The sequence below is a fragment of the Lepidochelys kempii genome, chromosome 14, assembly GCF_965140285.1.
Source record: "Lepidochelys kempii isolate rLepKem1 chromosome 14, rLepKem1.hap1, whole genome shotgun sequence".
Lineage (NCBI taxonomy): Eukaryota > Metazoa > Chordata > Testudines > Cheloniidae > Lepidochelys > Lepidochelys kempii.
This window is the reverse complement of record NC_136393.1, coordinates 35,568,649-35,681,230: the sequence shown is the minus strand read 5'-3', so window position 1 is coordinate 35,681,230 and position 112,582 is coordinate 35,568,649. Positions and strand designations below refer to the sequence as shown.

The following is a 112,582-nucleotide window of genomic DNA, read 5'->3' as shown; positions in this document are numbered from 1 at the left end:
GCAGGTGGAGGGGCCCAGGCTCCCTGGCCCAGCGTCTGGGTGGTGCAGGGCCTTGGGGAGAAGAAGAGGGGCAGGGGCGGGGCCACAGAGAGGCTGGGTCCCCCCACACACACTTTTAAGAAGAATTTGTTGCCCCTGAGACCTGTGCATTCTTTTTCTTTTCCTTCTGGTTTCTGAGCCTTGAGGCCAGACTCGGGCCATGTTCTCAGGCTATCTCCATATCCACTAAAGCCAGACATTTCCTTTTCGAAATGATAGCCAGGATCCTCTTGTAACCATATGCGTCCAGAAGCTGTGGCTCTCAGAAAACCAAATATCAGGAGACAATCACGTCACACTCAGCACCAAATCACCGGCCACTTTTGCAAAGCTTCTCTCAAACACTCCTCGAGTCAGCAGCCAGCCACTGTAACTACAACAGCCTACTACCACAGCACAGTGGAGTGAACTGCTCCTATAGCTCAGGTAGTGAAGGGCCTCGCCACTGAGGCTGAAGATCCCCGAGTGGATCCCTGCTGATGATGCAATTCCTTTGCTGGGGCAAAACAGCAGGTCCACGAGCCCATGGTGACAAAGCCACCTTCCCTACTTCAATCATCTTCTTAAATAATTCCCCCTCCCCAGTCAGCAGGTGCTAAAATTTATGCCTACTCAGGTCATGCCCCGCCCGCAGCCAGCAAGGTCTTCATGATTGCCATTGCCATAGTTGTTCAGAATTTAATAGAGGCAAGTTTCAACCCCAGACCCTCCCGCTCCAATAGCCCAGATGCTGGAGGTAAGGAATTGCTGGGGAGGGGTTGTGGCACACAAGTGAGCAGTTCTGACTCTATCCAGGAAAGGGCAGCAGCGATTTCACAGTTGTCCCACAGCATCTGTGGGCCGCCTGCAATAATAGCCATCTCTCAAAGTGCTTTAGGACAGAGATCAGGATTGTTATCCCCATTTTACAGATAGGAAACCAAGGCTCATGCCCCAGTGGAATCCTTGACAGAAGGTCTGACAGAAGTCTTGACAGAAGGACTGCACTCCACCCAGCTCCCATCCCCATCACGTCACAGGGGTGGGCTGGGGGAGGCAGTGAGATAGATGGGGCTGGGTGTAGGGCAGTCATGGCCAATGCGGTGCAGCTGTTCCCTGCTTCCCAGCAGGCCTATGGAAAACACAGCACTCCTGAAAACAGAACTCAGCCTGCTCTTTCGAGGCCCCAGTGCATCTCGTTCTCCTATTGCATAGCATCAGATCCTCTGCCCCGATCCTGCAACGACATAACCACAAACATACCTTTATGCACCTTGGTCCCATGGAGGGTCAGCTCAATGAACTAGAATCTGGGGATTCCTAATCTAGGGGCCCTATATATGGATCACCTCAGGCCTGTTCCTACAGTCCAGGACAAATGAGCCTGATGCAGGGGAAGGAACCTCTGGTAAGTATGCAGTTTGCTTTGATGTTGCAGGGACACATCTGTTCATTTACTCTCTTTTAATCAGGCTAAAAGAGGTAGTGAAAAAAACAATAGAGGTACACTTGCTATCTGCTTCTCATTCTCCTGTACAACTAGGCCGAGGGGGTCCTGCAGAAAAGTTTGTTTATGTGCGCAGGATTGTCCCGTGAATCCTCCGTACAGATCTCAAGGAAACTTTCTTGGAAGGTAGTCTGTAATCCTCTGCTGAAGGTTTATGGGGAGGGCTGCTTTATTCCTTCCACTGTAGTAGGACACTTTCCCATGCCACACATCAAGGCAGAGTTAGGCCAGGCACCCATGGGCAGCCGGTATAACAGGCTAGGGGAGGCTAAGCCTCCCCAAACAGCCGCTGATCTGCCACCTTTGAGAGAATGGATGCCTGGCCTCTGGCCCCACCTGCACTCCGCCATGAGGGCCCACTCCTGCTCTTCCCCCATGGCCCTGCCCACACTGCTTCTCTTCCTGCCCCCACTCCACCCCCTCCCCCGAAGCCCACACTCCCTGCCACTTGCTGAGTTGCTCCTCTCCTGGCAGACTAGAGGAGCGAGTGGCGACAGTGAGCAGTGGACAGGATGTGTGTGGGTTGAGCTCAGTATTTACTGAGAAGCAGTCTTATTATAGGGCTTCCTAGATACCAGTCCTAGCATGTCCAAAAGGTTTTCCCAAAAATCATGCATGTTACACCTTTTCATAGGATTTATCATCAGTACCAAATTCTTTGTTATAAGACTTACCATTAGCAACAAACTTTGTATCATGAGATTTAACAATAACACCAAATCTTTTATGACAGGTAGGCATTTCCAAGTGTTTTTATTATACCACGCCTTCTGCTTGGACAGTTTGGTTTGTTCAATACCCATTGTGTCTTTCAACTCCTCCCTGAACCTTAGCATGTGTTCAGTTACTGGTTTTCCTTTCCCCTCAGTGTCCCTTTCAGTGTGGATGTGCTGGGTTGCCACCCTCTCCAGAGTGCCACCTGATGTCCTGGGGTCCCACTGAGTTCTACCAGCCTGGGCTTCCTCATCCTGTCCTAGCTCTCAAGCCTCCTTTAGCACACACGCACACAGGTAGGGCTACACACAGCTTCAAAAAGATACAGACACTGAGATCAGCTCTGTGTGGGAAGACTCAGCTCAGGGATTGCCCAGTACTCAAGTGCATACCCCCCTGGAGTGTACAGCATAAGCTCATGCAATTTTCTCCCTCCCTCAGTGTGGAGGAAGATATGCACAGCTTCCCCCACCTCCCACCTCCATCCCCATTATAAATTGCACAAGAAAACAAAACAAGTTTATTAACTACAAAAGATAGATTTTAAGTGATTATAAGGGATTACTGATCAAATAAAGGAAACATGCAAACTAAATTTAATATGCTAAAGAAACTGGTTACAAGTAGTAATTTCTCACCTTAAATGTTGGGTTAAGCAGGTTGCAGTGATTGTTGAAAACCAACTTCTTTTGCTTGCAGCTTAGAGTTCCAGATATTCCTTTCACAGGCCAGACACCTTCTAGCCTTGGTCTAGTTCTTCCCCAGCTCAGTCTTAGGTGTTTTTAGCAGTCATCCTCAGCAGGGATTCAGTGAAAAAATGACCCTGATTAACTCACTCTTCAGGCTTAAATAGGATTTACATATGGCAGGAATCCTTTGATTCCCACCCCCTACTAGTGGAATAATATCAGCAGTCCAAGATTGTGTCCAGTACCAGGTGTCAAAGCAGCATCCCATGAAACTTCTCAGGAAAGTGGGAGATTAGCATCTTCCAAGTCTTATTGTTCTCCCTAATGGCCCATTCAGGCTGACTGCCTACTGTTTGGTGGGCATTCCCCAGGTGCAAACACATTTGCAATTGTTACATAGTCAATATTCCTAACTTCATATACAGAAATGATACAGGCATACAAATAGGATAATCACATTTAGTAAATAATAACCTTTCCAATGATATCTCACATGACCATCTTGCATAAAACATCTAATACTTATAACATATTCATATCATAACAATATCTCTATGAAGAATATTGGGTATAGTGTCACAATGGGATCCCAGTCTAAAGCCATCTTTGGGGTCTTGGTATTCCAGGGTCTGGTGAGGTAACGATGTAAGGGGACTTTGCATGTTGTCTAGCCCTCTGTGGAGCTACTTCCCAACCCCTGAAACTCTCCCTAAAGTCAAACTGTTTGCTCACCTTGCACAAGAGATTCACCAAAATCTGGCTGCACTCCCCTGTGTTTGCCAGCAGTGGATTTGCCATGGCCACTGACATGAAGACATCCTGTGTACGGCTTCATGAGCCATGGCATTAAGGGGTAGGCTGGGTCCCCAAGGATACATATAGGCATTTCAACATCCCCAACAGTTATTTTCTGGTCTGGGAATAAAGTCCCTTCCTGCAGCTTTTGAAACAGACCAGAGTTCCTGAAGATGCGAGCATCATGCACCTTTCCCGGCCATCCCACATTGATGTTGGTGAAACGTCCCTTGTGATCCACCAGAGCTTGCAGCACTATCGAAAAGTACCCCTTGCGGTTTATGTACTCGGCGGCTTGGTGCTCCGGTGCCAAGACAGGGATATGGGTTCCGTCTATAGCCCCACCACAGTTAGGGAATCCCATTGCAGCAAAGCCATCCACTATGACCTGCACATTTCCCAGGGTCACTACCCTTGATATCAGCAGATCTTTGATTGCGTGGGCTACTTGCATCACAGCAGCCCCCACAGTAGATTTGCCCACTCCAAATTGATTCCCAACTGACCGGTAGCTGTCTGGCGTTGCAAGCTTCCACAGGGCTATCGCCACTCGCTTCTCAACTGTGAGGGCTGCTCTCATCTTGGTATTCATGCGCCTCAGGGCAGGGGAAAGCAAGTCACAAAGTTCCATGAAAGTGCCCTTACGCATGCGAAAGTTTCGCAGCCACTGGGAATCGTCCCAGATCTGCAACACTATGCGGTCCCACCAGTCTGTGCTTGTTACCCGAGCCCAGAATCGGCGTTCCACAGCATGAACCTGCCCCATTAGCACCATGATGCATGCATTGGCAGGGCCCATGCTTTCAGAGAAATCTGTGTCCATGTCCTGATCACTCACGTGACCGCGCTGACGTCGCCTCCTCGCCCGGTATCGCTTTGCCAGGTTCTGGTGCTGCATATACTGCTGGATAATGCGTGTGGTGTTTAATGTGCCCCTAATTGCCAAAGTGAGCTGAGCGGCCTCCATGCTTGCCTTGGTATGGCGTCCGCACAGAAAAAAGGCGCGGAACGATTGTCTGCCGTTGCTCTGACGGAGGGAGGGGCGACTGACGACACGGCTTTCAGGGTTGGCTTCAGGGAGCTAAAATCAACAAAGTGGGTGTCTTTACATCAAGGAGTATTTCAGGCAGGACTTCACGGAGGGTTCCAATAAGAAATGGTGCACCTAAGTTATCGTTCTTATTGGAACAAGGAGGTTAGCCTGGCCTCTGATTGATACATGGCTAGATTTACCTCGCTGCACCTTCTCTGTGAGTGACTGCAGTGTGACCTAGAGGAATGAGTCCCCTAGACAGGGGAGGAGGCAAATGAGTACAAAACAAATCTGGTCTCTTTCTTGTTTTGACCCACTCCATCTATCTTTTACATCTTTGGCTGGCAGCAGACGGTGCAGAAGGACTGCATGCCATCCACATCTCATGGCTGCTCGGCAGAAGATGGTACAGTATGACTGCTAGCCATCCTCATCTCTTGCCTGCCTGGCAGAAGATGGTACAATACGACTACTAGCAATCCTCATCTCTTGCCTGCCTGGCAGAAGATGGTACAGTACGACTGCTAGCAGTCCGTATCGCCTGCCCGCTCACCATAAGACGGTTCAATAGGACTGACTGCAGGACTAAAGAGAATGACCTGGTCAAGTCACTCCAAATTTAGTCCCTGCGCCCATGTCTGCCCAGGCGCTCCTGATCGACCTCACAGAGGTGACCAGGAGCACCTCGGACATGATGATGACGGCTACCAGTCGTACTGTACCGTCTGCTGCCACAAGGCAAGGGGTTGCTGCTACTGTGTAGCAATGCCATACCGCGTCTGCCAGCACCCAGAGACATAGGGTGACGGTTACCTGAGCGGGCTCCATGCTTGCAGTGGTATGGCGTCTGCACAGGTAACTCAGAAAAAAAGGCGCGAAATGATTGTCTGCCCTTGCTTTCACGGAGGGAGGGAGGGAACGGGGGCCTGACGATATGTACCCAGAACCACCCGCGACAATGTTTTAGCCCCATCAGGTATTGGGATCTCAACCCAGAATTCCAATGGGCAGCGGAGACTGCAGGAACTGTGGGATAGCTACCCACAGTGCAACGCTCCGGAAGTTGACTCTAGCCTCGGTACTGTGGAAGCGCTCCGCCGAGTTAATGCACTTAATGCACTTAGAGCATTTTCTGTGGGGACACACACACTCGAATATATAAAACCGATTTCTAAAAAAATGACTTCTATAAATTCGACCTTATTCCGTAGTGTAGAAATACCCTTAGACTTGAGCCCAAACCAACCTTCTGTCTACACACAAATCTGACTTGGGCCTGAGCCAGGGTCCTGCTGGGACTTGGGTCCAAACTCCATTGTTTTGCAGTGTGGACACAGCTCCAGAGTCAGACTCTGAAAGTCCACCAATGCTGTCCCATAATCCCATGGGCCAGTGTTCTTTGTCCTCTCTATCCCAGGACAAACTAACAATTGAGTCCCAGGTAAAGGAAGCAAGCCCCCTTGTTCAAGTCCTGGAGCTGGATATGTAACCTTTCCATTTTATTTTGACCGCTGAGCTGAAAACACCGTGAAACTTCTCCCATATTTGGCAAAGGATGTCTTCATGTCAGTGGCCATGGCAAATGCACTGCTGGCAAACACAGGGGAGTGCAGCCAGATTTTGGTGAATCTCTTGTGCACGGTGAGCAAACAGTTTGACTTGAGGGAGAGTTTCAGGACTGACCACATGTTTGCTATTCGCTGGTACAAGCTGGCAGCTTGGGGAGTCACTGGACTGGTGACCAGCACAGGGAGCAGATAAAGGGAAGACTGACTACTAGAAAGCTAGGGATGAGAACCACACCACTGGGAGCTCATCATCATCCCGATCCTTTTATGAGGAGTTGGACGGGGTACTGGACCAAGCATGGAGCCATCACTGTAGTGGAGTGGCTGCCCCATTCCTATCCTAGATGGGGCTTCAGCAGGCCAGGGAGGCGGTATAGGTGGCCAATCAGAGAGGGCCTGTGAGGGAGCCAATCAGAGGCTGCATTAGAGACAGCCAATCAGAGCCAGACTCGGCCATATATAAAGACTGCCCAGGAAGGGAGTAGGCAGTGTCTCCCTGGTGGGCAAGGGAGGAGGGCTGGTTCCTCTGCTGGAAGGTAGCACCTTGGACAGAGCAGTGCTGGGGAAGGCCAGAAGGAGCTGGGGAGCTCTGGCAAAGGAAAACCACAGGCTGCTGGCCTAGGCCAGGCAGATGCATAGGGCTGAAGAGGAAGTGGCCCAGGGACAATAGCAGGGTAAGGGGAGAGAAGGAGGGCAGAGAGGCTGCTGCTAGAGGGTCCCTTGGTTGGGACCCAGAGTAGCGGGTGGGCCTGGGTCCCCCCCTTCCCCTTGTGCTACACTGGGCTGAAGAGGAGTGTGGCCCGATCCAGGCTGTGGCTGGGCCCTGCGATAAGGGGCTAGACTTAGAGGCTGTAGCTGGCCACTGCAACAGGTGCAGATTGTGGTCTGCTGATAACCCCACACCCCCGGGAAGGGGGTGAGACCGGAGTAGTGGGCACTGCTGGAGGGCAGTGTCCTGAAGAGGATGCTGCTGAGCGGGGAGCAATGAGGGTCCCCAAAGCAGCAGAGTAGATGAGGGGCAAGGCAGCACGTGAATAAGATGCTCCATGACTGGACAGAGCTAATTCCTGAAGCAACCAGTGGGAGGCGCCAGCGGTGATGAGTCCTAACCCTGTCACAAGTGATAGAGAATGCGGGGAACAACCAAGGACTGCTAGAAGGACTCCTATGTACAAGATGGAGATGGACAAGCTCCTAAAATGGCTGCTGGAAAACCAGAAGCAACAGGCTGTACAACAGCAGACGCAGCTGTGGCAGCAACTGGCGGCGCAGCAGCAACTGCAGGCGATGCAAGTCTCAGGGAAGGCGGGGAGGAGGAATGCAGCGAGCAGCGGGGACTTCTGGGAGAGGGGTTTGGAGTAGAGGAGAGGAGGGACTCAGCCAGGCAGCGACGAGTGGTGGGGGCCTCAGGGAAGAGGTCTATTACACCTATCGTGCATAACCATAGGTGTAGTTTGACTTCTATATTTGGGGGGCAGCTCCAGTCAGGCCAAAATGGCCGTACATGGGGTGGCGGTGAATTCCATGCCTGCCCGAGACTAAGTTTGGGGGGGTCAACACCCCTTTGTCCCCTGAAACTATGCCCATGTTTAAAACATAATATCAATTCATAATTCCTCCCATAGTGTGGATACATACTCTTCACAATGATATTAATCACCAGTATGTTATGTGTTCATAAAAGACCTTACATGATGCATTAATGTTGTATTTAATCAGTTGATTCAGTTGCTTATTATTTGGGGTTTAGACCCCTCCCCCTGTCTTTATAGGTCAGATAAAGTTTCTCTTCTCTGCTGGGGTGTAACCACACTGTCTCTTAGCTTGATAGCTTTGTTTACCTTGTATCTAAAAATGGACCTTCATTGTCTCTGCTTTATGGCTGGGCTGGTCACAGAATCACAGACCCATTCCTTTGTCTAAGCAGATCTGTTTAACTCTCGCCAACATACCTGGTTTACATACAGTTCAGTTATAATTTTAGCAGATACCATTATGCTTAATACACCCTGCAGTCAAACATCATACAAGAATATTAATGATCAGTGAGTTATTAGTTTTCAAGTAATACCTCACAAGGCATATTTGGTACAAAGATTATTACAGTAATATGTAGGGTGTGACTACAGGGGCACATAGTGTCATAACCTCCAATTTCCCTCTTCATCCCACCCTGTTTATTTCTATTCTGTCTGTGGGATAAATCACTCAGAGTGTTGTGTTAAAAGCTATTGGAAGAATGAACAAAGATGAGATATTGTTATCCTGAAAAGTGCCAGGCCGCTCTTAGACAGCTATATGATCTACAGATATTTGCAGAGGTGCATGAAAATCAGGCTGTGCTAAACACATGGCCTGGGCTGCATCTGTCCCCATTTTCTGTTTCATATTTTTCCAGTGTTTCCCACAATCAATAAGGTTCTGACCACTGATGCCTAGAATATTTTCTGAATTGATTGGATGTGGCATTACAGACAGAAATGACCTCAAGTTGACTTGAAGGCCTTTGCAGTCTCAGCCAACTACCTCATAAACTCTCACTCAGCCCCAGAACCCGGCCCCTCTCACTGTGAGGAACCATCACATCACAGAGGCTAGGAAGGGAAACCAGGAAAAACACCCTCCTTCTAAGAATCCAGAACATTGGCACAAGGGATACCCGAGAAGGCACTAACAGTAAGGAGACCCAGGCCCATTTCCCTGGTCCATGCCTTTCCTGGCTGGTGGAAGAGAATCAAAAACATCTGGGGCCTCCCACGAACACAGCTGGCCAAGGTGGAATTTGTGAAGATGGAGGTGAAGCGCATTTGCAAATCTGGCCACTAGGGACATAGGCAGAATTGAGCCATGAGAAGGCAGAGGGGTCAGGGGCTGGAACCTGCCCTGGGAAGGACAAGGGGGCAGACAGCGAGTTTGTTCCAGTTGAAAGCCTTGGTTATGGCAAGAACAGCTCTATCATTATATCCCTGAATCTCCTCTCCCATGGGAGGGTATGCAGTCTCTCTTACACAGTATCTGGGGAATATAGAGGCTGATCCCCCTGAAATCTGGGGGCCCAGTGAAGAACACTGCACAGAATCTGACCCAGATGCTTCAGAGACCACCAACTTCTAATACCCGAGGAGACAGGAATCCCTTACCCAGTGAGGTCACAGCCTCATAATTCTGCTGTCTGACATCCCTGTAGAAGGCTCCCTGACCCAGGTCCAACAGAGTCCCCAGCCTCTTGGTGAAATACAGACACCTCTGCAGAGGTCACCAGCTCCCAGGCAGCCATTTCCCTTCTCCATCCCCTGGGAGGCTGCGACGATCTGGAGCAAAGTGTGAACGTTACTCTGCAGCCCATCGTGGCGAGAAGGGCAACTAGGGAGACTTCAGAAGGGGCTTTCATCCATTTCACACCCCAGTACCCCCCAGGATCTTTCCCGGCAGACAGATTCTAGATCAGGGTAGTCAACAGGCCGATTGTGGGCCAGACGCTTTTGAACAGACTGCAAAATCTTTTTATTGACTTATTATTATCATGATTGTTATAGTTTTTGTATTATTTTCTCTGAAGTCTGGACCTTGTCTATACCTTGACCAAGAAATTTGGACCTTGACAAAAAATAATTGATTACCCCTGTTCTAGATTCTGTGATGCAGCAAAAATGCTCAGTCACTTTACTACAGCACAGAGCAGGTCCCTCCCACCAGTATTAAACCACAAAGATATTTTTAAACCCTCTGAACCAAATGCTATAAAAGTGTAGCGCCAAAGGAGCTGCTTTGGGGGATTCCCCTGACGTTGTCCCAGAGGGCAGCAGGTTGACTCAGCAATACAGGGACTTGGCAGAGGCAGGACCTGGCTTTTCCTCTCTGTTCCGCACCTTGTTCCTAGGAAAGTGAATCTGCCTAGGAAGATGCACAAATGGAGCTGGGCAGGGCTGGGACCCTGGAACTTCCCTCCCCATTTACTGCTCCTTCTGCCCCTGCCAGTCTCTCTCTCTCTCCCTCTCCCTGCATCCCTTTCTATTTCCTTCCCCTCTATCCAGGAGACTGAGGGGATTTGCTGTCCCATAGCTAGATCAGCTCCTGCAAGACCCAATGGCAGTGTGAGAGCCCATGTATGCTAGTGAGGGCAGCAGCTCCGGGAGCAGAGCTGGGACAAGGAGGGGCCGTATGTACACAGTCACTTTCCTGCCCAGCCCCAGCCCTTTCCCCTGGGTCTCTTTCATCCCCTGGAGTCTCTGCATATTGGCCAACTCCATGGGTGCTCTGGGGCTGGAGCGGAGTGGGGGTGGGAAGATACGGAGTGAGAGTAGGGCCCTGAGGGAGGAGGACAGAGTGCAGGTGGGGCCTCGGAGGAGGGGGTGGAGCAGGGGCAGGAAGAGGCAGAGTGAGGGCAAGGCCTTCGGGTAAGGGGCACAGTGGGGGCAGGGCCTTGGGGCAGAGCGGGGGTAGAGGACCCCTGGGGAAAAGGAAGAGTTGGTGCCTATGAGTCTCTGGTTCATGAGTTGATGTTGACAGAGCCCAGGCTGTCTTAGGGGGCTAGTTCCAGCCAACAGAGAAAGTCCACACCTCGGCTGGCCACAGAGGGAGCTTTTATGAAGGCCTCTCCCTGGCACAGATCCCACTGGGTGATCATCCTATAACTATGGCCTGCATTTTTTGCCTAATTGTATGAGTTTACATTTGGTCATACTGAAGTGCAAATTGTTTGCTGGGGACCAACTTAATAAGCAATCCAGATCGCTCTGTAAGAGTGACCTCTCCTCTTCATTAATTACTGGTCCCCCAATCTTTGTGTCATCTGCAAACTTTAGTGTTAGGATATAGATATTCAGGCCTGTCTGTAAAGGCCTGTACTCTAAGAATGTAGGTGTATTCTTATCACTTGGCTAGTCATAGAGGTATAAAAAAAAAGAATCAAAATCACTGTCTGCCAGTGTAAGGTCCTTCTCTTACTGTGACAGTCTGAGGCCCTGTTCTAAGGCTAAGGCCTTTGGCTAAGCAGCAGAGGCAGCCATAAGCTGGGAAGCGAATGGTCACATCCTCACATTCCAAACTAGTCACATGGAAAGAAGGTGCTATTGGGCTGTTAGGAATACAATCCTGTCCTGATAGTGCCTATCACCTCCAGAGAAAGGGAAGTGCCTAGAAAATATAAAAGGAAACTTAGTTTGATAGCATCCTGTCTGGCAAGAACTCACTTATCAATAGCTGGGATGTGAAATCCTCACTTCTGTATTGTTTTGTCATTATAGTTCCCACTTTGCTATTGTTTGTCTGTATAATCTCTGTCTGGTTCTATGATTGTTCCTGTCTGCTGTATAATTAATTTTGCTGGGTGTAAACTGATTAAGGTGGTGGGATATAATTGGTTACATAATCATGTTACAATATGTTTGGATTGGTTTGTTAAATTTCAGGAAAATGATTGGTTAAGGTATAGCTAAGCAGAACTCAAGTTTTACTATATAGTCTGCAGTCAATCAGGAAGTGAGGGAGTGGGTGGGTGTGTGGGTGGGGGAGATGGGAACAGGGAATGGGGGTAAGGAAATTGGAATCATATTTGGCTAAGGGCAGGAATGGGAACAGGGACAGAGGTGTAAAGCTCTGTGGTGTCAGAGCTGGGAAGGAGGATACTAAGGAAGGAAACTGGAAGTTCACCCCAATAAACATCGAACTGTTTGCACCTTTGGACTTCGGGTATTGTTGCTCTCTGTTCATGCGAGAAGGAGCAGGGAAGTAAGTGGGTGAAGGAATAAGCCCCCTAACATCTAGCAGGATAATTTTACATTTTCCTTCAGGTTGCTGATAAAAATGTTAAGTAATGTACTGCCAAGAATTGATCCCTGCAGGACCCCACTAGAAACACACCCGCTTCATGATGATTCCCCATTTACACTTACATTTTGACACCTGGTGGGTGAGGTAATATCTTTTATTGGACTAGCTGCTGTTGATGAAAGAGACACGCTTTCAACCTATACAGAGCTCTTCTTCAGGTCCTGTGTAAGCTTGAAAGCATGTCTGTCTCCTCAACAGAAGTTGGTTCAACATAGGATATTACCTCACCCACCTCGTTTCTCTAATATCCTGGGACTGACCCGGCTGCACCAATAGCACAAACAACATTTAGAAAAATGTCAGGTAGCCTGTTTTTAATCCATTTAATGTGTGCTGTGTTGATTTTGTCTAATTTTAGTTTTAAAATCAAAATCTTGTGCGGTACCAAGTCAAATGCCTTACAAACCTCTAAGTATATTACAGGAATATTATTACCTTTATCAACCAAACTTGCAATCTCATCAAAAAAAATATCAAGTTAGCTTGACAGGATCTGTTTTCCATAAACCCAGGTTGACTAGAATTAATTATATTTCCCTCTTTAAATTCTTTATAGGGCTGTAGATTAATCATAGTTAACTCATGCAATTAACTCAAAAAAATTAATCATGATTAAAACAATTAATCGCAATTAATCGCACTGTTAAACAATAGAATACCAATTGAAATTTATTAAATATTTTGGATGTTTTTCTACATTTTCAAATATATCGATTTCAGCTGCAACACAGAATACAAAGTGTACAGTGTTCACTTTATATTATTTTTATTACAAATATTTGCACTGTAAAAATAAACAAAAGATTATTTTTCAATTCACCTCATACAAGCACTGTACAAACAATCTCTTTATCATGAAAGTGCAACTTACAAATGTAGTTTTTGTTGTTACATAACTGCACTCAAAAACAAAACAATGTAAAACTTTAGCACCTACAAGTCCACTCAGTCCTACTTCTTGTTCAGCCAATGGCTAAGTCTGTATCCACTTTTAGGTCTGTACTTGAGTGACCAACAATGCCAGCAATGCCCCTCTGCCATGTACATTGGTCAAACTGGACAGTCTCTACATAAAAGAATAAATGGACACAAATCAAACATCAAGAATTATAACATTCAAAAACCAGTTGGAGAACACTTCAATCTCTTAGGTCACTCGATTACAGACCTAAAAGTGGCAATTCTTCAACAAAAAAACTTCAAAAACAGACTCCAACGAGAGACCGCTGAATTGGAATTAATTTGCAAACTGGATACAATTAACTTAGGCTTGAATAAAGACTGGGAGTGGATGTGTCATTACACAAAGTAAAACTATTTCCCCATGTTTATTTCACACACACACACAGAGTTTTTCACACATTCTTGTCAACTGCTGGAAATGGCCCACCTTGATTATCACTACAAAAGCTTTCCTCCCCTCCCCCCGCTCTCCTGCTGGTAATAGCTCACCTTACCTGATCACTCTTGTTACAGTGTGTATGGTAGCACCCATTGTTTCATGTTCTCTGTGTATATAAAATCTCCCCACTGTATTTTCCACTACATGCATCTGATGAAGTGAGCTGTAGTTCACAAAAGCTTATGCTCAAATTTGTTAGTCTCTAAGGTGCCACAAGTCCTCCTTTTCTTTTTACTAAGAACATAGGCATTCCTCAATCCAACAGGTGTGCTCCAACCACACACAACTCCAAATAAAACAGCTGGGCTGGGGGAGAGCTTCTTCCCAACTTTTAGCCCAGTGGTTAGCACGCTCACCAGGATGTGGGAAAACCCTGTTCAATTCCCCTTTTGGCCTGATGAGAAAAATAGGTTTGAAGAGGAGTCTCACACCTCTCAGGTGAGTGCCCTAAATACTTGTTTACCAATACTCATGATTCTCACTCTTTCTCTGGCCCACTTAATATTTAATTAAAATGGAACAGCTTCAACAGGAGAGATTGAGAGAGCCCATTATCAGAACATCCCATTGTCCAATGTGAGTAACTGCTCATTCTTGTACCCCATGGGGCTAATCAGAGCTAAAGGGCTTGTCTGGACTTGAAACGCTACAGCAGCATCTCTTTACCTCTTCTGTGTAGACACGATTTACGCCTGCGGGAAGGATTCTCCCATTGGTGTAGGTAAACCCCCCGCCCCGAGAGGCGGTAACTAGGTCAACAGAAGAATTCCTCAGTCACCCTGGCGCTATCTACTCAGGGACTTGGGTTGGCTTAACTAGGCCAATCAGGAGTGTAGATTTTTCACTTGCCTGAGTGACTTAGTTATGATGACCTAATTTTCTAGAGCAGACCAGGACTTAGGTATTACATAAAATAAGGAAGTGTGGTAGAATCAGGCCCAGAGTGAAGTACTATTCCAAGTGAGGATGAGTGGCCAAATCACATGCCCAGTTTCAGGATGAACATGTTGCCGGCACAGAGTGCCCGCGGCAAGCAACAGCTGGATTCGTTGCCCGGTATGCGTCGCACCAATGACCACAACGGGATGGAGAAGCAGAGAGATTTATTTGGAGCTCCAAATAGGGCGCAGGGAGACTGAGCTGTCTCCAATCCTGCAGCCCCGAATGCAGGTTACAGTATACATTTTATACCTTTGCCTACTTTACTACACAAGCTTATACAACTAATTACCTGTTGCCCCGTACAATACCGTAGCCAATTAGCTAAAGCAGCCAGTTATGTTTTTCCTCAGTAGCATTGCCCAAGCCTTGCCTTATTTGGTTTATTTGTTACTGGTTTTTGCTAAACATTTTTGCCTTATTTATATGTTTTCCAGGCCGAAGCTGGCCTTGGCTGGCGAGCCGTGTGCAAACCTGTCTGTTTGTGTGCTACCTTCCTCATAGTTGTGCAGGGTCACAGAAAGTTTAAGGAGCAGAGGGCTTTAGTTTATTTGGGCCTAGAGCAAGAGGGCTTTATTGACACTTGTAGTCTTCCACCCTCCCGAGTTACCTAGAGTAGTGCCCAGTGTCACTAACAAAGACACCCTCAAAACAAATCCCACAGTGGCAGAGAAACAGCTTATTTCATCCTTATGTACTTCAGCAATATCTGAAAATGTTTAATTCACATTTTCTTGGAAAAGAAATCGCACAGGGCCCTGCCAAGACCAAAATTTTTGCCCTTGTTTGTTCAGTGGCACAAATATTGCTTCCCAATCTGGTTCCTGAGCCCTAACTTGAACCCGTGACCAACAACAAACATTTGTGGAGTATCTACATTTGCATTCAGCATCATGTGAGTTCACCCAACATGTCAATCAACCTGAGTGACAACATGACCAACAATTCTAGTCTAGTCAGGGCCTAGGATTTAAGGCCATCAGCACATGCCTGGTTTTGTTTATTTGCATTGTCAGAAACATGCTTAGACAAGTGTAACTGATTGGAGTTTGTTTCGGAATAAGCTGTTCTCTCAGCCTTCCCTGTTCCATAGCATCACCACTGCAAAATATCATGGTTTACAACTTATAAACAAGATAAAAGCAATTCATTGAAACTGAGCAATATTTAATTATTTCCATCTCTTCCTTTATTGATAGGATGCTACAGAACAATTGTTTTTCTCTTTATAAAGAACAGGTTAGTGCAGTGTATTTGATCAGTAATAACTTTGATTAATGAAACCAACTATTTCTATGGAGGTTCCTATACTGTAATAGATCTACCTGTCTATCTAATATTTCAAAGGAGAAGTACAATCTCAGTTCACTTACAACAGATATGGGGCCAAATCCACTACTGGTGTTGATTGGTGTAGATCTATTGACTTCAATGAAAATAGACCAATTTACACTAGCTGAGGATCTGTCCCAGTGAAGGAGATTAGCAGTGCAGTTTCTAATTCCCTACTCAGAGGGCATGTCTATACTTATAGCTAAATGGGCACTGTGCAGCAGTGTCGATTTAGCGGGTCTGGTGAAGCCCCACTGAGTCGATGTCAGAGCATTCTCCCATTGACGTCTGTACTCCAGCTCCTTGAGAAGCTTAAGGTAAGTCGGCGGGAAACCGTCTCCCATTGACACAGTGCGGTGTAGAAACCACTGTAAGTTGACCTAACTCGTGTCGACTTCAGTTACATAACTTACGTAACTGAAGTAGCATAACTTAGCTCGACTTACAGCTTTAGTGTAGACCAGCCCTCCGTGTCCAGTGCAGTTGTGCCTTCCCTAAATACCCATGAAGCAATTAAAGTTCAACTTTTTGAACCCAGTTAACCCTTTCCTGCTCCTGCTCTTGCTGCTTCTGCAGCTGATGTTGCCCCCATGACAGATAGCTATCCCCATGGATGTTCCTTGCTGCTCTCACAGCAGATTTCATAGCGGTGTCGATCCAGGCATGAGGCTGGGCTGTGTGTTCTCCTGCAAAGTGGACCCTCCCTTCATTCTGAAACAAAGGCCCAGAATAGTCAGCAAACTGGTAGGGGGTGAACGAGGCAAATGCTCCCATGGAATATTTGTCCAGGTTCCATCTCTGTATCACGTGTTTATCACAGATGAACTGGAGATGGCCCTTAGATACCTTGTGGATTTCTGCCAGGTCCTCCAACACCACATCGATGCACTTCTCATCACTCAGGGGAAGAAAGAATTCAGCATCGTCGTTCCACGTGTAGGAAGCCACAATCACCCCCACCCCACTAGAGAAGTTGTGGTTGGGATAGTAGATGAATCTGGAAGGGTGATCTGTGACTGACGGCCCACCTCGAATCCCCTCCTTCTCCCAGAACTTTTCGGTGCAGGCCAAGGCAACCTTGGTGGCGGTGGCATAGTGAATGGAGCGCAGGGCATGGCGCTTATTGGAGGAAAGCAGTGGCAGAAATTTGATATGTCTCATGGCTTTTGCTGAGGCTGTGACAAGGACATAGTCAGCAGTCACTAAGGAGGGGCTCAGTGTGTTGGGTGCACGGTAAAACACTCGGACCTTGTTACCATTGGATATTATCTGCTCTACTGTGCAGTTCAGCTGGACAACTCCAGGCATAGACCGGTAGAAGGCCTGGGGCAATTGGTCGAATCCCCCTGTGATCTCATCAAAACTGAAAGAAACAAGAAGTGAGGAGTGAAAGAATTACATTAGTAGCAGTATCACGATTGCTTTTAGGGACAACAATAAAGTGGTGCCCCTTTGAGGTAGGGGCTGTGTCTGACAGACCCTGCCTCAAAGAGATTACACTCCAGCTAGACAAAACAGACCAAGAAACAGGGGCATTGTGGGTGGTGGGTGAACCACCCACTTGAGGAGGCTAGTCCCCGGCCCACCCCTTCTGCTTGAGGCCCCGAAACCTTCCTCCTCCCCCTTTCCCTCCCAAGCCCAGATCTCACCCCACCCCCCACAGCCATGAGCCTCCCCACACCCAGAGCACCGGACATGCATGCACCCCCCCCCGAACCCCAGAGCTAGGTGGGTGGGCAGGCGGTGCGCAGCTCCCCCACCTCCCAGCCCCAGGCAGGCGGGTGGGCAGTGCGCAGCCTCCAGCCCCCCAGAGCACCGGGCAGGCGCAAGCCCCCTCTCCCAGCTTTGGAGCACCTAACAGTGCATGGCTCCAAGCCCCAGGCAGGCAGGAGGCACGTGGATCCCTGCAGCCCTGGAGTGGTGGGTGACACACAGACCCCCCGCCCTCGCCCCTCTGCCCTGGAGTACTGAGCGGTGCTGTCCCAATGCCAGGGCACCCCTGGCACTTGGCAGGCCCAGCTACCCCAAGTCCCAGCCACCCAAGCCCCAGCCCCAGCCGTATATGCCCCTGCTAAGAAAGGTTTATAATTGCCATTTTACAGAAGGGGGAGCTGAGGCATGGAGAAAGCAAGTGACATGCCCAAGGTGACACATGAAATCTGTCATAGAATCATAGAATCATAGAATATCAGGGTTGGAAGGGACCTCAGGAGGTCATCTAGTCCAACCCCCTGCTCAAAAGCAGGACCAATCCCCAATTAAATCATCCCAGCCAGGGCTTTGTCAAGCCTGACCTTAAAAACTTCTAAGGAAGGAGATTCTACCACCTCCCTAGGTAACGCATTCCAGTGTTTCACCACCCTCCTAGTGAAAAAGTTTTTCCTAATATCCAACCTAAACCTCCCCCACTGCAACTTGAGACCATTACTCCTTGTCCTGTCCTCTTCTACCACTGAGAATAGTCTAGAACCATCCTCTCTGGAACCACCTCTCAGGTAGTTGAAAGCAGCTATCAAATCCCCCCTCATTCTTCTCTTCCGCAGACTAAACAATCCCAGTTCCCTCAGCCTCTCCTCATCAGTCATACAGTTGGGTTCTGAATCCAGATCTCCTAAGATCCAAGCCAGGGTTTTAACAACGGATCCTATGTATCTCAAGAGAAAGATAGCAAACAATCCCTCCCCACTGTAGGTTTGAACCCAAGCCCTGCCAGAACACAGCACAGAGTGTGACCATTTCAGAAAGAGCAAATTATAGCTGCAATTGATGATAGTCACGTAAGTCAATAAGAGCCCCACAGAAATCTCTCAAAATAGGGCTTAAGTGACCCACAGGCCTGGGGCCCGGAGGTGAATTTCAGCCAATACTGGGGAATTCCGATTGAGCTGCACAAGGTGAGTCAAAATTATGGCCCAGATTAAGTAAAACAGGAATATATCCTGCTGACAATACGACCCATTCGGTGATAGAGATTGCTTCTCTCTGCACATTCTAACTTCCACCAGAGGAGTTTCACATTGCTAAGATGGAGTGTCTGTCTCTTCCCCTCTCAGCTGCAAAAAGAAGGATAGTATTATTTATTTACTAGCATTGCAGTCACACAAAGGGTACGTATACACTGCCGGCGGCAGAAAGACTCTGAGCCCAGGTTGAGAGACTTGGGTTAGCGGGTCTCGCAGGAGCACTGTAGAAATAGCTGTGTAGACAGTGCTTTGAGGTTGTGGCTTGGGCTGGAACTCGGGCTCTCAAGCCCACCCATCTCCCTAGCCTACAGGGCCTGAGCTCCAGCCCCAGCTGCAATTTCGGAGTTCTGTCTACACAGCTATTTGTACAGTGCTAGTAAAATCCCCACGAGCCTAAGTCTCTCAACATGGCCTAGGAGACTCACTGCCATGGGCAGCCTACTGGTAATGCAGACATACCCCTAGAGGCCAACAATCAAAGGCCCCATAGTCCTAGGTAAAGTACACACATGCAGAATGAAAAGATATAGCCACGCCCCAGAGACCTTGCAATTTAAGTACATTCGTTTCTCACCCGTCTTCATGAGAGAAGATATTAAACTCCATGAGAGAGTTAAGAAATGACATGTGGAATCCAGCATCCTCATTCATCAAGTCTCCGATCATCTGTACAGCCCCATGGCTTAATTTCCCTTCTTTAATCAAGTACTCCTGGGAGGGGAGGAAAGTGAGTAAAGTTGTTCTCTCTTTAGGCACAAGAAGGACATTTATGCTGGAAATAAGAGGCATGGAGGCATCATTGGGGAAAGATTTGACTTCCATGAGGAAGGAGAAGATAAAGGGTTATTTTCAAGTTTTATATTGTGATGATATTGTTGCCCCTTTTTGGCCTGAGCCATTGCCAATATCCAAAGCCTTGCCTCGTTCTTTCTGTTTGAAGGAGAGATTGAGGATGTGAGTCAGGTCTTTCTTTGGTTCAATCCTGTCTATTTAAAAAGAATGGACACAACATCTTGTTTCCCTGAACACAGTAGTAACAATCAACAGGAAGCAATGTCCCTGCTCAGCAATCCAAGTCTGCCTTTCCAGAAAATACTGTGACCAAAAGAAGCTCCCTCCCTTGTTTTCCTCTCGGGCCCATGTTCATCACTGCAACTCTCTCTTTCTTCTTGCTTCCTTTCTCTCACATACACAGACTCAGCTGCAGACATTCAACCCCTAGCCCCTGTGTTTGCAGTCAACCATAGGGAAACCCCTCAGTCCACACAGCTTAGCTTCTGATTGGCCTTGTAGTGCCTTGGGCAGTGGCTTACACTACCACTAGCTATCTTACTCCAGAAAGGAGCTTAATTGCTTCTTCCATATATCCTGAATGAAGGGTGGTTAGCATGCCCATCCACTTTAACCAGGTCTGTGGATAATTTATGTATTAAAGATATGCTTGATTGCAACCATTAACACCTTCCAGCACAACATTACAATAATAATTGAAGGAAGTATGACATATGTCTGGCTCTCGGTCCTTTATTTTCCATACTCTTGGCCACAACCAAAATCCGGGCCACTCAGGCTGCCAAAAGGAGAAGGCAATCCCAATAGGCTGTGCAGAGTTTCATAATATGATGTTTTCCCTCATTCCTTTACTGGTGCTTTGAATAAAGGACAACCTCGACGTGAAAACTGGCATCATTAGGTTTCATCAGGATAAACAGGCGCATTTTACACCTCTCTCAGAGCAATTATTTCAGGCTTTCCATAAACATTTGGATTTAAAGGTACTCAAAGGTCCATATCCATTACCTTGGTGGAAAAGGAGTCATACTGATCCAGCAGCTCTTCACAACCTGAACTCCGGAACTGTTTTAGGGTCTGTGTTGGAACCATGCATGGAAACATTCAGAGCCAGAAAGAGAAATATGTTCACAAAAACACTGGACCAAATTCTGTTCTCCTATCTAACTAACCATCTATGCAAGTACCTATACTTGCATGACCCTCCTCGCCATGATATCTGCAGGCTTCATAATTGCGGATGGATTTTATTCCGAAAATACTCCTTTGAGGTAGGGAAGAATCAGCTCCATTTTACAGAGCACATAGCTATGGCAGCAACTGAACCCAAATCTCTTGAGTCCTACTGCAATGCCCTATCTACTTGACCCTAATTCCTCTGTATAGCCATGAAACCCCACTGAATGTAACTGAGGTGCATGGCATAGTCTCCAGCCCTGCTGTTGTTAAATGGCAGGAGTTGATCCCGAGTTCACTGTTTAGGAAACAAAAACAGGTGTTTCTTTTCAGAGGTGCTGAGCACCCACAGCACTGGGGGGATCACATGAATAAAAGTGAAAGGAAAACCGGGGCCAGATCATGTGGTAAATCCCCCACAAGGAGTATTATAGCTACATGCAGGCAGCAGTCTAAGATTCCCCTGACACAGGATGTATTCTGGGTTGGAACGGTGTTGAGAAGGGATGTGTTGGGAAAGGAGCAGGGGAGACCAGCACATACTGCAGAAGAAGAGACCTCCTGTACTGCAGTACAAGTTAGGGCCATTTCTCAGAATCAGGCCTCGTGATTTCTTTTCTTTTATACAATCAACCAATAAACATACCTTCTTCAGAATTCCTAGATAAAGTTCCTTCGCAGATTTGCCTCTCTCTGAGGGAGCCACAGTATAATTCAAAATATCAGGGTTCTGTTTGACCTTCCCAGCTGTTGTCCTGACACCATTAACCAAATACCAGGCGTTGTCATCCGTCTCAGAGAACTTGTTTAGCTTAAGGTCAAATTGTCTAATAAATTCACGAACAATACTGCGAAAGAAAGAAAGGGGAGAGAAAGGGGAAAGGAGAGAGTGAAAAATAAGAAAATAAATTATACGCTCTACTGGCTATACAAATAATACGGTTGTAAGTATGTTATTTATGTCATTCCCTTTTTGAACTTTCCTGATTCCAACTAATGTGATTAATGCTGTAGGACAGGGGTGGCCAACCTGAGCCTGGGAAGGAGCCAGAATTTACCAATGTAGATGGCCAAAGAGCCACAGTAATACGTCAGCACTCCCCATCAGCTCCCCACCCCCGCTCCGAGCACCTCCCACCCACCAGCAGCCCCGCCGATCTGCGCCTACCCCTCCCTCCCCGCACCTCCCAATCAGCTGTTTCATGGCATGCAGGAGGCTCTGGGGGTGGGGTGGGGTGGGGTGGGGGGAGGAGCAAGGGCACGGCAGGCTCAGGGGAGGGGGCAGGAATGGGTGGAGTCGGGGCAGGCCCTGTGGCAGAGCCAGGGGTTGAGCAGCGAGCACCCCCCAGCACATTGGAAAGTTGACACCTGTAGCTCCAGCCCCAGAATCAGTCCCTATACAAGGAACCGCACATTAACTTCTGAAGAGTCGCAGGTTGGCCACCCCTGCTGTAGGAATATGATAGATAGGTAGATAGATAGATCCTGATGTAAACTGATGTAGTTCCATTGACTACAAGGGGACTACCAGCTATATAGTAGCTGAGGGCTTGGAATATTGACGGGTTACCACAGGTGTTGTATATGATAACCTCATCTGTTGTTCCGCTTCTGAATTGTAGTCTCAGTTCACGGTAGTTTCCTTTGAAGTTAGGGTACATTTATGGTACTGTTTTTTGTGTTTGTTTGTTTTAATAAGCTTTTGCTCCATATAATTGTGCTGAAAAAGATTCTATTCTATTCTAGTTCTTCTACTTCCTCACAAAACAATTGGGTGCAGTGTTTTATGAAACAATGCAACTCATTTCAAATCACTTTGGCTAATGAAGAGCCCATATCTGTTGTCTGGCTTCCCTTTGACTCAGGGCCTGATACAACTTCCGTTAACATAAATTGGAATTTTTCCATTGGTTTCCATTGGAAGTTTGACCATGCACTCACAAGCTGCCAGTTCCATAACTAGGCCCCGATCCTGAAAAAACTTATTGCTCAGTTCATTGTTTACTATTGGCCATAATCCCACCCAGGTCATTGTGACTAGTCATGGCAGGAAATATTACATCTAGCAGCAAGTTCTTTTAGGGTGTTTGATCTCATCCCTAACCACAGCAGAATTCTGCAAAACTGGGCTGTTCCTTTACCAAACAACTTACATGGCTGAGGAGTAGAAACTGTATTACCTGTGGGTGCTTGGCAAACGCATGGCTCCCAACTCCACGTACCAATCTTGTGTCTCATCTCGATAGGTCCTGATTCGTCCTCCCACACGACCACTGGTTTCCAGAACTGTAACCTAGGAAACAGCATGGAACATCATTTCCACTCACTTATGTGGCACATGCAGAATTTTAGGCGCAAAGGACAAAACTTTCAAACCTTGGTGACTAAAATTAGGTAACTGAATCTACATTCAGGCACCTGAATAAGTGTCCTGATGGCTCTGCACCCACCAGTTCCTAACATTATGTACATTGCACCTCTGAAAATTGCACCCATTTAAGGTGGGATTTTCAAAAGCACTCCATCTTGGTTGAACTGCACCCACTGCAGTCAATGGGAGGAGACTGATGCCAAATTTGAGTGCACCTTAAAATCTGAGAGCCAGTTCTACACTCCCAAGGTTTGTCGGCCTAGTTGTGTTGTCAGGGGTATGAAAAAAAACCACACATCCCAGGCAACATAAGAATGCTGGCAAAACCCCCAGTGTAAACATAGCTAGGACAACACAAGAGTGCTTCTGTTGACACAACTAATGTCATTTGGGGACTTGGAGTTACCATACTGACAGACAAAACTCATTCTGTCATCATAAGCTGCATCTAAACTAGGCAGCTCTGCTGGAATAGCTATCCTGGCAAAGAATTTGTAGTGTAGGCAAGGTCTGAGCCTTACATGCTGGCATAAGGATTTTGAGGGAAGATTTTCTCCAGCTGCATTTAACTGTCATTGTGCTTTTGAAAACCTTCCTGTAAGTGCTTAACTTTAAGCACCCAAGTTTGAACATTGTCTGTATGTTTTCCAAAGCATCAGGGTCCTCAGAATTCACAAAGACCGTAGACTGGGATTTTCAACTCCCTAGGCTTCTATGCCTGAAAGACAAATGGATTTATGTGGGAGTTAAATAGTTCATAAGTCTTGCACTGACTCCCCTGTACACAGAGATGAAGATCATTTAAAGATATGCATCCACTGGGCTGAAATTCACCTCTGTTGTTTGTGGCACGCAAAGAACATAAAAAGAAGGCAGAGTGAAGGCTACCAATAGCATATCAATTTTCACATGCTTAGATTTCTGTGAAAGAATGTATGCCCTGTACAGATATTGACATTTGAAAGTAGATAACTGTAACTTGCCACTTTCTAATGGATAGGGTTATTTTGAAACTGTAGCTTTTGGGGTGTTAGTTCCCCTTTCTATTTCTTATGATAGTTACTGTAACTTCTCCAGCTTTAAATTAATGAAGTTTTAGGGAAATGTTCCAGGACAGAAATGGGAACAGGGGAACCTAAATCTTATTAAAATACAATGGGAGTTGGGCACCTAAAGTCCCATTATTGCCTTTGAAAAATCTCTTCCTTTGTCAGCAAGCCTTTTCTTTCTTTCTTTTTTTCGTGGAAATTCCCCTTGTTTCATTATTATCCATTCTTTAGCCTAATAACCTTTATTCCTCAGACAAGAAATAATGAAAAATACTCAAGCCAGCAGTGACTCCCTGCCTTGCTCTGACATCTCTCTGTGCATAGAATTACCATGTGACCAGCATCTCTGAGCAGTTTGGCAGCAGTGAGTCCACTTATGCCTGCCCCTACAATGACCACCTCCACTGGATGAGTTGCCTTTCCGAGCCCATTTTCAGCAATCTTCACCAGGTCATTGTAGTCGGGATCATCAAGGCAAGGGAAGCTAGAGAAACTCTCAGGCCATAATACAGCCACAAGGAAACACAGCCTGGAAAGCACTGGGGACATATGGACAAAGAGAAGTGAGGTGTAGTTAATGAATGATGCAGTCAGGGAAGCAAATTCATTTTCTGAAACCCAGATGGCAGGTGGCATCCCTGAAATGACATGAATCAACCCACAGCAGAGCTAAAATCCATAAAAGGGTGTGCAGCAAACCAGCCCTGAGTATTGCCAGACGATACATAAGAGCAAACCAGCTCCTAACTTTACCAGTGTACAGAGACTATCATTTTAAGGTATGTCTACACTGGAGATGCATGTGTCATTTCCAGCTTGAGTAGACAGACCTGTGCTCCCTCTTATTGAGCTAGCATGCTAAAAATAGAATGGTATCCACAGCAGTGGAAGCATGGGGCGGGGAGAAGTATATTCCTAGGATCTTGGACAGAACCATATTAGGGGCAGGTACCCCTTCCTGCTGCTCACACCACCATGGCTACCCTCAGATTATAAAATCTCTGGGGAATGGGCTGTCATTTAAAACATCTTTGCACAGTGCCTAGCACAATGAAGGTGAGAGGCCTGGGTGAGACCTCTTGGATCCACCACACATGGAGTCGTTGACAGCCTAGGTAGAGAAGCTCAAACATATAACTCATCTCTGGCAGAGTGTGTGTCCGTCCCACCCGTGATGTGCCATACCCAAGCCCTAGGGACAGGGCAGCAACCTGGGGAGAGGAGCTGCAATGTAATGAATATAATGGGCAAGAGTTTCAGAAGTGCTGTTGTGTGACCAACTTGGGACACTTGAAAGAGGGCTGATTTTCAGATAGCAGGTGTCCAGCCTTTTCTGAAAAATGAAGCCCCTTTAAGATGCCTCAACTGGGGCACACTGAAATTGCTCTTTACCCTGTAGCTAAACCACAAGACATGGGCTTGATGCAGGAATTACAAGATGAAATTCTATGTCTTGCATTAGGCAGGAGTCAGACTGGAAGATCACAATGGTCCCCTCTGGACTTAGGGTCTGTGAAATAATAAGGCATGCAAAATCAATAGGTTCCTCCCCCACTCTGAACTCTAGGGTACAGATGTGGGGACCTGCATGAAAAACCTCCTAAGCTTATCTTTACCAGCTTAGGTCAAAACTTCCCCAAGGTACAAAATATTACACCCGTTGTCCTTGGACTGGCCGCTACCACCACCAAACTAATACTGGTTACTGGGGAAGAGCTGTTTGGACGCGTCCTTCCCCCCAAAATACTTCCCAAAAACCTTGCACCCCACTTCCTGGACAAGGTTTGGTAAAAAGCCTCACCAATTTGCCTAGGTGACTACAGACCCAGACCCTTGGATCTTAAGAACAATGAACAATCCTCCCAACACTTGCACCCCCCCCTTTCCTGGGAAATGTTGGATAAAAAGCCTCACCAATTTGCATAGGTGACCACAGACCCAAACCCTTGGATCTGAGAACAATGAAAAAGCATTCAGTGTTTTACAAGAAGACTTTTAATAAAAAATAGTAGTAAATAGAAATAAAGAAATCCCCCCTGTAAAATCAGGATGGTAGATATCTTACAGGGTAATTAGATTCAAAAACATAGAGAACCCCTCTAGGCAAAACCTTAAGTTACAAAAAAGATACACAGACAGAAATAGTTATTCTATTCAGCACAATTCTTTTCTCAGCCATTTAAAGAAATCATAATCTAACACATACCTAGCTAGATTACTTACTAAAAGTTCTAAGACTCCATTCCTGGTCTATCCCCGGCCAAGACGACTACAGACAGACACAGACCCTTTGTTTCTCTCCCTCCTCCCAGCTTTTGAAAGTATCTTGTCTCCTCATTGGTCATTTTGGTCAGGTGCCAGCGAGGTTACCTTTAGCTTCTTAACCCTTTACAGGTGAGAGGAGCTTTCCCCTGGCCAGGAGGGATTTCAAAGGGGTTTACCCTTCCCTTTATATTTATGACAAATGGCTTGGCCCAAAAGATACAAAACACTTTGTTAACTTTAAGGTCTTGTCCACATTGCAGATCTTTTCCCAAAAAATTCAAACCAGTTTCAGTTGGAACCACATTTGGAGCCACAGAGTCAATAAGTTTGTTGTTGGCCATAATCATATTTATAACCAGTTTAAATAATTTGGCTATCAGGAGGCTTAAGTAAACCAGTTATAAGAATGATTTTGGCTGCTTGAGCCTTGTCTACATTGGGGTTCTAACTAGGTTCAAACTGATTTTAAAACCAGTTTGAATCTTTTAATACATTTCCCCAGTGTGGACAAAATTGTCGTGAAGGGTGCTACTTAACTTTAAAGTTCAAAAGGAACTTTATAACAAGGAATATTAAAGACGTTTAAATAAAACGTTAAGGCGCAGTGGGTGAGATTTTCAAAAGCGCTCAGTGTTGACCTAAATTTGCTCCCACTAAAGTAATTGAATCTCCACACTGCTACAGTGCTTTTACTCCGTTGGCTATTTTGGAAATATTGGTGATTAGACCTCTCTGTGCTCCTCAAATAAATTTAGTTTTCTAGAAATGCCCTGAGAAACAGCAGGGTAGAGCCGAGCCCATTCAGAACAATCCTTTAAACTATAAACAGATGCATCAGCAATGCATATAAATTCAGTTCTCAGGAATGAGAAACACAGTTCAAGAGTTTCCAGTTTCAGGTGGAAGCTACTACCCAAAGAACCACAGAATAAGATTTTTTTTCTCTTCCCTTCTCAAACAGGCACCAGTTTCACTCAAGAAACTAAACAGTACCAAAAATTTCCTTTGGACAACATGACTTGCTTTAAACCCTGATCCTACAAGCCTGACTCACACTAGGAATCTCATGGAATCATTGTTGGCACTGGAACTGTGTCCCTGATCCATGCCCCAGCCTTGAACAGTTGTAAGTGAGACCCCCTCACACCCCACCCCCAGCATATTATTGGATGGCACTTTCTCAGAGGGTTACACAGTATTAACAGCAATTGATGCATTTAGAGTCCTACAGTCTAACCCTGCTGCCATTGAAGTTAAAGGCAAAATTCCCATTGCTTTCAATCATTCAGGATCAAGCCCTGAGTGTGACCAAATTTTCCCATAAAATACCCACAAAGGTGGGTATGGATTCTCTTTTTTAAAAATCACATTGCCAGCAAGAAAGCGTGATCCAAGGCTCATGGAAATCAGTGGGAATCAACTTCAAGGGAGCAGAAAGGGGTACTGAAAAACAAAGCCCAAGACATATTCATCTAAAAAAGAGCAAAAAAAAGTGAGAGGTTAAAATAAAGAGAAAGATGCAAAACAAGAAAGCAGCTGAACATGGACTAACACACATCCTTTCCTAGCCCCAAAGCAATTCTCCCAGCACAGCAGTGTCACTTACAGAATCTGTCCATGTTTCCACCAGCAGCACTAGTCATCTAGTGATCACTTTCATTTTATAGCCTGAACCAGCTGATCTCAGAAAAAAAAAGTGGTTCAAAACTTCCAACCAATCAGTATGTTCCAAATACTGAGAGAGATGTAATTAATTATTCTAGGGGAAAAGAATTTCCAGTCTGACACAATTATGTGTATCTTTCTGCCCCACCCTTTGATCAGGAGACACCAACTGACTGGAACACAAGTTACTTATTGTTCTGGTAAGTCCCAAACATGTATACATGCAAGTCATACAACTATCTGTCTTCCTTTCAGCAGACATAGTACAATGCCTAATTCTGTAATTTGCAAAAATCTCTATGGATTTTTCTGCCTATTGCCCCCCTAAATCTGAAGAAATCTGTGCAAGGCACAGGGGGAAATTGATGAAATTTCTGTGGATATTTATGCTACACTCCTGCAAGCAGTTCAATATCTCTGACTTTGCATCCCTCCATTGGATCCCCTTGTCTTCCCTGGCAAGGCCAATCATGGACTATCCCCACTCCACCTATAATCTCTCGCACCACTGTGCTGTGGATACCTGCCCCAAGCGAGGTGCAATGGGGGGAGTGTACCTCTCCTCACAGTGAGTAGTCCCCGGCTGCCTTCTGTCCCTCCCATGGCCCAGCGCGGCAGCCATGCTTCTGTTCTGCCCGTGCAAGTAAATGGGGTGCGGGCCACGCTCCTTCCCCTCCCTCCCCGGCATGGGGCAGAAGCAGTGGGATGGCCAAGATTGGGAAGGGACTGGGACATTCCCAGCACCTTCAGCAGCCGCTCCACCTGGCCGTAGCTCACAGCACCCCTAGGTGGGCTGACCTGGACCCTCACACTGTTCCAGCCCCACATGCTGGGTGGCCACCATGCCAGGAGCCTGCCTGGCCGCAGGGGAGCAGTGTGTATTAACTTTAACTTTTAACCCACTTTTAACTTTTAGGTTCCCCTAGAACACCAGCACCCCTAGGCATGTGCCTAATTGGCAATCTGGCCCTGCAGAAGTGACAGTTGTGATCATCTAGTCTCACCTCCTGCATGTTGCAGGCCACAGAACCTCGTCCACCTACTCCTGTAATAAACCCCGATCCTCTGGCTGAGTTACTGAAGTCCTCAAACCATGGTTTAAAGACATCAAGTTACAGAGAATTCACCATTTACACTAGTTTTAACCTGCAAGTGACCTGTGCCCCATGCTGCAGAGGAAGACAACCCCCCCCCAGGGTCTCTGCCAATCTGATCCAGGGGAAAATTTCTTCCTAACCGCATATATGGTGGTCAGTTGGACCCTGAGTATGTTGGCAAGACCCATCAACCAGACACCAGGGAAAGAATTCTCTGTAGTAACTCAGAGACCTTCCCATCTAGTGTCTCATCACCAGTCATCGGGGATATTTGCTACTAACATTCGCGGATTGGCTACATGCCATTGTAGGCAGTCTCATCATACCGTCTCCTCCATAAATTTAACGAGCTCGGTCTTGAAGTCAGTTAGGTTTTTTTGCCCCCACTGGAAGGCTGTCCCAGAACTTCACTCCTCTGATGGTTAGAAACCTTTACCTAATTGCAAGCCTAAACTTGTTGATGGCCATTTATATCCATTTATTCTTGTGTCCACCGTGGCTTAACTTAAATAACTCCTCTCCCTCCCTGGTATTTATCCCTCTGATGTATTTATAGACAGAAATCCTATCTCCCTTCAGCCTTGGTTAGACTAAAAAAGCCAAGATCTCTGCGTTTCCTCTCATAAGGACCATCACCCCATTATGAGAGGTGCTGTATAATCATAGAACAAAATAGACATCGGTGATGAAGCGAGGTGGGGTGGGGGTCCTGTTTTTCAATGGTTTGCATGCAGAGAGTGTGGGACTCAGTTTCCCTGGGTGTTACTGGTTTAACAGGGTGGTGGGAGAGGGAGTTTGTTGTTACAGAGGGCCAGTGAATGGCCTGGAGAATGGATACGCCAGCGACAGGTGACCTGGTGACCGGGAGGCCCAGCTTGGGAGTCACTGCTGGTTCTGGCCAGTGAGAGGACAATGGGCTATGGAGAGAGGACCCTGGTGACCTGACCAGCCAGTTCCAGCCAGTGGGGAAACAAAGGACTGATGAGAGGAGAGGCTGAGAGGAGAGGAAGCCCAGATGGCCTGTTTACCTGGGACAGAAGACAAAGGACAGAGGTGGAACTTGGGGGATGGTGATATCAGATGCCCACGTGGAAGGAAGGGTTTTTCTGGGCTGGGAGGAGAGAGCAGCCAAAGCTAAGGTTGCCAACTTTCTAATTGCACAAAACTGAACACCCTAGCTCTGCCCCTTCCCTGAGGCCCCGCCCCCTGCTCATTACATTCCCCCTTCCTCGGTGGCTTGCTCTCCCCAACCCTTACTCTCTTTCACTGAGCTGGGGCAGGAGCTTTGGGTGTGGGAGGGGGTGAGGGCTCCAGGTGGGGGAGTGGGCTCTGGGGTGGGGCTGGGGATGAGGGGTTTGAGGTGTAGGAGGGGGCTCCAGGCTGAGAGGTGGGGCTGAGGGATTCGAAATGTGGGAGGAGACTGCAGGTTGAGGCAGGGGGTTGGAGTGTAGGAGGGGGTATGGGCTCTAGGCTAGGGGTATGGGCTCTGGGGTGGGGCCGGGGATGAGGGGCTTGGGGTGCAGGAGGGGGCTCCAGGTTTGGGGGGGCTCAGGGCTGGGGCAGAGGGTTGGGGTACAGGAGGGGGTATGGGCTCTGGGCTAGGGGTGCAGGTTCTGGGGTGGGTCTGGGGCAGAGGGGTTTGGGGTGCAGGAGGGGGCTCAGGGCTGGGGCAGGGGGTTGGGGCTTGGGGTCGGGGCGCTGGCTTACCTCGGGCGGCCCCTGGTCAGCGGCACAGCGGGGCTAAGGCAGGCTGCCTGCCTGTCCTGATATCGTGTTGCATGTGTCCTGGAAGCTGCCAGCAGGTCCGGCGCTAGTAGGCGGCTGGGAGGGGGGCAGGAGGCTGTCATAAATATAAAGGGAAGGGTAAACCCCTTTGAAATCCCTCCTGGCCAGGGGAAAGCTCCTCTCACCTGTAAAGGGTTAAGAAGCTAAAGGTAACCTCGCTGGCACCTGACCAAAATGACCAATGAGGAGACAAGATACTTTCAAAAGCTGGGAGGAGGGAGAGAAACAAAGGGTCTGTGTCTGTCTGTAGTCGTCTTGGCCGGGGATAGACCAGGAATGGAGTCTTAGAACTTTTAGTAAGTAATCTAGCTAGGTATGTGTTAGATTATGATTTCTTTAAATGGCTGAGAAAAGAATTGTGCTGAATAGAATAACTATTTCTGTCTGTGTATCTTTTTTGTAACTTAAGGTTTTGCCTAGAGGGGTTCTCTATGTTTTTGAATCTAATTACCCTGCAAGATATCTACCATCCTGATTTTACAGGGGGGATTTCTTTATTTCTATTTACTTCTATTTTTATTAAAAGTCTTCTTGTAAGAAAACTGAATGCTTTTTCATTGTTCTCAGATCCAAGGGTCTGGGTCTGTAGTCACCTAGGCAAATTGGTGAGGCTTTTTACCAAACCTTGTCCAGGAAGTGGGGTGCAAGGTTTTGGAAAGTATTTTGGGGGGAAGGACGCGTCCAAACAGCTCTTCCCCAGTAACCAGTATTAGTTTGGTGGTGGTAGCGGCCAGTCCAAGGACAACGGGTGTAATATTTTGTACCTTGGGGAAGTTTTGACCTAAGCTGGTAAAGATAAGCTTAGGAGGTTTTTCATGCAGGTCCCCACATCTGTACCCTAGAGTTCAGAGTGCGGGAGGAACCTTGACAGAGGCTCTGCGTGCTGCTCTAGTCCGCAGGCACTGCCCCCTAGCTCCTATTGGTCAGTTCCCAAATGGGAGCAGCCCCCCCACCCCCCACCTAGAAGCCAGACCTGCTGGCTGCTTCCGGGGTGCAGCGCAGTGCCAGGACAGATAGCAATCAGCCTGCCTTAGTGCCACAGCACCGCCGACCGGCCCTTTGACGTCCCAGACGGCGGCGCTTATGACCGGCGGAGCTGCTAGGGTCCTTTTCGACCAGGTGTTCTGGTCGAAAACTGGACACCTGGTCACCCTAGCCAGAGCTAGGACAACCTGCAGGCTGGAGAGACCTAGATGTACTGTGCTGAGGGATGGTAGGCCTGAGGCCCTGAGAGTTTTGTATACTGTGATCAGACGTGCAATAAACCCTCCTGTTTTACGCTGGCTGAGAGTCACTCCAGTCTACAGGTCGCGGTTGCATTATTCCTGCTGCGCGTGGAGGCCCTCGGGGTCCAGAGCAAGTGGACTCCCTGAGGGGTCCACATCGAGAGACAGGCACGCTGAGGGCTCAGAGAGGTGCGGTTCTGGGAGGCGGCGGGGCCTACAGCTTAACCCCTGTGAGAGAGTGGACCCCGAGAAGGGCTGTCACACTGAAGGGGTTTCAGAGTGGTAGCCATGTTAGTCTGTATCAGCAAAAACAACGAGGAGTCCTTGTGGTACCTTAGTGACTAACACATTTATTTGGGCATAAGCTTTTGTAGGCTAGAACCCACTTCATCAGATGCACAGAGTGGAGAATACAGTAGCAGGTATATAGACATAGTACATGAAAAGAATTCCCATCTTTTCATGTACTATGTATACATACCTGTTACTGTATTTTCCACTCTATGCATCTGATGAAGTGGGTTCTAGCCTACGAAACCTTATGCATCCGATCAAGTGAGCTGTAGCTCACGAAAGCTCATGCTCAAATAAATTTGTTTGTCTCTAAGGTGCCACAAGTACTCCTTTTCTTTTTGCAAATACAGACTAACACCGCTGCTACTCTGAAACCTGTCATTATGCAAGAAAATAAGGGAACTGGTCAGCATGTCAGGCTGCTGTCTAACCATTGTCAGCTTTTTTTTTTTTTTAGGCATTACAGCAAAGGAAATTTGTAAGGAGGGTTTTGAAAGAGGATAATGAGATAGCCCTGTGGATGTTTTTGAGGAGCTGCTACCAAACACAAGGAGCAGAATGGGAAAAAGCACACAGGTGCTTCTCTGAAAACAAGTAGGCAAGGAGGCTGGTATCATGGGTCGGTCAGAGCCGGGTGCTGACATTTAGATATCACCACAGCTCTCTATAATCCACAGCTGCGCCCCGGCTTGGGCTGGGAGCGCCATGCGTGGTGGATGGTCTCGTGCCTTCCCGAGGAGGCTGTGCTTATATTTCTTTTTGTTTCATTTTTAATGGAAAACAGGAAGGTCAGCTGTAGGCAGGTGCGGGAGGGCGCTGAAGATGCTGTGCCTAGGGTTGCGTAAGATGTAAATCAAGCCCTGCCCTTCTGGCCTTTAAATCTATGAGTCTCTGACTAGCCCTCTGTTCACTACAACAACATCAACAGTAATATGTGCATAACTTTACGCATGTGAGTAGTCCCACTAAATTCAAGTTACACATGACTGTAAGTGTTTGCAGGATCAAGGTCTTAATTTACATTTTTTTTAAATTATCATTAACAGTATTCAATACTTATTACAGATGGACAAAACCTGGGAGAAGGCAGAGGGGAATTTCATGAAAATTAGGTTGAAATTCAAAAAATCCAGGACATTTTCCATTGAAATATTTTCAGTCAGGTTTACAGCTGGGAGAATTTTCAGGAAAATTTCATAAGATCTTTTGCCCTCATCTTTTCATGGAAATTCAAAATGTCCATGAAAATGTTTGTTAGCATTTAAGAATTTAAAAAAAAAGCCAACCCAACCACTATAACAACTTTCATTCCAAAGGATCTCAGAACTCTTCACAGACTATAACTAATATCTGCAACCCTTAATCCCATGACTGGTTCCCGTCTAGTACTCATTATTCATGTGAACCATCTCTTCGGCTTCAGGGAAACTATTCATCTGGGTAGGGACCCCTCGCAGGAGAAAGGACACATGCTTTGTGTGACAGAGGACATCACCCTGCAATATCTTGGGCAAACTTTAATGAATTAAGTTAAACCTCATTAAATTAAATTCAATATCTTTGGAGTTCATTGTATTAAAAATGCAATTGTTTCTGTGAGATTGCATGTAACTTCTCTAGGAGGAAAGAGTTATGTTAATGTAATTCCAGTGGGAGGGCCGCCGGTGCCCAAACCATGGCCCCACCCCCTTGCGCCACCCTTTTCCCTCGAGCCCCTGCCCTTGCACCGCCCCTTCCCCCTGAGGCCCCACCCCCACCCCACCCCTTCCCCCGAGGACCTGCCCCTGCATCGCCCCTTCCCCCTAAGACCCTGCCCCCTCCCCCCACTGCTTACCCTTACAGCCGGTAAAAAGTGGAGGGGCCATGGCCCCCTGCCTCCCTTCCCCTGTTCCGGTGTCACTAGTTCAAACTGGATTCTCCAAAGACCAACAGACAAAAGAAAGGATTTTTTGGCTAAATAGCCTAGTTTTAAACAGGCTCAGAGCCTTTTTCCCTTGTGCAGCAAAGAGGCAGGACCTTTGGTCCACAGAGGGCCTCAATACCTAGGGAAGGCTTGGAAGGGCTTAGCCTATGGAGACCATATAAGACTGGGTGCAAGTTCTCATCTGAGGCCGTTATGAACTTGTGACAATAAGAGACCCCTTTGTGGGGTTTTGAAGGACTGCTCCTGCCAGAACCCATGTTAGAGTTGGGGAAATCTCTGGTCATCTTATTAGCAGGCGTATAAGTTCTTTTATTGTTTTTAACATGTGTTCTCGGTAGTGCTTTTACCATAAGAACAAAATAGACTTGCCTAGGAAATGCTGTGTGGTACCTTAGAACAGCCTCTGAGGATGTCATAAATATAAAGGGAAGGCTAACCACCTTTAAATCCCTCCTAGCCAGAGGAAAAACCCTTTCACCTGTACAGGGTTAAGAAGCTAAAGATAACCTCGCTGGCACCTGACCAAAATGACCAATGAGGAGACAAGATACTTTCAAAGCTGGAGGGGGGAAAACAAAGGGTTCTCTCTGTCTGTTTCAGAGTAGCAGTCGTGTTAGTCTGTTTTCACAAAAAGAAAAGGAGTACTAGTGGCATCTTAGAGACTAACCAATTTATTTGAGCATAAGCTTTCGTGAGCTACAGCTCACTTGCATCCGATGAAGTGAGCTGTAGCTCACGAAAGCTTATGCTCAAATAAGTTGGTTAGTCTCTGAGGTGCCACAAGTCCTCCTTTTCTCTGTCTGTTGTTTCTTTTGCTGGGACCAGAGCAGGAATGCAGGTCAGAACTCCTGTAAAGGGTTAATAAGCAATCTAGTTAGATATGCGTTAGATTCTGTTTTGTTTAAATGGCTGATAAAATAAGTTGTGCTGAATGGAATGTATATTCCTGTTTTTGTGTCTTTTTGTAACTTGAGGTTTAGCCTAGAGGATTCTCTATGTTCTGAATCTGATTACCCTGTAAGGTATTTACCATCCTGATTTTACAGAGGTGATTCTTTTACTTTTCTTTAATTAAAATTCTTCTTTTAAGAACCTGATTGCTTTTTCCTTGTTCTTAAGATCCAAGGGTTTGGATCTGTGTTCACCTATGCAAATTGATGAGGATTTTTATCAAGCCTTCCCCAGGAAAGGGGGTGTAGGGCTTGGGGGGGATTTGGGGGGGAAAGACGTTTCCAAGTGGGCTCTTTCCCGGTTATATTTTGTTAAACGCTTGGTGGTGGCAGCAATAAAGTCCAGGGACAAAAGGTAAAATAGTTTGTACCTTGGGGAAGTTTTAACCTAAGCTGGTAAAAATAAGCTTAGGGGGTTTTTCATGCAGGTCCCCACATCTGCACCCTAGAGTTCAGAGTGGGGAAGGAACCTTGACAGAGGAGAAAGCAAGCAGCCCTGTTTCAGCCGTCGGACTTTGCTGGTGGATTCACAGTCTCACTAGGGAGTTGTTAGTAGTCTTGGAAGAGATGGAAAGAGAAGCTTGCTCAGGCCATCTGGGGATAACACAGTGAAGGCAGGGAACTGTTCAGCCTGGAGATACCCCAGTCAGAAGGGAGAGAGCCATGTGTCTCCACCCAAGAGAGCCTGAAGTGGGTGCCCTCACTGAACCACTAAGGGGAGATATCGGTGCAGTTGCCCTGAACTATGTCACTCTACATTTAGGGGCCATTTACATCCAGCATTGAAATTCAGCTGCCTCTACTGTGATCTTGCAAAGTTTTATAGAATATGCTTAATTTGAACTCCCATGGAAGTCAGGGGGGCTATTCTATTCTATTCTAAATATGTGATTTTTTTTTTACCAACATAGCTATATGTCTGCACAAATCCTAGAGTAAATTCAAGTATATTGGCATAACTGCTCTTACGCTGATATTCATAGATTCAGGATTCTGAGGCCAGAAGGGACCACTGCCTTCCTGTATAATACAGGACACAGAACTTCGCCAAAATAATTCCTAGAGCTTACCTTTTAGAGAAACACACAAAGTTCATTTAAAAATCATCTGTGATGGAGAATCCCCCATGATCCTTGGTAAATTGTTCCAATCCACCAAGGCCCTTCGTAAGCTGTGTTATAACAGTAGACCTGTCTCCACGCTAGGAAAGCTATGCAGGTATAATTATACCAGCCAAGCCTTCCTACTATGGTAGACCTGGCCTTAGTATCACTGGGGGCCATCACCCTTTGAATCTTGGGGTAACTCCGCACAGCAGCTGGAAGGCATCATTCCCAGTTTGGGTAGACATACATGCTCTATCTCTGCACTTGTGTGGCCACAGCAGCAAAGGCAGCAGCTTGGACTAGCTACCCACATTCATATCCAGGTGTCAGGAGGAACTGCACTCAGGTGGCCAGCCAGAGGGGGAATGTCTCCCAAGCTGTGAATTGCACTTTCCAGCTACAGTATACACGTACACATAGAAGCGTTAATCACAAATTCAGTCTTCCTCACATGATGCGTAGGGCTTGTAGGTATGGGAAAGTTTGGCCAGTTATACCAATGTATTTATACCAATATAGTTTAAATCAAAATAGTAATACTGGTATAACTTCTCAAGTGGACACACTGAGTCCAGAATCAGAATGGCTTGTTATGGTTTAGTTTAAACCCCTTCCAAAGCACTAAACTGGATAAAGTTACCTTATTCTGTAATAAGAGTGACTATGGGGCAGTTATATTGATATAAATAGATCAGTTTAAATTCACACTTTAGTTTATGTAGGTTCCTTTGTAAACAAGCCCTCATTGGGTTTGGTGCAGGTTCCTCAAAGGTATTTCGGGTCCTAACTTTCACTGAAATCAATGGGAGCTAGAAGCCTAAATACCTTTGAGGATCTGGGCCTTTGTCCTTGATGAGCCTGGTTTACTCACTGTTTTTCTTCCCCACCCCCTTTCCCCCAAGGAAATCATGGGTGGCAGATATAATGAGCCAGGAGTGGCTAAACCTCCCCTAACCCAGGCCGGGACCCCTCCCACGTTCCACCCCAACCAAGGCCCCGCCCTCATTCCCCCTCTCCCCTGAAGCTAGCAGGGGCTTAGCTTGACCCAGGGGCCTGGAGCTCAGAGCTGCTGGAGCGGGTGGGCCGGTGCCCAGGCCGGCTGGCGGGCCAGGACTCAAGGCGGTCGGTGGCCTGGGACTCAGGGCAGCTGGGGTGGGCTAGCCGGAGCTCAGGCCAGGGTGCGGTGGGTGGGTGGGTGGGGGCTTGGGGCTCTGGTGGGTGAAGGGAGATAGAAGGGGTGTAGGGGCAGGGCCTCGGGCAGAAGGGGTGGGGCCAGGGGGCTAGCCTCCCCGAAGGGTAGATTCACACGCCGCCCATGCTACTAAATAAGTAATTTAAGGTTCACTTCATCTGAGAAGTGTAACTTTAAATTGGCACTCCCCAGATTTTTAAATGTTCAAGGTTTTGCGAGGCTGTTTGGATTTTTTTTTTTTTTTGTCCTAAGATTCTTGAAATGTAACATGCTCTCAACCTGCTGATCTGCAATCACAGTCAGAATTTCACTTTACTGGAATATTTATATATGTTGTAATCGCTGGTGTTTCTCCCCTTGTCTGGGCCCCACTTCCTCCTTCAACTACTTTCAGTTCTTCTACTACTTTTATTTCTAAAAAGTCAGCTTAGAATCACATGGCCCAAAGAAGAGACTACATAGACGCATAACAACCAAATTACATCACTTGCCTTCTGAGTTTATGAGTCTGAGCGCCTCCCAGACCTCATTGCTTCCCATTTATGCCAGTGAAACACAAGAGTGAGCACGCAGGCTCGTAAGACAATCTGGAGTGCTAGTAACTTTTGAAAGTTTCCTTTCCTGTGTGGTTTCCACTAGCCCTGTGACTGTCTCAGTAGTTTCTCCTAAACTGCCATGCCCTCACTGAGGGGTGGTTCCCATTCTGGCCTTGTGTATGTTACAAGTTTTTAGCATGTTTGAACACAGTTGTGAAGAATTCAGAGCAGAACTAGCATATGTATGTGAACTGGTAATAGCGTCTCCCGCAGTGAAGACACAACATCAGGCATAGGTGCCAACTTTTACTTTTCCCCTGAGGGTGCTCCACCCCTGCCCCGCCCTCACTCCGTCCCTTCCCCCAAGGCCCCTCCCTCGCTCTGTCTCATCCCGCCCCCACTGTGCCCCCTCCCCGAGGCCCCGCCTGCTCGGTGCTCTCCGCCCTCCCCCAATCCACTCCCCAAGCTGCCAAACAGCCTATCAGCTGTTTGGTGGCGTCCCCAGTCAGCTGTTTGGCAGCACCCTGGATTAGCTGATCTGGCGTGTCACCAAACAGCTGTGACTGGTGGGTGATGAGCACCCACTGTTTTTATTCTGTGGATGCTCCAGCCCCGGGATTGGCGCCCATCCCCTCAGGTCCCTTCACACTACTCCAGTAGGATAAAGGGGGCTTGAAGTGGTTGTAAATGCCCCTCTGAGAATAGTCCCCTGCACAGGGGACTTCTCAACTGGTAGTGACCTGGTTTAAGAGATTTACATTGGCCCTACAAGTGAAGGGAGCATGTTGGAGATATTGACAGTGATGTGATGCAGAATGCACGGCACTACACCTATCTCTCCTGCCAAATGCCTATAATAGGGCATGGGAAACAGAATAAGGTCTACACTACAAACTTATATTGGTATAACAGTGTCTCTCAGGGGTGTGAAAAACCCACACCCCTGAGCGAAGTAGTTATACCAACCTAACTCCAGGTGTAGAGCTTCTTCCACTGACATACCTACCACTTCTCAGGGAGGTGGATTAACTACGCCAGCGGGAGAGCTCTCTCCTGTCAGCACAGAGCGACTTCACTAAAGCGATACAGCGGCACAGCTGCACCAATGAAGCCATTATAAGTATAGACTTGCCCATATCTACCGCCTCTCCGAGAGGTGGATTAACTACTGTGACAGTCTATACCCTTATGTTCACCTATGTACAAGGCTATGATAAACTTTGTACAAAGTATGCCTTATGAGGTATCATTTGAAAACTCATAATTTGCTGATAATTATTGTCCTGGTAAAATATGCATAGCAACATTGTATGTAACATTATATGTAACAACATTGTATGTAACAACACTACTGTATGTTGTTACTAAGACATATTCCAAATCTGGGGAGACAGCAACAAACCAGTTGCTCAGAAACAAGAGCCAGACTTATGCCTCAGTCAGGTATCAACAAGATCAAATGGTCTATCACATGGTCAAGTGGCCATTCTTTGGCAAGAAGAAGGGTATGCATGAGAAATCTACATTTTGACAAATAAACAGCTGGGGCTTTCTGTCCCCTCAGACGTTCTCTCTCCTGAACCTCAGCTGGAGATGATTCTTGCTAAAAAGAAATGACTATAAGAGGGGAAGGCAAACGTCCCAAGGGTACTTTTCCTCCCTTTCTCATCAACAACACCTGAAGGAAAAGGCAAGGAGCATTGGACTTCATTTACTGGGGGAAAGGTCCTGACTGAAAGGCATCCAGCAAATAACACTGCAAAACATGTGGTGAGAGAAATCTTTGTTTTGAATTCATTTCGCTTGTTAAGTTAGGTAGTAGTAGTGTTTTACCTTTTATTTCTTTGTAACCCATTCTGACTTTTAGCCTCATTACTTGTGAACACTTAAAATCTTTCTTTCTCTAGTTAATAAACTTGTTTGGTTGTTTTATCTAAACCAATGTATTTGGATTGATCTGTCTGGGAACCTCTATTTGGGATAACAGGATTTGTGCACATCATTTTCTATTAATGGAAATGATGGACTTTCTATGAGCTTGTATTGTCCAGAAGGAGAGAGCTGGGCAGTACAAGATGTACATTTCTGGGAGGAAATCTGGGACTGGGAGTTTGCTGATGTTGCTGTACAATATAACTTGTGAGTTGTTGGCTATAACACTCATACAATATATCTGGGAGTGATTTACATGCTGGGGGCTGTGTGGTTGTTCTCACAGTGAAGCCATATAAGAGGCACCCTGGGCTGAAGAATTGAGGGGACACAGCTTTTCAACTGTCCAGACTGTACTCTGGGGAATGTCACATCTAAGCTGACGGGAGAAGCAATCATGCCCAAAAGTATGAGGAGCACAAAGGTTTCTTGAACCCCACTGTCTTCATCAATCCATGCTCCAAGTGCAGGAGCAGAGTAACTGAAACTGCTGTGCCTAATTAATGGTACCCCTCAACCTCCATCCATAACCCAGGCTCCAGGCATTCATGAGGTCCAAGCATGGAGCCACTCCTTCATCATGGGACAAATTCTATCAGCCTCTCTCACAATGAGTAGCAATTTAGCAAGTAATCCCACTGCAGTGGCAACTGGTGTGTTTGCCACTGTGTCACCTTAATCCTGCTCAGAACAAGTTTCATCTACTGGAGTGTTCCCACCATTACCTGACACCTCTTGGTGGGTCACCAAGAAAGTGGATGGGACCAGGGACCTCTAGATCTAAAAGCATCCATCTCTCCTGCCTGAGCCAAAAGAACCAGCTCTGTTAGATCAAAGCTATCAGCCAACTCATCCAAGCAATATGTAGAGGGGGGACAAAGAGTCGCACAATGTGAGCAGTAGGAACAAGGAGCACAACCTGAGCTGATGCAGGACAGAGGCAAGAGCCATCAGAGCTAGAAGCCAAAGCATTGCCCAGCCAGCAATCTGCTGCTGCTGCTGAGCTTAAAAGCAAGCCTGTTTGCTCCCCCTAGCCAATCAGGCAGTCTGTCCGGTGACCCTACTGCAACTCAGCGGAGCTCATTAATCTGCTTGGAGACTGGGCTGATGAGTCCTCAGACTCAGCTGAAGTGCTCAAAACACACTGGAGTTATTTGCAGTGTAGTTGTAGCCGTGTTGGTCCTAGGATATTGCAGAGACAAGGTGGGTGAGGGAATAGCTTTTACTGGACCAACTTCTCTTGGTGAAAGAGACAAGCTTTCGAACTACACAGAGCTCGTTAGAGTTATGTCAGTGTAAAAGCACTGTGAGTACCATGAAAGCACATTCAGTCCCTATTAGAGATTCACTACAGTTGTGCTGTGGGCCAGATTGACTGAGACACGTTGACAGCTTTGGGGCACTTCGTGGATGCAAAGCAGGTGTACATGCAGCATAATTAGCCCTCTGTACAGGTTTGCTGCTGCTAGATGCTGAGCATTCTCTGCTCCTATTGATTTAAGTCCAACCTGAGATCAGTGGCAGCTCCAGGAAGCTATCAACACCTGGCAGCGTCAGGCCGTTTTTTACAACACAACAACCTGCATACCTTGCTCCGTGTCGCATAAAATAGGTCTTCAGCAGATCTGCCTTTCTTTGAGTCGACCATGGGGTAATTCAAGATATCAGGACTTTGTTTGACATTTCCTGCTCTCTCGCTGGCACCAGTAACCAAATATCAGCTGCTGTTACTCTGTGAGAACTTGTTTAGCAGAAGATTAAATTGTTCAATAAACGTTTGGACAATTCTGAGAGTGAGAGAAGAGAGAGGGTAATTTTGTTTAAAAGGAAAAGTCTTCTACGTGAACCAGAACAAAACGAGATCTAGTTCAAACCAGTATTTTTTACTTGAACCAGAACCAAACCTGCACCATAATTTTGGTCTATCTACTGAACCTGAACCAGAATCAAGAGGAAGAAAAAAAAAGGTTACCGCCCCAACAAAAAGTAGATGGGCCAGGCCCGTCCACTGGGGTAGCATCCACCCAATCTACTTCCTCAGTCACACTGCTGCAGCAGAGTGGAGTACAGGCACTCTTCCTTGAGGATGAAGAGGAAACCCTGATCCTGGGAGGTGCTTGAGGTCCAGGAGTGGTGTGATGATGAGTGGCTTTTGCTCCAAGTTGGGGGTGAGATGAAGGGGAGAGGAATGGAGAGCAGGCACCGCTCCAATTGTGCTTTGGAACTGGAGCTGGATGGTAAACAAACTTTGGTGCATCTCTGGAGTAAGGTGCTAACACTTTTTTCACCTACATAGGTTTTGTAGGGTGGGAACATCCATTCCACTTGCCCTGGGACAAGGCATCTTCCACCAACCTGACTCTAAGCATCTACACAAAAATGTCACTCCCGCCGATGTAACTCGCCCGTTATTCCGATGTAATAACCGCACCTCTGCGAGAGACGTAGCACTAGGTCGATGCAGTTAAGTTGACGCAGTGTCAGTGTAGACACTGCGTTGCTTACATCGACCGTCGCTGGCTTTGAGAAGCCTTCCCACAATGCCCCACACTGGCAGTTAAATTGGTGCAAGCACTCTGGGTGAGAACGTGCGCTTCCAGCACAAGGAGTGTAGTATGGACGTGCAAAAGTGATTTAATTACTGCGGTGACTGTACAACACCGTAACTTAGGTCACCATAATTAGGTAATGTAGACTCAACTTTAGAAACAGTAGTGCCGTTAGCAAGGAGTCTAAGGCTGTGTCTACACTAGCACTTATGTCGGTAAAACTTAAGTCCCTCAGGTCTATGAAAAAACCACCCCCGTGACCGACATAAGTTACACCAACACAAGCGCCGGTGAGGACAGCGCTGTGTCGGCGAGAGATGCTCTCCCGCCAACACAGCTACCGCCGCTCATTGGGGGTGGTTTAATTGTGCCGACGGGAGAGCTCTCGCCCATTGGCATAGAGCAGCTGCACAGGAAACCTTACCGCAGCGCAGCTGTGCTGCTGTAAGTTCACGAGTACAGACATAGCCTAAGAAGCAACTTGGAATTTGGAAAGGCAAAGTCTAGAGTCAGAACAAGCTCTGCAAAATTTGCAATTCAATCCAACTCACACGGCTGACAATGACTCAAAATCACCCCCTCTGACCTGCTAAAACACACCCATACTTGATCAGATTCTGCAAATGTGCAACTGGGCTGCACTATTGACACTCGTATAGAGGCTTGTTTCAGCAGTAGGTTAAATACCACAGTTAGTAGCCCTGCACTTTCATACTTGCATTCCATCAGAACTCTTGGGTGAAGGCCATCTGGTCCTGGTGACTTTTTATTGTTTAATTTTTCAATTTCTTCTAAAATCTCTTCTTCTGACACATCACTGTGGGAAAGTACTTCACATTCGTTACCTAAGAAGGATAGCTCTGATGGGGCTATTTCCTCCACGTTCTCTGCAATGAAGACCTATTCAAAGACTTCATTTAGCCTCTCTGCAATAGCTTTGTCTTCCTTTTCACAACGTGTGCATCTAGTAGCCTGCTTGCAGGCTCCCTTCTTCCGCTGTACTTAAAAATCACCTTACTGTTAGTTTTTGCATTTTTAGCAGGTTGCTTCTCAAATTCTTGCATGCCATTCCTTATTATACTTTTACACTCAACCTGCCAGAGTTTGGGCCACTCCCTATAATTCTAATTAGGATTTTACTGCCATGTTTTTAAGGATGCCTTTTTGCCTATAATGGCCAGCATTACAGTACTTTTTCACAATGGTGTATACCCACTACATCACTGATGCTTGAAACAGAAGGCACCCAAGCCACAAGATTGTACATTAAGAATCTCCTCTATTTTCACACAGTGAACAGCCAAAGAGGGGATGGTGGTATTGGAACAAGCAACCATTCAAAGTCTAGAATTTAAAACAACCAGACAAGGGTAACTTCTGCCTTCTAGAAAGCCAATAAACTCTCTGATCACCAAAGAGCCCCTCAAAGCTATATCTCCACAGCTTTCTCTACTTTGAAAGACAGCATTGCTCAAGAAAGAGAAGGGAAAGAGGTGGCTTGGTATTCAACACTCAATGACTGCTTAGAAAACAGCCATGCTAACATAAGAACAGCCATACTGGGTCAGACCAAAGGTCCATCTAACCCAGTACCCTGTCTTCTGACAGTGGCGAATGCCAGGTGCCCTAGAGAGAATGAACAGAACAGGTAATCATCAAGTGATCCTTTCCCAGTTGCTCATTCCCAGCTTCAGGCAAACAGAGGCTAGGGACACCATCCCTGCCCATCCTGACTTATAGCCATCGATGGACCTATCCTCCATGAATTTATCTAGTTCTTTTTAGAACCCTGACATAGTCTTGGCCTTCACAACATCCTCTGGCAAAGAGTTCCACAGGTTGACTGCATTGTGTGAAGAAATACTTCCTTTTGTTTGTTTTAAACCTGCGGCCTATTAATTTCATTTGGTGATCCCTAGTTCTTGTGTTAGGAGAAGGAGTAAATAACACTTGCTTATTTACTTTCTCCACACCAGTCATGACTTTATAGACCTCTATCATATCCCCCCTTAGTTGTCTCTTTTCCAAGCTGAAAAGTCCCAGTCTTATTAATCTCACCTCATATGGAAGCCATTCCATACCCCTAATCATTTTTGTTGTCATTTTCTGTACCTTTTCCAATTCCAATATATCTTTTTTGTGATGGGGCAACCACATCTGCATGCAGTATTCAAGATGTGCGCGTGCCATAGATTTAAATAGAGGCATGATACTTTCTGTTTTATAATCTATCCCTTTCCTAAGATTCCCAACATTCTGTACGCTTTTTTGACTGCTGCTGTACACTGAGTGGATGTTTTCAGAGAACTATCCACAATGACTCCAAGATCTTTCTTGAGTGGTAACAGCTAATCTAGACCCCATCATTTTATATGTATAGTTGAAATAATGTTTTCCTATGTGCATTACTTTGCATTCATCAACATTGAATTTCATCTGCCATTTTGTTGCCAAGCCATCTATTTTTGAGAGATCCTTTTGTAGCTCTTCGCTGTCTGCCTGGGACTTAATTATCTTGAGTAGTTTTGTATCATCTGCAAATTTTGCCACTTCACTGTTTACCCCTTTTTCCCGATCATTTATGAATACGTTGAATAGGTCTGGTAGCAGTATCGACACCTGGGGGACACCACTATTTACCTCTCTCCATTCTGAAAACTGAGCATTTGTTCCTACTCTTTGTTTTCTATCTTTTAACCAATTACCAATCCATGAAAGGACCTTCCCTCTGATTGCATGACAGCTTACTTTGCTTAAGAGCCTTTGGTGAGGGACCTTGTCAAAGGCTTTCTGAAAATTGAAGTAAACTATATCCACTGGATCTCCCTTGTCCACATGCTTGTTGACCCACTCAAAGAATTCTAGTAGATTGGTGGGGCATGATTTCCCTTTACAGAAACCATGTTGACTCTTCCCCAATAAATTATGTTCGTCTATGTGTCGGACAATTTTGTTCATTACTATAGTTTCAACCAGTTTGCCCGGTACTGATGTCAGGCTTACAGGCCTGTAATTGCCAGGATCACTGCTGGAGCCCTTTTTAAAAATTGGTGTCACATTATCTGTCCTCCAGTCATTTGGTACAGAAGCTGATTTAAATGAGAGGTTACAGACTACAGTTAATAGTTCTGCAATTTCACATCTGAGTTCCTTTAGAACTCTTGAGTGAATACCATCTGGTCCTGGTGACTCATTACTGTTTAGTTTATCAATTTGTACCAAAACTTCCTCTAATGACACTTCAATCTGGGACAGTTCCTTAGCTTTGTCACCTAAAAAGAATGACTCAGGTTTGGAAATCTCCCTCACATTCTCAGCCATGAAGACCAATGCAAAGAATTAATTTAGTTTCTCTGCAGTGGCCTTATCATCCTTGAGTGCTCCTTTAGCATCTTGATTGTCCAGTGGCTCCACTGGTTGTTTCGCAGGCTTCCTGCTTCTGATGTACTTAAAACGATTTTTGCTATTACTTTTTGAGTCTTTGGCTAGCTGTTCTTCAAATTCTTTTTTGGCCTTCCTAATTATATTTTTACACTTCATTTGCCAGAGTTTACTTTCCTCATTAGGATTTAACTTCCACTTCTTAAAGGATGGCTTTTTGCCTCTCACTGCTTCTTTTACTTTGTTGTTTAGCCACGGTGGCACTTTTATGGTTCTCTTACTAGGTTTTTAAATTGGGGTATACATTTAAGTTGAGACTCTATTATGGTGTCTTTAAAAAGTTTCCCTACAGCTTGCAGGGATTTCATTTTTGGTGCTGTATCTTTTAATTTCTGTTTAACTAACTTCCTCATTCTTGTGTAGTTCCCCTTTCTGAAATTAAATGCTACAGAGTTGGGCTGCTGTGGTGTTTCCCCCACCACAGGGATGTTAAATTTCATTATATTATGGTGAATATTACCAAGCAGTCCAGCTATATTCACTTCTTGGACCAGATTGTGTGCTCCACTTAGGACTAAATCAAGAATTGCCTCTCCTCTTGTGGGTTCCAGGATTAGCTACTCCAAGAAACAGTCATTTAAGGTGTCAAGAAACTTTATCTCTGCATCCCGTCCTGAGGTGACATATACCCAGTCAATATGGGGATAGTTGAATTCCCCTATTACTATTGAGTTTTTTATTTTAATAGCCTCTCTAATCCCCCTGAGCATTTCACAGTCACTATCACCATCTTGGTCAGGTGGTCAGTTACATATCCCTGCTGCTATATTCTTATTATTAGAGCATGGAATTACTATCCATAGAGATTCTATGGTACAATTTGGTTCATTGAAGATTTTTACTTCATTTGATTCTATATTTTCTTTCACACATAGTGCCACTCCCCCACCAGCACGACCTGTTCTGTCCTTCTGATATATTTTGCACCCTGGTATTACTGTGTCCCATTGATTATCCTCATTCCACCAAGTTTCTGTGATGTCTATTATATCAACATCCTCATTTAATACAAGGCACTCCAGTTCACCCATCTTATTATTTAGACTTCTAGCATTAGTATACAAGCATTTTAAAAACTTGTCACTTTTTAGCTGTCTGCCATTACATGATGTAATTGAACGGGACTTTTTTCATATGATTGTTTCTCATCAGATCCTACCTGTATTTTATCATCTTCCATCTTCTCCTCCTTACTAGGACATAGAGAAGTTCCATTAATAGATCCTCCCCTAAGAGATGTCCGAACCACGTGCTCCTCCACACCCATCAGCTTTCCCCCAGCCCTTAGAAAAGTTTTTGAACTATGACCTTTTTAATTTTAAGTGCCAGCAATCTGGTTCCATTTTGGTTTAGGTGGAGCCCATCCTTCTTGTATAGGCTCCCCCTTTCCCAAAAGTTTCCCCAGTTCCCAATAAATCTAAACCCATCCTCCCTACACTATCGTCCCATCCATACATTGAAACGCTGCAGTTCTGCCTGTCTAACTGGCCCCGCATGTCAAACTGGAAGCATTTCAGAGAATGCTACCATGGAAGTCCTGGACATCAATCTCTTACCTAGCAGCCTAAATTTGGCCTCCAGGACCTTTCTCTTATCCTTTCCTATGTCTTTGATACCTACATGTACCATGACCACCAGCTCCTCCACAGCACTACACATAAGTCTATCTAGATGTCTCGAGAAATCCGCAACCTTTGCACCAGGCAGGAAAGTCACCATGCTGTGCTCCCAGTCATTGCAAACCCAGATATCTGTTTCTAATAATCGACTCCATCATTACTAATACCTGTCTCTTCCTAATAACTGGAGTTCCCTCCCCTGGAGAGATATCCTCAGTGTGAGAGATTACCACAACATCATCTGGAAGGGGTGTGACGTTGCACTCCTTAATGTTTTATGGAAATATGCTTATGAGTGTGAATATGATGTAACTGAAGTATGCTTTATGCAAAAAGTCTCATGTACGGTATCATTTCAAAGCTTATGATCTACTGAGTGTGTTCATCCTATTTGATTGCATGTATTATTTCTATGTCTGCAGTTAGGAGAATAAGATATAAACTTGTATTACTGATGTAAACATATTAAGTGGAAGCCATTACGGGTGCTTCAGAATCAATGACCTGTAAATGGCTCTGTTTACTTTCAAACCTTCCTGGGTACCTGCAGGCCAGCCCTGGAGAAATGGAGGCTGGGGTCTCACAGGACATGTGAACGTGTCACCTGATACTGGAATCCATCTTAAACCTGGTGCTTTTCCATTTAGCAGTAGGGGTGGGGACCCAGAGAAACAAAAGATTCCCGCCTTGTGCCAAAGCTATAAAACGGGGTGGAACAGAACAAAGGGGGCTGCCAGTCATGAGAAAACCCCTAGTTTCCACCTAAGATGTCTGCTGGAACTAACAAGGACTGTACCAGGGGAAAGGATTGGGCCCAGACTAGAAAGGAATCTAGTCTATGAAAGAAGCTTATTGGAACATCTCTGAGGATGAGATTTTACCTGTAATTAGTTTCTTAATGTATTAGGCTTAGACTTGCGTGTTTTTGTTTTATTTTGCTTGGTAACTTACTTTGTTCTGGTTTCAGAGTAACAGCTGTGTTAGTCTGTATTCGCAAAAAGAAAAGGAGTACTTGTGGCACCTTAGAGACTAACCAATTTATTTGAGCATGAGCTTTCGTGCGCTACAGCTCACTTCATCGGATGCATACCGTGGAAACTGCAGCAGACTTTATATATACACAGAGAATATGAAACAATACCTCCTTCCACCCCACTGTCCTGCTGGTAATAGCTTATCTAAAGTGATCATCAGGTTGGGCCATTTCCAGCACAAATCCAGGTTTTCTCACCCTCCACCCCCCCCACACAAATTCACTCTCCTGCTGGTGATAGCCCATCCAAAGTGACAACTCTTTACACAATGTGCATGATAATCAAGTTGGGCCATTTCCTGCACAAATCCAGGTTCTCTCACCCCCTCACCCCCCTCCCAAAAACCACACACACAAACTCACTCTCCTGCTGGTAATAGCTCATCCAAACTGACCACTCTCCAAGTTTAAATCCAAGTTAAACCAGAACATCTGGGGGGGGGAGAGGAAAAAACAAGAGGAAATAGGCTAAACTTCAAATCCAGACTCCAGCGAGAAACTGCTGAATTGGAATTCATTTGCAAATTGGATACTATTAATTTAGGCTTAAATAGAGACTGGGAGTGGCTAAGTCATTATGCAAGGTAGCCTATTTCCTCTTGTTTTTTCCTACCCCCCCCCCAGATGTTCTGGTTTAACTTGGATTTAAACTTGGAGAGTGGTCAGTTTGGATGAGCCAGGGGCAAGCCCTGTGTGGCTCTGATGGCTGGCTCGAAGCAATAGATGCAGGCCGGCTGCCTCCCACTCTGGGGACAGCATCACGTGGAGACTTTGACTGGGGTGCTACACCAGATAAATCTTAGCCCAAGTATATAAAGGCCAGCTGAGGGTGGACAGAAATCTTCCGAGGAGCCGAAAAGCTAAAGGTAGCCTGCCACCCTCCTCAGCTGCCTCCCCCACTCATGGGAGCACTGGCCTGAGCTGCTGGGCTGGGGACTCAAGAGATTGACCCGCTGGCCATAATTCTTTCCAGTCGAGGTTTCCTCCTCAGGTGGAGCCCACACTGGATTAGCGAAAACAACAAAAGAAGTTTATTAAGCACAAAGAGCTAGATGCTAAGCGAATACAAGTAATGAGACATACAAAGTCATAAATGGTTACCAGAAAAATAAAGATAAAATGCAACTGGTGCCTAACTTAACAAACTACATTAAATTCAAAGCAAAGGTTTTCTCACCTAAAGCTCTCAGCAGTCCTTAGGTTTGGACCTCTGCTCTTCTTTAATGGTTGCTTCCTTTGTTCCTTCTGGTGTAGTGAATCAATGGACAGAGAGAGGAGGAGGTGGGGGTGCCTTAGGGTGTTTGTCCCCCTTTTTATAGTGTCAGTCCCCACCTTGGAAAACATTTCCAGATGAGATTCAGGAGACAGAGTCTATAAGAAAGGGTGTTCCCTGCTGCTTTCCTCACCTGTTTGAGGTTTCTTTGTCTACCCTTCCTCCTTGATGATTCTGTTTACTGCTTCAATGCCAATTAAGCAGGGCACACATTCCAGGGCTGTTTGCCATGCTCAGCTTGGAACATGTCTTAATAACACCATACAGTGGAATCTTATAACTTCAAATACAATATCGCCACACACATTTTAGCAGGACAGTAATGAGCAGCAAATTATGAATTTTCAAACAATACCTTACAAGACATACTTTATACAAAGAATATGGCAATCATGTGTAAGGTGTGGACACAGGGGTGCACTCTGTCACTGACCCCAGGTCTGCAGTACTGACTCTTCAAGGCAAAATCCTATGCAAACCAGTGAAGGTTTTTGTGGGTTTTTTTTTTTTGACAATTATAATGTCATGTCCCAAAGAAAACGTATTATACCTGTGACTAACCATTTTTTTCCAGAATTCTCATAAGAACGGCCAGACTGGGTCAGCCCAAAGGTCCATCTAGCCCAGTATCCTGTCTTCCGACAGTGGCCAATGCCAGGTGCCCCAGAGGGAATGAACAGAACAGGTAATCATCAAGTGATCCATCCCCTGTCACCCATTCCCAGCTTCTGGCAAACAGAGGCGAGGGACAATTGCCTGGATTATTCTTAGGGTAATTATTCTAATATGTTGTATTTACAGGATTGTTATTTTGCAGCATAAAAGTATATAATGGTGACTTCTCTCCAAAACATCAACCCCTACATGGAAAGAAAGAAACAATTAGAAGTGAGAGAGAGATGTGAGAGAGAGAGTCTGCATGCATCCGATGAAGTGAGCTGTAGCTCAAGAAAGCTTATGCTCAAATATATTTCTTAGTCTCTAAGGTGCCACAAGTACTCCTATTCTTTTTTAGAGAGAGAAATGATTCCCTTGTCTGTGTTTTCCCATTTTTTAATTCAGTGTAACTTAAATCTCCCTTCCTGAAAGAAAAGCTCAAACAGGAAAGGGAAAAAACTGTGTCAGAAGTGGGATTTGAACCCACGCCTCTATACAGAGACCAGAACACCCAGAAGAGGGGAAGACAGAACCTTGAGTCTGGCGCCTTAGACCACTCGGCCATCCTGACACTTACAATATAGCATTTCAAACAAATGTATCCTCGTTTCTCTGACAATGCATGATTCTAATTTGTTTTGCTTCAGTAGTTTGTTTTCTCTTCCTGTTGTTCACACACCCCTAAAACCTGCCCCGCAAAACACCCAGACCCACAGGCAGACAAAGCGCGACTGAGCCAGCCGCTCCCGCTGTGTTGGTGAGGGAAAGGGGAGTGGGTCAGACTCACTCCGGTCTGGGGTTCCGCTTCTCTGCGTCCATGTTTGGTGTTTACGCTACAAATCAGGCAGAGGTGAGCACACCGCTTGGAAAACGGATACAGACAGTTACTGATCAATAATATAGCAAGCCGGGAAAACACCAAGGCCAAAGATCCGCCTCCCCTTTACAAGCCGCCGCCACCCCAACTCCCTGTCGTCTTTAACGCCTACCCCTGGTGGACGTCTGGCTGAAAGCTGTCACAAAGCAGATAGCTTTGGGAACGATTCTTCTACCTTCAGCAGGCTCAGGGCTTGCCTACACGAGGATGTGTTTTCACAGCACAGTTAGCTCGAGTTATAACTTGAATATTACCCCTAATTTGATTCCTGTCCATACATAACAATCTCAAGCTCAAGTTAAAAGGTGCTTTAAATTTGAACTCGCTAGCCTATTGGGAGGGTGGGTTGAAGCAAGTAATGCAGTGGGGGGGGAATGTAACAGCTAATCCAATCCCCCTGCTAATGCCATATCACCCTGTGTAGCCAGAGTGCTGTGCTGAAGTGTGGTCAGTCACTTTCACTCCAACGAGGCTAGGTCAAGTACGCAGTACCTTGAGTATGTTAACTCTCACTAACTGTTACACTGAAAACAAGCCCTTAGAGTTGTTCCTGGTCAGCAGCGTGTGTGGAGATTCTTATTCCAGAACAAGAATGCCTGGTTTGTGTTTAACCAACTGTTAGAGTTAAACTATGCCAAAACAAGACACTCTTGTTCAAGAATAGGAGTGTCCATTGTCCAGAAGCAGCTACTGCGCTTTACATTCACAATCTCTCTTAACTTGCATTAACTTTCAAATGTAGATAAGCCCTCGGTGTTGTCAACTCTTGCCATAGCTGGTGTTTTTCTTAAAGTTCCAGCTCCAGGAGTCATATGATTATGACCTTCAGCTTTGTTTTGTTTTTTAAGAAGTTTCTAGTCCCCAATGCAAAGAAAAGTTTGAAAACATTCCCTGAATGGATTCTAATGGCTCAAAAACCAGAAGGCAAAGAAAAAGAACCCCAAATGTACTAGCTTTAACAATGCAATATCATGATTTTTAAGCCCCCCTAATGATTTTTTGAGGCCTTTGAATGCCAGGCTTTAGTGTTACTGCATGTCTCTGTCCCATCAGAGAGAGGATGATCTATTTCTTCAGCTGGAACACTTTGATTTCTTAATGCTCACAGTCAAGTGATCGCCACGAGGGGAAGAGGAGGACGGCTAAGAACAGGAAAAGAATCAAAGCAGCGCTATCTCTCACAATTTACATCACGCGTCTCACAATAGCTGGCGGTTTACTCGAAGGCCCAGCTGCTGGAACCAAGAGATGGAATGAGAATCTCAGCTTTCATGGGGGGAAAAAAAAGTGTAGCTTTCTCGGGGGAAGAAAAGACCTTTGAAATGTGAAGCAAGTTCAATCGAAAGACCAGAAGCCAAAGAAAAAGAAAAAAGTTATTATTTGGCGGGGGGGGGGAATCTCATGAATTTTAAGCCAGTCATGACTGGGGGCTCTGATTTATGATTTTCAAATGCTGGGTTAGTGATACTGCAATCAGCTATTTTGATAGGTCCAGGCACACAGCTCCAGATCAGGGAGGAGGCTGCTCTTTCTCACACTTAGGCCTTATCTACACTACAAATGTTTTGCCGATAGAGCTATTCTGTTACGGCTAAACAAGCAGAACCCCTAGTGTAGACACAACTTATGCTAACAGAGGGAGTTTTTCTGCTGGTGTAGTAACATCATCTCCCCAAATGACATGAGCTATGCCAACAGACAGACTCAAGGACTAGCTGTATAGAGAGAGATCTGTGGCTATCCCCAGTGCTTTGATGAAAATCAGTTCCCTGAGGAATAAAGTTTATGACACACATTAGCTACAGAACCCCATGCTCCTTCTCTTTCCCCTTTCCCAGCTCCCACCATTTTTCTTCATCTCCGCCTCCCCACCACACCTTTCCCTTCCCCCACCAAAGGACGTGAGAAATCCATTGTTGAAATCTCTCCAGGCAGGTCACATATGCACAGCCAGCTTTCCCCTCTGATCTGTTCTGTGTTTGAATGGCACCTAGCACGGCAGGGTCCTGGTCCATGCCTGAGGCTCCTTGCACATAGGTGCTGGAACTAGGGGTGCTGGAGGTGTGGCAGCACCCCTTGGTTTGAAGTAGTTTCCATCCTATACAGGGTTTACAGTTTGGTTCAATGGCTCTCAGCACCCCCACTGTACAAACTGTTCCAATGCCTATGACCTTGCAACTAACACAATACAAATAATAACAACAAAAATCACCCAGGCAGCCTCTCTTCAAACACTGTTGCAGGCCCGTGAATAGGCAGACACAAACTCCGCCTTTTTTTTTGCATGTGTTAAGGGTGCAATGGAAAGGTGAAGACAATCCAGTTATCTCTGTGCCCTCTTTCACCTCTTCATGATGAAGGATAAGATTATGTCACGGATTCTGTGAGTCCAGAAACCTCTGCGACATTTTCCACTTCCACCCAGAGGCAGCGGGGGGAGGGGGATCTGGAGCCCCAAACTGCCATGGGCAGCAGGGGTCCCTCTCAGTTGCCATGGGTAGTGGGGGGAACCTGGAGCTCCGAGCCACCGCGGGTGGGTGCGGGGGGAGAGCACAGCTCCCAGCTGCCATGGGTAGTGGGGGAACCTGGAGCTCTGAGCCACTGTGGGCGTGGGGGGGGGGAAGAGCACAGCTCTCAGTTGCCATGGGCAACAGGAGGACCTGGAGCTCCGAGCCACCGCGGGGGGACTCCAGAGCTGTCAGCTGCAGTGGCGTCAGGTGCTGTCCCTCCTTGATCGATGGGTTTGGGGGGTGCTGAATTTCTAACCAAGTCTCCTTTTCTCCCAAGCGTTTACTCAGCCAGAGTGGGGAGAAAGGGGGTAAAATAGGGCCCAGCCATAGCCACCCCGCCCTTGAGTAACTCCCAGATGCAGAACAGTGCTGCGGAGACACTCCCCGGCCCCCACACACTAAGAGCCCAGGTACTGCCTCCCCTACCCAGGTGTGGACAGAATAGAGGATGGCCAATCTGCTCCAGCCAATGAGAGCAGAAGCAGGGACCTCTGGTCTTTTGGACATTCAGAGAACATGCTACAGTATCAATAGGCCTTTCTCTGACCTGTGTTGATGGGCTGTTTCTCCAGCCATGGTATAAATCTATAAAACTATCAATCCATGGTACACCCCCATCTTGAATGCGTGCAGCTGTGGTCGCCCCATCTCAAAAAAAGATTTATTGGAACTGGAAAATGTTCAGAAAAGGGCAACAAAAATGTTTAGGGGTATGGAACATAGGAGGAGAGATTAATAAAACTGGGAGGAGGAGGAGGAGGAGGAGAGATTAATAAAACTGGGACTTTTCAGCTTGGAAAAGGGACGACTAAGGGGGGATATGATAGAGGCCTATAAAATCATGACTGGTGTGAAGGAAGTAAATAAGGAAGTGTTATTTACTCCTTCTCATAACACAAGAACTAGGGTTGACCAAATGCAATTAACAGGAAGCAGGATTAAAACAAACAAAAGGAAGTATTTCTTCACACAAAGCACAGTCAACCCCTGTGGAAATTATTGCCAGAGGATGTTGTGATGGCCAAGAGTATAGCAGGGTTCAAAAAAGAACTAGGTAAGTTCATGGAGGATGAGCCCATCAATGGCTATTAGCCAGGATGGGCAGGGATGGTGTCCCTAGCATCTGTTTGTCAGTAGCGGGGAGTGAGCAACAGGGGATGGATCACTTGATGATTGCCTGTTCTGTTCGTTCCCTTTGGGGCACCTGGCACTGGCCACTGGTGGGGGGCACCAGGGAAAGGCTGGATGGACCTTTGGTCTGACCCAGTGTGGCCGTTCTTATGTTCCTCTCACTCCCCCTTTCTCATCACCCCTGCATTACTCCTCACCATCGCAGCTCAGAGCAACTGGCCCTGTATTCCCATCCCATCAACCCTCCAGGGCACTCCCTCTGGCTCCCGGCTCCTCAGCCCGCACCTCTCTTAGGCAGAGACTCGCAGCTCTCTCCTCCCTGACCAGGGGGTTTTCCAGGCTGCACAGTGATAATCCCACAAATCAGACTGCCTCTCCAGGCCAGGCTCTGCACTTTGCTTTCCCTCCAAAGGCTGTAACTGCCCACACCTACGAGTTACCACACAGCCCTTCCTAGGCCAGCGCATTTAGTCTTACGGTGCAAGCGTTACAGAGAAACCACATTAAAAACAATTTTAAAACCTTCCTCGATTGCAATAACGTACCAGAGATCACCCCCCAACTCCAACAAGGCCTCCGGTCAGAGTCAGTCCTCCAGCCTCCACCAAGGGGATTTTTTGTGATTACAAGTTGGTTAACAGGCTTAGCTCAGAGAGCGCACACCCATTAATAGGTTAGTCTTTCCTTTTACAGCTTGGGTCTTGGCCTCATGGCAGCAAAGCCCCACTCCTCAGGACACAGGTGGAAAAGGACGGGTTTTTGCGTCACCGGAGGTGGGGAATAGGTGCCGACTCCATGGGTGCTCCGAGGCTGGAGCACCCACAGGGAAAAAATGGTGGGTGCTGGCAGCCCCCCTATCAACTTCCCCCTCCCGCCCAATGGCGGGCCCTGCAGATTAGCACCTCCCTCGCCCTCCCTGCGCCTCCGGCCCACTGCAATCAGCTGTTTTGCAGTATGCAGGAGGCTGGGGTGAAGGGGGAGGGGAGAGGAGCGAGGCAGCACGCTCAGGGAAAGGGGCAGAACTGGGCAGGAAGAGGCAGGGTGGGGACGGAGCGAGGGCGGGGAGAGGTGGGGCGGGGGTGAGGCCTTGGGGGAAGGGGTGAAGTGGGGGCAGGGCCTGGGGCAGAGCCGAGGGTTGGGCACCCCCCAGCACTTTGGAAAGTCGGCACCTGTGCCTCTCCTTAGAGATTCCCCTGGTAAACCTCTTGACACTGTTTGTCCCCAAAGTCCATCCTTATCTAGCACATTATTCGATCCAGTCCTTTGAAATCCACAACACTTCCCAGGGTTCACAGCACATCTCCCCCTTGGAGAGGTTACAAACCATCCCAGCCCACAGCTTTGCATTTAATACAATGGACTCCAGCGAGACTTACACTTAATTCAGTAAGCTCTCCCAAGGCCATGGCAGGAAATTGCCATAGCTGTCACACCCCCCTTCCCCTCTTATCCTCCTCGCCCCTGCTCTGTCCCCCTCACCCTCTTTCCCTTCCCTTTAGCTGATCCCCTCCTAACTAAACCCATCCGAAAAAAGGTGCAACTCCCATCACGTTGCTGCCGTCACCTTGTTCACTCTGCGGGTGCGTTCTACCCCTTCCCCCACCCTGTGTCTAACTCAGCGGTTCTCAGCCAGGGCTATATGTACCCCTGGGGGTACTCAGAGGTCTTCTGGGGGTACATCAACTCATCTAGTACATCAACTTGTCTAGTTTTACACCAGGCTACATAAAAAGCACTCGCAAAGTCAGTGCAAACTAAAATTTCATACTGACAATGACTTCTTTATACTGTTTTATATGCTGTACACTGAAATGTGAGTACAATATTTACATTCCAAGTGATTTATTTTATAATTATAGGGTGTCATAAATATAAAGGGAAGAGTAAACCCCTTTAAAATCCCTCCTGGCCAGAGGAAAAATCCTCTCACCTGTAAAGGGTTAAGAAGCTAAAGGTAACCTCGCTGGCACCTGACCAAAATGACCAATGAGGAGACGATACTTTCAAAAGCTGGGAGGAGGGAGAAAAACAAAGGGTCTGTGTCTGTCTGTGTGATGCTTTTGCCGGGGACAGAACAGGAATGGAGTCTTAGAATTTAGTAAGTAATCTAGCTAGGTATGTGTTAAATTATGATTTCTTTAAATGGCTGAGAAAATAGCTGTGCTGAATAGAATGAATATTCCTGTCTGTGTGTCTTTTTTGTCACGTAAGGTTTTGCCTAGAGGGATTCTCTATGTTTTGAATCTAATTACCCTATAAGGTATTCACCATCCTGATTTTACAGAGGTGATTCTTTTTTTTACTTCTATTAAAAGTCTTCTTGTAAGGAAACTGAATGCTTTTTCATTGTTCTAAGATCCAAGGGTTTGGGTCTGTGGTCACCTGTGCAAATTGGTGAGGATTTTTACCAAACCTTCCTCAGGAAGTGGGGTGCAAGGGTTGGGAGGATTTTGGGGGGAAAGACGTTTCCAAACTACGTTTTTTCAGGAACCCAGATAAAGTTTGGTGGTGGCAGTGGAAGTCCAAGGGTAAAATAGTTTGTACCTTGGGGAAGTTTTAACCTAAGCTGGTAAAAGTAAGCTTAGGGGGTTTTTCATGCAGGTCCCCACATCTGCACCCTAGAGTTCAGAGTGGGGAAGGAACCTTGACATAGGGCAAAAATGAGAAAGGAAGCAATTTTTCAGTAACAGTGTGACTGTGACATTTTTGTATTTTTATGTCTGATTTTGTATGCAAGCCATTTTTAAGTGAGGTGAAACTTGGGGTACGCAAGACAAATCAGCCTCCTGAAAGGGGGACAGTAATCTGGAAAGGTTGAGAGCCACTGGTCTATCTGGTCATTTACATTGTAAGCTCTTCCAGGCAGGGACTGTTGACTACTTTGAGTTTGTACCAGCACCTACCACAAGGGGGCCACACTCTTGGTGGCTCCTTATGCACTATTGTAATAAACATGATTAAGAATAATAATTTGAGTCAAATAGGTGCAATAGGAGTAGAGACACTACTTAGTCTCCACTGTCCACAGTATTCTTATTCTTATTTTATGTATTTGTACTGTGGTAGTCCCTACAGGCTATCTATGTACATACAGTTAGTTAGTTAGTTGGTTAGTAGATAAGGTGCCAATAGATGGTGCTCAAGAATTATAGTTGGACCCAGTACAGGTAAATGTAGATAACGTTTCTAGACACATCCCATCATAAGACCCTGTTTTCAGTTGCTTAAAACTTTCGCAAACTTTTGATGTTTGGGCTGACATTCTCCATTCGGGTGCCTGCCTTAGGATGTCTTTTTTCGATAAGCGTCAGCAAAAACAGGTAAGCTGTTGTGAGAACAAGATTAGGGGACAATATGTGGATTTACCCAGGCTAAAAAAAATTCGCACAGGGCATTTGGTTGAAAAGCTCGAGTGTTTTGGAGCAGGGACCTGAAATGGACAGGCAGTGTGGCCCCATCAGGGATGTTCCTTTTCCTGTCCATGTGGAACTCCCCTATACACACACACACAAAACTGGCTAAGTTTGAAGCCTTCAACACATTGCCATTTGACTTGCTCAGTAGAGAACTGATAAGAGTTTGGCAGCTAATATCTGCTATGGTTCCATTTGCACTGAGCATTCTCCAGCCTGGAGCTGCAGGGGCTGAACAGGACTTCTCCATGCACTTTGCTCCTCTGGCCCGCTGATCCTGTGCACTCAACCCTCCCTGGGTACCAAAGCAGCATGGAGATAGAAGCCATTAACTAGAATGCTGAGGGGGCCAGAGCTTGATCTGATCAGGTGATGTGGCGAGTGTGGGGGGGATGACAAGGAGCTGTGGGAGAAGTTTGGACAGGAGACCTGACAAAAGCTGGGGGGCAGACTGAGATAGGGAGATGTATGGGGGGTGGAGACTGGTACTGACTGGGCAAGGAAACTTGGACTAGGTGCCAATGGGGAAACACGGGGGTGGGGAAACACCCCTACTCATCCCACCACGAGCCATTCAGCAGCAGGGATGTTACCAACCCTTACATTTCCCTGAGAGGGAACAGACCATGGTTGCCCATTATGAGGCACATGGGTCTGTACCAACATCATCACATTGTGACTAGCCAGGGCATTGTTCCAGCCAGCCAATCACCAGGCTCAGAGATGACCCCTCATTTGAATGCCTGCCACTATATATGAGTACAGCAGGGGGAAGGCCAGAGGCATTTGCAGGCAAAAGGGTTAGGCTGACCTGTGTGAGAGCAGAGCAATGGCTGCTTCCCAGAGAGGGAGGAAGAAGGCCCAGACTCGAAGGAGACAAAAGCACTATGGGAGGAAGTCCCAGGCTAAGCAGAGGAAGTCCCAGGACAAGCAAAGGAGGCAAGCCAGGCGGAAGCCAGCGGGGAAGCGTGGGAAGAGCCCCCAGGGGAAGAAGCCCTCCCCCGCCCCTTACGACGCCACGATGCTGAGACAGCTGCAACGGGACAACAAGCTCCTATCACCCAAGGCCAAAGGGCTGATGTTTTCCTTCGTGAACGACATCTACAAAAAGGTGTCCACCGAGGCTGAACGCCTGAGGAAGCAGAGCCGCCGCCCCATGATCGGCCCTTCGCAGATGCAAGCCGCCCTGCAGCAGGTGATGCCGAGGAAACGGGTCAGGCGCTCGACCACCCCGGTCTCGAAGAGATCTCACTAGAGGAACTTCCCTCCCCTTCTCCCCGGGGTGCCTCCTGGCTGGGATCAGAGGAAGAACAAGAGGGGAGAAGGGAAAGGAGGAAACGCCAGCCTGAGACACTTCAGCACCCTCCTGATTAAAGAACTGATGTTGCTTTAGACATGCCAAAAAACACACACACACACACACACAAAAAACCCCAACCTGTACTCTGCCAGAAGGACCAACTTCTCCCCCAGCAATTCTTCATGAGACACTATGAGAGACTGAATCAGTGAGAGACTTTCCATGACCAAGCCTGATAGACCGTTCCACACTGCAGCCTGCTTCAGTGAGACCATCACTGGTGGGAAGAGGAGACCATCATCTCTGGACTAAGCCAGTGAGAAAGAATTTGCATCCTAGTTAAAAAGAGACCTGCTGGCTGTGGACTTAATGAACCAGACACTTTTCATCACTGCAAATGAGAAACTATAGAAGGACTGGGTGCTTTCCTAAGGGAAATAAAATTGTCATCTTGGCATTATATTAAAACAGGATTTTAGCAGCATTTCTGGTGTTATGTTTCCTTTAGTGTAGTGGGCAATGATGGGGTGGATTGTGCTTCACAATTTAATATAAAATTAGTAGTAGTATAGTGCAGTGGGTGTGAATCTTTCCAGATGACTGGCTTGTCTTGCCTACCCCCAAGGTAGGGGATTTATCTTGCCTCCCCCAAGTTTCACCTCACTTAAAAGCGACATGCTTACAAAATCAGACATAAAAATACAGAAGTGTCACAGCCACTCTAGGACTGAAAAATTTCTGACTTTCTCATTTTTACCACAGAATTATAAATAAACTGGAATATAAATATTGCACTTACATTTCAGTGTATACAGAGCAGTATAAACTAGTCATTGCCAGTATGATATTTTAGTTTGTCCTGACTTCAGTAGTGCTTTTTATGTAGTCTGTTGCAAAAGTAGGCAAATATCTAGATGAGTTGATGTGCCCCCCCGGAAGACCTCTGCGTTCCCCCAGACAGGGGTATGTGTACCCCGATTGAGAACCACTGGTATAGTGCCTAGAAGTTCTAATCCTGGATCAGGAAAAAAAAAGCTTTTGACTAGAAGTTTTGGATTTTGCTTTACTGAAAAAAGGGGGATGCTTATCCACCACCGCCAATCATTCCTCCTTCTCACAGACTAAAAGTGAACATCCCTGTCTCAAATGTTAAAACATTTTAGACCACAGCCACCAACTTTCTCCTTTCCAGGTGGATTCTCCACCCCTGCTCTGCCCCAAGGCCCCACCCCCATTCTGCCCTTTCCCCCAAGGCCCCACCCTCGCCCTACCTCTTTCCACCCCTGCCACACCACCTGCCCCAGGGCCCCGCCCCTGCCATGCCTCTTCCCACCGCTACTCCCCAGCCTCCCCCTAGCACCTCCCACCTGCCGCCCAACTGCCGATCAGCAGCGCCCACCAAGCAGCTGATCGAAGGGTGGCTGGTGAGTGCTGAGCACCCAGTATTTTCTTTTTCATGGGTGCGCCAGCCCCGGAGCACCCACAGAGTCAGCACCTAACCCTTCAGACCACCTGAGAATTGAGGAATAGTTAAGGGACCAATAAGAGATCCAGATTTTAAATCAATCAGCCAAAAGGTGGGCAAAGCCACTACATATGCAGACAAGTCACCGCACTCTCTAGTTAGACCTGTTCCTTCCAATATTACTCCAGTCTTACCTATACTGATCTGAAGTCATGTGGCTTTCACCCAGAATCCAGTCTTTGTTAAATCAGAAGGGGCCGGATCTGCCCGATAGCAGTTTTAAGATAAAGAGGGCTTTACTGCTGTGTTGATAACACCTGCTCTTAGCAGGGTTAGAGGGCCTGGTGATAGCCTTTGTTCTCCCGCCACTGGTACTCTGGTAACAAAGGGGAATCTCATCAAGCTCTCATTGTATGTACATGTGGCCAACAAATCTTCCAGGAACACGAGAGAGCCCTGAATTCAGAATGCAAAAGTCAAGCAGGAAGAAACAAACCTTGTGGATTTTCTTCATCCATCATGAAGAAGCAAAAAGAAAAAGAAAAAAAAAGGGGGGGTGGGGGTTACAAATCCAAATCCATTTTTTCCTTGTAACTGCCACTTTTCCCAAGAAAACAAGAGGCCTCCTGTGTATTGCCATTTAAAGGCTATAATCAGCAAGCCCTACTGTAGGGGCAGACTTTTCGGAGCAAATATATTTCAATTAGCTTCCCAATCCCTTCTTTCAGAGTAGCAGCCGTGTTAATCTGTATTCGCAAAAAGAAAAGGAGTACTTGTGGCACCTTCGAGACTAACAACTTTATTTGAGCATAAGCTTTTGTGAGCTACACAGCTCACTTCATCGGATGCATCCGATGAAGTGAGCTGTAGCTCACGAAAGCTTATGCTCAAATAAATTTGTTAATCTCTAAGGTGCCACAAGTACTCCTTTTCTTTTTGCAATCCCTTCTGTCTGATCCAACTCCCACCAAGTCACTGGAGTCTTCCCACTGATTTCCGTGGGCTTTGGTTCAGGCCCATACAGAGCAGGCTGCCTTCCTCACCCAGACACTTAGAGAAGAGTGGATTTTTCCACTACAGCAATTCTCAGCCTTGGTTTTCATTCATACCTGCCGGCAAGATACTTCACCACAAACAAATACTGTTCAGAATACAGGGCCTGGAATTTCCTGTTAAGCACATTTCTGACTTCTGTGCATTGCCCTGTTGAAATCCAGGGGCTACTCACACTAGCTAGCACTACATAGGCTAGTGTCTGTATGCTTTGGCTTTCAGGGTACCTCTACTGTACACTAAGCTTACGCTCAAATAAATGTGTTAGTCTCTAAGGTGCCACAAATCCTCCTTTTCTTTTTGCGAATACAGACTAACACGGCTGTTACTCTGAAACCTGTTCTTAACTCAGGTTAGTTAGTTTGGGTTAAAGGAGCAGTGAAGACACTAACCTAGGTTAGCATCTGGAGTTCAACCACCAGGCTCCCTGCTAACTGCTTAACTGCTAACCCAAGTTAAAAACAGAGCTACTGTGTCTTCACTGCTATTTTAACCCAAGTTAAGAACACACTTCTTTGTGCACCCTTAGTTACTAGCTTTTTGCAAATGCAGATCAAAGACATAAACAATACAGCTGTATCAAAAATGGAAATACGTATCTAGACCTTGCCTAGATTAGGACTGTGACTGATGCCAGGTGTACACTGCAAACTGACATCGGTGTCACTACATCATTCAGGGGTGTGAAAAATCCACACCTCTGAGAGACTGACCTAGCCCCTGGTGTGGATGGCGCTATCTCAATGGGAGAGCTTCTCCCACTGACGGCTGCAAGTAGGTTTCAGGGGGTCCACCAAGCAGGGCTAGAATTAAGACTTGCTGGGGTCCAAGGTAGAAAGCAAAGCCCCACCGCCTGGGGCTGAAGCCCAGGGCCCTGAGCCCTGCCACCCAGGGCTGAAGCTGAAGCCTGAGCAATGTAGCTTTGTGGAGGGCCCTTTGGCATGGGGCCCCAGGCAACTGCCCTGCTTGTTGTGGCACTGGTGGGACTGTGGCTGTATTAGTATATTTTAATACTATAAGGGACTTTAAGACTGCTCATCAGTGTAAAGCAATACGTGTTTAAATGCTGGAAAGGGTCTAACAGGTTCTGTAAGCACGGCCTGGTAACTGTAAGAGCTCTTGTTGTGACGTGGGGATTTGTGCTTAAGACCGCCTCGCTCTTCTACAGCATTTTTCATGAGTAGATCTCAAAGCACTTTATAACGGCGGTCACTGTCACAAATGGAGAAACTGAGGCACGAAGAAGTGACGTGACTTGTGTAGGGTTAATCAGCAGGTCAGTGCCAGAACTGGGAATGAAACCCAGGTCTTGTGACTGTCAGTGCAGTGATCTAGCTACTAGACCATGATGATTGATTTCATCCTTTGTTTCTTTCCCATAAACCTGACACTTATTTTTAAAACAAAAATAAAGCAAGCTTTGATGAGCACAATAACGGTAAAGTCTCAATTCCTAATGGATTTCCAGTTTGGGGAGGATGATAATTATGATACTAATCAATAATAATTAACAAGGGTTAGATTCTGACACACTTACTCCAGCTGATTAGTACTTTAACCTTCCAACAGCTTCCCGGTTCTTAGTGGGACCACTCAAAGAGTAAGGCAATATTTACTATAAATAAAGGGGACTCTTTATTTGGTTAGTCTTTTAAAAAAAAGTTTGATCCCAGATTGGCTGCACTTTACAAAATACCCCCCTTACTCTGCTGGAATAGTGCAGATTTTTTTTATCAGCACACTTTGCCCCTTTAAACTAAGAATTGAGTTTTATTTCTCTCGTTTACATACGAAGTGGTGCCTTACCACACAATTTACCCTGCTGATTTCAATGGGGCCACTCATGTGGCAGAATCTGGCCCCAAATAACTTTGCTTATGGCTGGGACAGGAAGCATCTGCTTTCAGGCTGAGATTTTGTAGGGCTGTAGAATGACTCATAATACTTAGCTCTCATATAGTACCATTCCTCAGCATATCTCCAAGCACTTTGCAAAGGAAGGCACCAGCATTATCTCCATTTTTGAGATGGGGAAACTGAGGCACGGAGCGGGGACTTTGCTCAAGGTCACTCAGGAGAGCCAAGACTGGAATCTAGCTGTCTTCAGCGCTACTCCAAGGCCATGCTGCCAAATAAAGGAGAGAGAAAAGTCAGCTTGTTCCCCAGCCTCCTAGATACAGTGTTGCTGAAGGTCCTTCTACTAGTCAATAAAATCAGAAAGTGACAAAAAGTGTTAGCATCTGATTATTTGGTGACACCCTAAGAAATATACCCTATGGCTCCTAACTTCGCTAAGAGAAACAGTAAGGTTTCTCTGCACACATGAATAATTTCATTCACCACTATCCCCATGGTTTCAATGGCTTACTCTGTGAGTAAGTCTTAGTTAGTCTCTAAGGTGCCACAAAGATGCTTTTCTTTCTGTGGGTAAAGTTACTCAGGGGCATTTGTGCTTCCTGCAATCAGCCTTCACAAATGTCTCTCCTGGATCCTCATCTATCTAGCAGTTTTCTAAGCCCCCTAGGGCTGGGGAAGCAATTGAATCATTCACAAGCATAAAAACAATGTTAATTTCTCTTCCCAGGTTGCAGTAGAATGTAAAAATCTGGCCTTCTGAAACTATAGCACAAACTTTAAAAAAAAATACCAAATCATATTCAGAATTGGAGAATCTCTTTCTCTTCCCCGCCCCTTCCATGTGAAAATTACAGGTATTTTAATTTAAAAGTGTCATTCCCTGACCGGGAATCGAACCCGGGCCGCGGCGGTGAGAGCGCCGAATCCTAACCACTAGACCACCAGGGAAGAGCTGAGAGACGTCTCATGTAGGATGTACTCCTGCTGGCAGGTACAGAGCTAGTATTTTCCCCACTAGTTCTGACCAAAGCGGAAACGCAAAAGCCTTCACTGCAATCACACACCATCATTTCACGTCCCTGAATTGAGCAAAGCACCTAGACTGCACACGGAACTCTGCAGCAGACACAAATCCTGTGCAAATCAGCAGAGACTGGCTTTGCTCCCCCCCCCCGCAGTTAATTTAAACTTTGAAAGAGCTGTCTGTGCGGCGGGTTATAGATTTTACGGCTCTTTTCAAGGCTGTCTGAACAATGCTAAAATCAGAGCGGCAGCTGATCCACCCCCAAATCTCCCCTTTACCCCTTAGAGCCCCTCCATAATACAGGGCAAATAAAGATCTGATGGAAAAGAGCCCTGGAAACAAAACACATACACGTTTTTAAATATACTGTGAATGGAAAGAAGGAAAGAATCCTTGGCTTATTTTCCCATTTTAATCTAATGAGACTAAAACTTCCTTTGAGAGATAGCAAAATTAATATATTATTACTTAAAAAGATCGTGTCAGGAGTGGGATTTGAACCCACGCCTCCATACGGAGACCAGAACACCCAGGAGAGGGGAAGACAGAGCCTTGAGTCTGGCGCCTTAGACCACTCGGCCATCCTGACACCGACAGGGGCAGCTTTGAAACAAGCGTCCCACAATCTCTCTGCAGAAGTGTCCCCCCTTCGCTCTCCCTCACCGTGTTTTAATTCTGTCCTGAGAGCCCTCAGGTCTCACCTTCCACGACACACACAGACCCGCGACTGCTGCTGATCTACACAAAGGATCACAGACGCACCGAACTACTCCCGCTGGTTTAGACAGGCTCTAAACTGGACTACACCGGCTGCTCCGGCTGAGTGCTACTCGCTCCCATTCCTCAATACAGCAGCGCCCTGCCAGCAGTGTGTATCAGGTTTCAGCCCGTCTTCCCGGCCCCGGTTTTTTTTTTCCATATCCCTTCTCTCCCTTCTCCAAGGGTACCTGCCCACTTTCTCCTGCCTCCCTCTTCTCACTTGTTTCCCTTCCCCAGGCCAGAGCCAAAGTGTATAAAGAAAAGGAGTACTTGTGGCACCTTAGAGACTAACCAATTTATTTGAGCATGAGCTTTCGTGAGCTACAGCTCACTTCACGAAAGCTCATGCTCAAATAAATTGGTTAGTCTCTAAGGTGCCACAAGTACTCCTTTTCTTTTTGCGAATACAGACTAACACGGCTGTTCCTCTGAAAGTGTATAAAGTCACCCAGGCGTGGACTTCACCGTCCAGCTAGCCGCACCGAGTATATCCTGGGCTTGGATTAAACTCTCCCTTTGGCTCAGGTTGATCCCTGATTGCTGGTGTTTGCAATCATGCTTTAATCCATCCAATCCACTTCCCTCTACCGCCTGCTCAGTGGCAAGGCTAGAGTACTCGCGGCGGCTACACTATCTCCCTTCCAGTCCACACTCTCAACCCAGGGCAAACCACTGCAGCCTGGAGCACGGTACACATCTTTACCTCCCAGTCAGAAAAGCAAAGTCGCGCCCACAGTCTTCCTTTCTTCCTTCCTTCTTCTCTCTTACACACAATCGACTAGAGTTGCTCGGCCTGATTGACTGACTTACACGCACACACTCACCCCCTACTCCTCTCTGGGAATCACTGCATTTGATTCCCTTGTCATGCTAGGTATACCTTTAAACCAGTACAGGGGTGCAGTGTGGACACTCATTACAGCGACAGGCAGAAGTGGATTAGAGGATTGTAAAGCCTGGGGCCAGTGCAAGTGGGGGCCCCACCACACGCCCTGCGCTCCTGTTGGGGAAACAGGGTTGGGGCGGGGGCTTCCCCCCACCTGATGCTCCTGGGTCGATCTAACTCTTTAGTGTAGACCTGGCCTCAGCCACTCTGGGTGAATCAGGTGTAAATCCTTAGAAATCACCAGAGACTGAAAATTTGTCTACACAGGGAACTTACATAAGGATAGCTGGTTTCAGAATGGTAGCTGTGTTTTGCTGTATCAGCAAAAACAACGAGGAGTCCTTGTGGCACCTTAGAGACTAACAAATGTATTTGGGCATAAGCTTTTGTGGGCTAAAACCCACTTAATCAGATGCACGAATGGCTGCGTCTCTCAGGGGCATGAAAAATCCACATTCCTGAGAGACATAGCTATACCCACCTAATCCCTGGTGTAAACAACACTAGGTCAACAGAAGAATTCTTCCATCAACCCAGCTACCTCCTCTTGGGGAGGTGGATTACCTGTCAGCATAGCTAGTGTCTACACTGAAGTGCATCAGGGGCTAGATGCCAGAGTCAGCCACAGAGGAATGTGATATCAACAGTCCTGTGGCTAGACTAGTTTAACAAGGTGACTGTGATGTCACGTCCCAGTCTCTGTGAGATCTGTTATAAAAATTAGGCTAAATCTATATGAGAAACGCTACAGCAGCAGTGCTGTGGTGTAGACACTTCCTACAGCCAGCGGTGGGGTTTTTTCCATCACTGTAGTACATCCACCTCTCTGAGAGGGAGTCTACGCTGGGGCTTAGGTCGGCTTAACTATGCCTCGCGGGAGTGTGTGAATTTTTCACGCCCGTAAGTGACCTAGACCTCTACATTTTATGTGCACAGCAGGCCTCAGTTATGAAGTTTTGTCGGCGTAGCTATGTTGGTCCGGGGGTGTGAAAAAACCAAAGCCCTAGGCAAGATAGCCACGCCGACAAAACCCACATTGTAGGTGCAGCTACACCAACATAAGAGCATTTCTGCCAACATAGCTAATGTCAGTCAGGGAGGCTACAGAAAAACTCCTTCTGCCGCCATATGCTGCATCTACACCAGGGGGCTCTGCCAGTATCACTAGATCGGTGTGCCTATACCGGCAAAGCGTTTATAGTGTAGACAAGACCTCAGACTGGAGACCACTGGCATCTGTATGTCTCTTTCAAAGCTTTAATAGCTCAGATTAAAGCCAAAAGATACCCCATTCTTATTCATCAAGAAACAAGAAACACACAAAAAGCTGCTCCTAAAATTCCACTTTTATTGTAAAGCCAAGATGATTGTCACGTTGGGAAATTGGGGAACCTATCTCAGTTCAACCCTCATACACTCCCCAGCAGCTCTCCCATTCCAGATCACTCCCACACTTCTCATTTTCAAAACTAATTGTAAACTCACTAGCTGTCTCTTTTAAGAATGTAAACAGTTCAAAAAGAATAAACAGAAGGATTTGGATTTTTTATGCTTGTTCTAGGCTGCAAGTACATGCCCTATATTAGAAAACATAATTGTCTCTGTAGGAAGAGTTTAGGGGGGGTTATCTGACATCCCCAAAAGAGAACCTTCTTTGCCGCTTTTTTGTTGTTGTTTTTTTGTTTTGTTTTTAAATACAGTCATTGTCATATACAGTTACATTTCCAGGGATTTCAGTGGGCTTTAGATCTGGCCAACTCTGATTTACACTCACTGTGTCAGAAACTACAACCATGGGTGGTGAGTATCAAAGGCCAGGGCAGGCTAAGTCTCCCATAACCCAGGCCATAGCCCCACTCATATTCCGCCCCAAGGCCCCGCCTTCCTCCCCTGAAGCCCGCGAGGGCTCAGCTCCAGCCAGCGACCTGGAGCTCGGGCCCGCCAGTGGCCCAGCGCTGGAGTCGGCAGCTCAGGCCAGCCAGAGCGGCTGGGGTGGGCAGGGCAGGGCTCCTCTAGCGACAAGGGAGGCCTCTGGCGGAAGGGGCGGGGCTGGTGTGCTAGCCTCCCCAAAGGCGGGGTTCACCCACCACCCATGATTGCAAAACTCTTATCTGCACTTTATGTTATTGTTTTATGTAGAAAGACAGATACAACTACTTCTAAAGGTCTCAGCCCTCTCAGGGTGTGATTATGCTGTACAGACAGATAATAAAATACAGCTGCTGACACAACAAGCTCAGGGCCAGACTTACAAAGGTATTTTGGTGCCTAAAGATTCAGATAGGCACGAAGTGGGATTTTCAAAAGCACCTAACTCCCGCTGAAATCAAATGGAGTCTACGCTTAACCTGCTTCAGGTGTTTTTGAAAACCCTACGTGATGCCTATTCGGTGCCCAAATACCTTTGAAAATAGGTCTAAAAGATGTTAAATCCCAAACCACAAACCATCCCATTCTTCTTTTTCTTTGGGAAACAAGAAACACACAACAAACCACTCCTAACATTCCAATTTTATTATAATGCCGAGGTGATGTTACTGTCTCTTATTTTTCCCACCTCCCCTACAACTCTTTCATTTCTAATGGTGGCCAATCTCTTTACTTGGTCTCGATTGTCTCTGAGTTTACAAGGATGGCAAGTCTCTGCTTCATTCGGTCTGCCGCCTGGTGGCCAATAACAGAAAGCCTAGCTCATTGATTCAGCCGCGAGATGACGGTCTCTTCTTTAAAATAACGCAAATTCTCTCAGGAATTCAGGCTGTAGAATACAGGCCTCTTAAGGAGCTCTCATTGATTCAGGCTGCAGCATGATGGTCCCTTGTTTCAGGTGTTGGGATGGAGTCTCTCTCCTTTATCTGAGTGTCTGGCGTGCAGAAGAGTGTGAGGTTGGTCCACCAGTAGGGGGCAAAATGCAGGTTTGTTAGACATCTTTCCAGCAATTTTCAATCAGGCAGGTGTCAGGGTCTCTCAGGCTGGTGCTTGCTTCTCTCCCTTCTCCCCTCTTGTTCTTTCTCTCCCCCCAGCTGGGCTTGTGCCCAGGGAGAAGGGAGGGACAGTTCTCTACACAGACTCATTGCAGATGGGGGTGGCCGAGTGTTTGGCCACTTCCCTTGGCATCACCTGCTGCAGGGCAGCTCGCACCTCCGAGGAGCCCAAGGCGGGGAGCTGTTTCTGCTTCCTCAAGTGCTCGGCCTCGGTGGATACCTGGCTGTAGAGATCAGCCATGAAGGATTTCATCAGCCCCTTGGCCTTGGCCGACATGCGCACCTTCGTCATCTGCTGCAGCATCTTGGAGGCGTAGCGGGCGGGGACACCGTTCCTCCCCAGGCCCTTCTTCCCCTGGCAGCTCTTCAGCTGCTTTGCCACTGGCTTCTGCCTCATCTGATTCCCCAGCTGGGGCTTGGGCTGGCGCTTCCCCTGCTTGGGGGCGGTCCGTGGCTTATCTTGCTGGGCCTTCTGTGTCCTCTTAATCTGGACCTTCCTCTTCCCTCTCTGGGCAGCTGCCATCTTTCCACTCTGCTCCTGTTCAGCTCAGCTTTCCCCAGCCAAATGCCACCAGCCTCCCGCCAGCTGAGATCTCATATAACAGTTAGCATGCAAATGAGGGCCCACCCTGGGCTTGCTGATTGGGTAACCAGGCTGCCACTCCAGCCAATTGCATTATGACTAGGCTGTACAGGCCCCACTGTGCACTTGTGTGCGGCTATGTCATTTTCCCTTCCTTATGCAAATGACAGGCTTTTAAAACCCTAGCTGCTTATTGGCTGTTGTCTGGTCATTCTGGCCAATGAGGTGAACCTTAGAGATTTTGCATATTAAAATTACATTAGTCACATATTAATATTATTGCACCAATCTTTTATTTTATTGGGTTGGATTTATTTTTATCATTCATTTTTTATTATTTCATGTTATCAATTACATCGTGATTGAGGTAGTGGTATTAATAATACATTATTTATTATTAATTATTATTATTATTATTATTATTGCAGTAGCATCGAGGAGCTCTAGCCATGGACCAGGACCCCATTGTGCTAGCTGCTATACAAACACAGCACAAAAAGATGGCCCATTGTTTTGTTTTTAGGTTCCACCCTTCATTGTTATTTCTTCTTCTCTCTCACATAACATTGGTTTAAGTGCAGAGCAACTGGACAGAATTAAATGTTCCCATGTTTTTGTTATTTGATTTCAATGGTGAAGGCTGCCCTTGCCTTAACAAGCCCCTAGGGAATGAGCTATTGCTTCAGGATTTGTACGTTTTTTCATTTGTAATGTATAAAACCTTCCCATCCGAGTTCTCTCTAAGCACTGTATGTATGTTCTAAAGCCAATGCACATAACAAATGGATAACTGTTAACTCCAGAAATGACCCTCTCATGATCAAAGCCAAGTTGCTTTCCGACTATTCGCCACAAGAAAATAGCTGGCAATGAAATGGAAAGCCCTTGTTATGTGACACAGTGAGATGCTTATGTCTGTTTTAACCAACTCAAGTTTTCTCCAGAAATGTGTGTAAATACCTTTCAGGATCCGATGCTTTACACTCAACAAATCAAACATTTCGTACCGAGTGAAATGCTTATTGTCACTGAAGTCAATAAGACAATTAACTGCAGTAAACAAGCGCTTTGCTCAGTAGTAAATGGTGGTGAGATCGGGCCCTTATTGTATACAGTCTTCCATTCCAGGCTGACAGAGGCCTGGAACAGAGTGTGACAGGAGAATATCTGGGATGATATAGGATCTTGGAAATGGCAAGATATTTTCATTCCTCAGATAGTGCAAAACATTACATAGACTCTGATTTTCAGAGGTTCCAAGCAATAGTAGCTCCCATTGACTTCAACTGGAGTTTTAGGCGCTTGGCATTTTTGTAAACTAGATCATATAGGTCTAATTCAACTTCCTCTGGAATCATGGAAGTTTCCCATTGGAGTCAATTGGAGTTTCCTATTGACTGCTATGGGAGATGAATCAGAGCCTATATGCTACAAGACAGGACGACAGTCTCCTTGGCCCCAATCCAGCAGAACACCTAAGCAAGTCCATAGTCCCCTTCAAATCAATGGAATTACACATGTGCTTAAAGTTATGCATGTGCTTAAGTGCTTTGATGTATCAGGGACGCCGGGACCAAGTTTTCAAAGGTATTTAGGCCCCTCACAATGCCAGTAGGTCTAGTAAGATTTTCAAAAGTGTTTCAACATATTAGACACCTAACTGCTATTGAAATCAATGGGAGTTAGGAACCTAACTTGCTTAGGGGCTTTTGAACACCTGAATCTTTAGGCACCTTAGTACCTTTGCAAATCTGGTCCATTGTCAGTAGTTTTCCATCTGCTTTGCGGGTAAGATTGCTCAGATCTGTCACAGTCTCTCAGGAACTCAAAATGGGCTGGGCTGTCTGAACAGACCACTTCTCTCTGTTAAGTTCCTTCCATTCTCAGTGTTGTTGGATGTTGTCATAAATATAAAGGGAAGGGTAAACCCCTTTGAAATCCCTCCTGGCCAGGGGAAAGCTCCTCTCACCTGTAAAGGGTTAAGAAGCTAAAGGTAACCTCGCTGGCACCTGACCAAAATGACCAATGAGGAGACAAGATACTTTCAAAAGCTGGGAGGAGGGAGAGAAACAAAGGGTCTGTGTCTGTCTGTAGTCGTCTTGGCCAGGGACAGAACAGGAATGGAGTCTTAGAACTTTTAGTAAGTAATCTAGCTAGGTATGTGTTAGATTATGATTTCTTTAAATGGCTGAGAAAAGAATTGTGCTGAATAGAATGACTATTTCTGTCTGTGTATCTTTTTTGTAACTTAAGGTTTTGCCTAGAGGGGTTCTCTATGTTTTTGAATCTAATTACCCTGTAAGATATCTACCATCCTGATTTTACAGGGGGGATTTCTTTATTTCTATTTACTTCTATTTTTTATTAAAAGTCTTCTTGTAAAACACTGAATGCTTTTTCATTGTTCTCAGATCCAAGGGTTTGGGTCTGTGGTCACCTATGCAAATTGGTGAGGCTTTTTATCCAACATTTCCCAGGAAAGGGGGGTGCAAGTGTTGGGAGGATTGTTCATTATTCTTAAGATCCAAGGGTCTGGGTCTGTAGTCACCTAGGCAAATTGGTGAGGCTTTTTACCAAACCTTGTCCAGGAAGTGGGGTGCAAGGTTTTGGGAAGTATTTTGGGGGGAAGGACGCGTCCAAACAGCTCTTCCCCAGTAACCAGTATTAGTTTGGTGGTGGTAGCGGCCAGTCCAAGGTGTAATATTTTGTACCTTGGGGAAGTTTTGACCTAAGCTGGTAAAGATAAGCTTAGGAGGTTTTTCATGCAGGTCCCCACATCTGTACCCTAGAGTTCAGAGTGGGGGAGGAACCGTGACAGATGTTCTCAAATTTTAGGATAAGATTTCACAACCACCACCAAGATGAACACCTGCCCATTGTGGTTATTAAAAGGAAGTGTTGGGGCTATTATTATTGATGGGAAATGATGCTACTGCCCTTTATAGACCCAGTCGCTTAATCCCCGGAAGCAAGCAGTAGCAAGGTTCTGCCAAAAAAGCCATCTCTTTCTGTTAACATTCTCATCAATTTTTACCCTCTCTTTTGAGAACAGTTACCAAGCAGATTCTAATTAACCACCTTCAGCTACACCTAATACTTCTTCTTTATGAACGCCTTATCAACCCCGGTCTAGTCTGTGATAGGTCGCCCCTCTTTAAGATGCCACCTGATGTGCTGAGATACCACTGAGCCCGCCCGTTCTAACAGCATAGGTCCCCTTTTTACCTGTCTTGCTGAGCCAGGCTCTTAAGCATCCTCCAGAACACACACAGGCAGGGCCACACCCAACTGCAGAACGACACAGACACTGAGATCAGCTCTGGGAAGACTCAGCTAAAGGGACTTGCCCCAGCACTCAGGTGCCTACCTCCCTCAATGTGCCCCCCACCCCCAATTATGAATTGCACAAACTGGGTTATATTATAAACAAGAAATAAATTTATAAACTATAAAAGATAGATTTTAAGTGGTTAAAGAGATAGCAAAGAGAACAAAAATATATTACTAAAAAATTAAAACAAAACACTCAAACTAAGCTTGTTTCACTAAAGAAATTGGTTACAAATAGTAATTTCTCACCCTAGATATTGTTGCAGGCAGATTACAGAAAGTCTTGAAAGGCAGCTGCACTGGCCTGCCGCTTGAGACCTCAGGTATAATAATTTTATTAATATGATGTTGAAGTAAAAAGAAAACAGTACAGAGTTTAAGCATAGAAGTCTCTGGTTATCAGGGAATAAGGTATAGAATCACAGAATCATAGAATATCAGGGTTGGAAGGAACCTCAGGAGGTCACCTAGTCCAACCCCCTGCTCAAAGCAGGACCAATCCCCAGTTAAATCATCCCAGCCAGGGCTTTGTCAAGCCTGACCTTAAAACTTCTAAGGAAGGAGATTCTACCACCTCCCTAGGTAACGCATTCCAGTGTTTCACCACCCTCCTAGTGAAAAAGTTTTTCCTACTTTTACAGATTATCAAGGGGTGAAAAATTCGGTTTAGGAACGGGTGGCGTAAGGAATACATAAACTGCAATCTCCCTGATTGGGGCTAAAAGTTTAATGGGTCAAAGTACAGACATTGAGATATGGGGAAAAAGAAAAGGAGTACTTGTGGCACCTTAGAGACTAACCAATTTATTTGAGCATAAGCTTTCGTGAGCTACAGCTCACTTCATCAGATGCATACTGTGGAAACTGCAGAAGACATTATATACACACAGAGACCATGAAACAATACCTCCTCCCACCCCACTGTCCTGCTGGTAATAGCTTATCTAAAGTGATCATCAAGTTGGGCCATTTCCAGCACAAATCCAGGTTTTCTCACCCTCCGCACCTCCCCACACAAACTCACTCTCCTGCTGGTAATAGCCCATCCAAAGTAACCACTCTCTTCACAATGTGTATGATAATCAAGGTGGGCCATTTCCTGCACAAATCCAGGTTCTCTCACCTACATGCCTCCAGCTTTCACCCTGACCACACCACACAATCCATCGTCTACAGCCAAGCTCTGCGATACAACCGCATTTGCTCCAACCCCTCAGACAGAGACAAACACCTACAAGATCTCTGTCAAGCTTTCTTACAACTACAATACCCACCTGCGGAAGTGAAGAAACAGATTGATAGAGCCAGAAGAGTTCCCAGAAGTCACCTACTACAGGACAGGCCTAACAAAGAAAATAACAGAACGCCACTAGCCGTCACCTTCAGCCCCCAACTAAAACCCCTCCAACGCATTATTAAGGATCTACAACCTATCCTGAAGGATGACCCAACACTCTCACAAATCTTGGGAGACAGGCCAGTCCTTGCCTACAGACAGCCCCGCAACCTGAATACTCACCAACAACCACATACCACACAACAGAACCACTAACCCAGGAACCTATCCTTGCAACAAAGCCCGTTGCCAACTGTGCCCACATATCTATTCAGGGGACACCATCACAGGGCCTAATAACATCAGCCACACTATCAGAGGCTCGTTCACCTGCACATCCACCAATGTGATATATGTCATCATGTGCCAGCAATGCCCCTCTGCCATTTACATTGGTCAAACTGGACAGTCTCTACGTAAAAGAATAAATGGACACAAATCAGATGTCAAGAATTATAACATTCATAAACCAGTCGGAGAACACTTCAATCTCTCTGGTCACGCAGTCACAGACATGAAGGTCGCTATCTTACAACAAAAAAACTTCAAATCCAGACTCCAGCGAGAAACTGCTGAATTGGAATTCATTTGCAAATTGGATACTATTAATTTAGGCTTAAATAGAGACTGGGAGTGGCTAAGTCATTATGCAAGGTAGCCTATTTCCCCTTGTTTTTTCCTAACCCCCTCCCCCCCAGACGTTCTGGTTAAACTTGGATTTAAACTTGGAGAGTGGTCAGTTTGGATGAGCTATTGCCAGCAGGAGAGTGAGTTTGTGTGTGTGTGTGTTTCCGGGGGGGGTGGGGGGAGGGTGAGAAAGCCTGGATTTGTGCTGGAAATGGCCCACCTTGATTACCATGCATATTGTAGGGAGAGTGGTCACTTTGGATGAGCTATTACCAGCAGGAGAGTGAGTTTGTGTGTGTATGGGGGTGGGGGGGTGAGAAAACCTGGATTTGTGCTGGAAATGGCCCAACTTGATGATCACTTTAGATAAGCTATTACCAGCAGGAGAGTGAGTTTGTGTGTGTATGGGGGTGGGGGGGTGAGAAAACCTGGATTTATGCTGGAAATGGCCCACCTTGATTATCATGCACATTGTAGGGAGAGTGGTCACTTTGGATAAGCTATTACCAGCAGGAGAGTGAGTTTGTGGGGGGGGGATGCGGAGGGTGAGAAAACCTGGATTTGTGCTGGAAATGGCCCAACTTGATGATCACTTTAGATAAGCTATTACCAGCAGGACAGTGGGGTGGGAGGAGGTATTGTTTCATGGTCTCTGTGTGTATATAATGTCTTCTGCAGTTTCCACAGTATGCATCCGATGAAGTGAGCTGTAGCTCACGAAAGCTCATGCTCAAATAAATTGGTTAGTCTCTAAGGTGCCACAAGTCCTCCTTTTCCTTTTGCGAATACAGACTAACACGGCTGTTACTCTGAAACCTGAGATATGGGGGTATGTTGTTCATATAATGGCTATGTTCAGGTGTGGAGTATAATGAGTGGATACGATGATGAGGATGGATTCACCCTTATGTGGTGGGATTTAATGTTCAGTGAGTTTATGGTTCCAGTTCATATGCTCCAATGGAAAAAGTCTCTCAGTCCTTTTCCCATAGTTGATGCATGATGTCGTACCAGCTCACACCTCCTGGTACTGTCAGTGGCCGGTGATGTGTTCGATGTAGATGTCCCTGGACATCGGATGGTGTCCGAGACCATGAGACGCCGCATGAGCCGTGCGTAGCGTCGACCGATCCCACAGGTCCGCAGCACACACTAGTTGCAGAGGTCCCATATTACTCACAAGCTGGATACCCTTCCAGGTTGGGCTCAACCCTTCTCCCCCAAGTTCAGTTCTTGCTTCCAGGTATTTTTCAGTTTCTCTTTGGGTGGAGAGGCAGAGGAGAACATTGATGATGTCACTTCCCTGCCTTATATAGCTCTTGTGTAAGGCGGGAACCCTTTGTCTTGCAGTGGAAAAACACTAGCATTCCAAAAAGTGGGTGGGTCCCGTACCAGGTGACTCAGACCCCTGTCTCTGCAGGGCTGTGACAGCCATTACTAGCAGGGCGTCTGGAGCATCCACTGGAAGACTAAGCTCTTTCACAGTCCATTGTCTTTGCTAATGAGCCATCAGCCCTGTCTGGCTTTTTCATTGTTGTACCCGAAGGGCTAGTTGGGGGTGACACCCAAAATATCCCATTTGAAATACAGATGCATAGTGAATATTCCTAACTTCAGATACAGAAATGATACAGGCATACACATTGGATAATCACATTCAGTACATAATAACTTTTCCAATAATATCTTACATGAGCTATCTTGCATAAAGTATATCTCCGTTATGCCATATCATAAGCATATTACCATAAATAATATGAAATGGAATGTCACATAGACCTGGTGCTGGATAAGGAGTTGTGGTTGTGAGGGTCTCTTCCTAGTGAGGCTCCAAGGTCAGGTGTCCATTTTAGACTTTACCATGTCTACCATCAGCCTCTGATATGGTTGACTATGAGGTGTTGTGGGACCTGGCAGAGGCAGATGGAGTCACTTCTAATTGTAAATAAGGGGGGGACGGACCCAAAGGAACTAAAATTTGTGCTTTAGATCTGGGGTTCTCAACCTTTGCCTCCCCCCCAAATCCTATAAAAACTCCATGGCCGACCTGTGCCACAGCAACTGTTTTTCTGCCTTTTAAAGCCAGGGCCAGCGTTAGGGGTTAGCAAGCAGGGCAATTTCCCAGGGCCCCACGCCACAGGGGCCCCCACGAAGCCAACTTGCTCAGGCTTCAGCTTCAGCCCCAGGTGGTGGGGCTCAGAGCCCAGGGCTTCGGCTTTCTGGGCTTCAGTGAGTCTAATGCCAGCCCTGCTTGATGGACCCCCTAAAATCTGCTCGCAGCCTCCAAGGGGGCCTCGGATCCCTAGTTGAAAACCACTGCTTTAAAACAACTCCATTCTTTCCTTTCTTGGAGATTCCACAGAGTTGTATTGGACAGATATAAAAAGCCAGTTATAAAAAGCCGGTCAGCTGCGAACCAGCTGAGCAGCGAACAGCAGAGAGGCTAACAGAGGGAGTTTGCCTGGGAGTTCTCCTGGGGAGAGCCCACTGAGGCTTTCATCTTGCACGCTTCTCTGAGTAGTTACTACAACTCCTGAGGAAGCTCGTAGAAGGAAGGTAATATGGATGGTGAGCGTTCAGCTATTGTGACCTGCACAGGATGTGCCATGTTTGTCTTTCTTCCACAGGACAGAAGCGACTTTGTCTGGACAAAGTGCAAGCTGGTCTCCATATTGGAAGAGTAGGTTCAAGGTCTGGAGAAACAAGGATTGACCCTGTGTTGCATAAGAGAAACTGAAGATTTCCGGGACAGACCTCAGGATATGCTTCTACGGACACAACGTTCTGAAGATTCAGAGCAGGCTACGCAGTGGGGACAGAAGGACGGTGAAGAAATTTGGCAGCATGTGACCTCCAGAAGAAGAAAGGGGAGCGTCCATGTATCAGTCATGCAGATACAGGTAAGCAACTGTTTTCACGTTCTCTCCACAGATACGAATGCAGAGAGTGGACTAGATGATACATCTGAGGGAAGGGAACAGAAGGAGACTCCACCAATTGGAAGGCATGAGATGCACTGTCCTGGGGATGGGGGTTCCACGACCACCACTCCCAAGAGAAGGAGGCTGGTGGTGGTCGTCGGGGACTCTCTCCTCAGGGGGACTGAGGCATCTATCTGCCACCCCAATCGGGAAAACTGAGAAGTTTGCTGCTTGCCAGGAGCTAGGATTCACGATGTGACGGACAGACTGCCGAGACTCATCAAGCCCTCGGATCACTACCCCTTCCTGATTCTCCACGTGGGCACCAATGATACTGCCAAGAATGACCTTGAGCAGATCACTGTAGACTACGTGACTCTGGGAAGAAGGATAAAGGAGCTTGAGGTGCAAGTGGTGTTCTCGTCCATCCTCCCCATGGAAGGAAAAGAGAGGGAAGAGCATCTTTGCAAGCAGGCTGGCAAACCTAGTGAGGAGGGCTTTAAACTAGGTTCACCGGGACAAGGAGACCAAAGCCCTGAGGTAAGTGGAGAAGTGGGATACCGGGAGGAAGCACGAGCAGGAGAGCGTGAGAGGGAACGGCTCCTGCCTCATACTGAGAAAGAGGGACGATCAGCGAGTTATCTTAAGTGCCTATACACAAATGCAAGAAGCCTGGGAAACAAGCAGGGAGAACTGGAAGTCCTGGCACAGTCAAGGAATTATGATGTGATTGGAATAACAGAGACTTGGTGGGATAACTCACATGACTGGAGTACTGTCGTGGATGGATATAAACTGTTCAGAAAGGACAGGCAGGGCAGAAAAGGCGGGGGAGTTGCATTGTATGTAAGAGAGCAGTATGACTGCTCAGAGCTCCGGTATGAAACCGCAGAAAAACCTGAGAGTCTCTGGATTAAGTTTAGAAGTGTGAGCAACAAGGGTGATGTCGTGGTGGGAGTCTGCTATAGACCACCAGAACAGGGGGAATGAGGTGGACGAGGCTTTCTTCCGGCAACTCACGGAAGTTACTAGATCTCACGCCCTGGTTCTCATGGGAGACTTCAATCGCCCTAATATCTGCTGGGAGAGCAATACAGCGGTGCACAGGCAATACAGGAAGATTTTGGAAAGTGTAGGGGACAATTTCCTGGTGCAAGTGCTGGAGGAACCAACTAGGGGCAGAGCTCTTCTTGACCTGCTGCTCACAAACCGGAAAGAATTAGTAGGGGAAGCAAAAGTGGATGGGAACCTGGGAGGCAGTGACCATGAGATGGTCGAGTTCAGGATCCTGACACAAGGAAGAAAGGAGAGCAGCAGAATACGGACCCTAGACTTCAGAAAAGCAGACTTTGACTCCCTCAGGGAACTGATGGGCAGGATCCCCTGGGAGAATAACATGAGGGGAAAGGAGTCCAGGAGAGCTGGCTGTATTTTAAAGAATCCTTATTGAGGTTACAGGAACAAACCATCCCGATGTGTAGAAAGAATAATAAATATGACAGGCAACCAACTTGGCTTAACAGTGAAATCGTTGCTGATCTTAAACACAAAAAAGAAGCTGACAAGAAGTGGAAGATTGGACAAATAACCAGGGAGGAGTATAAAAATATTGCTCAGGCATGCAGGAGTGAAATCAGGAAGGCCAAACCACACTTGGAGTTGCAGCTAGCAAGAGATGTTAAGAGTAACAAGAAGGGTTTCTTCAGGTACGTTAGCAACAAAAAGAAAGTCAAGGAAAGTGTGGGCCCCTTACTGAATGAGGGAGGCAACCTAGTGACAGAGGATGTGGAAAAAGCAAATGTATTCAATGCTTTTTTTGCCTCTGTCTTCACAAACAAGGTCAGCTCCCAGACTACTGCACTGGGCAGCACAGCATGGGGAGGAGGTGACCAGCCCTCTGTGGAGAAAGAAGTGGTTTGGGACTATTTAGAAAAGCTGGACAAGCACAAGCCCATGGGGCCGGATGCGCTGCATCCAAGAGTGCTAAAGGAGTTGGTGGATGTGATTGCAGAGCCATTGGCCATTCTTTGAAAACTCATGGCGATCAGGGGAGGTCCCAGACGACTGGGAAAAGGCTAATGTAGTGCCCATCTTTAAAAAAGGGAAGAAGGAGGATCCGGGGAACTACAGGCCAGTCAGCTTCACCTCAGTCCCTGGAAAAATTATGGAGCAGGTCCTCTAGGAGTCAATTCTGAAGCACTTAGAGGAGAGGAAAGTGATCAGGAACAGTCAGCATGGATTCACCAAGGGCAAGTCATGCCTGACTAATCTAATTGCCTTCTATGACGAGATAACTGTCTCTGTGGATGAGGGGAAAGCAGTGGACGTGTTGTTCCTTGACTTTAGCAAAGCTTTTGACACGGTTTCCCACAGTATTCTTGCCAGCAAGTTAAAGAAGTATGGGCTGGACGAATGGACTATAAGGTGGATAGAAAGCTGGCTAGATTGTTGGGATCAACGGGTAGTGATCAATGGCTCCATGTCTAGTTGGCAGCCGGTATCAAGTGGGGTGCCCCAAGGGTCAGTCCTGGGGCTGGTTTTGTTCAATATCTTCATTAATGATCTGGAGGATGGGGTGGATTGCACCCGCAGCAAGTTTGCAGATGACACTAAACTGGGAGGAGAGGTAGATATGCTGGAGGGTAGGGATAGGATACAGGGGGACCTAGACAAATTAGAGGATTGGGCCAAAAGAAATCTGATGAGGTTCAACAAGGACAAGTGCAGAATCCTGCACTTAGGGCAGAAGAATCCCATGCACCACTACAGACTAGGGACCGAATGGCTCAGCAGCATTTCTGCAGAAAAGGACCTAGGGGTTACAGTGGAGGAGAAGCTGGATATGAGTCTACAGTGTGCCCTTGTTGCCAAGATGGCCAATGGCATTTTGGGATGTATAAATAGAGGCATTGCCAGCAGATCGAGGGACGTGATTGTTCCCCTCTATTCGACATTGGTGAGGCCTCATCTGGAGTACTGTGTCCAGTTTTGGGCCCCACACTACAACAAGGATGTGAAAAAATTGGAAAGCGTCCAGCGGAGGGCAACAAAAATGATTAGGGGACTGGAACACATGAGTTATGAGGAGAGGCTGAGGGAACTGGGATTGTTTAGTCTGCGGAAGAGAAGAATGAGTGGGGATTTGATAGCTGCTTTCAACTACCTGAAAGGGGGTTCCAAAGAGGATGGATCTAGACTGTTGTCAGGGTAGCAGATGACAGAACGAGGAGTAATGGTCTCAAGTTGCAGTGGGGAAGGTTTAGGTTGGATATTACAAAAATCTTTTTCACTAGGAGGGTAGTGAAGCACTGAAATGCGTTATCTGGCTGGTGAATCTTGCCCATATGCTCAGGCTTCAGCTGACCGCTATATTTGGGGTCGGGAAGGAATTTTCCTCCAGGGCAGATTGGAAGAGGCTCTGGGGGTTTTTCGCCTTCCTCTGTAGCATGGGACACGGGTCACTTGCTGGAGGATTCTCTGCACCTTGAAGTCTTTAAACCATGATTTCAGGACTTCAGTAGCTCAGACATAGGTGAGAGGTTTATCGCAGGAGTGGGTGGGTGAGATTCTGTGGCCTGCATTGTGCAGGAGGTCAGAATAGATGATCATAATGGTCCCTTCTGACCTTAATATCTATGAATCTATGAACCTAGGGAAGTGGTGGAATCTCCATCCTTAGAGGTTTTTAAGGCCCAGCTTGACAAAGCCCTGGCTGGGATGATTTAGTTGGGGATTGGTCCTGCTTTGAGCAGGGGGTTGTACTAGATGACCTCCTGAGGTCCCTTCCAACCCTGATATTCTATGATTCTATGATTCTATGACACATCCTCCTTAAGGGACCTGTTTATTGTACACATGAAGACCCTAGAGGTGAGAAACTGTAAGACGTAACATCTTAGCATCTTCTGCGTAATTTGGACAATACCAAAGTAGTTAGGAAGAGGAATAAATCTGGAGGAACTGGAGATGGTTGTTACAGTTCTCTAGGCTGAAAGGCTAGCCTATATCCACTCTTTTCTTAATGGTTTATAATCTTGAGTTCTTATCCTTCCAAGCCGAAAACGGAGGCCTATATGCCTTTATCTGTGGCTGGATATTTATTTTAAGCACTGATCAGAAAAAAAGGATGCATTGAAAGCCCTTTGTGTTCACTCTAGCAGAAGTCTGCAACTCATTAAGACTTTATCTTAAATGCTCATAGACTCATAGACTTTAAGGTCAGAAGGGATCATCGTGATCATCTAGCTAGTCTGACCTCCTGCACTTTGCAGGCCACAAAACCTCACCCACCCATCCCTGTAATAGATCCCTAACCTCTGGCTGAGTTACTGAAGCCCTCACATCATGATTTAAAGAGAATCCACCATTTACACTAGTTTAAACCTGCAAGTGACCCATGCCCGTGCTGCAGAGGAAGGCGAAAAACCCCCAGGGAGGGGCTCTGCCAATCTGACCCAGGGGAAAATTCCTTCCTGGCCCCAAATATGGCAATCAGTTAGACACTGAGCATGTGGGCAAGACCTGCCAGGCAGACACCTGGGAAAGAATTCTCTGCAGTAATTCAGAACCCTCCCCATCTAGTGTCCCATCACCAGCCATTGGAGATATTTGCTCCTAGCAGTCGCATACTGGCTACATCATGTTATTGTAGATAGTCCCATCATACCATCCCCTCCATAAACGTAGGAAGCTCCATCTTGAAGCCAGTTAGCTAAAACATAAAGCACTCCCCCCACTCCCATATAAAGGAAACATTTAGCAACAGAAATTGCTGCTAAAATCCTGTTTATTATAATGCCAAGATGACCTTAATTTCTCCCCTTATGATAACATCTCATTGGCAATCCTTTCATTTAGAATGTTCGCAAATCTCTTCCCTCAGACTCTTTCAGTGAAGCAATGCAGAGAAGACAGTCTCCATCCATCACGGAAAGTACCGCTTGCAAATTCAAGGTGCAGCATGAGAATCTTTTTTTCCCAGGTGTGAAAAGTCTTTGGTGCTGGTTCAGGATAAACTCTTTTCTTCTGATGAAGAATGGTATTTTTCGCAATGTTTGATGATCCCATTGTGTCAGGATGCTGCATGACCCTCTCTCATTCATAATCATGGAGATTCCACTTTTGATTCCATCTCTGCTCTAGCTCAGCTTCCTGCATGAAGAATTGCTGTACACAGGGCTGGTCCTTAACAAAGGGCAAAGTGCAGCTTTTCTGGTCATCTTGAAGGCAATGATAGATCTTTAATCAGGCAGGCATTAGGGTCTCTCAGGCTGGTGTTTGCTCCTCTCCCTTCTCCCTTCTTGCTCTTTCTCTTACCCCTGCCATGGTGTAGGGCCTTAGGGCGAAAGGAAAGGGAATGTTTCTCTAACGAGACTTGCTGTGGATGGAAGTGATGGAATAATTGGCAACATTCCCCTTCATCACCTTCTCCAGAGCAGCTTGCACCTCTGAGGTGCCGATGAAAGACCCGCGTCTCTTCTTTCTCCTGCGGTCAGCCTCCGTGAATACTCCGCTGTAGAGACTGCACATGGAGGAGTTCATCAGTCCCTTGGCTTTGGCCGACATGCGCCGATTTCCCCGCTGCAGCCGACCCATCATCTCAGAGATATACAAAGCAGAAAAACGCCTCTTCCCCCGGCTTTTCCTCAATCGCTTCAACACCGGCTTCCACCCACCTTGCTGGGGCTGGGACGTTTTCCACTTGGGCTGTGGCTTCTGAAGCATCATCTGCTGGGTCTTCTGCCTTCTCCGGATCTGGGCCTTCTTCTTTCTTGTCTGGGCAGCAGCCATTGCTCTCCACCCTGGTCTCTCCAGCTCAGTTCTCAGCCTGCAGTGGCTTCGCATTAGCTGTACTCCTATATAGTGACAGGCATTCAAATGAGGCACTGACCCTGTGCCCAGTGATTGGCTGGTTAGGACAATGGCCTTGTTAGCCACACTGTAATGGTGATCCTCGTAATGAGGGATTCGAATTCACTCCTTCTCATATGAAAATGAAGGAAATTGTAGCATTCCACGTGCTCACCGGCTTTTGGTAGGATGAGTAGGGCAATTAAGTTGCTATGGCAATTTTTGTGGAGTATATTAGGGGCAAGCTGCCAATTAGCTGATTGTTTAATAGAATTTATTATTTTAATATTTACAGTAGAACCTCAGAGTTACAAACCCCAGAGTGACGAACTGACCAGTCAACCACACACCTCATTTGGAGGTGGAAGTACACAATCAGGCAACAGAGATGAAAAAAGCCCAAATACTATACAGTGCAATACTGAGTTAAATGTAAACTACTAAAAAAATACAGGGAAAGCAGCATTTTTATTCTGCATAGTAAAGTTTCAAAGCTGCATTAAGTCAATGTTCAGTTGTGAACTTTTGGGGGGAAAAAACCATAACTTTTTGTTCAGCGTTTCGAACATTTCAGAGTTTCGAACAACCTCCATTTCTGAGGTGTTCATAACTCTGAGGTTCTACTGTAAATGTTATTATTTTACTACCACCAATAAGTATCATTACATTTTTTCTTTATTCATTTTTATCATGGAATTATTTTTATGAGCTATTGCTGTGTATTTATTAAGCCAGGATCTCCACTGACATAAATTGACACATGCAGCGTTGCTGTCGCCAGGTTGGTCCCAGGATATTAGAAAGATGAGGTGGGTGAGGTAATAACTTTTATTGGACCAACTTCTGTTGGTGAGAGAGATAAGTTTTCACAGAGATCTTCTTCAGGTCTGGGAAACAACTCATGGCATGTCTACATGTACAGCATTGCTGCGATTGTAGCATTTTACTACTATGCCAACAGGAGAGCTTCTCCCACCGGCATAGTTAACCCACCTCTGCAAGAGACAATAGCTATTTCAATGGGAGACGCTCTCCTGTTGACATAGTGCTGTCAACACCAAGGTTTAGATCGGTATAACTACATCGCTCATTGGTTTGGATTTTTCAAACTCTTGAGCAATGTAGTTATACCGATGAAAGCTTGTAGTGTAGATCTGGGGTTAGAATGTCACTGCTAAATTCAAGTCGAAAGAGATTGTTTAGCATAAGTAATTAACACATTTCAAGGGACCATTCAAGGTGAAGTGGCCCGTTAACACCCCTCCAGTCAAAGGCCAGGTGTACGCTACACTTTCTTCGGTATACTTCGCTCAGGGGTGTGAAAAATCCACACCCCTCAGTGACGTAGTTTTACCAACCTTAGCCACCCCATGTAGACAGTGCTAAGTCAGTGTGATTTTTCACATGCGTGGGTGACATAGTTATACCACTATAGGTCTCTAGTGTAGACTTGGCCTTAGTTTCCCAGACGTGAAGAAGAGCTCTCTGTAAGCTCAAAAACTTGTCTCTCTCCCCAACAGAAGTTGGTCCAATAAAAGATATTACCTCCCACCGCCTTGTCTCTATAAATTGACACAGCTCCATTGATTTCATCAGAACTACACTTCCACCCACTGAGAACCTGGCCTATTATTGGTAGTACATATTTTCTTCATCGGTGCCACTGGCTTTAAAAAATCCCTAAGGGACTGTGCCAGGTCTTCAGGGTTTTTATTACTTATGCCCTGTTCTTTTATGAAAGAGTACCAAGTAAGCCACCGAAAGCCCCCAAGATCTTGCAGTGGAAGACACTAATTTTGCACTGAGCTCCACTTCTGCAGGCCCTGGCAACATGCAGAGTCATCGGGGATCTGCATGGGCACAGAAGCCTCTCTGCAGAGAGCTCCTTACAAGCTCAGGGCCCACAATTTTGGCGAGACACAATGGTTAGGGGTGGCAAAATATTAAGGAAGACACAGGGTTGAGGATTGTAAATTTATTTCTGATGTCCCAACTGAACCCATCAAAGCTCTCTGTGAAAATGCATATATGCATAATGTAATCCCCCCAAAATACATAACAAGTGAGCAAGTCACACCCTCCGAAAAGCTCCACCTCCGGTTTAAAGCTAACTAAAACCCAGATCCTCAAAGATATTTAGAAGCCTAACTTGTGGGAGTTAAGCACTTAAATACCTTTGAAGATTTGGGCCTAAATTAGAATGGCCAGGTGTCCAGTTTTCTACCTGAAAGTCTGGTTGAAAAGGGGACCTGATGGTGTCTGGTCATATCTACCCACTGGACACCCAAAGTCCAGTTACTGCAGAGGTGGGAGGCATCGAGTCATCATCCACACCAGCCCCTACTCAGCCACGGCCACCTCCTACCTGCATCAGGCGGCTGCAGCTCCCAGGCCCGGCTCTACAGGTGAGTCCCTCCCGACCCATCCAGGGAGGGGGTGAGAGGAGAAAAGTAGTGAGAGATGGAGGGAGGGGGAAAGAGAAGCGAATGGGGGCAGGGCCTCAGGGGGAAAGGGCAGGGCAGGAGTGGAGCCTCGGGGGAAGGGGTGGAGCAGGGTGGGCCCTCAGGGGCAAGAAGCGGGGCTCGGGTGGTTCGAGCACTCCTGCTGGAGTGTCTGGTTTTTAAATATTACAAAGTTGGTAACCCAAGCCTAAACTCCTAGCATTCCTCCTGAGGAAATAGCTGGAGACCAAACCATTTTCCTTCCAACACACTGTGAGATGATTTTTGCTGCTAGCATTTCTCCTTTGTGCTTCACTAGCACCTCAAAACCCTCACCGAGATTGTGCAGGACATTGCACACGTCCACAGGAAAAGAACATCTCTGCCTCAGAGAGCTTCCATCTAAGTGGACAAGGCAATGACAATCTTCATTTTACAGATGAGGAAGAGGAAGCACAGAAAGACGAAGGGCCAGGTTTTCAGAGCTGTTCGGGCATATCACGATGAAGATAGGTGCACAATAGGATTTTGAAAAAGCACCTAGGCCATTTAGGCTCCTAACTCATATTGAAATCAGGCCCCTGATTCAGGCTTTTGAACTTGCCTGTCTGCATCTTTAGGCACCTAAGTACCTTTGTAAGTCTGGCCTGCTAATGTGTCTGGCTTTAGTCCTAGGAATGGCCGACGACCTGCAGTGAGGTCTTTGGCTCATGATCTCCTCCTGGAGATGCACAGAGGTCAAGCGTCCCTACCCACTTCATTCAGTCTCTCAGCAGCGTTTCGTATGGATGACCAGGCATCACTAGAACTGTTCCATGAGACATGGCAGCAGCAATGGGAACTGAATGACAACGGCTCCATTCTTTACCCTCTGGTAGGTCTCACAGGATTGCAGCTAACTCATCCCTTTCATGGTCTCCAGCATGGATCCATGTTCTGACCCCTCTTATTTAATGGGTCTATGAAGACAGAAGAGGAAATTGGGAGATGTTTGGGGTTGAACAAACTGCCAGAATGCGAGAGATACTCAACTCTTCTTCCCACACTTTGTCTGATTAATTTAAAATCTGGGTATTTTATTAGTCCCTTAATAAACCCTCAATTCCCAGGGGAAAGTGGTGGCCTAAATGGATTAACATTTTAGCTAGGTATCAGAGGGGTAGCTGTGTTAGTCTGGATCTGTAAAAGCGGCAAAGAGTCCTGTGGCACCTTATAGACTAACAGACATATTGGAGCATAAGCTTTTGTGAGTGAATACCCACTTCGTCAGATGCAGGTTAATTCTGTGGCAAAGAGAAAGGCCTTAAAGCAGTTAATAAAATTGTTCCTTGTTTCAACACAAGAAAATCCCACAATTCTTAGTCATTAGTTGTATATTAAATTGGGAAGCACAGTCTATCCCATCCTTACTCATTAAGATAGAGGAAACCCATGACACCAAAAAGTGCTGCTAAAATCCTGTTTTATTATAACGCCAAGATGATTATTTCATTTCCCTTAGGACAGCGCCTCTCATACAGTCCTTTCAGTTCAACTGATGCCAGCTCTTTCTAGCCAGTCTCTCATTTACAGTGATGGAAAGTGTCTGGTTCATTAAATCCACAGCCAGTGTGTTGGTTTCTATTTTTCCAGTGATGGAAATTGACTCACTGGCTCAGTCCCAGAGATAAGAGTCTCCTCTTCCAAACTGTGATGGTCTCACTGAATCAGGCTGCAGTGGAATGGTCTATCAGGCTCCGGTATGGAAAGTTTCGCACTGATTCAGTCTCTCATAGTCTCTCGTGAAGAATTGCTGGGGGAGAGGTTGGTCCCTCTGGTAGAATGCAGGTTTTTTGGGGTTTTTCTGGCATGTCTAAAGCAACATCAGTTCTTTAATCAGGAGGGTGCTGAGGTGTCTCAGGCTGGTGTTTGCTCCTCTCCCTTCTCCCCTCTTGTTCTTTCTCTGATCCCAGCCAGGAGGCACCCCAGGGAGAGGGGGAGGGATGTTGCTCTAGTGAGACCTCTTCGAGACTGGGGTGGCCGAGCGCCTGACCCGTTTCCTCGGCATCACCTGCTGCAGGGCGGCTTGCATCTGCGAAGGGCCGATCATGGGGCGACGGCTCTGCTTCCTCAGCTGCTCAGCTTGTGTGGACACCTTTTTATAGATGTTGTTGATGAAGGAGATCATCAGCCCTTTGGCCTTGTTTGACAAGTGCCTGGTGTCCCGTTGCAACCGCCTCAGCATCTTGGTGTTGTACGAGGCGGGGGAGGGCTTCTTCCCACGGGGGCTCTTCCCACACTTCCCCACTGGCTTCCGCCTGGCCTGCCTCCTTTGCTTGTCATGGGACTTCCTCTGCTTGGCCTGGGACTTCCTCCCATAGTGCTGTCTCCCACAAGTCTGGGCCTTTTTCCTCCCTCTCTGGGCAGCAGCCATTGCTCTGCTCTGCTTTCACTTAGCTCAGCTCAGCCCCTTGGCCTGGAAATGCCGCTGACCTCCCTCCTGCTGTACTTATATACAGTGACAGACATTCAAATGAGGGGCCGACTCTGAGCCCAGTGATTGGCTGGCAGGAACCATGCCCCCAGCTGGTCACAATGGGATGATATCAGTACAGACCTATGCATTTCATAATGGGCAACCCTGGGCCATTTCCTCCCTTATGGAAATGAAAGGGATGGTAATATGCCTCCTGCTGATTGGGCAGTGGCAGGCTGGTTAGGACAATTAGATTGCTTTATTATTAATTACATTTATTAATTATTAATTTTTATTATTTTATTATTTTATAATAGATTCCAGCTATGTTTTAGCTGATTGTTATTTACAACTGGTTCATTCTTATTTGGCTGTTCTTATTTTAGTCCATTTATAATCATTATTTTTATGTATATGGTTTATCAAGCTTTTTCCCTTTGGTTCTAGGTCCATTACAAACTGTTCCTAGGAGACTGCACCCCCTTTTCAGGCTTCACATTATTATTCCCTTATTATTCACTTTTATAAAAGTGTTGTGACATACCTTGGGGGAGCGGCTTGTAACCCCCATATTCCTCATCTGTATACAATTGTGATATTGCATATAAAGCATGCCATGTGAGGTATCAGGGAAAAGGTTATGATCTGCAGAAAGTCATTTCTCTATCCATACATGTATATCATTAATGTCTATGAAGTTATGAGAATTGTATTGTATGGTTGTCAGTAAAACAAGCTGTAAGTTGGGGAATCAGCCAGATATTAGCTCCCCAGAGGCAACAGCAAGGAACGTAACCACCACCCAGGCAGGGTGTCAAACAACCCATCAACAGCCATTGTCCAGCAAAGGAGGTACAATACAATGACTCACCTGCATGAAGCCACAACAGGGGAATTGCTCAAACTTGCCTGGAGACTCAGGGTCAGTCTACACTGGCAACGTTAAAGCGCTGCCACGGCAGCACTTTAATGTGGCTTGTGTAGTCATGGCAGAGCGCTGGGAGAGAGCTCTCCCAGCGCTCTAAAAATCCCACCTCCACGAGGGGCGTAGCTCCCAGCGCTGGAAGCGCTGGAAGCGCGGCTTTTTTTTCACACCCCTGAGCGAGAAAGTTGCAATGCTGTAAAGTGCCAGTGTAGACAAGCCCTCAGTAATGCCCTCAGACATGTCTAGACTTGTGTGTTCCCCAAGCACATGGGACTGAGGGTATAAAACAGAGCACAGCAGGCCCATGCTTTACCTTTCTCCTGCCCTTCTGTTCTGCAAGCAACAAGGACACCGAAGACTTGAGACTCCAACAAAGGAGACTGGCCCAGATTTCAAGGGTGAATTCTATATACTAAGCACTGCAATATCCAATGGGGTGAGAAAAACTGCTTAATCTAGTTGTTGCCCAATCTAATAAGGTTGAGAGTTTAGACTGAGTGCTTATATTTTATTTCTTTTGGTAACTAACTCTGACCTTTTGCCTCTCATTTATAATCACTGTTTATCTTTACCAGTGAGTTTGCCTGAAGTGTGTGGCAAATCTGCTCAGGTTTGCAAAGGCTAGTGTATGTCCACTTTTCATTGATGAAGTGGTGAACCAATTAGAATTTTCACTGCTCGTCTTGAGCAGTGCAGATGGTATATTCCTGAGGTACAGTGCAGGGAGCTGGGGGGATTCGGCCAGAGCCTTTCTCTGTGTGATTCATGCAATCTATTTGGGGGTCGGGGCTGCCACATGCTGTTGTGCTGAGTGATAATAGCACCTGGAGGGGTTGGCTGCTGGTCACTAGCAAGGCACTGTGAGAGACAGCCCAGGCTGGAGAGAGTTAAGGGGGCATGGTGGTCCCACAGTCCCAGGCTGCACCCCAGGGATCCCATCACAAGCAATTCTAAGCAATTCGCAGCAATGTGTGCGCTATGTTTGTCACCCATGTTCAAATAAGATGCATTCAAAGTGGAGCAGATGCAAAGAAGAGCTACCTGGATGATCAAGGGAAATCTTATGAGAATAAACTAAATGAGCATGGCTTGTTTAGCCTACCAAACCGAAGCCTGAGAGAGGGTCTGATTGCTCTCTCTAAATACATCTGGGGTGGGGGACACCAGGGAGGGAGAAGAGCTGTCCAAGCTAAAGAACAATCTTGGCAGAAGAACAAATGGGAATAAACAAGCTATGAATAAATTTAGTCTGGAACTTAGAGGGTGTCTAACCATCAGATGAGCCAGGTTCCAGAACATCATCTCAGTAGGGGTATTGAGGGCAAACAACCTAAAAATGGAGCTTGATAAATTTATGAATGGGATTATATAATGGGGTGGCAGGAGACTGGACTTGATGACCCTTCCTGGCCTACGTGCCTAAGACATGGAAAGCTTTTGTCCCTGTCCCAGCGGTTTTATAATCTAAGGCCCCAGATCCACAATGAGCTCCATGTACACAGTCCCCATGCAGCAGCTTTGTAGTCAGTAGCTCACACCAGGTTCCCTACAGGATCTAGGTCAGCATACCTACTGCCACTAGTTCCAAACTTCCTGTCCTAGAGGAACCGGCAAGTCTTTCACCCCAGCCTGGAGACACTTCACCTGGCAGTGTTGAGGATAGTAGGAAGGATGCAGTCTCCAAGTTTGCCCCCTTGTGGCATAGTGCATCTCTGCAGTCCCCTGCCTCTGTTTCTCTTCTGGTTTCTGGGAATAATCCACTCACAGCCAAAAGTCTTTAAAAACCATATTCCACTTCTCTTGGGGTCTGATTTATTTTGCATAGTCCAGCTCCCAAAAGAGCCCCCTTTTTATCCACCCCTAGGTCCAGGGTCTCCACAGCCCTCCTTCTGGGATTGTGTCCGGCAGAGCCACCTGCCCAGTCATCTGACCACTGCCTTTTTCCTGCTCAGGTGGATTTAATAACCCCAAATACCTGTCTGGGATGGCTGAAAAAAGGGTACTTTGCCCCATCCACTCTACGAGGGCCCTTATAGGAACAATAGCCAGGGTTTGCCTATACCTTCCCCTTCCCAGACAATAACTATTCCTCAGGACCATCTACCTCATGGCCACAGTCCATTTTGTTTTTTCCACACACATGGAATAGGGTAACTGGCCTCTTGAGCTACCTCTTCTGGCCTTAAAGGGCCAGTGCCCCTTACCAGGCTAAATTGCTGAGCATCAAAGGTGAAACTGCTCCTTTTCAGAGAGGGTGTGATCTATGTGCAGAAAACAATTTACAGTGAAATGCTACCTTCCAAAGTGGAAAAGGTTTTCTCCATGGAGCAAAATGAAAACAAGCAAGGATCCCAATGACCTTGGAGGCTCTGCTTTATGTGAAGGCCCAAGGGCTATCTATTAATCCACTGAAGGTTCATCATGCAAGTCTCTCAGCTCCCCACCAGCCTGCCCAGGGAAGAAATATATTCTCCCATCCTGATTCCAATTCCAAAGCAGCATAGCTATCACCCTTCCTGCCCCATCCTGAGACTGGAATTTAGTTTTCAGACGGCTGATGGGGCCTCCCTGGAGAGACATCCCTAGAAAACATTTTTTTTTTAATTGGCATTCTTCATTGCAATAAGATCAGAAATGAAGGGAGAACTAATGAGCCACAAGCCCTGATGGATGATCCTCCATATATTATATCCACAAGGACAAAATGGTGCTCAGACCTCCGCTAGCTTTCTGCCCAGTATAGTTTCTGACTTCCACCATACTCAGTATAGGTCTGTCTGTGTTCTTCCCTGGACTCCATTACCACCCAGGGGAAGTGCATCTCCCTATGTCAGAGAGCTCTTTATAGCTCCTGGGGAAAGATGCCGAGGAGAACCAAGCTGTCCATACAGAGGCTGTATAAATTACATCTGAGCAAATAATGGATTTGCTGGTTCCTCACAATTCTGAAATATTGGGGAAAAAATCATTTTGAGGAGAACAGAAAATGAATTTTTAGTTTGACTTTTTGGTGAATTGGAAAGTTGGGGTGTAACGCTGTATGGAATATGGGAGACACTTTATAATATTGTTAATAACAATATTATAAAATTGCAAGGAATCTGACCAGATATGCTGTGTAAGGTATCTGTAAGATATCTGTGAAAATGCTATGATTTGCCCTGTATGATAATCTTGTTTATATGTTTGATTCCCCTTAGTATTGTGAGTTATAGATCTGTAGGGTATATCTGTATTTCCAAACTTGTGCTGTGTATCTGGATGACACCCCCAGACAGATTGGCATCAGCACTTTTTGAAGAGTGTTGGGGACAACTTCCTGGTGCAATTACTGCAGGAACCAACCAAGGGCCATTCTCCTCTTGACCTGCTGCTTACAAACGGGGAAGAATTGGTAGGGGAACTAGAAGTGGGTGGCAACCTGGGCAGCAAAGACTCTGAGATGGTTGAGTTCAGGATCCTCACAAAAGGAAGAAAGGAGAGCAGCAAAATACAGACCCTGGACTTCAGAAAAGCAGACTTTGACTCCCTTAGGGAACTGGTGGGCAGGATCCCCTGGGAGGCTAATATGAGGGGGAAAGGAAGCCAGGAAATCTGGCTGTATTTTAAAGAAGTCTTATTGAGGGCACAGGAACAAACTATCCCAATGTGCAGAAAAAATAGCAAATATGGCAAGCGACCAGCTTGGCTTAACAGTGAAATCTTTGGTGAGCTTAAACACAAAAAGGAAGCTTACAAGAAAAGGAAACTTGGACAGATGTCTAGGAAGGAGCATAAAAATATTGCTTGAGTATGCAGGGGTGTAGTCAGGAAGGCCAAAATACAACTGGAGTTGCAGCTAGCAAAGGATGTGAAAGGTAACAAAAAGGGTTTCTACAGGTATGTTAGCAACAAGAAAAAGGTCAGAGAAAGTGTGGAACCCTTAATGAATGGGGGAGGCAACCTAGTGACAGATGATGTGGAAAAAGCTGAAGTACTCAATGCTTTTTTTACCTTGGTCTTCACAGACAAGGTCAGCTCCCACACTGCTGACCTGGGCAACACAGTATGGGGAGGAGATGAGCAGCCCAGAGTGGTGAAAGAACAGGTTAAGGACTATTTAGAAAAGCTGAACACGCACAAATCCATGAGTCCAGATCTAATGCATCCAAGGGTGCTGAGGGCATTGGCTGATGTGATTGCAGAGCCAATGGCCATTACCTTTGAAAACTCGTGGTGGTCGAGGGAGGTCCCAGATGATTGGAAAAAGGCAAATATAGTGCCTATCTTTAAAAATAGGAAGAAGAAGAAGAACCCAGGAAACTACAGACTGGTCAGCTTCCCCTCAGTCCCTGGAAAAATCATGGAGCTGGTCCACAAGGAAACCATTTTGAAGCACTTGGAGGAGATGATGGTGATCAGGAACAGTCAACGTGTATTCACCAAGGGCAAGTCATGCTTGACCAACCTGATTGCTTTCTATGATGAGATAATTGGCTCTGTGGATATGGGGAAAGCAGTGGGCGTGATATATCTTGACTTTAGCAAAGCTTTTGATACGGTCTCCCACAGTACTCTTGCCAGCAAGTTAAAAAAGTATGGATTGGATGAATGGATGATAAGGTGCATAGAAAGCTGGCTAGATTGTTAGGGTCAATGGGTAGTGATCAACGGCTTGATGTCTAGTTGGCAGCCGGTATCAAGTGGAGTGCCCCAGGGGTCAGTCCTGGGGCCGTTTTTGTTCAATATTTTTATTAATGATCTGGAGGATGGAATGGATTGCACCCTCAGCAAGTTCACAGATGACACTAAGCTGGGGGGAGAGGTAGATATGCTGGAGGGTAGGGATAGGGTCCCGAGTGACCTAGCCAAATTGGAGGAATGGGCCAAAAAAAATCTGATGAGTTTCAACAAGGATAAGTACAGAGTCTAGCACTTAGGAAGGAAGAATCCCATGCACCGCTACAGGCTGGGGACCGACTGGCTAAGCAGCAGTTCTGCAGGAAAGGACCTGGGGCTTAAAGTAGATGAGAAGTTGGATATGAGTCAGCAGGGTGCCCTTGTTGCCAAGAAGGCCAACGGCATATTGAGCTGCATTAGTAGGAACACTGCCAGCAGATCGAGGGAAGTGATTATTCCCCTCTATTCAGCACTGGTGAGGCCACATCTGGAGTATTGTGTCCAGTTTTGGGGCCCCCACTACAGAAGGGATGTGGACAAATTGGAGAGAGTCCAGCAGAAGGCAATGAAAATGATTAGGGGACTGAGGCCCATGACTTTCAAGGAAAGGCTGAGGGAACTGTGCTTGTTTAGTCTGCAGAAGAGAAGAGTGGGGAGGGATTTGATAGCAACCTTCAACTATCTGAAGGGGGGTTCCAAAAAAGATGGAACTCGGCTGTTCTCAGTGGTGGCAGATGACAGAACAAGGAGCAATGGTCTCAAGTTGCAGTGGGGGAGGTCCAGTTTGGTTATTAGGAAACACTATTTCACTAGGAGGGTGGTGAAGCACTGGAATGGGTTATCTAGGGAGGTGGTGGAATCTCCATCCTTAGAGGTTTTTAAGGCCCAGCTTGACAAAGCCCTGGCTGGGATGATTTAGTTGGTGTTGGTCCTGTTTTGGGCAGGGGGTTGGCCTAGATGACCTCCTGAGGTCTCTTCCAACCCTAATCGTCTATGATTCTATGGCCCATCAAGGATCATCAGCTGGACAATGAACCCACTGAAAAGCCAGGGACTACACCTTATGACTCAGCAAGGCAAGTAAGGGCATGCCTATGGACAGAACTTTAAGGCTTTTCCAGGCCTATGTTTGGGACACAGAAAATACAAGCCACATGGCAAAGGGAATATAAAAGGAAGCTGCATTATCTCCATTTTGTGTTTATTCCTGCTTCTTACCTATGTAGTAACTTTTCTACAAACTGAAGCTCTGAACAAGGACTGAATAATCCATCCAAGCTGTGGATGTGTTCCAGAGTAGAGTTACCATACGTCCATATTCTCCCGGACATGTCTGGCTTTTTGGTTCTTAAATCGCCATCCAGGAGGAATTTTAAAATATCTAAAAACGTCTGGGATTTTGCCATTATTATTTTTCCCCAAAGAAGAGTTGATCATTCAAGAAAGAGAGTGAATGTTGATCACCCGAGTGAGTGCCCGCTTTTTCCCCCTAGCTCCCAGCGCTTGCACCATAAAACAGCTGTTTTGCGTGGCTGGGAGGGGGAACACAGCGCGCTCAGGGGAGGAGGCGGAGCAGGGGTGGGGATTTGGGAAGGGGTCCAACGGGGCAGGGAGGGGTGGAGTTGGGATGGGGACTTTGGGGAAGGGGTTGGAATGGGGACGGGGAAGGGGCGGGGAAGGGGTGGAGTTGGGGCAGGGCCCGGGGCGGGGGGGCACAATCAAATACCCCCCTCCTCCCTGGTGGAGTGTCCTCTTTTTTGAATGTTCAAATATGGTAACCGTAATCCAGGGGGACTTTCAAGCGAGCAACTCACCAATACTGCTAAGAACCTGATATATGGACTTTGAAGTCTCTGTATGTATCTGATTGCTTGACCATTTAACAACTTTCTTCTTCTTTCTTTTTTCCTTATAATAAACCTTTAGTTTTAGATACTAAAGGATTGGCTGGCAGCGTGGTATTTTGGGTGAGATCCAAACTAATATTGGCTGGTAATGTGGCTGACCCTTGGGGGTCAGAAGAATATTTCGTGTAGTGAGCAGAGTTTTTAAATAACTTCTCACTGTACTGTACCTAGGTGCTGATTGGGAGCCAGAGAACTGGAACGCAATAAAGGTGGCTATGTGATTTCTTTTTCAGCTTCTAGTGTGGGGGACCAGGAGCACAGTTTGTGACTGGTCAGTGAGTTTAACTTCAGTGTTAACCACCAGTTTTGGGAGTATCTGCTCTCCCTTTTGCAGCCTGCCCTGACCTTGGCATTTTCAGTGCGGGCTGCTGCCCCAGGCATCCCAAGTCACACGGGGAAAAACACTGTTTCAGATCAAAGGAAATGCTTTGTTTGACTCATAGCAAAACATTTTCTTTCCATTTCCACCATTGTAAAACATGTTTGATTTTTTAAACATAAAATTAAAGCACATTTTGAAATGAAATGTCGTTTTGAACTGAAAAGAAAAAATAAAGCCAAATAAACTCCTCCCAAAATATTTTTTTGGGTGTAGGGGTTTTTTTTAACCTCTATAATTTAGCAAAATCAGCACAATTTTGCAAAACATTTCCGTGTCAATGAATCCACATTTTTCAGACACACAAAAGTTTTGTGCCAAAAATCTCACCCAGGTCTAGTGAGTGATACACATCTAAATTGGCTGAGTATACACAGAGTATACACACCGCTAGTACCAGTGCATGCCAGGTTAAGATGCCATTCAACTTGGGCCACTGAAGGATCTGTGTCATCCTCAAGGGCACCTTTGCAAAGCAGCAAACTAGATGGGTGTGTACTTTCGTGGACCATACCTCTTAGACTTAGCATTGTCTTCCATCTCACCCATCCTTTTTGTAGGCTTTAGTTTGAATCCAGAATCTATAGGTCTTGCTGTGTCACGCTGCCTCTGGGTTCGGTGTGATTGATCACCCATCAATTGCAGACATGACTTTCAGCCTAGGACCTGGCTTTGATGTTTCTTCAATTGTACTTTTGTTCTTTTCTTTTTAGGGTGGACTCCTCTTGCTTTGTCAGGGCTGTTGTCTGCATCTTCAGCCGTTGGTGTTTACACTTTATTTCATCAGGGCAGGATGGGGCTGGAGGTTGATTCCATCATCCATACATACCTCATTCACACATCTAAACTACACTAATAAGATTACAGCAGGGTTTTGCAAAAATGAAGCGAGCATTTTAAAATGGAGTTTGGGAGAAGTTAAAATGGAGTTTGGGTTACAACATGGACAAGTGTTAGGAATAAACAGTGAGCAGAAGTTACCATGTTGAAGCAGTGCAAGTTTCAGTGATTTAAGCAGCAACTGGATTGAAAGTGAAACTCAATTAGCCAGTTATTGGGGAACCTGGTTTTATGAATGAATGTAGTTTCATTCATAATACTTTACTTATGAAGTTATATTTATAAAGTGAACAATTAAAAGCAATTTCATTGACCAGTTCTACACTTGTCACCCAGTTCGTCTGGCTTCAATTTCCAGCCCGCATCGTCCTTTTCTCAGGTCTTCTCCTGCTTTTCCCACAGCACTTGCAGTGTTCCAAAGTCAGGAGGGGAGAGGAGAAGAGCTCTGTCATCCTGCTGAGGGCTCTGTGGTGCAATGGAAAGCATGTTAGACTTCTAAACACTTGCCTTTGGTAGGGTATTGCATGGGACAGTCATTCAAAGGTTGTGAGTTCACATCCCACCAGAGTCATTTTAGCTGCTCCCTGGCCACCATTGTGGCTTTTACACAAGAGGCAGCCAATTGAGACCAAGACCAGGGCTGAAAGGTGCATCTGGTTACCAGTAGGTCAAAGCTTCTGCCTGCGCCTCAGCAGTGCGGGGACACATTGTGACAGGTTCCCCGGGGTGCAATCTGAAAATGGGTTACAGCTCAGCCCTCTGCCTTACCAGCCTGTCTCCCTCTCACACTGGGATGTTTTGACAAGCCACAAACCCTTCCATGTCCTGCACTTACACACACATCCACCGGCAGGGACACATCCAGCTGCATTATATGAATGGTTTTGCCAGCCACTCATGAACCAACACTAGAGAGGCTGCAGCCAATTCCCCCAACTCCCCAGCCTAGGACCACAGAGCTGGAACCATCTTGCCCTGCTCAGAAGTCTGACCAGTGTAAGTTTTGCACTAGCTCTTGTTCCTGAGCAGATTTCCTCAGCACTTGAAGCAAAACCCACTGTTTTGCGGCCAGCAGGTCAACCTCTTGTGTCCGGAGGGCTGAGCTGGCAGCCCTGCTCCTTAGTCCCCAGCCCAGCAGCTCAGGCCGGTGCTCCCACGAGTCAGGGACGCAGCTGAGGAGAGTGGCAGGCCCTGGGCCCCAGGCCCGTTCGGCCACTATCTCATTCCAGCACCACAGAGAGGGGAATAGAGAAGATGGCCAGACACTCATCCTGGCAGCCTTGCCCTGCTCGCCTCCTCCACCGGCTGGACAATCCAGCAGGACATTAATGTTCATCTCATCAAGGCTTTTAGAATGATACCTCACAAGACATATTTTGTACAAATCATTTCATAACTATATCACCCATGGTAAAAATGGGGGTGCCAGGGTATTGCTTTGGCGTATGGCGTGTGACACTAGATAGTCCACATTCTTGAGTTATGAGGAGCCCCATCTGGGCAGCAGCAGTAGTGTTGCGGTTAGCATGGCTGCGTTCCAAGCCGTTGGTCTGGGTTGAATTCCCAGCCAACGTGGTGTTTTCCTTGGATCTTTCCCTGCTTTTACCACAGCAATAACAGGGTTGCAAAATAGAGAGTGGAGAGGAGCTTTTCTGTCACGCAGAGAGCACTGTGGCGCAGTGGAAGGTGTCTGGGACTTTTAAAAAGCAGCCTTAGACATGGTATCGCATGGGACAATAATTCAAAAGTTGTGGGCTCAAATCCCACCAGAATCACTTCAGCTGCTCCTTGGCCGCCATTGTGGCATTTACGGAATGGCAGCTGCCTGAATGAGGCCAAGACAAGGGCTGAAAGGTGCACCTGGCTACTAGTAGGTAGAAATCTTGGTGGTGTGCGGAGGCGTGCTTTCACTCCTCCCCCCACCGCCCCGCCCCAGAATGAAGGAAAGCAGGGTAAAAAGAAAACCAAGCCCCTTCCAGCAGCTGAGGCCTGGTGCAAGCTTCCTGCAGCTGCTCCTTTCCAGCGGAGCTGGGTGCCCCCCTTGTGGGCTGGGCAATAGTTCAGGGTGTTGGTGGTCAGGGGCTCTGTGGTGGTCTCTCCCACCCATCTGACCCGCTGACAGCCAGCGGGCTTAGAGGTGGCTCAGCAGTGTCTGGAGAGGTCAGACGGATGGAGCACAGGACCAGCCAGGTCACTCCTCTGAAGCAGGGGTGCCCTTCCTCACTTCACTGCTGTTTGCAGCAGTGTGGAGCTGTTTCCTCTTGCTCCCTCCCATGGAGTTGCCCAAGCATCAGGAGTTGCACTCTCAACACAGTAGCACACACTACTAGTATTAAACTTAGGGTTGTCAAGCCTCTAGGATTGGCCTGGAATCTCCAGGAATTAAAGATTAATCTTTAATTAAAGATTATGTCCTGTGATGAAATCTCCAGGAATACATCCAACCAAAATTGGCAACCCTAAACTAACAACCTAAACTGGGATTTTGTGAAGGCCAAAACTGTAATTGAGTTCAAAAAAGAATTAGATGAGTTCACGGAGGACAGGTCCATGAATGGCTATTAGCCCCATGCTCTGAGTGTCCCTAAACCTCTGACTGCCAGAAGCTGGGCCTGGACGACAGGGGATGGATCACGCAATAATTGTCCTGTTCTGTTCATTCCCTCTGAAGCACCTGACTCTGGCCATAGTGAGAAGACAGAATACTCAGTTAGATGGACCATTAGTCTCACCCAGTATGACTCTTCTTATGTTTAGGTCTCTTCCTCTCTCCCCACCTACCCTATTGCAGCTGCTCTCAGGTGTTCCCAGTACAGCATGTGGGAATTCCAGCCTAAGAATGGTTGTATGTTGGGTTATTTTTCTGGCTGGCTGCCAAAATTTTCCTGAGGAAGGCAAGCAACAGAGGGGAAATGGTGATTTTTATCTCCGCAATAGCTGAAGAGAGTTTCCTGTAACAAAGAAAAGGCAATTCTCTAGCCTTGGGGCATAACCTCTACAGGATGGCAAAGACTGGATGCAAAGAGTGGCGATGTGACAGCTCCTCAAAGCATATTTTATAATATCAGGCAAAATAAAGAGAGGGGTCACTACCACTTCCACCTGTAATAAAATCAAACGAATATAATAACATCAAAAGAAATAAAAATAAAATTGTATTAATATGAGAATAATAAGCTATCACTTATTTCCACATATTTATTTTTACAGTCTCCTTGGGTGTATCATAAGTCTATAAATTCACATATCTAACTGATTGGCCAAAGCACACAGCCTACAGCCAACAAGTTGCCAGATTTTACGATCCTTTCATTTCCATAAGACAGGGAACTGGTTGAGATCACAAAGGGTGTTGCCATGAAGCCCATGCTACCCCTGTCACAATGCAGTTGCCTGGAGTGGCAGCCCAGCTACCCAATCAGCTGGCACAGTGGGAGCTCCTCATTTGCATGCCAGTTCCTTTGACTGGTCAGATCTGGGAAGAGGCTGCTGGCATTTGCAGGTGGAGAAGAGCTGAGCAGAGTGGAGCCATGGCAGCTGCCCAGGGAGGGAAGAGGAGACAGCCTCTGAGGAAACAGAAGCCCCAGCAAGATGAGCCACAGGCTGCCCCCAAGCAGGGGAAGCGCCAGTCCCAGCTGGGGCATCAGATGAGGCAGAAGCCAGCGGCGAAGCAGCTGAAGAGCTGCCAGGGGAAGAAGGGCCTGGGGAAGAGCGGTGTCCCCACCCGCTACGCCTCCAAGATGCTGCAGCAGATGACGAAGGTGCGCATGTCGGCCAAGGCCAAGGGGCTGATGAAATCCTTCATGGCCGATCTCTACAGCCAGGTATCCACCGAGGCCGAGCACCTGAGGAAGCAGAAACAGCTCCCTACCCTTGGCTCCTCGGAGGTGAGAGCTGCCCTGCAGCAGGTGATGCCGAGGGAAGTGGCCAAGCACTCGGCCACCCCCGTCTGCAACGAATCCGCATAGAGAACCATCCTTCCCTTCTCCCCAGGGGAAAGCCCGGCTGGGGGAAGAGAAAGAACAAGAGGGGAGAAGGGAGAGAAGCAAGCACCAGCCTGAGAGAGACCCCGACACCTGCCTGATTTAAAAGAGGACATTGCTTAAAAGATGATGAGAGAATTTTCCTTAGGTGCCAGCCTCACAATTTTTTATGCAAGAGACTGAGCTATAGGAGAGACCGCATCACTGAGAGACACTTCCCATTGCTGCAAACCAGAAACTATCCTGCTGCAGCCTGAAATAACCGAGAAACTCTTCTTCATAAAACAGAACTTTGTCAGATCTCCACACTGAGTGAGAGACAGGCCAAGAGGCGACCCTCGTGCTGCACCTGGAAGCGCTGAACAAGATCCTTGACAAGAAGAGCCTAACATCTCTGTACTGGACCCATGAAAGAGACTGGTCTTCCTAGGAAAGAAGAGATCTCCATACCGAGGACTGAATGAGCCTGAGACGCCATCATGGTGAAACAGAAAGAAGAGACGAAATAGAGAGATTTGCCCTCACTCAAAATGAGAGGATGGCATGTGATGTGTGTTATCCTAAAGCAAATAAAAACATCATCTTTCCATTATAATAAAACAAAATTTTTAACAGCAGTTTTTGTTCTCACGTATTTCCTTTGTCTTAAAGACTGATACTGGGGTGGATTGCATTTGAGAATGTAATCTAAAACATTAGTAATATTGTAACTTTCTGCTGTGCTGAATAAAAAGAGGAGGAGGGTTTTATGCCACATCTTCGGTCCTGTTTGCTTATGGCTGTTTAAAAGCAAATAGCCACCCGAAGATGGTAAGAGTGGCCATTTAAGGCCACCTTTGGGGGGTTGAGGAGCAATAAAGGTTCCAATAAGATCCCTAGATTTAAAGCCACTCAGATCAAGGGTTGCCATACACCTCCGTAGAAAGAGAAATCACAGCCCTCTCCAGTTCCTTCAGATTTATTCCTTTTCCCACCAGCATTACCTTGGCCTTGGCTGGACTGAGCTAAAGATCAGCGTTTTTCATTAGAGGTCCTGGCTCTGCTAGCTGCTGAGGCTACGTTTTCACTGCTAAAAGAACTGTGGTTTTTTAGTGACATAGGTAAATTGGGTCAGGTATCTCCCTGTACCTTCAAAGTGGAGATAAAGCACAGGTAGTTTTTATCTCAGTGTAGCTAGTCGAGATCAACATTCCATCCCCCACCCATTTAGTTCAATTAGCTACAACAAGGTGAAAACTACAGGACTTTGTCTCCACTGGGATTTGTACAGGAAGATCACTAATTTGAGGTAGCTACCTCACTGTAAAAGTGAAACCCTATTTTAGCAGTGAAACCATAAACTGAGAGAGCAAGGAGAAGGCAGAATTTGGGTTTGACAAAAAGACAAAGTAAACTTGAGTATCATCAACATACTGAGAATTTTTCTCATCAAAAACATCTCAGAATTGCTGCTCCACACCACCACTACCAATCATCTTCACATACACATTAAAACTATATGGGTTTCACGGTTAACTCATGGACAGGATAGGTTAACTACAACCCCATGGGACCTTCCTGAAAGTAAAGAATGTAGCCATGGGAAGGACAATTCCATTTTATTCTGCCAAGACCCATACATGAGCCACAGCACCTCACGTTCAATCCTACCCGAGGCTGATGAAAGGTCAAGTGAAGTGTCCCATGGACAGCTGACCTCTTTCTGGTCCCAGGTTTACAGCAGTGGTGCAAAAATATACAGCCTTGGCTTGCTAAGCCAGACTCTTATTAGACAGAAGGAAAAAGGAGGGATATAGGAAGGAAAAGAAACAAGGTGGGGGGAAAGAATTAGATAAGTTCATGGAGGATAGGTCCATCAATGGCTATTAGCCGAGATGGGCAAGAATGGTGTCCCTAGCCTCTGTTTGCCAGAAGCTGGGAATGAGCAACAGGGGATGGATCACTTGATGATTACCTGTTCCATTCATTCCCCCTGAGGCACCTGGCATTGGCCATTGTTGGAAGACAGGATACTGGGCTAGATGGACCTTGGTCTGACTCAGTATGACTGTTCTTATTTTCTTAACAGGACACATGAGGGGCGGGAGGAGAAGGAGGAAGACATCTCACATCCCAGGTGATGTTTGGTGGAGGTGGCAGTGTCATCCGGGTCCCTCTCTCTAGCTCAGTGCTGTCCAAGTTATCTCTCAGGATTAGGATGAAGATCTAATGTTATCAGGCTTGGTCCTGGGGTCTTAGAAGACAGTGGGAATGTCTGCCATGATGATGAAGCTCATTCCTTCCCTTCTTTCAGTCAGCCAGCTTTGCCAGTGCTGGTAGCCAGCTTCTCCCCGCCCCAGGTCTGGTTTTGAGGACCCCAAAGGGGAGTGGTATGGGCAATAGCCCATCCCCTCATTATTTTGTGCCCTAATGAGGCCTAATTTCCAAATCATCCATTTAGGTTCACTGATTTTCAGTCTCACACTGTTCTTCCTTACCAGCCGTGATCTTATCGGGAGGCCTTTTTTTTTGGACTAATTCAGCCCAGTTTTGCACCTTTTCCACATCAACATGTTATTGTTACAGGTTATTTGGACATGCTGGGAACTTCTACCCACTTCTCACAGCTGAGCTCACAATTAGGGCAAATTTGCAGGCCCACTTATAACCACAGTGTCTTCTGGCCACACCTACACTCCTTGTCAGTCCTTTTTGGTCCCTCCGTCATGACAGCCACCCATGCTCCTCCTGCTGGAGTGCAAGTTGTGCAACCCCCTCTCTTCCCAGCAGGAATCCCCCACAGCCTCTCTGCCAGGAGATCATCCTCACCGGGACAGCACCCTTCACTCCCCTGGCCCTCCCATTGTTCCCCTAGGTCGATCTTTCCAGCCACTTCATGGCTCCCCTGCCTTCAGCTCTCCCTGGGCCCTCAGTTTTGTCTCACTAGCTTAGATGTGAGCAGGCACCTCCCTCTGCTGCTCTGTGGCCTTCAGCCTTTTCCAGCAGAGCTGGGGCAGCCAGCCAGCAAATCCGTCAGCCACTCTCCTACCTTCAGCCTTCTCCCCGGAACTAACTACACCTCCTTCCAGACCCTTCCACAGCTCCCTGGTCTCTGGAAGCTCTCACCTGCCCTTTTCCTGGCTGACTATGTCTGTGCTGTAAGGCAACCGACATTCACTAGGTCTAGCCTCCTCTAGGGGCCAGGTACTCTCTCTTAAGCCCAGGTGGGAGGCAGCTGATGAGGTGCATGGGCCTGTGATGTTGCACTCCATATGTTTATGAAATATGCTAATAGGTGTGAATATAATATAAACTGGAATATGTTTCATGCAGAAGGTCTCTTGTAAGGTATCATTACAAAGCTTATAATCTACTGAGTGTGGTCATCCTATTTGTATAAATGTATCATTCTTGTATCTGAAACTAGAAATATGAAATATAACTCCAAGGTCCTATTGTAGTTATGCAAAGTGTGGACCATTAATGGTGGTTTAGAATCTTGATGGCTCCCATCAACTAGGACAATTGACTGTAGATGGCTCTGTTTACTCGTAAGCCTTCCTGTATACCTGTGTGCCAGCCAGTGGGCAATGAAGTCTCACAGGACAGGTGAACATGTCACATGATACTGGAATCCATCTTAAATCTGATGCTTTTCCATTTAGAAATGGAACCCAGAGAGAGACAAAAGATTTCCGCCTTGTGCCAAAGATATAAAAGGGGGTGGAACAGAACAAAGGGGGCTGCCAGTCATGAGAAATCCCCTGGTTACCACCTGAGCTGTAACTAACAAGAACTGTACCACAGGAAAGGACTGGGCGCAGACTAGGAAGGAGTCCAATCTGTGAAAAAGCTTATTGGAACATCTCTGAGAGTGAGATCTTATCTGCAATCAGTTTCTTAATGTATTAGGCTTAGACTTGAGTGTTTTGTTTTATTTTGCTTGGTAACTTACTTTGTTCTCTCTGTTATTACTTGAAACCACTTAAATCCTACTTTTTATATTTAATAAAATCACTTTTGTTTATTGATAAATCCAGAGTAAGTGATTAATACCTGGGGGAGCAAACAGCTGTGCATATCTCTCTATCACTGTTATAGATGGTGGACAATTTATGAGTTTACCCTGTATAAGATTTGTATAGAGTAAAATGGATTTATTTGGGGTTTGGATCCAATTGGGAATTGGGTATCTGGATGCTGAAGATAGGTGACCTGCTGAGCAGTTTTTGGTTAAAGTCTGCTGCTTTTGGGGTGTAGACCAGACCTGGGTCTGTGCTGCAGCAGGCTAGCAGGGTTCTGGAGTCCCAAGCTGGCAGGGAAAATGGGCTCAGAAGTAAATTCAGCATGTCAGGTGACAGTCCCAAGGGGGTCTCTGTGACCGAACCCGTCACATGGCCCTGCTACCTCTTAAAGGTAGCAAGCCCTTTATGAACACAGTTGTTGAAAAGGCTTCAGAGAACTAATTTTAACTACACCTAAATTATTCCAGTTACTGGGATGCCAACGAGTCTGGCTTTATACCTAGGGTTGGCCTAGGACAGGGGCGGGCAAACTTTTTGGCCTGAGGGCCACATCAGGATTCTGAAATTGTATGGAGGGACGGGTAGGGAAGGCTGTGCTTCCCCAGAGAGCCAGGCATGGCCCGGCCCCTGCCCCCTATATGACCCCCCCTGCTTCTCATCCTCTGATGGCCCCCCAGGACTTCTGCCCCATCCAACCCAGGGCCTCCCAGCCCCTGACTGCCCCCCACTGCCCCATCCAACCCTCCTCTCATTTCTGACTGCCCCCCCAGGATCCCTTCCCCTGTTCAACCCCCCTGTTCCCCGCCCTCTGACCGCCCCGCCCCCTATCCACACCCCAACCCCCTGCCCACTCTCCCGAACTCCTCTGCCCTCTATCCAAGCCCCCTGCTTCCTTGCCATGCTGCCTAAAGCACCAGTGGCTGGCAGCTCTACAGCTGCACCACCCAGAGCACCAGGACGGGCCAGAGCTCACAGCCCCGCCGCCCAGAGCATTGCGTCAGCGGCACAGTGAGCTGAGGTTGCGGGGGAGGGGGAACAGCAGGGGAGGGGCCGGGGGCTAACCTCCCAGGTCGGGAGCTCAGGGGCCGGGCAGGAGGGTCCCGCGGGCCAGATGTGGCCCGTGGGCTGTAGTTTGCCCACCTCTGGCCTGGGATCTGATTTATTTGGCCGATAATTTCCTTCGGGTGATGCACGAAGATCAGCTGTCCGTTTACACTTTCTTCATTTTTTTTTGGTAGCCTTTGGTATGGTGGATCAGGAGGTGTTAGAACTGCTCTGTGGACCTGACCGGGCAGAGGGAACTGTTGATATTAGGGGCTCTGTTCTTTCATCTCTGGGAGGTCACACATGGTTGTAACTGACTCACCATCCTCATGGGCTCCTGCATGAATCCATCCTGTCTGACCCCTCTTTTAAATGAAGATAATGGAAACTGGGAGATGTTTTGGGTTGGACAAATCATCAGGATGCTAAAGATACCCAACTCATCAAACTCAGATGTTCCCGCCCCTTGTTCTTGCAGGACCAGCTGAAATTCATGGAGCTATACCAGTTTACACTGGCTGAGGACATGGTCCTGATAGGAGTGACAAGATCGTAAGGGAAAAGCCAGCTACCTTCAGCTCCAGACAGATGTAGGTAGTATTGGTAGGAATTGAGCTAAATATGGAGAATCTAGAGAGAGATGTAGGTTTCTCTATGGAGTGGCTATTCCCACCCTTTGAGGGATTTTAAATCTGAAGTTTCTTAAACTCTTAATAACTCTCAATTCCCAAGTGACACTGGTGGAACTAAAGCATCTTTTAACATTTTAGATGGGATAATCTCTGATAATGAAAGAGGCCTGAAAGAGGTTTGCAAAATTCCACCCCCTTTCTCAATAAAGCAAAAACCCACACAACTCTTACTCGTAAGCTTTCTGACACACAATCCATCCCCACCATCATTAATTCTGAAAATAAAGGAAGCACATCATACTGAAAAACGCTGCTAAAATCCTGTTTTATTATAATGCCAAGATGACATTTCCCTTAGGAAAACACCTTACATACATACAATCCTTTCAGTTCAAACTGATGCCAGATCTTTCTAGCCTCTTTCTAGGGTTTCTCATTTATAGTCCACAGCCAACATGATGGTCTTTTCTTTCCAATGGCCGAAATTCTTTCAACTGACTCAATTAAGAGATGATGGTTCCTTCCTCCCCCCACTCCCCAACCATGATGATCTCACTAAGTCAGGCCACAGCAGAATGGTCACTCATTCTCAAGCCTGGAAAATGTCTTTCACTGATTCAGTCTCTCATATGGTTGGTCCCTCAGTAATGCGCAGAGTGTAGGTTTTTCTTGGCATCTTTAAGGCAATGTCAGGTCTTTAAGCAGGCAAGTGGTAGTGTCTCGGGCTGGTGTTTTCTCCTCTCCCTTTTCCCTACTTCATATTTTTCTCTTGTCCCAGCCAGGATGTACCTCGGGGGTGGGGGAGGGGAGGGATTATTTCTTTACCGAGACCTCTTTGAGAAAGAGGTGGCCGGCTGCCTAGCCTGTTTTGTCGGCATCACCTCCTTCAGGGCAGCTTGCATCTGGGAGGAGCCAATGGTGGCGTTGTGGCTCTGCTTCCTCAAGCGGTTGGCCTCTGAGGACACCTTTCTGTACATGTTGTTCATGAAGGAGATCATAAGCCCTTTGGCCTGGCTTGACATTTGCCCATTACTCCGCTGCAGCTGTCTCAGCATCTTGGAGTCATATGGGGTGGAAGAGCGCTTCTTCCCAGGCCTGCTCTTCCCACACTTCCCTGATGGTGTCCAACTTGCTTGTCTCCTTCGCTTGTCCCAGGACTTCTTCCGCTTGACCTGGGACTTCCTCCCATAGTGCTTCTGTCTCCTCTGAGTCTGAGCCTTCTTCCTCCCTCTCTGGGAAGCAGCCATTTCTCCGCTCTGCTTTCACTCAGCTCAGCTCAGCCCCTTTGCCTGCAAATGCTGCTGGCCTTCACCCTGCTGTACTCATATATAGTGGCAGGCATTCAAATGAGGGGATGACTCTGAGCCCAGTGATTGGCTGACCGGAACAATGCCCAACTAGTCACAATGTGATGATATTGGTAGAGACCCACATGCCTCATAATGGGCAGCCATGGGTGATTAACTCCCTCACACAGAAATGAAGGGGATTCATAGATGATAAAGTCAGAAGGAACTATAGTGAATTTCGAATCTGACCTCCTGTATAACTCAGGACATAGGACTTCCCTGAATTAATGGTTACATCCCACCTGCTGACTGGCCAATGGAGGGATAAATAGTATAATAAAGTTTATATAGCAATTTGATCTGTTATTTTGGAGTCAGACTATCCCTTAGCTGGGTACTAATGATCACTTTTTAATGTTGATATCATTAATAATATTAATCTAATAGTATTCATATTTATTTTTATGTTGATTTTGTTTAACCATTATTAATTGTAGTTATTACTATTTCTGTTGGCTTTTTCTCTCCTTTACTTCCAGTTAGCAATATAAATCCCTGATACATTGGGCCCTCTTTTTCATATTTTGGGTTGAGATTTTTGGTTGCCTGTGGTTGCCCAGTTCCCATTAATTTGAATGAGAACTGAACAGAGAAATCCTTTAGGCTGCTTTCAAAATTTTAGCCTGTATTATTAATTTATTATTATATTATTATTATTTTATTATACATTATTATTATTAAACTATTATTTTTATTAAAGAGAGTCTGGCATTTCACAGAAGTCATATCAAATGCATCTTTCCTCACTCCAAAGATCTTACAAGTGATTCTTTAGATGTGACCCAACCAGTGAGTTAACAGAATTGGGTGGGGATGAGGTTCATAAGGACAAAGATTGTAAATGTAATCATCAGATTTAAAATGTTCCCATCAGAGCTCTCACTAGTTCTCTGCGCACACATTAAAGCAATAACTTGATGAGTAGATAACTGCTCAACCCTAGAATGGCTCCAGATTAAAGACAAGTATGTTTCCCACCATTCTCCCAAAGAGAAGAGTGGCAGGTTTCATGAAAAATCATTGGTTTTTTGGAGATGTATCAATTTTAACTGCATCAAGCTCTGTTAATGCCCACTTCTTCAAACATTTACTGTAGCACTTTCTTCAATGAGCACTGTCCGTGAATTTCAGTAGGACTGATCTTGCCTGGAAGCTCTACAATTAGTAAAAAATCTTTGAAAAAATGGACCCTTAATAAATGAAGGAATCTATGTATAAAGAGAAACTTCCATTCCATGGGGTAAAAGGCTTGATCCACACAGAGAGTGAAAGCAGAAAGGCCAGGTATACAATGGGATCCAGGAGCCTATAAGATACTATACATCGTTAGAACATTCAGCACATTACGGCCTGAACCAGCTTCCCATTGAAGTCATGGGTAATAAGACCTGAAACAAGCCATATTTTAGTGCAAACAGTGATGCTACCATAATGCTGACCCACACCCAGGCATCGGCAGCAGGAATCAAACCTGGGACATCTGGAGCTAAACGCATGAGTGAAAATACGCATGTCTGTTAGCCAAGGCTGTGGCAGGCTCATCATTCTGTAGGGGCCTAACCACCACTAGAGGGGGACAGAGCGCCATTCTGAGCAAGCAGGAAGTTACAGTAGTATTTCTGTTTCGTGTGTATTTGAACTCCCCCATCTTGATTAAATACAGTTTAAAATTAAATAAGTCCAAGTGGACTTAGAAGAGGTATCACATAAATACAGCAGCTCTGCAATGCTTTAGAAAAGGGGTCTCCTTCCCACAGATGGATGTTTCATATGTTCAGGGTAAGCTTTTTTCAGATGTCTGAAACATGAATAGGGAGGATATGACAGAGGTCTATAAAATCTTGACTGGTGTGGAGAAAATAAATAAGGAAATGTTTTTTACTGCTTCTCAAAACACAAGAACTAGGGGAGTCCCCAAATGAAATTACCGGGCATCAGGTTTAAAACAAACAAAAGGAAGTATTTCTTCACACAACACACAGTCGACCTGTGGAACACCTTGCCAGAGGAGGGGGGATATGATAGAGGTATATAAAATCATGAGTGGTGTGGAGAAAGTGAATCAGAAAAAGTGATTTACTTGTTCCCAGACTATAAGAACTAGGGGCCATCAAATGAAATTAATGGGCAGCAGGTTTAAAACAAATAAAAGGACGTTCTTCTTCACTCAGCACACAGTCAACCTGTGGAACTCCTTGCTTGAGGAGGTTGTGAAGGCTAGGACTAGAACAGGGTTTAAAAGAGAACTGGATAAATTCATGGAGGTTAAGTTCATTAATGGCTATTAACCAGGATGGGTAAGGAATGGTGTCCCTAGCCTCTGTTTGTCAGAGGGTGGAGATGGGTGGCAGGAGAGAGATCACTTGATCATTACCTGTTAGGTTCACTCCCTCTGGGGCACCTGGCATTGGCCACTGTCGGTAGACAGGACACTGGGCTCGATGGACCTTTAGTCTGACCCGCTATAACAGAATTAAAAAAAGAACTAGATAAGTTCATGGAGGATAGGTCCCAAGAATGGTTATTAGCCAGGATGCGCAGGGACGGTGTCTCTAGCCTCTGTTTGTGTTAGCCGACGGCCAAGGATGTTTGGTGAGGTGCCAGCTATGCCCGTTTATACCATCCATGACTTTAACCGCTAGGACGCACTGTCCCTTCGTGGCGGGCAGCCCGGGCTAGGCTGACGGATGCCCCAAGGTCCTAACCACCCGTGACTTTAACTGCTAGAGCTCAGAGCTCCTTCACAGTGGGCAGTCAATACTGACTGACAGGTGCCCCAATGGCAGCACTAAGAGCCTCTCCACACCCGTGACTTTAACTGCTAGAGCTCAGAGCTCCTTCGCAGTGGACAGTCAGGATTGACTGACAGGCGCCCCAAGAGTTTGCCCCGTGGAGGCGGCACAACTCAACGCTAGGCTCTTAGTACTCTCACCTAATGGCCAGGCTTTAGAGCCAAAACGGCTGAGGTTCTTTAATTGTGTTGGCTGCTTTACAGTAAACCAGAGAAAACAAGTCAGGCTTATGCACAAATGGTTACCAAAATTTATTAAGCGAGATTCTAATCATGTGGTTACAAAATTGCTAGTGCCTACTTATTTAAATGTAGAGATGTTACACACACAAACAAGTTACAAAACTGAAGCCACAATCCCAAAGAAAGAAAACAAAGTATAGAGCTCTATTTCAAAATATGTGTACACTAAAGATAGGAGATCAGGTGTGGGTGCTTCTTACCCTCCTTGCATCTCTCGATTCCAGCGGTGCCAAGCCAGGATCGGTCACTCAATTCCGCGGAAAGACGAATAAGGGACAAGGCTTAGGGACCCTCTTAGCT

General features: G+C 46.5%; 3 protein-coding genes and 3 non-coding genes across 9 annotated transcripts; all 6 read right to left on the bottom strand.

Moving 5' to 3' along the window:
* Nucleotides 1-14,644: 14,644 nt before the first annotated feature.
* LOC140898281 (L-amino-acid oxidase) lies at nt 14,645-66,117 on the bottom strand. Of its 4 annotated transcripts, none has more exons than XM_073311913.2 (8): nt 66,056-66,117; nt 64,437-64,598; nt 24,511-24,719; nt 22,941-23,053; nt 21,407-21,608; nt 20,593-20,661; nt 19,367-19,503; nt 14,645-17,192 (listed from the first exon to the last, which is right to left on the bottom strand). In XM_073311913.2, exons 2-8 carry the CDS (start codon nt 64,447-64,449, stop codon nt 16,343-16,345), a joined length of 1,593 nt encoding a protein of 530 aa, XP_073168014.1. In that variant the 5' UTR covers nt 64,450-64,598; nt 66,056-66,117; the 3' UTR covers nt 14,645-16,342. The 4 variants fall into 4 exon arrangements, with proteins under 4 accessions (XP_073168014.1, XP_073168013.1, XP_078704938.1 ...); XM_073311912.2 differs by having other exon boundaries at nt 66,018-66,091; XM_078848812.1 differs by lacking the exon at nt 20,593-20,661 and having other exon boundaries at nt 66,018-66,091.
* TRNAL-CAA (transfer RNA leucine (anticodon CAA)) lies at nt 51,187-51,295 on the bottom strand. Its single transcript has 2 exons — nt 51,258-51,295; nt 51,187-51,232 (listed from the first exon to the last, which is right to left on the bottom strand). It is a non-coding gene; the product is annotated as a tRNA-Leu (tRNA).
* TRNAE-CUC (transfer RNA glutamic acid (anticodon CUC)) lies at nt 65,207-65,278 on the bottom strand. The gene has a single exon. It is a non-coding gene; the product is annotated as a tRNA-Glu (tRNA).
* TRNAL-CAA (transfer RNA leucine (anticodon CAA)) lies at nt 65,835-65,943 on the bottom strand. The gene is made up of 2 exons: nt 65,906-65,943; nt 65,835-65,880 (listed from the first exon to the last, which is right to left on the bottom strand). It is a non-coding gene; the product is annotated as a tRNA-Leu (tRNA).
* Nucleotides 66,118-70,059: 3,942 nt separating the features above from the next.
* LOC140898131 (histone H2B type 3-B-like) lies at nt 70,060-70,506 on the bottom strand. Its single transcript, XM_073311579.1, has one exon. The coding sequence runs from the start codon at nt 70,504-70,506 to the stop codon at nt 70,060-70,062; it is 447 nt and encodes a 148-aa protein (XP_073167680.1).
* Nucleotides 70,507-84,144: 13,638 nt separating this feature from the next.
* On the bottom strand, nt 84,145-84,570 carry LOC140898130 (H2B.U histone 2-like). Its single transcript, XM_073311578.1, has one exon. It carries the CDS (start codon nt 84,568-84,570, stop codon nt 84,145-84,147), a length of 426 nt encoding a protein of 141 aa, XP_073167679.1.
* Nucleotides 84,571-112,582: the final 28,012 nt, after the last annotated feature.

Coding starts and splice junctions, on each gene's coding strand:
- LOC140898281 (XM_073311910.2), bottom strand. CDS start 28,088: ATGACTAGTGCTGCTGGTGGAAACATGGACAGATTCT. Junction 23,054..24,510: donor TCAGAGATGCTGGTCACATG/GTAATTCTATGC, acceptor GCTGTTTCCTAG/GTTACAGTTCTGGAAACCAG. Junction 17,193..19,366: donor ATCTTCTCTCATGAAGACGG/GTGAGAAACGAA, acceptor TGTTTCTTTCAG/TTTTGATGAGATCACAGGGG.
- LOC140898130 (XM_073311578.1), bottom strand. CDS start 84,570: ATGGCTGCTGCCCAGACAAGAAAGAAGAAGGCCCAGATCCGGAGAAGG.
- LOC140898131 (XM_073311579.1), bottom strand. CDS start 70,506: ATGGCAGCTGCCCAGAGAGGGAAGAGGAAGGTCCAGATTAAGAGGACA.